This window comes from Tiliqua scincoides, chromosome 2, assembly GCF_035046505.1.
Source record: "Tiliqua scincoides isolate rTilSci1 chromosome 2, rTilSci1.hap2, whole genome shotgun sequence".
NCBI classification, from domain to species: domain Eukaryota; kingdom Metazoa; phylum Chordata; class Lepidosauria; order Squamata; family Scincidae; genus Tiliqua; species Tiliqua scincoides.
Window position 1 is genome coordinate 267,632,887 of NC_089822.1, and position 142,842 is coordinate 267,775,728.

General features: G+C 46.8%; 6 protein-coding genes across 6 annotated transcripts in view; 2 read left to right on the forward strand and 4 right to left on the reverse strand.

Moving 5' to 3' along the window:
* LOC136639164 (zinc finger protein 850-like) overlaps positions 1-1,171 on the reverse strand; it is a 25,046-nt gene extending 23,875 nt beyond the window's left edge. The window contains exons 1-2 of the mRNA XM_066613172.1: positions 1,138-1,171; positions 3-100 (exon numbers count right to left, since the gene is read on the reverse strand). Coding sequence (XP_066469269.1) covers positions 3-100; positions 1,138-1,171 — 132 coding nt within the window. The remainder of the gene's footprint in view (positions 1-2; positions 101-1,137) is intronic.
* A 15,523-nt stretch (positions 1,172-16,694) lies between these two features.
* On the reverse strand, positions 16,695-33,976 carry LOC136639165 (zinc finger protein 271-like). The gene is made up of 6 exons (XM_066613173.1): positions 33,881-33,976; positions 31,290-31,466; positions 23,835-23,958; positions 23,029-23,429; positions 20,147-20,228; positions 16,695-18,739 (listed from the first exon to the last, which is right to left on the reverse strand). Exons 1-6 carry the CDS (start codon positions 33,974-33,976, stop codon positions 16,695-16,697), a joined length of 2,925 nt encoding a protein of 974 aa, XP_066469270.1.
* Positions 33,977-35,256: 1,280 nt separating this feature from the next.
* LOC136639166 (zinc finger protein 585A-like) lies at positions 35,257-73,009 on the forward strand. Its single transcript, XM_066613174.1, has 5 exons — positions 35,257-36,483; positions 63,332-64,604; positions 71,055-71,137; positions 71,743-71,827; positions 71,940-73,009. The coding sequence occupies exons 1-5, from the start codon at positions 35,257-35,259 to the stop codon at positions 73,007-73,009; spliced, it is 3,738 nt and encodes a 1,245-aa protein (XP_066469271.1).
* Positions 73,010-80,677: 7,668 nt separating this feature from the next.
* LOC136639167 (zinc finger protein 658B-like) lies at positions 80,678-82,609 on the forward strand. The gene has a single exon (XM_066613175.1). It carries the CDS (start codon positions 80,678-80,680, stop codon positions 82,607-82,609), a length of 1,932 nt encoding a protein of 643 aa, XP_066469272.1.
* Positions 82,610-98,788: 16,179 nt separating this feature from the next.
* On the reverse strand, positions 98,789-116,083 carry LOC136639168 (zinc finger protein 658B-like). Its single transcript, XM_066613176.1, has 3 exons — positions 115,806-116,083; positions 115,458-115,697; positions 98,789-100,028 (listed from the first exon to the last, which is right to left on the reverse strand). The coding sequence occupies exons 1-3, from the start codon at positions 116,081-116,083 to the stop codon at positions 98,789-98,791; spliced, it is 1,758 nt and encodes a 585-aa protein (XP_066469273.1).
* Positions 116,084-118,644: 2,561 nt separating this feature from the next.
* LOC136640321 (zinc finger protein 721-like) overlaps positions 118,645-142,842 on the reverse strand; it is a 108,512-nt gene continuing 84,314 nt past the window's right edge. Inside the window, exon 7 of the mRNA XM_066615363.1 lies at positions 118,645-120,032. Coding sequence (XP_066471460.1) covers positions 118,656-120,032 — 1,377 coding nt within the window. The 3' untranslated portion in view covers positions 118,645-118,655. The remainder of the gene's footprint in view (positions 120,033-142,842) is intronic.

The window sequence follows — 142,842 nt, forward strand, 5'->3', positions numbered from 1 at the left end:
GGCTTCTCTCCTGTGTGTGTTCTTTGATGCAGTCTGAGGACATCACTCCGAGCAAATGTCTTTCCACACTCCGAACATAGGTATGGTTTTTTCCCCTGTTCTGGATGTTCCATATGCAGAAGTGCTGGTTTGACTGGAGCTCTCCTCAAGCAACAAGGTATTGTTGAGTTTTCCCTCTGTAGTGATGCTACTAGGAGCAGCAGGACACTCTTTTCCTCCTCTCTTCTGTCTGTTTCTCCTGTTCCTGGAGGGCTCCTCCCAGGCAAGGAATCAATTTCTCCATCTTTTCATCTGTGGGGTTTCCCTCTTGCCCCCATGGGCATTCCCATCCCCAAAGGGAATCTTCTGCATCTCTGTCCAACAACATCCCTGGTGGGTCCCTCTCATTTTCCCAGTACGGCATACACCCTTCAGGAAGGAGGAGAGAAACGTGGTAAGAGCCCAGTGGAAAATCAAGCCCTTCAGAGTTATGTACATGGATTTCACTCCCATTCTCCCAACCTATGGCCTCCTCCAGCTCAGGCAGCCCTAATCTAACAAAAGGTGATGTAGCAGAATGGGCCCAGCTTCTGCTGTATCCTGCTGAAGCTTTTTGGTCACTGGAGACCTCCTTGCAGTAAGGAAAGATGTGTTCCCTTGCCCTATAGTCGCCCCCAGCGGCTGCCATGGGTCAACATGGACCTGCACCAGCTAGAGTGCTACCAAAAGTCCACATTCACCCAGGAAGGTGGAGCAGGTCCAGGATGAGACCAGTATTTGGCGTGTGCCACCATTGCCGAATCTACTCCATTCCCAGGCCTGATCAGCCCTCCTCCCCATCCCGCTCATCGCTTTTTTCCATGGCAAAAATAGAGGCATGGAGGATGCAGAATGGAAGAGAGATAAGGAGGCAGCTGTGAGTGGAGAAGCACCTTCCGTGCTATGGGTTTTGCTGCCCACTTATGAGCACAGCAGCTGTCTTTGGTGGCAGCAGAGAAGTGTGGCCTGCCAGAGCAAAGGGGGAAAGAGCCCTGCTCTGGAGATGCTGGAGAGATGCTGAGCTCCCTGAAGGGAGAAGCAAAAACAGAGCCAATGTTGGCCCAGAACTGGGGGGGGGGGGGTCCAAACTTGGACAATAAAAGGCACCTCCGTTCTTACCCAAGAGGCTCCGCTCGTCATCCTCTTCCTGCATGAAGCCAGATGGAGCCTTCTGGACCCCTTAGGAGGAACTCTCAGCTGCCACCTGCAGGAGCAGAGAGGGGGGCTGTTTCAGGATAGAGCAGGATGTCTTGGGGGGCTTGCAGGGGGAGGGCTACATGAAGAGGACAATTCTACCTCTGCCTACTTACTGGCCCTGCTTTGGCCCATAGTCCTGGACCACGAGACTCAGAACACAATAGTGAACATTCTCTCTGTATGTGTATTTCTATCCAACTTTCTTCCCTTTCATAGTCAGCACTCCAGGCAGCCAACACAAACTAGGCACAACACCAGCACATCGCAAATATCTACAGGAATGTGCAACCCTACCACACCAGTACAAAGAAGAGTCTCCGCAGAAAGAAGTGAGGCAGAGTCTCCTCAGGAGGCTGTTCCCAATCTTGGGCTGGCCTGGGGGAAACCCGTTACCAAGTCCCAGTTGGATGCAGGCTGGATGATGGTGGGGCACAGAAGAATCTCTGTCCGGAGGTTAACCCCCAGGCAGGTTCAATGTAAGCAGGACTCAGGCACTCAGTCCCCACATGAGTCAAGGCTGCAGAGGTCGGCCAGCACGAGGGCAGCATCACCCATTTGGAACTGGGCACTTGGACAACTTGCCAGAGGGTTAACATTTGGGTTGGAACACAACCTGATGCCACCTCAGGTCTACCAAATCCCAACCAAATGCTTATCGTGAGCCTCATGCGCTGACGTGAAACTTGGACATGCAGGACTTCCAGTTTCTATTAGAGGGACAGGCACATGCTGTAAATGAGAACCTGTCACTGAAACAGGAAGTCCAACATGTCCAAGTTTCATACAAGCCCCCATTTGGACCCCTCATGATCTGCTGCTGATGCATCCCACATCACGCAGCCTCATGAATGCTAACTGACACATGGAATCCTGCCAGAAAATGAATTAGGGGACTGAAGTCACCTGAAGATAAAGAGAGAAAGGAGGCAACTTCAAGAGAAACGTTGTCAGGAAGGGCACACATTTCAGGCACTCCAATTTTTAAGTCTTGCTACTTCTCTCTCTCTCTCTCTCTCTCTCTCTCTCTCTCTCTCTCTCTCTCTCTCTCTCTCACTCACACACACACACACACACACACACACACACACACACACACACACACACTGCATGTACAATAATAATAACTTTATTTTTACCTCGCCTTTCTCCCCGAAAGGGACTCAAGGCTGCTTACAACAGGTTAAAAACAGATTAAACCTAATTAAAAAAACAGATGAACATCATAATTTAAAAACAGATAAAAGCATATTAACACATATCATAAAAACAGTAGTCAGATAACAAGTAGTAAAAAGGTAAAAAGAGCATAGAGCAGCAATTCATAAAAGAATCAGGCCTGTAAAAAATTAAAAGATGTTGAAAAGATGTTAAAAAGGCCGAGAACTCAGAAGGCTTGTTTAAACAGAAGGGTCTTCAGGCCTCACCGAAAAGTTTCAAGAGAGGGAGCCATCCTTAAGTCAAGGGGAAGGGAATTCCATAGCATTGGTGCCACTACTGAGAAGGCCCTATTTCTTGCCACCGCCCCACGTACCTCCCTAGGCAGCGGCACTTGTAAAAAGGCCTTCTCTGATGACCTAAGAGGATGAGCCAGATTGTACAGAAGTAGGCGATCTCTATGATACCCTGGCCCAGTATAGGGCTTTAAAGGTCAAAACCAGCACCTTGAAATTGGGTCCGGAAACAAATGGGCAGCCAATGTAGCTGCTGGAGAAGCGGACTGACAGAGTCAAACTGCCTACCTCCAGTAACCACACGGGCCGCCGCATTCTGCACTAGTTGCAGTTTCCGAACCGTCTTCAAGGGCAACCCCACATAGAGTGCATTACAATAATCTAACCTCGATGTCACTGTGGCATGGATCACCGTGGCCAGGTCTGCACAATCCAAGTACGGCCGCAGCTGGCGCACCAGCCGAAGCTGAGCGAAGGACCCCCTAGCCACAGCCACCACCTGGGAATCCAGGAGCAGCTGCGAGTCCAGGAGGACCCCCAAGCTGCGAACCTGCTCCTTCAGAGGGAGTGCAACCCCATTCAGAGTAAGTCGATAATCCAGCACCTGCATCGAGGATTTCCAAACCAGGAGAGCCTCTGTCTTATCCGGATTTAATTTCAGCTAGTTAGCCCCCATCCAGATCCTCACTGCCTCCAGACAGCACTCCAGGCCCTCAACCACCACCCTGGAGGAAAGGAGAGAGAGAGCTGGGTGTCATCGGCATATTGATGGCACCCCACTCCAAACCCCCGGATGACCTCTCCCAGCAGTTTTATGTAGATATTAAATAGCATGGGGGACAGAATTGAACCCTGTGGCACCCCGCACCTCAAGGGCCAGGGTGTCAAACAGGCATCCCCCAGCACCACCATCTGGGACCAATCCTCCAAGTAGGAGTGGAACCACCGCAAAACAGTGCCTCCAACTCCCAACTCGGCCAATCGGCCCAGAAGGATACCATGGTCGATGGTATTGAAAGCCGCTGAGAGGTCCAACAGGACCAACAGGGACGCACTCCCCCTGTCCAGTCCCCGGCGTAGGTCATCCACCAAGGCGACCAAGGCAGTTTTCATCCCAAAGCCCGGCCTGAAACCAGATTGAAAAGGATCCAGATAGTCTGCTTCATCCAAGACCCTCTGGAGTTGAGACGCCACCACCCGCTCAATTACCTTGCCCAGAAACGGGATGTTGGAGACTGGCCGGTAGTTGTCTAACACAGTGGAATCCAGGGAGGGCTTCTTCAGGAGGGGGTGAACCACCGCCCGTTTCAAAGCACATGGCAACATCCCCTCCATCAAGGAAGAGTTGACCACCCTCCCTGTCCATGCAGCCAGTCCACCCCGGGCAGCTCTTATCAGCCAAGCTGGGCAAGGGTCAAGCAGACAGGCAGAAGGCCTCACGCTCCAAAGGAGTCTGTCCACATCCTCAGGCTGTACAAGTTGAAAAGAATCTCACAACACTGAACAAGCAGTTGCCACGGGGACATCGTCAGACATTGTCAATGTGGCATCCAAGTTGTGATGAATACGATTGATTTTATCTGCAAATTGTTTATCTGCAAATCACAGCGGCTGACCGTGTGTTCCTCCTGGCCTACTGGAGGGGCCTGATGGAGGAGGCCCCACACCACACGGAACAGCTCTGCTGGACGGTTGTCAGCAGATGCAATGGTAGCAGAGAAGAACCATCTCTTCGCTGCTACCACTGCCACGGAATATTTTCTGTAATGAGCTCTACTCTGTGTCCAATTGGATTCATCCAGAGTTTTCTGCCACCGTCGCTCTAGGCGCCTGCCCTGCTGCTTCATCATTCACAGCTCCTCAGTGAACCAAGGAGCTGCTCCGAGTCAGCGACGTGGCAGAGGTCGCTCCGGAGCAATCTCATCCACTGCCCTGGTCATTTCCCCATTCCAGAGGTCAACCAGGGCCTCAGATGAGACACCAGTCTTGGCAGTGGGGAAATCCCCCAGAGCCCTCAGGAAACCTTCAGGATCCATTAGCCTCCAGGGGCGGACCATAGAAAATGGTCTCCCGCCTCTGCGGAGGTAGGAAGTCGCAACAAGCCTAAACCTTATCAGGAAGTGATCTGTCCATGACAATGGAGTGATCTTGATCTCCTCTACATCCAGATCACTGCTCCCGTGCCCAGCCGTAAACACCAGGTCCAGCACGTGTCCTGCAGTATGTGTTGGGGCCAAGATCTTCTGGGACAGGCCCATGGTTGTCATGGTGGCTATGAAATCCTGAGCTGCACCTACCGCAGGGGCCTCAGCATGAACATTGAAGTCCCCCAGCACTAGTAGGCGGGGGGCCTCCAATGCCACCCCCGAGATCACCCCGGTCAGCTCAGGCAGGGAGACTGTTGGGCAGCAGGGCGGGCGGTACACCAACAGAATCCCAATCCTGTCCGGCCCTCTCAACACAACATGCAGGCACTCGAACCCAGCAAACTGCTGGACAGGGCACCTGGTAAGGGAGATGGACTCACGATAGACCATTGCAACTCCCCCTCCCTGTCCCTGCAATCTTGGCTGCTGCAACACCTGGAAACCTGGTGGACAAAGTTCGGAGAGACTAACTCCTCCTGCCATGTCCAACCAGGTCTCCGTAATACATACCAGGTCAGCTTTCTCATCCAGGATCAAATCCCGGATGATGCAGGTTTTGTTATTCACCGACCTGGCATTCAAAAGCAGCAGCTTCAGATCCAGAGACTCACTGCCAAGACCACCAGGCATCCGAGAATTGGGGGAACGACCAGAAGGAGAGATGATCTGCCTATGATGAACTCTCCTTCTCCTGTAATGGCCTGTCCAACCCCCACCGCCATATCTCCCCTGGCCCGTCACTCTCTTGATAGTGGCACTGCTCCCCTCCCCTGAGCTCCCTCCTAAAAAGAAACACATGTGGCAAGGCCCACCATCTGAGACTGGCCTGTACAGAGAGAAACACCCAGCAGGACTGCTTATGAAAAAGATAAAAACAAGGCAAGCCTAGCACTGGGTGTCTCACAGGCCAATCCTCTACTGGAAACAAGACTGTGCTGCCCTAAGAATTTATGTTGCTCCTCTCTCCCCTGCCTTAACAGAAGGGGAGGAATATTCCAACCACTGCTTTGGCCCGCTAGCCAGGAAGGGAACCTCTGTCTTCTGTGCACGAGTCCTGGGGTTAGAGCCACGGGCCAAATGTACACATTTAAACTACCAGCCTTCAGAGCATTGATGAAGACTCCATCGGTTAAGCCTAGATGAGTGACAAGTGAGACCCCACTCTACCCAGGCAGGGACATCCCACAGCTCCACTTATAGAATCCTAGAGGTGGAATGGACCCACAAGATCATCTAGTCCAACCCCCAGCCTGAAGCAGGTGGACAGAGGCAGGAACCACTGCAGAACAGACCAATGAGCAGGGGAAACGGCTCATCTGCTTTCTCCGTCTCCTGGATTCCTGCAGCCTACAGGAGAAAGCTTGGGCTAGGAACACTGCCTTGGGGCAGGTCTGAGGGTCACATTCCCCAAGCCAAGTTTGCAAGTCTAGTGGCAGGATAGCAAGGTTCTGCTCTGCTATGTAATGCTTGGTCCATTGTTTCTTGGAACCCCAGCATATTTTGGTGCCTTGCTCAAAGGAGGCCAAGTAGACCTCAGCCTCAGGACAGAGTGCAGCCTCCTCCAGCATCTCCTGGGAACTCACTTTCTCCAGAAAGCACTAGAAAGAAACAGAGTGGTCAAAACCTGAGCTCCTGTCTGGGAAATAATAGAAAGAGGATCACAGAAAATGGCCAGTGGGAATTGAAGGGGTTCAGCAGCCTCTACAACAGAATCCCCTGCACCCACACTGAGGAGAAGGCCAAAGGAAAGTTGTTTCAGCAGCCTTCCAGGTGTTCCCCAGCATGTAATTAATCTGTGGAACTCCTTGCCACAGGATGTAGTTATGGCACCTGGTCTAGATGCCTTTAAAAGGGGATTGGATAGATTTAAGCAGGAAAGGTCCATCACTGGTTACAAGCCATGAGGTTCATGTACAATCTCCAGGTTTTAGAAGTAGACTACCTCCTACATGCCAGATGCAAGGGAGTGGAAATGAGATATAGGTATCTTGAGCACTCCCTGAGGCAGCTGGTGGGCCACTGTGAGATACAGGAAGATGGAGCAGATGAGCCCTTGGCTTGGTCCAGCACGGCTATTCTTAGGCTCCCCCAAAGAGCATCCCTTGATACACATCTCAAGACAGTCTCCCACTTCCTTACAAGTCCCTTATATTCTAAGGCACACAATGCCACAATCTTGCTGAAGATCAACCCATATCCATGTGAGAATTGCCCTGCTGGGTCAGAGCTGTGCTCCATCCACCCTGCTTTGCACAGTGACTGCCCAATGCCTCAAAGGAATGAATGGCAGAAGATGGGTGGAGCTCCCTCTCCCACTGTTGCCCCCCAACAACTGGAACTCAGAGGTAAACTGCCTGTGGAGCTGGAGGTTCCATTTTAACCCAAGATGGGGCCCCTCCTCTTTCCCTACAAGTGCTAAATCTTCTTAGACCCTTTAAGAGACATGCTTTGTCAAAAGTTGATTGATTCTCCTTTTGGGAGTCCAAGTGACACCTCCCACACCCTGCCTTGTTTTCATCACAGGGATCAAACACCTTGCAATAAGATGGCCCTTAGAGAGTTGAAACCAGCTGTTTTCAAGCCCTGTGCTGCAGCACACAGGGGAGCCGTGAGGCTGCCTCAGGTGTGCTGCAGGTCCAAGGAGTCAACCAGCAGCAGGAGGAGAAAAGGGGCAGCCCTGGAAGCACCTGCTGTTGCTGGTGCCTGCCCCAAGCGCTGATTGGACAGCCAGCCTTGCAGCCAGGGAAGCCTGGAAGAGTTTCTGGCAGTGGGACAGTGGAGGGAGTGAGAGCCAGAAGGTGGAAGCAGGTATGGAGCCAGAAACGGCTGGCTGGAAAAGGATCCTTGAGAGACACTTTTTCTTGCCTGCAGTGCCCCGAAGTGACCCTCCCTGCATTGCCTCCAAAGGCAAGGCTTTGGCAGGAAGGGCATGGGGCCACAATCCTATCCACACTTACCTAGGAGTAAGACCCATTAACTATAATGGGGCTTACTTCTGAGTAGACATTCAGAGGCTTGATCGCACTCTTTCATTGAATACATGAGCAGGCAAGTGTTGCTTTTCTCTTCTCCCCCACCTCCTCCCCTCCTGCACACACATTCCCCCATCATATCTGCTGTTAACCCCTCACTGACTGCCCCTCTTCTCCCTCTTCCCCACCTTCCAAAGTCCAGAATCAGTTGCCTCCCATTCTCTCTCCTTTCCCCAACCCAGTGAATCCTGCACTTGTTTCAGCCACATCTCCTCACTGCCCCTCACCCCCCCATTTCTCCAGTATGTGCTCACTCACCTTTCTTTGCCACTTCCTGGCGCATGAGAGCATATCAATTGATAACAAAGTGATCACATAATTCCAGAAACCACAAATACTTCCCTCTCCAAGCTTCTTGTGAATTTCTTCAATTGTCATGTAATGATCTACGGCTGCAATCCTATCCACACTTTTGTGAGAGTAAGCCCCATTGAACAAAGTAGGATTTACTTCTGAGTAGACCTGGTTAGACTTGGGCCCTCAATTTTTTAATTATATTATTAATTTAATTAATTAAATGTAATTTAATATTTAATAATTTAAATACTAATTAAATAAACTGTAATATAATAGAATGTTGGTATCCTTCAGTCTCAGAAGACTCCGGTATCCTGTTCTGAATAGTGGTTCTGAAACAGAGTGTCCTCTCCAGTGCACAAAGCCTGGGTAAAGTAGATATGGAGGATAGACTGTTACCCATGCAGCAAATCCCCCCTCTTCACATCGCTGAAATGGTCCAATGGAAAGGCAGAAGCCAATACGGTTGGTTCCAGCAGAGTTGCAGGAGTTGCCAGAACGTGACTGTGTTCAGCCATGAACTGCCTCAGGGAATCCAGCTCCGGATTTTGCCTGGAGGTTGACTCCTGAAGCCTCTTCCATAACTGGATGTAGCCACAAGGCAGTGGAGGTTTGGGATCAGAGTTTTTCTTCTCTCAGATGAGTTGCCTTCCTAGGCTGACAAGTCCCATGTACCCAGTGGCTGTTTAGTCGCCTCTTATGATAAGTACAGCCAAACTGAGGGCCTATTCTTATCCCCCAGGGGTATGTAACATAATAATGTAATTAAAAACTAGTAGTGTGCCTGGACAACTTTAATGAACTTGTCAGTGTGCCGTGAGCTGAAAAAGGTTGAAAATGAAAACTGTCCAACAATTTTATGGGCTGAAGAGTCCACTCTGGGACTTCCTCTTCAGCTTTCACATTACCAGGTCCTGCCCTTCAGGAAAGAAGAAGGTTTCTTTGACTGCAGTCAAAAGAAAGAAATCTATTCTAGAACCCAGGCCCCATACACCCCTCCTCCAAACAGGCTAGCAAACACAGTGGAATTGCTGTCCAGTCCAAACTCTCAAGTAACCCCACATAGGCTGCTTTGAAGTCATTTCACTTCAATGCAAAGAATAAAGACAGTGCAGATTCCCCCCACCCCCGTTCTGCAGCTCTCAGGTGGAGCCCACAGCAAGGCAATTCTACACTTTGAACACAGAAACCACCATCTCCTTCTTCCTCTTGCTTTGTCCAAGGTGGGAAAAAGGAGCTTCTCCATCTGCCTGCCTTGCTAGTCTCCTCTTTGGAGGTGCAAAATCTTTCCTTTCACTCACCCAAATCCCCACCAAGCTAAGACCAGCAGAAGGACCAGGATCCAGCCACACCCAGCTAGAGGAGAGAGCAGAGCTAAGCCAGTGCCTTTGATCAGCTCAAAGCCTTCCTCCTCTTAATAGAGTAGCAGAAGCCAGCTGTTTGTCATTGGGGTTTGCAAGGCCTCCTGGGAATAGTAGTTCACCTGAAGAAGACACCTGACCTGCATGGAGAAGCCCAACAGCCCCAAGTCAAGGAACCCAACAGCTCTCATAAGTTGAGAGACTTATGCACCCCATCTGTTGGAGGACCAAGCAAGGGGTGGAGGTAGTGATGGTGTTTGTGGGGCCAGTGGCGTAGCTAAGTCAATTGATATCCAGGGCCCATAAATTTTTTTCACCCCATATGACATAATTAATTATTTATTAATCAATTATTATTTAGTTATTAATTATTCATTCACATTTTTATACCACCCTTCCTCTAAGCAGCTCAGGATTTGAAATGAATAATAATAATGGCCAGAAAATAAATGCAGTGAATATTTCCCCAAAAGCAGTGGATGAAATTTTGCATCAAATGGTAGATAACATGATGGTATTAATCCTAAAAGCCACAATTTCCAGAAATTTGTTCACTAGGGTGTCACCCCCCCCCCCCCAAGATTGTCTGAGTGAACTGTTTTGAGTTAAGGCAGTGGTTCTCAAACTTTTAATGCTGGGACCCACTTTTTAGAATGACAATCTGTCCAGGACCCATTGGAAGTGATGTCATGGCTGGAAGTGACATCATCAAGCATAATAAAATAAATAATGATAACTAATTAAATTAAAGAAAAACAAATAATTAAATAAGGAGAAGCCAGCCCTGTTCCACCAAGTGAATTTTCTCTGTAACCTGCCTGCAAGAACACCCCCTCACATACACAAAAACAGCAGTGAGATTTTCAGCCCCCCTCCCCCATTCCATGTAAGTTCTTATATTTCAAACATAGCACTATCAGGACCCACCTGTCTTTTCAAGTCTAAAAACAAATAAAATGGGCCTTACCAGCTGAAGTCTGTTTTATTCTTTGGGGGGTTGCTGCTGTCTGGAGCATTTGTGGATGCAGGTGTTCCTGTAGGAGAGGATCCTGTGAACCCCCTTCACCTCTCACTGGCCACTTCTTGGTGCTTTTTCTCTAACAGGAGCTCAATGTGGCAATCTTGACCACCCTTTGTTTCTTTCTAGAGCTTTCTGCACATTGGTGTTACTTTAGTGAGGTGTTCCATGGAGTAGCAAAACCCTACAGTCCTCCCACTAGAGAAGAGACCAGTAAGAACTGGAGATGCATCCCATGTCCTGCAGCCCAGGCGTACTGGTGAATTCCCTCCACAGACTGAAGAGGTGAACAAGGACCCTGTTGCCGGATGGGCAGAGAGATGGGAAGCCTATTGGCAGGAGTTCCTGGAGATAGTGAGGTTCCAGGAGGTGCTGGAAGAGGCTGCAATCTGCTGTGAGGCTGAAGTCTTGTTGTCTTCCTACAAGCAACAGACAAAAACCTGCAGGGGTCCCTAGGAAGAGTGGGCCAAGAAGCACACAACACAGCTGACCCCTTGCTATCCTCCCACTGGAGTTGCAGACCTAGCTTGAGGAATGTGGCCCGCAGACCTGGTCCGAGGCAGAGGCCCTGGCCAAAGCTTCCTTGTGGAGGCAGCAGGAGTCCTGGAGACAGGGAAAGCAGGTGAGCAGTATCCCTTGCTCATTGACCAGTGCCACAGTGGTTGCTGCCTCTGTCCACCTGTTACAGGCTGGGGGTTGGATGACCTTGTGGGCCACTTCAAACTCTAGGATTCCATTAGTGGAACTCTCAGATGTCATTGCCTGGGTCAAGTGGTGTCTCCCTTGTCACTAGTGTTTGCCTGAAGGAATCTTCATCAATTTCTTACTGCTCACAGGTCAGGTAATTTATGTGTGTATGTGCATACATGTGTGTATGTGCAATATCTATATATTGTTAGCAAGACTTATAAAAATTGGAATGCCTGAAATGTGTGGCCGTTCGTGACAAAGTGTTGTCTGAAGGGGCTTCCATTGTTCCTCTGTCTTCAAGCTGTCACAGTCCCCTCATTCATTTATAGCAGCCCCGGCCCATAAATGAGGCCACCTGATGTTGGTTGCATCAGCAGGAAAAGATGAGGGGGCCAAGTGGGAGCCAACTTGGGGTGCTTTTCACCCCAAGTCTGCTGGCACCGCCTCATGCTGCCAATGCAAGCCTCAACTGTCACCTTCCCGCTCACTAGAGCGAGAAGCAGGTCATTCCTCTCCTTATTGGTGTCCTCAAGCACTAGTGTGAAACCTGGATGTGTGGGACATCCAGTTTCAGTGACAGGAAGTCCTGCATGTCCAAGTTTCACGCCAGCGTGTGAGGATCACAGTGAGGGCTTTGCTTGTTCTTGTAGCACAGAGGTGGTAGTCCTCAGTTGGAGTCAAATGTTCACCCTTGGGCAGGTCTGTATGGAAGCAAGTTGTCCAGGTACCCAGGTCCAAATGGCTGAGGCCAGCCTCATGCTGGTTCGTCTCTTGCAGCCTTGCTCATTTGGGAACCCGAGTACCAGAGTCCTGCTTCCATATGAACCTGCCTGTGGATTAACATCTGGGGCATTGTATAGTCGGGTGTATTTGACAAGATTAGAGTAGGTTACTCTGGCCGGGGCCCTTGAGAGACCCTGAAGTGTGGGGTCAAATTGGGAGCAGGTGTTTTAATTGGCTTAAAATGGGCAAGGGTCTTAACACACAAAATCTACTGTTCCAGCTAGATTTAGATGCTGCCATCCAGCATCCAAGTTCCATTTGTTGCATTCCCCTTGTGACACTTGAGCATGTTAGATTCAATTCTGGACAGGTTACAAGTCATGCGAGGTATGTGCAAGTGCCTGTTTTGAGAGGTAGGTTACTTCAGAGTGCCAGCTACGGGGAGGGCACCAGGACGCAGATTGTGTCTTAAGAACATAAGAACAGCCCCACTGGATCAGGCCATAGGCCCATCTAGTCCAGCTTCCTGTATCTCACAGCAGCCCACCAAATGCCCCAGGGAGCACACCAGATAACAAGTGACCTCATCCTGGTGCCCTCCCTTGCATCTGGCCTTCTGACATAGCCCATTTCTAAAATCAGGAAGTTGCACATACACATCATGGCTTGTACCCCATAATGGATTTTTCCTCCAGAAACTTGTCCAATCCCCTTTTAAAGGCGTCCAGGCCAGACACCATCACCACATCCTGTGGCAAGGAGTTCCACAGACCAACCACACGCTGAGTAAAGAAATATTTTCTTTTGTCTGTTCTAACTCTCCCAACCCTCAATTTTAGTGGGTGTCCCTTGGCTCTGGGGTTATGTGAGAGTGTAAAGAGCGTCTCTCTATTCTCTCTGTCCATCCCCTGCATGATTTTGTATCTCTCAGTCATGTCCCCCCTCAGGCGCCTCTTTTCTTGGCTGAAGAGGCCCAAACGCCGTAGCCTTTCCTCATAAGGAAGGTGCCCCAGCCCTGTAATCATCTTAGTTGCTCTCTTTTGCACCTTTTCCATTTCCACTGTGTCTTTTTTGAGATGCGGCCACCAGAACTGGACACAATACTGGACAGGCTGGCTGGCGTTCTTTCTTTTTATATGAAAATCCACGGGGTTTGTTTGTTTGTTTTTAGATTTTTTAATTATTGTAAATTGTTTTTAATAATTGTTTTTAATGTTGTATTTTTAAAATGTTATGAGCCGCCTTGTGTGCCCGTTGGGCAAAAAGGCGGGGTATAAATTAATAAAATAAAATAATAATAATAATAATAATACTCCATCTGTGTTGTGTCAGAGGGTCCTCTTCACAGGACTCTCCCCCACCCCTCCAACTGCTCTACAGGACAGGTAACTATCTTGTGCCTGGAACTCTTTCCCCTCTTCCCCCTCCTTTTTCTCCCCTTCTCTCCCCATCTTTAGTTAGCAGTTGGGGTTTGGCAGATCAGGGACCCCTAAAATCCTTCCCTACAACCATTCCTTTTTCTAATTTCCTTGGATGCACCAAACACTCTTTACACGCAACCAACATGAAAGTTAGGTACACTGGATTCAAGTACTAGGACCAAGAAACATACACTTATCATTTCTCCATGTGCATTATGTTTATCTTTGTGGTTTTGTAATAAAACTATAATCTTTTATTAAAATTATCTTTCTCTCAGTCTCCTCTTTAAGCAAAAGGAAATTTCCCTTCATTACATTGTCATGTTATCCAGCCTACGATCCTAAGGTTCCAATAAGGGCAGTGTAATTATTCTCCCCCCCCCCCAAAAAAAAACAGCCCTTTTGGTAACAGTCCCCTGGTTCTGGTGTTATGTGAGAGTGTAAAGAGCATCTCTCTATCCACTTTATCCTTCCCATGCATAATTTTGTACGTCTCAATCATGTCCCCCCTCAGGCGCCTCTTTTCTTGGCTGAAGAGTCCCAAACGCCGTAGCCTTTCCTCATAAGGAAGGTGCCCCTGCCCAGTAATCATCTTAGTCACTCTCTTTTGCACCTTTTCCATTTCCACTGTGTCTTTTTTGAGATGTGGCTACCAGAACTGGACACAATACTCCAGGTGTGGTCTTACCATCAATTTGTACAACGGCATTATAATATTAGCCGTTTTGTTCTCAATACCTTTTCTAATGATCCCAAGCATAGAATTCGCCTTCTTTACTGACGCTGCACATTGGGTCGACACTTTCATTGACCTGTCCACCACCACCCCATGATCTCTCTCCTGATCTGTCACACACAGCTCAGAACCCATCAGCCTATATGTGAAGTTTTGATTTTTTTGCCCCAATGTGCATGACTTTACACTTACTGACATTGAAGCGCATCTACCATTTTGCTGTCCATTCTGCCAGTCTGGAGAGATCCTTCTGGAGCTCATCACAATCACTTCTGGTCTTCACCACTTGGAAAGGCCACCTCACTGCTCACCCCTGTCTCCCGGTCATTTATGAAGAGGTTGAAAAGCACCGGTCCCAGGACAGATCCTTGGGGCACACCGCTTTTCACCTCTCTCCATTGTGAAAATTGCCCATTGACACCCACTCTCTGTTTCCTGGTCTTCAAGCAGGTCTCAATGCAGGAGAGGACCTGCCCTCTAATTCCCTGACTGTGGAGATTTTTGGTAGCCTTTGTTGAGGGACCGCGTCGAACGCCTTCTCAAAGGCTAGATATATCATGTGCCTCCTCAATTCAGGCAGGCAGAGGAAGGAAGGAGTCCTGTCCCTCATAAGAACTTAAGAACAGCCCGACAGGATCAGGCCTAGGCCCATCTAGTCCAGCTTCCTCTATCTCACAGTAGCCCACCAAATGCCCCAGGGAGCACACAAGACAGCAGACACAACCTGCGTCCTGGTGCCCTCCCCTTACAATCAGAGGAAGCCTGCCTCTAAATCCAAGAGCTTGCACATACCTACTATGAATTGTAACCTGTGATAAACTTTTCCTCCAGAAATTTGTGCTGGTGAGAGTCACCACTGGGACACCTGGTGCGGCTCTTTCAGGATTAGGACATACGTCAGGGTTCTGTGAGCTTAGAGCAGACCAGGGTGTGGTGTCCACCCCAACTTTCTAACTCTTTTGTGCACACCCATGAAGGGGTGCACACCTGCCAGTGCTGCCACCTTTCCTGCCCAACCTGATTCATAGCAGTGAAATCTGAAATGTCTCTGAAATCCGAGCATTTAAAGGTTTTTCTCCAGTGTGAATTCTCTGATGTGAAGTCAGGTTTGAGTTCCAGGTGAAGTTCTTTGCAAATCCCAGGCATTTAAAAGGTTTCTCTCCATGAATTTATTGAAGTAAGGCAAGGGTCTCTAAACATTTAGGCCAGGGGGCCACGTCAAATATCTGGCATGGCGTTGAGGGCCGGGAAAAAATAAATTTTAAATATAAAATTTAAATGAATATATTAAGACCTTCAGATGGCCCAAAAACATCACTTCTGGTTTTTCAGGTTTTTAGGCCTTTAGAAGGCATTCTGAGGGGAGGGAAGGCACCAGCAGGGTGAAACACAGGGAATCATGGGGAAGCTGTAAATATTGAACAGAGGTGGGACTACCCAGCAGTAGCATAGCTAGAGGGGGTGAGCAGGTAAGAATTGCAGGTGCTGCAGTGCACTATGAAAGCACCACCCACTTGCCCTAAGAACTATTACCCTGCATGGCTCCACCGGAGAGTGGGAGAGGCCATGAACATTGGCACGTTGTGGCACCTGCAATGCTTTTCCTGCTATTCTACTACCCCCAGTGTGTACAACAGGCTGCAGACCCAGAACCCTTCCCAGGTCTCAGAGTAGCCAATAAGGTTCGTGTCTCTGAACAGCTCACATCAGAACCATCAAAGTTCAAGATCAGGTACATTTAAGCACAGAAATGTTTCCTATCCAAAATGAACATCATTCTCAAGTGAATCATTCTCCATTTCATGCCAGCTCTTGATGTCTGGGTGAACTTCTGCACATTACAGGGACAAACTGCAGGTTACATTAAAATTGTTCTAAGTTACTTAGCAGCACTGAGATTTCTTGGGCAATAAAGAGACGTGGAGGAAAACACAAATTTATTAGAAAGCAGAGACATTAAGATTAGCAATTACCAGATAAAATGTGTATCTCACAATTACTCCTATTAATTTCTAAGGTAAAATATTTCTATCCCAGATTTTAAAAATGTCCAGCGCAGCTTGAAACCTGGTTTGGACAGAACACAATGTCAAAAACACAACCTGCATTTCTACTGATTAGAAAGACTTTTGTTTCCCTGTCAAAGAGGAGAATTCAAATTTCACCCACTGTCAGATTTCCTTAGGATCTAATCCAGCCCAGATATCAGCAGAGCCTGCACTGGGCCATCTTTGCACAGCAGGACTTCTGTGAGGAGCCTCTCTGGCTGCAGCTGCACAGTGGAAATGCCAAAATCTTTCTGGTTTCCTCCTAGAAGGAATAAAAGGGCAATTGGAGCACACAAACCAATGAAACAACAGCTGAAACATCCCATGAAGAACTCAGGCACTGGAAACCATTAGGCTGCAAGTTCCATACAGGATAACCATTTCGCCTGTGTAGCTACCTTGAGAGCTTCAGAAATGCAGGTCCCCAGATTGATCAGGGTATTGGGAGTTTCCAACAGGATTTGCACCACTCTGTGGGTTCTTTAAAAGAGAGGAAGGAATTGCTGTGCTTGAAACTGTACCCATGTCCCAAGCAGTCATGTGGCATCTTCTGCATTATTCAAGGCTGGATTCCTCCCCCAAGCTCTTGCTACAGCATGGGACACTCTCCCCCTGCTCAGTGTGACTTCTTTCATGTAGTTCAAGGCTTTCACTGCAGCTGAAGGTCTTTTCACACTTGGAGCATTTATATATTTTCAAACATGTGTGAATATTTTCATGATATTTAAGGCTTTTTCTGTGCTTGAAGCTTTTTCCACACTCTGAACACGTATAAGTTTTCTCTCCTGTGTGAATCTTCTGATGCTTTGTAAGGGTTGTGATGTGCCTGAAGATCTTATCACACACAGAACATTTATGAGGATAGTCTCCTGTGTGGATTCTTTGATGTACAGTAAGGTGAGTTTTCTGCCTGAAGCTCTTATGACACACAGAACATTCAAAAGGTTTGTCTCCTTTGTGGATTCTCTGATGTACAATAAGGTGTGTTTTCTGCCTAAAGGTCTTGTCACAGTCAGGGCATTCATAGGGCTTCTTTTCTATGTGAATGTTCTCATGTACTTTAAGGTTGCCTTTGGAGGTGAAGCTCTTATCACAAACCGAACATTTATAGGATGGTTTGGACTCTCCTGTGTGGATTCTTTGATGTTCTTTGAGATGTGTTTTCCGGGTAAAGCTCTTTTCACAGTCCGTACATGAATAATGTTTCTCTCCCGTGTGACTGTTTTGATGACTTTCAAGGGCCTGTTCATACCTGAAGGTCCTTCCACACTCAGAACATTTATATGGCTTCTCTATGTGAGTGTTTTGATGACTTTCAAGGGTGTTTTTGTGCCTGAAGGTCTTTCCACACTCTGAACACTTATAAGGTTTCTCTCCTGTGTGAATCTTCTGATGCTTTGTAAGGGTTGTGATGTGCCTGAAGATCTTATCACACACAGAACATTTATGAGGATAGTCCCCTGTGTGGATTCTTTGATGTACAGTAAGGTGAGTTTTCTGCCTGAAGCTCTTATGACACACAGAACATTGAAACGGTTTGTCTCCCTTGTGGATTAGTCGATGTACAATAAGGTGTGCTTTCTGCCTGAAGGTCTTGTCACAGTCAGAGCATTCATAGGGCTTCTTTTCTTTGTGAATGTTCTCATGTACTTTAAGGTTGCCTTTGGAGTTGTAGCTCTTATCACAAACAGAACATTTATAGAGATTGTCTCCTGTATGGATTCTTCTATGTGCAATAAGGTATTCTTTCCGCGTAAAGCTCCTGTCGCAGTCCTTACATGAATAACGTTTCTCTCCTGTATGAGTGTTTTGATGTCTTTCAAGGGAGCGTTTGTGCCTTAAGGTCTTTCCACACTGGGAACATTTATAAGTTTTCTCTGCTGTGTGAATTTTTTCATGTATTATAAGAGCTTTTTTCTGGCTGAAGGTCTTTCCACACTCAGAACATTTATAAAGTTTGTCTCCAATATGGACTCTTAGATGTCTCTTCAAACTTGATCTGTAAGAAAAGCTTCTGTTGCATTGGGGGCATTTGTAGGACTTCTCTCCTATGTGTGTTCTTTGATGCAAAATGAGGTTGTGACTCTGAGTAAAGCCCTTTCCACACTCAGAACATTTATATGGTTTGTCTCCTGTATGGATTCTTAGATGTCTCCTTAAAACTGAGTCATCAGCAAAGCTGCTGCTACAGTGAGGGCATTCGTATGGCTTCTCTCCTGTGTGTGTTCTTTGATGCACACTGAGGTGGCCTCTCCGAGCAAAGCTCTTTCCACACTCCAAACATATGTATGGTTTTTTCCCTGTGCCAGGTGTTCCACATGAAGTGCTGCTCTGACTGGAGCTCTCCTCAAGCATCAAGGTTTTGTTGAGCTTTCCCTCTGTGGAGATGCTGCCAGGACACTCACTCCCCCTCTCTTCTGTCTGTTTCTCTTGTTCCTGGAGGGCTCCTCCCAGACAAGGAATCAATTTCTCCATCTTTTCATCTGGGGGGTTTCCCTCTTGCCTCCTTGGGCTTTCCAAACCCTGAAGGGTCTCTTCTTCCTCTCTTTCCAACAGCATCCCAGGTGGGTGCCTCTCATTTTTGCAGTCCATCGTATGCCCTGCAGGAAAGACACTTGGTAAGAGTCCAAGGGGAAACACAGCCCCTCCAGAGTTATGCACATGGATTTCTTTCCCTTTGTCCAATGCATATCCTCCCCCACCTCTGGCAGCCCAATTATAAGTAATTCCCACTTCACAACGCTGCAGCGTAGGGTCAGCTTTTGTTGTATCCCATGGAACATTTTTTTGCCACTGGAGGACTCTTTTTCCCTTGCCCCACAGTCACCCTCAGCAGGTGCCATGGATCAGCATGGACCTCTACCAATTAAAGTTCATGTTAATAATAATAATAATAATAATAATAATAATATTGTATTGGCAACCTTCAGTCTCGAAAGACTATGGTATCGCGCTCTGAAAGGTGGTTCTGGCACAGCGTCTAGTGTGGCTGAAAAGGCCAATCCGGGAGTGACAATCCCTTCCACACCGGGAGCAAGTGCAGTCTGTCCCTGGTCTGTCTCCCTGGCTATGGGCCTTCCTTCTTTGCCTCTTAGCCTCAGACTGTTGGCAAAGTGTCTCTTCAAACTGGGAAAGGCCATGCTGCACAGCCTGCCTCCAAGCGGGCCGCTCAGAGGCCAGGGTTTCCCACTTGTTGAGGTCCATCCCTAAGGCCTTCAGATCCCTCTTGCAGATGTCCTTGTATCGCAGCTGTGGTCTACCTGTAGGGCGCTTTCCTTGCATGAGTTCTCCATAGAGGAGATCCTTTGGGATCCGGCCATCATCCATTCTCACGACATGACCAAGCCAACGCAGGCGTCTCTGTTTCAGCAGTGAATACATGCTAGGGATTCCAGCACGTTCCAGGACTGTGTTGTTTGGAACTTTGTCCTGCCAGGTGATGCCGAGGATGCGTCGGAGGCAGCGCATGTGGAAAGCGCTCATAATAATAATAATAATAATAACAGTATTTATATACCGCTTTTCAACTAGAAGTTCACAAACGGTTTACAGAGAAAAAAATAACTAAATGGCTCCCATTTAGAAGGTTGACCCTAGAAGGTGGACCAAGCCCAAGAAGAGGATCTGGATTCAGAGTATGCCACTGTTCCCAAAGCTACGCCCTTCCCAGGCCTGATCTACCCTCTTCCCCCCTCCATCACGACTCCATTCCAGGGAAAAAAGAGGCATGGACAACGCAAAATGGCAGCGAGATCAGAAGTCAGCGGTGAGTGCAGACATTCCTTACACATTGTGGGTCACACTATCCGCTAATGCACCCAGCAGCTGTCTCCAGTGGCTGCAGTACCCAGGGAATGGGTGCCTGCCAGAGAAAAGGGTCAAGGAGCCCTGCTCTGGAGATGCTGGAGAGATGCTGCGCTCTCTGAAGGGAGAAGCAGAAACAGAGCTGAGGCTGGCCCAGTAGGGGTGGTCCAAACATGGACCATAAAAAGCACCTCCCTTCTTACCCAAGAGGCTCCGCTCCCCTTCCTCCTGCCTGAGCTCAGATGGATTCTTCTGGACTGCAGAGGAAGAGCTCCCAGCTGCCACCTGCTGGAGCAGAAGAGGGGCTATTTCAGGATAGAGGTCTTGGGGTGGGGAAGGGCTACATGGAAGAGGACATTCCTTCTACCTGAATGTGTATTTTTATCCAACCATTTTCCATGTCATAGTCAGCACTCAAGGCAGCCAACAAAAACTATGAGAAACAGCAGCTCATCGTGAATACCCACAGGAATTCGCAGTCCCACCACAGCAATACAAAGAAGAGTCTCTCAAGAAGGGAGCAAGGCAGAGTCTCCTCAGGAGGCTGTCCCTCAATCCTGGGCTGGCAGCAGAGGAAAGTCTCTACCACATCCCAGTTGGGTGCAGGCTGGATGGTGATGGGGCATAGAAGAGAACTTCTGCCCCACACGTTAATCCACGGGAAGGTTCATATGGAAGCAGGACTCAGGTACTCAGGAACCAGTCCCAAATGAGCAAGGCTGCAGAGTTCAGCCAGCACAAGGGCAGCATGACCAATTTGGAACTGGAAACCTGGGCAACTTTCATTCATACAAACCTGCAAGTGGGTTAACATTGGGGTCGAAATGCCACCTGATGCCATCTCACGTCTACCACCTCCATGCTACAAAAACCATTAAAACTATTATCCTCATGCACTGGCACAAAACCTGAACATGTGCGACTTCCAGTTTCATTTACAGAGACAGCACACCCACAGTCGATGAAAACCTGTACATGAAACTGAAAGTCCTGCACATCCACGTTTCAAACCATCATATGAGCTTCATGGTAAGCAGGACAGTGAACCTGTTTTTGGCTTGAGTGTGTGGGATGCAGATCATTGAAGCTTGAGCTGGTGGCAGACTTGGGCTGAATCTTACCCCAAGTTGGCCCTTACTTGGCCCCCTCGTCCAGGGCCAGAAGGGGCTTCTCCCCCCGAGCCAGCAGTTTGCCGCCCCCCCCCCCGAATTTTTTCCAACCTTGTCCTCTTTCTGTCTAGTCTGGCATTATTTGGGGATGATTTGAAGCCCTTTCTGCAACTTTTTGTGCACAGGAGGAAAGAGGGCTTGGTGCTTCTGGCAGGGATGAGAGAGAGAGAGAGAGAGAGAGAGAGAGAGCACGCATGTGTGTAGAGTGAGTAAAACAGGGTCCTGGAGGGCTCCTTGGAAGTTATGACCTCTGGTCATCCTGCCACTTTCTAGAGCACATGGAGAGCTGGGCTGATCAAGAGAAGCTACAAGGAAGGTAGGGAGAGATTTCTACTTGTTCTGGCAGGGGGGTGGGGAGGGTGCTATTTCTTCTACTGTGGAACATGCTAGTTAAGAAAAGGTATTGCTGTGGAGGTGCAGGGAGAAAGGTTTCTGTTTGGAGACTTCATGGTGGGGTTTTTACCTTTCATATATATATTTAAAATTAATGGCTGCTGCTTGGGGGCTGAGGAAACCCTTTTTCTGGTGGAGTAAGTATGGAAAGCATTCAAGCTGAAGAGAACCAAGAAATTTAAGTGTGAAAAAGGTTCTAAGCAGAGGCGGATCTGGGGAAAGCCATGGGTGCATACCCCCCCCCCCAACTGTCCTGCCAGCAGGGAAAGGCACCCACCAGAATGGAGTTTATAAACTCAATCAGGAGTCCAGGTCTGCCAGGTTGGTAGACCTGGACTCTAAGTCCAGGCAGGAGCCTAGATCTACCCACTTGGTTGACCTGGGCTCTGAAGGCAGTGCTCATGCTCTCCCCCTTATGCAATGAATCCACCCCTGATTCTAAGGAGATTCAACTCTCACAAAGATAGAATTCTGCTCTACTAGGTAGAGTCAGTAATTCAAATCTTCTGTACTTTGCTTTTTAAAAGTAATGAATATTGTAAAAAAAACAAAACGAATGTTCCAATGGCCTTACTGTATTTGACTTGCATATCATTCCTCTTGCTTTTATGTAAAGTAAATAAATTTTATTTTAGTAGGTATCAATGCAACAGCAAAGTGTCATCGGCCAATGAAAGGCTTTCAATACAAGCAAATACTACCTGCATCACAGTGATACGTTTTACTTTTGCAGGGATGCAAGCCTATGTATTCTGCTGGTGTGCAAATGAAAGGATTTGTTGCATGTTATTTCTATGTAGGCAATACATTTTACATGGCATGCAGAGATGCATTTATTCTATGCAAATGATTGTTACATTGGTTTACAGATAATGAATGTGTCTTTCAAACACACACACCCCCAAATATTTTCTCTTCATGAAATTTGAGGCACTTATGGGTCTTTTGTGTTTCTTCGTATTTATCCCTTCATTTTGCACACCAGTACAGATACCCAACATAATTGCACCCCCTGAAAATATAGTTGCCCCCCCCACCTCTAGAATCCTGGCTATGGGCCTGCCATCATCATCTGCTGCTGGTGCAGCCCACATCAGCTGACCACAAGAATGGGCGAGGGCTGACCAGTACAGTGAATTCAGCCAGAAAATGTACAAGGGGACTGAGGCCGCAGGAAGACAGAGAGAGAAGGGAGGAAAATTCAAGCGATACCTTGACAAGAAGGGCCACACATTTCAGGCACTCCAATTTCTAAAAGTCTTGCTAGCTACATATCTATCTCATGTACACATATAAATCGCCAGCCCTCAGAGCATTAAGAAATTGATGAACACTCCATCGGTGGAGCCCATACAAGTGACAAGGGAGATGCCACTCTACCCAGGCAGGGACATCCGACAGCGCCACTTGTAGAATCTTAGAAGGAGCCCAAGAAGTCATCTAGTCCAACCCCCAAACTGAAGCAGGTAGACAGAGGTGCCAACCACTTCAGCACAGTCCAAGGAGCAAGGGAAACGGCTCACCTGCTTTTCCTGCCTTTTTTTCACCTGCTTTTTCCAGGACTTTCGCTTCCTGTACGAAAAAGCTTCGGCCAAGTCCACTGCCTTGGAGCAGGTCTGCTGGCCACGTTCCTCAAGCCAGCTCTGCAACTCCAGTGGCAGGATAGCAAGGGTCGGCTCTGTGGTGTGCTTCCTGGCCCCTTCTTTCTTGGGACTGCTGCAGGTTTTTGTCTCTTGCTCAAAGGAGGCCAACAAGACCTTAGCCTCCTGGCAGAGTGCAGCCTCCTCCAGCAACTCCTGGGACCTCACTCTCTCCAGCAACTGCTGCCACTGGGCTTCCCATCTCTGAGCCTGTCCTGCAACAGGGTTCTTTTCCTCCGCCTCTTGTCGCTTCAGGCAAAAACTCTTAAACTCTTCTAACCAGTCTGTTTGCAAACCAAGGCACAAAAACTCAGACTCAAAAATTTAAGACCAAAGGCAGTTTACTCACAATCTGATGCAGACTTACATCATACAAACATTTTCTCACATCAGGATTCTTAAAACTGGAAGACCAGGAGCCCTAAACAGCTGTCCTTGGATGCATGTAAGTATAATAAAACAATAGTTAAAAACAGAGATTAAAATACACTCTCCTGTTCTGCAAAGGTCAGCAAACAAGAAGCTATATATACATAAGGAGAAATCAGCAAGGGGACACACCCTTTAGAAAGACCATTAAAGGGACCACGTACAATTTCAATTTTAAAGAACAAGGTACTCAACTGATAACCACTACTCAGTATTGTTATTCCCCAACACCTCTGTCCTTGGCAGGGATGCACTGTTACCTTCGGGCTGTATGTCATGAGATGCATCTCCAGTTCCTTCTGGTCTCTTCTGTAGTGGGAAGGCTGTGGGGTTTTGCTTCTTCATGGGACACCACACAAAAGTAACACCAAGGTGCAGAAAGCTCTAGAAAGAAACAAAGGGTGGTCAAGATTGCAACCTTGAACTCCTGTCTGGGCAATAATAGAAAGAGAATCACCTGGAAGTGGCCAGGGGGGATTGAGGGGGTTCAGCAGCCTCCCCAACAGGATCCCCTGCATCCACACTGAGGACAATGTCAAGGGAAGGTGTTCCCCAGCATGTGACTAATCTGTGGCACTCCTTGCCACAAGATGTAATTATGGCATCTGGCCCAGATGCCTTTAACAGGGGACTGGAAAGATTTAAGGAGGAAAAGTCCATCATTGGTTACAAGCCATGAGAGGCAAGTACAGCCTCTAAGTTTTAGAAGTAGACTACCTCCAACATGCCAGATGCACAGGAGCGGCAAAAAGGTATGGCTCCCCAAAGCAGCCAGTGGGCCTCTGTGAGACACAGGAAGCTGGAGCAGATGAGCCCTTAGCCTGATCCAGCAGGGTATCTCTTGAGACACATCTCAAGACAGTTAGCCACATTCTTAACAAGCCCCTCATAGCTCCAAGGCATGGCTTGAAGGGGCAGAATGCCACAACCTCACTGAAGCTCAACAAGCCTGCATGTGGGAACCCATAACCAAGTGAGAATTGCCCTGCTAGGTCAGAGCTGTCCTCCACCCAGGCTCCATCCAACCTCTTTGCACAGTGGCCACCTGATGCCTCAAAGGCAGAAGATGGGTGCAGCTCCCTCTGCCCCCATTGCTCCCCAGCAACTGGCATTCAGGGCTATACTGCCTGTGAAACTGAACTCTCTCAAGTGACCCCACATAGGCTGCTTGGAATTCAAAGAACAAAGGCAGTGCAGACTTTTCCCCCTCAGTTCTGTGGCTCCCAAATGGAGGCCACGTGAACTTAGAAACAACCATCTCCTTTTATCTCTGGCTTTGTCCAAAGTGGGAAAAAGCAGCCTCTCCATCTGCCTGCCTTGCTTGCTTGTCTTCCCTTTGGAGGTGCAAAGTCTTCCCTTTCACTCACCTAAATCCCCACCACGCTAAGACCAGCAGAAGAACCAGCCACACCCTGTTGGAACAGGGGACACAGCTAAGCCTCAGCTACAAGCCTTCCTCCTCTTAATAGAGTAGCAGAAGCCAGCTGTTGGTCATTTGGGATTAGCAAGGCCTCCTGGGAATTGTAGTTCACCTGAAGAAGACACCTGGCCTGCATGGAGAAGCCCAAGTTGAGGACCCCAATAGCTCTCATAAGCTGAGAGACTTATGGACCACGGGTGGTGGAGGGCCAAGCAAAAGGTGGAGGTGTTGATGGTGCTTGTGGAGCCCAAGGCCTGTCCTGACTCAGCATGGAACACTCTTACCGGGATGCAAGCCACAGGACCACCGTCCTGCCGACCAGACAGCCAGGTGCTACAAGGACACATGGATCAGATGTGGGAGGTGAGCATCAGTTTCACCTTCTCTTTCAGAACATGCTGAGGCATTCCTGCAGTGCTGCTTGATGAAAAACCAGGGAATGGTCCTCTTGTCCTCCAGAATAGGCTGGTGAGATTCACTGCTGGGGTGCCTGGTGCTGCCCTGTCAGGATTCTGACATACATCAGGGTTAGGTGAGCTCAGGCCAAGACCAGGGTGAGGCAGACCCCCAAATCTCTCCTCTTCTTTTTGCACACCCATGAAGGGGTGCACACCTGCCACTGCTGCCACCTTGCCCCCCCCAGCCTGTTTCAAAGGTGAAGCAATGCATTCCCTAAGTGCCTCCCCACTGTTGCTCTGGTGTCTCTTCCTACCACAAAAGTGAAAACTGACCAGTGAGTCTGAGTGTGGAGCTGAGGAGGTGTTATGATGATGGTGACACAGCAGGGAACCAAGAAGATGTTGTTATGAGTCAGCTCCCTTTTACATTTATTGCAGCGAGTACTAGAACTGAAAACTATGTTCAGTTGTGTGAGTGTCTTCAGGTTGGCCTCTTTTTTTGTTGGTTACTAACTGGTTGGGTAATCTATGACAGTGGAAATCTATGAGTCTGGAAAGATCTTCAGGTACAAATAGTCTCTTAGAAGACATCAAAAGACTCACACAGGAGAGAAACCCTATGAATGCCCTGACTGTGACAAGAACTTTAGGCAGAAAGCACACCTTACTGCACATCAGGACAGTCACACAGGAGAGAAACTTTATAAATGTTCTCTTTGTGTTAAGAGCTTCAGGCACAGGAAAAACCTTGCACATCATCAAAATCTTCACACAATTGGGAAACTACATAAATGCTCCAAGTGTGAAAGGACCTTCAGCCACAGCTGTAACCTTAAACTACATGAAATGGCTCACAAGGAGCAGGGGGAGAGTGTCCCATGCTGTAGCAAGAGCTTGGGGGAGGAATCGAGCCTTGAATAATGCAGGAGAGGATGCCAAGTGACTGCCTGGGACATGGGTACAGTTTCAAGCACAACACAGCAATTCCTTCCTCTGTTTTAAAGAACCCACCCAGTGGTGAAAATCCCGTCTGAATCTCCCAGTACCCTGATCAATCTGGGGACCTCCATTTCTGAACCTCACCCTTGCAAGGCTAAATTTAGCTACACAGGCTAAATGGCCGTGCTGTATGGAACTCGCAGCCTAATTGTGATTCCTGCGTAGTTTTTAATGGAATTTTTTAGTGGTTTAGCTCATTGGTTTGTGTGCTTTAATTGCATTTTTATTCTTTTTAGGAACCATGGAGAAGACAGGGATGTTCTAGTTTTCTCCATTGTGCAATGAAAGCCATTGAGTCCTTCTCCCAGCAGTGAAGCTGTTCAAGGATGGGAGTTCTGGCTTTTCTGATAACTTGGCTGAATTGGATTTTAGGGAAATCAGAAAGAGGACTGTGGGTGAAAATTCAGTTCAGCTGTTGGATGTCATGGAAAAGGTTTTTCCAATCAGTGGGAGTGTAAACTGTGTTTAAAACATTTATTGTGTTCTTTTTAAATTAGGTTTCTAGCAGGGTTGGACTATTTTAAAAATCAAACTGGGATATAAACATTTTACCTTAGAAATAAATGGAAGGAACTGATTTTAAGATGCACATTTTATCTGGTAGTTGCTTATCTTAATATTGAAATGTCTCTGCCTGCTAATAAATCAACAACAACAACAACAGTATTTATATATCGCTTTTCAACAAAAAGTTCACAAAGCGTTTTACAGAGGAAATCATAAATCTAATGTCTTCCTGTCCCAAAAGGGCTCACAATCTAAAAAGATGCAATACCAGCAGACAGCCACTAGAATAGACACTGCTGGGGGTGAGGTGGGCCAATTACTCTCCCCCTGCTAAATAAAAGAGGAGCACCCACTTGAAAAAGTGCCTCTTAACCAGTTAGCAGGGGTTATAAAATCAGTGTATATTTTTCGATATGTGTCCTCTTTATTAAGTTGCAAATGAATCTGTGCTGCTGAAACTTAGAAAAATGTTATGTAACCTGTTATTTGTCCCTACATACGAGCCCTGCAGGTTCAGGCCTAAAGCCCATCTAGTCCAACTTCCTGTATCTCACAATGGCCCACCAAGTGTTTCAGGGAGCACACAAGACAGCAAGACACAACCTGCATCCTGGTGCCCTCCCCTGCATCTGCCATTCTGATGTAGCCCACTTCTAAAATCAGGAGCTTGCACATAGCTACCATGACTTGTAACCCATGATGGAGTTTTCCTCCCAAAATTGTCTAATTCCCTCTTAAAAGCATCTAGGTGAGATGCCATCACCACTTCCTGGGGCAGGGAGTGCCACAGACTAATTACATGCTGCATAAAGAAACAGTCAAAGCTGTGAAGAACAGTCAAAGCTGTGGGTGGATCGAAGTTTCTCACCAGCAAGAAACAATATAAATGCTCAGAGTGTAGTGAAACCAGGTCCAATTCCATGTCAGGGAATCCATAAGGGAGACTATAGAAACCAGAATCGGAGCCAACAGATACACTGCTTGCCACAGGAAGTGGTGATGGCATCTCGCCTCGATGCCTTGAAGAGGGGATAAGACAAGTGTCTGGAGGAAAAGTCCATCATGGATTCCAGGCCTTGCTGGGTATGTGCAACCTCCTGATGTTAGAAGTAGGCTGTTGCACGGTGTCTTCAGGGTTCAAGAACAAACTCAGCAGACTGAAGTTGTGGTGATGTCCAAGCATTTATTCATTGCCAGCAATGGGCTTCTCTCAGTGGTTCAGAATGGGAAACACAGAGAGCTGTGGTCTCTCAGTGTTCCAGAGAAAAAGCAAACTTCCCATAGGTGTACATTGTTTAAATAATAATTTGACTTCTTTGTCTCTAAATCTCACACTCTCATTTGTTAGAAATTAATTAGCTCGTTTTACAGACATTTGGTTGGCTAGGTTGAGCTGACCAATAAGAAAAATAGAAATTTGCATAAACATGTCCAGAGGCGGCACTGTTCACCCAATTATTACTGTCTTTGCCTGTCTCTGCTTATTCTTCTATTGGCCTGACCTTGACCATCTCTTTAACATTCTTAGTACCAGGCTTCATAGGGGCTGTGTGCCAGCATTGTTTAAACTAAGTTTTCTCTTATATGTGTACTTTAGGAGATGTTAGCAAGGTATAGTAGTAAACATATATTTATTCTGTACAGGGAAACTAATTTTAAATAAAGATTTCTCTTTTTAGAACTCTTTTCTTATTTATTTTAATTAAACTTAACTTTTTCTGTCAGCTTTTAGGAGCTTCATTAATGTTTTGCTGACCAGTGGATTTTCAAGAATGTTGGCCAATTAGACAACTTCATAGACAATTTATCACCTCATTATGCAGGTGTTTCTCTTATCTTAGAGGCACAATGTTAGTTAGCTGGACTTGATTTACAAGTGTCCTCATTAGTGAGACTAGATTAATGGCTGCTTAGCTCAAACTTTCATAAACTGACTTGAGTTATGTCTCTTTCGTGGTACTAAGAGATAAGTTCTTTAAATTAACTCATTTCCTGGCCAGGTGCATCAAACTTCTCATTATTTTCAAATCTCCTTATGAGTTATGTTTCAGTTAAAACATCAAACAAGACTTTGAATCTTACAGAATTGGAATGTACTCCAACTAACTTTTATTCTTACAATTACCTATTAAATTCACTTAAAACACCATACTTGTACTTTAAAGAATAGCTTCAGTAATTATTAAAGCTATTTTCCTGGTTTAATTATGTCCAAATTGCTCCTTTTGTCCAGTTTGACTTCCAAGCTTTTGGGGGTGTGTTCTCTGTTCAGCCTGGCTCCATTTATCAATTCAATTAACTTCTTGACAACTGGATCATTCTGAACTCATCATTCTGGCAGGCTGCCAAGAGCAACACCCTTCAGGACTGCCTGACCAGCTTCCACTCTCTGTCCTCTGAGCATACCCCTAAATTTGCCTTTGTTTATTTGTGAAATGCTTAAAACACTCAGGCTTCTAGCACTTGATATGTTCTTAAGCATTATTGTGTACTTTGTTTATTTGGCTAAAAAGGGAATCTTGTTGAATCACATTCTAACATTCACCTTAGCTTTTCCTATTGCATACTATTAAACTGTACAAAATACAACTTTTGCTAATTAGCCACTCATCTTGACATATCAGTTCCTTTGGCAGTTTGCCTGGACATTCCTTAAAACTGGATATTCCTTTAGCTGGGGTCCTCTCTAATTATTTGCTAGCTGTCAAATAGCATTTTTAATTGGAATGATATATATCCAATATATCTAGCTGTACCTTTCACCTACTTCCAACTGTCTCAAACAGAGAGAGGGCAGAAATGTATCCTGCTGTTTGTCTTATGGGATCATATATATAAACCTAACTAATTTACTCATAACATTGCATGAACAAGCATTTGCATAAATGATTAGTTTCAGCATTAGTAAACATGAGTAAACATTTAGCATTAAGTTGCTTACAGTGGCCTGTTGCACAAGCAGACCCTCTCAGAAAGAAAGAGAGCAAAGTTGCTTCTCTGGGCCTGCTTGAGCAGAAGGCTGCTTCTGAGCAAACATACATTTTCTCCTTACATAACATAACATTTGGTTCATAAGCACTATTCAGCATTGATACATCTTGGCATCATACATACATTTGAACAAAACATCATGACATTTTACTGTATTTCCTTCTGGCCTAAGTTTGGCTTCTCCCTTTGGCCTTGCCTTAGGCTACCTTGGAATGCCAGATACAGGGGAGGGCACTAGGATGCAGGTTGTGTCTTGCTGTCTTGTGAGCTTCCTGAAGCACTTGGTGGGCCACTGTGAGTGTAAGTGGCCCATGTAAGTGTGGATAGGATTTTGGCCTTAGTGAGTTCAGAGCTCAGGTGAGTACTGAACAGGGAATTCTGGATTCACAGCTTTGCATCTCAGCCCCTGCCAGGGCCAGCCCAGCCACAAGGCCATCACTTCAAGGACAGATTGGAGGGTCCCCTGTGTCCACTCAGGTCTACTGCTGCTGCTCCAGCACCTGCTTCCTGGTTTGGACAAGGAAGTAGACAATGGAGTCAAAGAAGGAAGACCCTAGGAGAGGAGCTGAGCTTCCAATGCTATAGCCCAGTGATCTTCCAGCTTGTTCCTCTCACGGCACACTGACAAGTCGCTAGCATTGCCAGGGGATACCATCAGTTTTCGGACAATTGACAAGGCACATCACACTGCTGGTGGGAGAGCTCAATCCCCCAATGGCCCTACAAGTGAATGACCCTCCCCCAAACTCCCACAGCATACCTGCAGGCCATTCTCAGCACACCAGTGGCCATGGCACACTGGTGGAAGATGGTTGCTCTGGCCCATCAGTCTCCTCCACACTTCCTCTCTAGCAGTCCAGGATGTGGAAGGAGCCAAGGCTGGTGCCTCACAAGGTAAAGGTGCCCTGGAAAAACCACTGCCCTGCAGCAGGTCCAGCTGGCCTGTGTCTCTTGCAGCACCTGATTTCCCTGCCTGGGTTTTGAACGAGGCCTGAGCCATGAGACCCCATTCCAGAGCCAGCCTGTACCACTGACCTTGGCCCTCGGCTGGTGCTTCACTTCCTGTATGTCATTTTGATAACACCTGAAGCCTCAACTGAAGACCCTCCCTGTGCACCAGTGTTTATAGTAACCAGTGAATACAGGAAACCACTTTTCACAGTCAGATTCCAGACCCACCAACCACACTGTCCTATGCCCTGATCCTACAAGCACTTCCTTCTGCGGGAAGCCAGGGCAGCCAATGCAGTACATTCCAATTTCCAAGTCCAGATCGCATAGGGCCGGGCTAGCCGTGGAGCCTGGTGAGAAGGCTGCTTTGAGTGGCGGGGGGAGGTGGCAAATTGGCCAGAGGCCTGCTCCCTGCACCAGCCTGCTATGCACTCTGAGCTGCTTCTTACTTGCAGGGAGAGAGGAGGAGGAAGACTGGAGAGCTGCAGCAAGTGAGGAGGCAGCGAGACGGGAGGAGAACAGAGGGGGGTTCCGCTGCTCCTCTGTCCCCTGCCACCTGCTTCGCCCTGCCCAGCCACCTCTTCAGACTGGCTGGGAGTGGAAGAACTTTCTGCGCCCAGGATGCCCTGCTTGGAAGAAGGAGATACCAGAGCAGCTGGGGGAGGGGGAATGGGGCACCTCACCTTTGAAACAGGTTTGGCAGGCGAGGTAGCAGCAGTGGCAGGTGTGCCCCCCTTCATGCATGTGCACAAAAAAAGAGGAGAGCTGGGGGGACCACCTCACCCTGATCTGGCCTGAGCTCACATGACCCTGATGTATGTCCGAATCCTGACGGCAGCACCAGGTGTCCCAGCAGTGACTCTCACCAGCCCATGCCAGGGCCTTTGCCTGGTTTCTCATCAAGTGCAACTGGTGGAATATCCTCAGCATGTTTTGATGTGGATTGTGGACATGGTGCTCCCACATTTGATCCAGATAGAACATCCGGCTGTCTGATTGGCAGGATGGTGGTCCTCTTGCTTGCGTCCTGGTAAAAGCAATCCATGCTGTCAGGGCACACACAGAAGGACACACACAAAAACACCACCTCCACCTCTTGCTTGCTTGGCTCTCTACCAGCCATGGTTCATAATTCTCTCAACTTATGAGAGCTGTTGGGTTCCTTGACTTGGGGCTGTTGGGCTTCTCCATGCAGGCCAGGTGTTTTCCTGAGGTGAACTACAATTCCCAGGAGGCCTTGCAAATGCCCAATGACAAACAGCTGGCTTCTGCTACTCTACTAAGTTTAGGAAGGCTTTGAGCTGATCAAAGGCACTGGCTTAGCTCTGCCCTCTGCTCCATCAGGGTGTGGCTGGATCCTGGTCCTAGTTTGGCGGGGTTTTGGTGAGTGAAAGGGAAGATTTTGAGCAGCTAAAGAGGAGAACTGGTAAGACTGGTAGTGGGCAGTAATTCCACTTTGCTTGCTAGCCAGGAGGGGGGTGGTGGTATGGTTTTGGAGTAAATTTCTTATCTTTGATTGCAGTTAAAGAAACCTGCTTCATTCCTGAAGGGCAGAACCCAGTAAGTTGGAAACAGACGGGAAGCTCCCAAAAGTGCATTCTCCAGCCCGCAAAATAGTTTAACACTGAATTTTATTTGGTTGCCATCTTACTGAAGGGTGTTATGAAAACAAGGAAGGGTGTGGTGGACATCACTTGGCCTAACAAAAAAGAAAGAGAAAACTTCTGTCTGCCTCTTAAGGGTTCTAAGGAGATTTAGCACTTGTAGGGAAAGAGAAGGAGCCCATCAGGGATTAAAATGGAAACTCCAGCTTCACAGGGAGTAAACCTCTGAATGCCAGTGCTGGAGGGCAATAGGGCGAGAGGGAGCTGCACCCTTCTTCTGCTTTTAATGCCTTTCAGGCATAGGGTGGCCACTGTGCAAAGCAGGGTGGATGGAGACTGGGTGGAGCACAGCTCTGACCCAGCAGGGCTCTTCTCATGAGTTTGAGTTCTCACAGGCAGACCTCTTGATCTGCAGGACTGTGGCATTGTGTCCCTTCAAGCTACACCTTGGAACTATGAGGGGCTTGTAAGGAAGTGGCAGACTGTCTTGAGATGTGTTGCAAGAGATGCCCTTCTGGGGGGAGCCTTAGAAGAGCCACCCTGGAGCAGGCCGAGGTCCAGCTGGTCCAGCTTCCTGTACTTGCACTGGCTCACCAGCTGCCTTGAGAGCCACTGAAGATACCAGATCCTGTTTCCACTCCCTTGCATCTGACATGTTAGAGGAAGTCTGCTTCTAAAGCCTATAGATTGCACATACTCATCATGGCTTGTTTCCAGTGATGGACTTTTCCTTCTTAAATCATTCCAATTCCCTTTGAAAGGCATCTGGACCAGGTGTCATAGCTACAGCCTGTGGTAAGGAGCTGCACAGATTAATTACAGTCTGGGGCACCTGGAAGGCTGCTGAAACAACCTTCCCTTGGCTTGTCCCCAGTATGGATTCAGGTGATGCCACTGGTCACTTCTTGGTAGTCGTTCCCTCTAGTTCTGTTTCTGCTATTATTTATCAGAAAAGAGCTCAGAATGGAAATCTTGACCACCCTTTGCTTTTTTCTAGAGCACTGATTCTCAGACTGTGGGTCAAGACCCACTAGGTGGGTTGCGAGCCAATTGCAGGTGGGTCCCCCTTCATTTCAATATTTTATTTTTAATATGTTACACTTGATGCTACCACGGTATGCATTTGAGTAAATGTTACAGACCTTTACTTTGAACAAGCTACTTCACATAGTCTTTTAACAATGATAGCAGTGGCATAGCTAGCGGGGGTGGGGAGGTCTACCCCAGGTACCAGCCTTGGGGGGGGGGGTGATGCCACAAATGACCCAACAGCACTCACCTGGTGGAGGTTAGGAATAACCCCATCATGCCATAGACCAGTGGATGTGGAATTTTCAGCAGAATGCAATGGAAGAACCTGAGCAAAATACCTCCCTGCAGGCCTGCCCCTGGGACTGCCCTCACTCCCCCCCCCCCCCGGAAAGTTTCCCTCCCACCTTCCGCAGAGCCTTGCATCGGCCAAGCTCGGCCACTGCAAAGCACCCCGTGAAGACAGCGTGGAGGCTGGATTCAGCCTCCATGGACCAGCGCATGTCCCTGTGCTGGCCCAGCCAAATCCCAAGAAGGCGCAAATGTGCATTACAGCATGTTTGCAACCCTCTTGGGCCGGCACAAGGGACTTGAAATGTGTGGCCGTTGTTCTTGACCAAGTGTCACTTGAAGTTGCCTCCTTCCTCCCTCTGTCTTCAGGTGGCCTCAGTCCCCTGGTTCATTTTCTGGCTGAATTCAGTGGCCTGTTCAGCCCCGGCCCATCCTGAGGCCACCTCATGTGGCCACCAGCAGCAGATGGCGAGGGGTCCAAGTGGGGGCCAACTCAGGGTGCTATTCACCCCACCAGCACCAATGTGCCACCACCTCACTGATCTGCTTCCCACTCACTCAAGCAAGAAGCGGGTAATTCCGCTGCTTACAGTGAACTTTCTACAATGGTGTGCTGTGTGGGACTTCTGGTTTCATTGACAGGTTTTCATTTATAGCAGCTGCCTGTCCCTGTCAATGAAACCAGAGGTCCCACATGTCCATGTTTCCTGCCAGTGCATGAGGATCACGGTGAGGAATTTGGTAGACCTGAGATGGCATCGGGTGGCGATCTGAGCCAAATGTTGACCATCGGACAGGTTTGTATGGATGCAAGTTGTCCAGGTACCCAGATCCAAATTGATCACGCAGCCCTCATGCTAGTTGACCTCTGCAGCCTTGCTCATTTGGGGACCAAGTGCCTGAGTCCTGCTTCCATCTGAACCTGCCTGGGGGTAACATCTGGTCAGAGGTTCTCTTCTATGCCCCATCACCATCCAGCCTGCATCCAACTGGGATGTGGTAGAGAGTTCCCTCTGTGGCCAGCCCAAAATGGGGGAACAGCCTCCTGAGGAGATGTTGCCTTGCTCCCTTCTTGGGAGACTCTTCATCATACTACCGTGGTGGGGTTGTGAATTCCTGTGGATATTTGCAATGTGCTGGTGTTGTGCCTACTTTGTGTTGCTTGCCTTGAGTGCTGACAGAAAAAGCTTGGAGAAAAATACACGTACAGGGAGAATGTTCATTATGCAGTCGATCAGTTCTGAGTTGGGAACCAAGAGTCTTGTGGCCCAGGACTATGGGCCAAAGCAGGGCCAGTAAGTAGGCAGGGGTAGAATTGCCCTCTTCCATGTAACCCTCCCCATGCAAGCCTCCCCAAGGCACCCTACTCTGTCCTGAAATAGACTCTGTCTTCTCCTGCAGGTGGCAGCTGGAAGTTCCTCCTCCACTGTCCAGAAGGCTCCATCTGACCTCAGACAGGAAGAGGACAGGGAGCTGAGTCTCTTACATAAGGATGGAGAAGAAATGGAGACCCTTCAGGGCTTGGGAAAGCCCAAGACGAGAAGAAGAAAACCCCACAGAAGAAAAGATGGAGAAATTGATTCCTTGTCTGGGAGGAGCCCTCCAGAAACAAGAAAAACAGACAGAAGAGAGGGGGAGTGAGCATCCTGGCAGCATCCCCACAGAGGCAAAGCTCAACGAAGCCTTGTTGCTTGTGGAGAGCTCCAATCAGACCAGCACTTCTGCATGTGTAACACCCGGCACAGGGGAAAAACCATACATATGTTTGGAGTGTGGAAAGAGCTTCAGCCGGAAACAGTCCCTTAATATACATAAAAAAATCCACCCAGGACTGAGACAACATCAATGTTCTGAGTGTGGAAAGAGATTCAGCCAGAAACAAGGCCTTCAAAGACATCAGAAGATTCACACAGGAGAAAAACCTTATGGGTGCTCTTACTGTGGCAAGAGTTTTAACCGAAAATCAAACCTTAATACACATCAAATAATCCACAAAGGAGTCAACCCTTATAAATGTTCTGTGTGTGGTAAGACCTTCAGGTACAAAGCCAACCTGGGAGCACATGAAACCATTCACACAGGAGTGACACCTTATCAAAACATTCACACAGGAGAGACACCTTATAAATGTTCTGTGTGTGGAAAGAGCTTCAGCCAGAAACAGACCCTTAATAGACATCAAAAAATCCACACAGGACAGAAACATCAATGTTCTGAGTGTGGAAAGAGATTCAGCCAGAAAGAAGGCCTTAAAAGACATCAAAAAACTCACACAGGAGAGAAATCCTATCAATGTTCTGAGTGTGGAAAGAGATTCAGCCGGAAAAAAGGCCTTAAAATACATCAGAAGATTCACACTGAAGAAAAACCTTATGGGTGCTCTCACTGTGGCAAGAGTTTTAACCAAAAATCAAACCTTACTGTACATCAAATAATCCACAAAGGAGTCAAACCTTATAAATGTTCTGTGTGTGAAAAGAGCTTCAGGTATAAAGTCAGCCTTAGAGCACATCAAAACATTCACACAGGAGAGGCACCTTATAAATGTTCTGTGTGTGGGAAGAGCTACAGGTACAAAGTCAGCCTGAGAAGACATCAAAACAGTCACACAGGAGAGAAACCCTATAAATGCTCTCACTGTGGCAAGAGCTTTAACCAGAAAGAAAACCTCGCTGTACACCAAAGAATCCACAAAGGAGTCAAACCTTATAAATGTTCTGTCTGCAGAAAGAGCTACAGGTACAAAGGCAGCCTTAGAAGACATCAAAACAGTCACACTGGAGAGAAACTTTATCAATGTTCTTTGTGTGGAGAGAACTTCAGGTACAAACAAACACTTAGAAGACATGAAAAAATTCACACAGGAGACAATCCTAATCAATGTTCTCTGTGTGATAAGAGCTTCAGGCACAGAACAACCCTTGCAATACATCAGAAGATTCACACAGGAGATAAACCTTATAAGTGTTCAGAGTGTGGAAATAGCTACAGGTACAAAAAAAACCTTAAATATCATCAAAACCTTCACAAAAGTGGGAAACTATATAAATGCTCCATGTGTGAAAGGACCTTCAGCTGCAGTGAAAACCTTAAGCGACATCAAAGAGCTCACAAGGAGCAGGACGAGAGTGTCCCATGCAGCAGCAAGAGCTTGGGTCAGGAATGGAGCCCTGAGTAATGCCATGTGACTCTCTGGGACATGGATACAGTTTCAACCACAGCACAGCAATTCCTTCCTCTATTTTAAAGTAGCCACACAGTGCTGAAAATCCTGTCTCAATACCCTGATCAGTTTAGGGTCCTGCACTTTGAACCTTGCAAGGTAGCTTCACAGGCTAAATGGCTGTGCTATATGGAACTAGCAGCCTAAAGATTTGTGGTGTCTGGGTAGTTTTTTTTTTTTTCAGTGAAATGTTTTAGTTGATTGTTTCACTGGTTTGTGTATTTTAACTGTATTTTCATTCTTTTTTGACAATGTGGAGAAAAAAAGGGATATTTTAGCTTTTTCCACTGTTCAACTACAGCCATTGAGGCTTCCTCACAGTAGTGAAGCTGTGCAAAGATGGGAGTTCTGCTTTTCTGCTAACTTGGCTCAATTGGATTTAAGGAAATCTGACAGAGGACTGTGGGTGAAGATTCAATTCAGCTGTTTGATGACATGGAAAGAAGAGTTTTTGCAGTCAGTGGAAGTGGAAACTGTTTTATTTAGTTTTCTAAAGATTAGTTTTTTTAAGTAGGTTTCAAGCTGGGTTGGACATTATTTAAAAACAAACTGGGATATAAACTTTTTACCTTAGAAATAATTGAAAGTAACTGGTTTTGAGGTACCCATTTTATCTGGTACTGGCTCGTCTTGATGTTGGAAAGTAAATGCTTGCTAATAAACGTATATTTTTTTTCTCTATGTATCCTTTTTATTCCGTTGCCAAAGGAATCAGTGCTGCTGAAACTTCACATAACCTGTAGTTTGTCCCTAGAGCAAGAAAAAGTTCATCCGTCCGTTAATAGCTTGCATAAAAAGTAGGATGATTCACTTGAAATGATGTTCATTCTTGGATGGTAAACATTTCTGCACTTAAAAGTACCTGCTCTTGAACTCTGATGGTTCAGATTTTCTGGTTAATTGGCCATAACATTTGATAGAAAACAGATATTCAAGTGCAGTTTGTTTCATTGCATTTTGCATTAAATTGCCTTTCCAATGATATATAACATGATGATGTTATTCATACATGCCAAGATTTTTCAAAATTGAGGTCACTAGTGTCATGCTCAGCAAGTTGCCCCCCTAAAGCTTGATGCCTGGTGCAACTGCTACCCCCTGCACCCCCTTACCTAAGCCACTGGTTCAGAGACACTACCCTTATTGGCTACTCTGAGACCTTGGGAGAGTTCCAGTTGTGCAGCATCTTGTAAATGTGGGGAGCAGTACCATAGCTGGGGCGGCAGGATCAATATTCCAGATGCTGCATCATGTGATGTCCGTGGCCTCTCCCACTTGCTGTTGGAGCCATTGAGAACGTAAGAAGAGCCCTGATGCATCAGGCCAGAGGCCCATCTAGTCCAGCTTCCTGTATGTCACAGCGGCCCACCAAATGCCCCAGGGAGCACACCAGATAACCTGTATCCTGGTGCCCTCCCTTGCATCTGACATAGCCCATTTCTAAGATCAGGAGGTTGCATATACACATCTTGGCTTGTAACCCATGATGTATTTTTCCTCCAGAAACTTGTCCAATCCCCTTTTAAAGGCATCCAGGCCAGATGCCATCACCACATCCTGTGGCAAGGAGTTCCACAGACCAACCACATGCTGAGTAAAGAAATTTTTTCTTTTGTCTGTCCTAACCCGCCCAACACTCAATATTAGTGGATGTCCCCTGGCTCTGGTGTAATGTGAGAGTGTAAAGAGCATCTCCCTATCCACTCTGTCCATCCCCTGCATAATTTTGTATCTCTCAGTCATGTCCCCCCTCAGGCGTCTCTTTTCTAGGCTGAAGAGGCCGAAACGCCGTAGCCTTTCCTCATAAGGAATGTGCCCCAGCCCAGGAATCATCTTAGTCGCTCTCTTTTGCACCTTTTCCTTTTCCACTATGTCAGGGCCTATGAGAGGAATTTTAGCAGGGGTTCAGAGTTTCTTCTGGGCCCCTTCCCAAAGGGGAAGAGAGGCAATGGGGGGCAGGCAGATAGGGGACAAAATAGGGCAGAGGGGAGGGTGTTGACAGCCACAATATTCTTTGGAGCTCAGGTCTACTAGGCTTCTTCATGCAGAGCCCAGGTCTACCTGAACATGCAGCACTGGCAGCTAGATAAAGTCATATGGAAAACCAAACACACTCTTAAGTCTCTCTAAAATTTTTGAAATACAGAAAATTGATTGCAGAAAATTAGCATCATCGTATTGAGGCTCACACTAGAATGGATCAATAGGAACTTCTGCAGCAGCTGTAACCCCACAGCTGGGTCTCTGAGCTTCTACACACTTCTTCATGGTTATGGGATTCACAAGACAAAGTGTAGCAGGCCACTTTCCTCCCAAATTTGACACTGTATTAAGGAGGGTCATGGATGCTTTCCTGGACCTGGTGTGTATAGTTTGCAGCAGCAATTAACACTGCATGCACAAAGATGTGCCCCAGCATTATGCGCTGGCAGTGAGTTCAGGTGAGATAGGAAAATGTCAGGTTCCAGGAACTTTCTGGGTCCCCCCTTTGGCTCCTGGGCCCCCCTTCTGACCCTGGGTTCGAATACAAGTTACTCCCTTTATCCCCCCCTCTCCTAGTCCCTGCACTATGTCCTTTTTGAGACGTTATTAACTTAATTTTATTTTAACTTAATTTTAACTGCTAGCCAGTTGTGGGTGGGGGGGGGGGTTATGGTTCTGGAGTAAATTCTTCTCTTTGATTGCAGTTACAGAAACCTGCTTCATTCCTGAAGGGCAGAACCCAGTAAGTTGGAAACAGACGGGAAGCTCCCAAGAGTGGATTCCCCAGGCCGCAAAACAGTTTAACACTTCATTTTATTTGGTTGTCCTCTTACTGAAGGGTGGTGTGAAATCAAGGAAGGGTGTGGTGGACATCACTTGGCCTACCAAAAAAGAATCAAAAGCTTTTGTCTGCCTCTTAATGGTTCTAAGAAGATTTAGCACTTGTAGCGGAAGAGAAGGAGCTGCATCGTGGATTAAAACGGAACCATTGTCCTTTTTGAGATGTGGTGACCAGGACACAATACTCCAGGTGTGGCCTTACCATTGATTTGTACAACGGCATTATAATACTAACCGTTTTGTTCTCAAAGCCTTTTCTAATGATCCCAAGCATAGAATTGGCCTTCTTCACTGACACCGCACACGGAGGTTGACACTTTCATCAAGCTGTCCACCACCACCCCAAGATCTGTCTCCTGATCTGCCACAGACAGCTCAGAACCCATCAGCCTATATGTGATGTTTTGATTTTTTGCCCCAATGTGCATGACTTTACACTTACTTACATTGAAGTGCATCTGCCATTTTGCTTCCCATTCTGCCAGTTTGGAGAGATCCTTCTGGAGCTCCTCACACATCTGAACTTCACCACTCAGAAAAGTTTGGTGTCGTCTGCAAACTTGCCACCTCGCTGCTCACCATTGTCTCCAGGTCATTTATAAAGAGGTTGAAGAGCACCAGTCCCAGGACAGATCCTTGGGGCACACCGCTTTTCTCCTCTCTCCATTGTGAAATTGCCCATTGACACCCACGCTCTGTTTCCTGGTCTTCAACCAGTTTTCAATCCATGAGAGGACCTGTCCTCTAATTCCCTGACTGTGGAGTTTTTTCAGTAGCTTTTGGTGAGGAACCCTGTCGAACGCCTTCTGAAAGTCCAGATATATAATGTCTACGGGTTCTCCCACATCCACATTCCTGTTGACCTTTTCAAAGAATTCTAAAAGGTTTGTGAGGCAAGACTTACCCTTACAGAAGCCAGGCTGATTCTCCCTCCTGCATGTCATTTTGATAACACCTGGAGCCTTAACTGAAGACCCTCCCTGTGCACCAGTGTTTATAGCAACCAGTGAATACAGGAAACCACTTTCCAAGGTCAGATTCCAGACCCACCAACCACACTGTCCTATGCCCTGATCCTACAGGCACTTCCTTCTGCAGAAAACCGGGGCAGCCTATGCAGCACATTCCACTTTCCAAGTCCAGATCACACAGGACCGGGCCAGCCGTGGAGCCCGATGAAATGGCTGCAGACTGGCCAGAGGCCTGCTCCCTGCACCAGCCCGCTGCCTCCCCAGCCACCAATATGCACTCTGAGCTGCTTCTTGATTGGAGGGAGAGAGGAGGAGGGAGACTGGAGAGCTGCAGAAACTCTGCTTTTTGTACAGTGCTGCAGTGAGGAGGCAGCGAGACTGGAGGAGAACAGAGAGGGGTTCCGCTGCTCCTCTGCCCCCTGCCACCTGCTTCGCCCTGCCCAGCCGCCTCTTCATACTGGCTGGGAGTGGAAGAACTTTCTGCGCCCAGGATGCCCTGCTTGGAAGAAGGAGACACCAGAGCAGCTGGGGGAGGGGGGGAAATGGGGCACCTCATCTTTGAAACAGGTTTGGCAGGCGAGGTGGCAGCAGTGGCAGGTGTGCCCCCCTTCATGCATGTGCACAAAAAAGAGGAGAGTTGGGGGGACCACCTCACCCTGATCTGGCCTGAGCTCACATAACCCTGATATATGTCTGAATCCTAATGGCAGCACCAGGTGTCCCAGCAGTGACTCTCACCAGCCCATGCCAGGGCCTTTGCCTGGTTTCTCATCAAGTGCAAGTGGTGGAATATCCTCAGCATGTTCTGAAGGGGAGGCTGGACGTGGTGCTCACCTCCCACATCCGATCCAGATATAACATCCGGCTGTCTGATTGGCAGGATGCTGGTCCTCTTGCTTGCGTCCTGGTAAGAGAAATCCCTGCTGAGTTAGGACACGCCTTTGAGCTCCACAAACACCATCAACACCTCCACCTCTTGCTTGGCTCTCTACCAGCCATGGTTCATAATTATCTCAATTTATGAGAGCTGTTGGGTTCCTTGACTTGGGGCTGTTGGGCTCCTCCATGCAGGCCAGGTGTCTTCTTCAGGTGAACTACAATTCCCAGGAGGCCTTGCAAATCCCAAATGACAAACAGCTGGCTTCTGCTACTCTATTAAGAGGAGGAAGGCTTTGAGCTGATCAAAGGCACTGGTTTAGCTCTGCCCTCTGCTCCATCAGGGTGTGGCTGGATCCTGGTCCTAGTTTGGTGGGGTTTGGGTGAGTGAAAGGGAACACTTTGAACCTCTAAAGAGAAGACTGGTAGTGAGCAGTAATTCCACTTTGCTTGCTAGCCAGTTGTGGGTGGGTGGGTGGGTGGGAGGGTTATGGTTCTGGAGTAAATTCTTCTCTTTGATTGCAGTTACAGAAACCTGCTTCATTCCTGAAGGGCAGAACCCAGTAAGTTGGAAACAGACGGGAAGCTCCCAAGAGTGGATTCCCCAGGCCGCAAAACAGTTTAACACTTCATTTTATTTGGTTGTCCTCTTACTGAAGGGTGGTATGAAATCAAGGAAGGGTGTGGTGGACATCACTTGGCCTACCAAAAAAGAATCAAAAGCTTTTGTCTGCCTCTTAATGGTTCTAAGAAGATTTAGCACTTGTAGGGAAAGAGAAGGAGCCCCATCATGGATTAAAACAGAACCTCCAGCTACACAGGGAGTAACCTCTGAATGCCAGTGCTGGAGGGCTCTCGCTGGAGGGCGAGAGAGAGCTGCACCCATTTGCTGCTTTTAGTGCCTGCAAGGGCTTGGGTGGCCACTGTGCAAAGCAGGGTGGATGGAGACTGGGTGAGCACAGCTCTGACTCAGCAGGGCTCATGAGTTTGAGCTCCCCCATGCATAACTGTTGATCTTCAGCAGGACTGTGGCATTGTGTCCCTTCAATCCATGCCTTGGAACTATGAGGGAACTATAAGGAAGTGGCAGCCTGCTTCTAAAACCTGGAGGTTGCACATACTCATCATGGCTTGTTTCCAGTGATGGACTTTCCCCCTAAAATCATTCCAATTCCCTTTGAAAGGTATCTGAGCCTTTCATAGCTACAGCCTGTGGTAAGGATTTCCATGGATTAATTACAGTCTGGGGCACCTGGAAGGCTGCTGAAACAACCTTCCCTTGGCTTGTCCCCAGTATGGATTCAGGTGATGCCCCTGTTCACTTCCTGGTACTAATTCCCTTGCCATTATTTATCAGAAAAGAGCTCAGAATGGAAATCTTGACCACCCTTTGCTTTTTTCTAGAGCATTGTTTCACAGACTGTGGGTCAAGACCCACTAGGTGGGTTGTGAGCCAATTGCAGGTGGGTCCCCCTTCATTTCAATATTTTATTTTTAATATGTTACACTTGATGCTACCACGGTATGCATTTGAGTAAATGTTACAGACCTTTACTTTGAACAAGCTACTTCACATAGTCTTTTAACAATGATAGCAGTGGCATAGCTAGCGGGGGTGGGGAGGTCTACCCCAAGTACCAGCCTTGGGGGGGGTGATGCCACAAATGACCCAACAGCACTCACATGGTGGAGGTTAGGAATAACCCCATCATGCCATAGACCAGTGGATGTGGAATTTTCAGCAGAATGCAATGGAAAAACCTGAACAAAATACCTCCCTGCAGGCCTGCCCCTGGGAACGCCCTCACTCCCCCCCCCAGGAAAGTTTCCCTCCCACCTTCCGCAGAGCCTTGTGTCAGCTGAGCTTGGCCAATGCAAAGCACCCATTGAACACAGCATGGAGGCGAGTAGTAGGAAGTACATAACTTATGTCAAACTATTTTGACAGCTGAAAGTCCTGCCCCTTTTTAGCAGAAATCCCGCCCCCTAAGGGGTTCAAGTGACCCCTCAAACAACTCTCCTCAAGACCGTCAACCACTAGGGAGGGGTTTTGTAGCACCCCGACATTTGGTTTGGTGGGAAAAGGAGCCCCCCAAAAAGTGTTGGAAAGGGGTTCATGTGACCCCTCAAACAACTTTCCCATTACCATCGACCACTAGAGAGGGGTTTTGTAGCACCCTGACATTTGGTTTGGTGGGAAAAGGAGCCCCCCAATAAAGTGTGGGAAAGGGGTTCATGTGACCCCTCAAACAACTTTCCCCGTTCCCCTCGACCACTAGGGAAGGGTTTTGTAGCACCCTGACATTTGGTTTGGTGGGAAAAGGAGCCCCCCAAAAAGTGTTGGAAAGGGGTTCATGTGACCCCTCAAACAACTTTCCCTTTACCATCGACCACTAGAGAGGGGTTTTGTAGCACCCCGACATTTGGTTTGATGGGAAAAGGAGCCCCCCAATAAAGTGTGGGAAAGGGGTTCATGTGACCCCTCAAACAACTTTCCCCGTTCCCCTCGACCACTAGGGAAGGGTTTTGTAGCACCCCGACATTTGGTTTGGTGGGAAAAGGAGCCCCCCAATAAAGTGTTGGAAAGGGGTTCATGTGACCGCTCAAACAACTCTCCCCATTACCGCCGACCACTAGAGAGGGGTTTTGTAGCACCCCGACATTTGGTTTGGTGGGAAAAGGAGCCCCCCAAAAAGTGTTGGAAAGGGGTTCATGTGACCCCTCAAACAACTTTCCCCGTTCCCCTCGACCACTAGAGAGGGGTTTTGTAGCACCCCGACGTTTGGTTTGGCGGGAAAAGGAGCCCCCCAATGAAGTGTGGGAAAGGGGTTCATGTGACCCCTCAAACAACTTTACCCGTTCCCCTCGACCACTAGAGAGGGGTTTTGTAGCACCCCGACATTTGGTTTGGTGGGAAAAGGAGCCCCCCAATAAAGTGTAGGAAAGGGGTTCATGTGACCCCTCAAACAACTTTCCCCGTTCCCCTCGACCACTAGAGAGGGGTTTTGTAGCACCCCGACGTTTGGTTTGGCGGGAAAAGGAGCCCCCCAATGAAGTGTGGGAAAGGGGTTCATGTGACCCCTCAAACAGCTCGTCCCATCACTGTTGACCAATAGGAATGGAATTTTTAGTTCTCGGACCACCGCAGGGACCAATAGGGAATGGGAACAGGCCTGGGCATGTCCTCTGTATTTTAAGGCCCTGGCTTTCGGGGGGAGGGAGAAAGCCGATCAGCCTGATGCAGCCATGGCCTCCCCTCTGAAAAGCTCACCCGCTTCGACTTCTGGGACCGAGACTCCCCAGTTGGAGTGCGAATCCCCTGCTAGGGAATTGACCAAGATGGAGAGCCCCGAAGAAGAGAAGGAGAAGGTGCTGCCTTCTGAGGGGGGGGGAGACCCCGGTCAGACCCGCAGATTCTCAAAACTACGTTCGCAAGCTGTTCAAGATGGAGAGCTGCGATGAGCCGGAGACCCCAGACAGACCCACTGATTCTCAAAGCCTACCACAGGCACCTATGAAGAAGAAGCAAAAATGTAGGCATTATGAGGAGGAGGAGGAGGATGACGTGTTACCGTTTCCATCTTTGAACCTGGTTTACCAATTTGCAATGGAAGAACCACCTGTACCTAGAGAACCTGAAGGAGAGGTAAATTATTGTGCTTGAGTGCATACGTGAGTGTGTTGCCTGAAATGTAAAAATAAAAAAAATACTTATTTGTGTTTTTTTTTTCTGTAGGCTATTCCAAAGAAGGACGCTTTCAAAACGTTACGAAACCTATGTCTGAAAGTAAACCACAGAATGTGGAACACCTTCTAAATGTCATCAATTGCCATGACCCAACTGAAATCTAACCATAAAGGTGTTCTCATGATTACATCATCTTATTCACTGACAGGTGAAGACAGCTCTGAAGTTCAAAGCAGCATTAAGTATAACTGGAAAATGGGTGTATAATATTCTGTTAAAATACTAAATGGCAAGGTGTTGTAAAGTAATAGCAGCAGCTAATAAATAATGCGTCCCCATCCAACATATTAAACTGTCTTATACTCAGTCAGACCATTAGTCCATTATTGTCCACTGTGGCTTGCTTTGGCTTTCTAGGGTTTCAGTCCTCAGGGTTCTCAGTCCTGACTGGTATGGACAGGGATGAACCTTGTACTGTACTGCTGAGCTGTGGCCCCTCCTCCCATCATCACAACACTTCAGATTTATCCAGGCAAATGAAATAATTGCAATGTATGTTGATCAGGTTTACCTGAATATTTTATTATTACTTGTAAGGGGCAGATATTGTGGTAGGCTCAACCTTATAAATATTATTTTAGTATGCATGATGTTTTCTTCAGCTTTGAAACTAATGGAAATTGTGGCAGTAGTTACAGGTTAGAATTTGACCCCCAGGTGGGAAAAAATAATGTTCTAAAGCAAGGGTGGCCAACCTGCAGCACAAATGCTACTAGTGGCACACTGACTCTTTCTGATTGGCATGCATGAAGTTGCCATATATTTTTGAAAAACTTTTAAATGATAACAAAGAATTATTACAAAAAATGGCAAAGAAAGAAAACTGCAGTTTACAGTTTGCTTGCTTTCTTTGCTACTTCTTACACAACAAACCTTCAAGTTTCTAATGCTGCAGTGTGCACACTAAGGGTGGCCACACCTACTGTGCTTGACTTGCTTTGACTGAAAAACAGGCAGTAAGGTAAGAAAAGAATTTTGAATAGGAGAGAAAGTCCATAGGGCAAATGCTAGAGAGCTGCATTTCACTAACAGGCATGTCACTTGCTTACCCAAGAAGTCTTGGGGTGGGCTGTGGAAGGCAGCAGGGGACAAGCGGGACAGCGCAGAGATGACCAATGAGATCAGCAAAGGCCAGATGGCCCAGCTGTGTGGAGATACTATCTTTGAGAAAATCAGTCACAAAGAGGTCCTGGCTAAGTTATCATCTTTGATAACAAGAAAGTGAGCAAGCAGAGGGGGGCTGGGCTGTGCAGAAGGGGAGTGAATACATGTTATATAGACTTTGGAATGGGTTCCACAAGGCCAGACTAAAGGTCCATGCAAGCTATCTTTCTGGCCTCATCAGCAGTCAGCCAGGTGTCTTTGGAAAGCCACAAATAAGCAACAGCATTCTCATGTTTTTTGCTCCGTACCATCTGGTACTTGGAGACATACTGCTCTTGAACTTGGAGGCTCTATTTAGCTAGCTTGATAATCACTAAAAAAAAAAAAAAAAGACGTTAAAGTGGAGTGACATGTTCAAGATTTTCTACATAAAAAGTGGCACATCTTGTGCTGCGGGTTGGCCACCCTGTACTTAAGATTACAGTGTGGGTTCTTTGTTTCCTCACAAAATGTTAATTTCCACCTACTGATTAAATCTCTGCCTACTAGTTTACTTGTATCTAGAGTTCCTCTTTTTAAATTTCTGTTGCTGCTTTTATATTATGAAATAGCTGTTTTATATTTGAATCTACTCTTATATTTTTAATTTTAAGTGTTTAATTGTTAAATATTTTTATTCAGATGTTTTATCTTCTACATGTTTTACTTTGATGTTGAGTACGAGAACAGTGGTATATAAATCTTTTAAATAAATATCTGTCATTGTATTTTTAATTATTTGTATCTTTTTTTGGAAAGCAATCCCAAACTGACTTGAACTAAGTATTTGCTGAAGTTCACCTGTGGCTCACTATTCTCTTTGTATCTCTCCATATCTAATGAGAGCATAAATATGAAACAAAGCAATAACTTCCCCTCGCCTGAACTTGTCTCCCATGCCATGACACACATGTTGATTACATGTGATTTGACTGTGCCTTCTGACAAATTAATAGCAGGGCTTCATATTACAAAATGTGACACAGATTTGGATGCAACACAGAAGCCCATAAATAGAACGCACAATGCTAAAACATGGTTATATGCTTGATTAGATGCAAACCTTGGACTCAGAGGCTCCCTCTTCCCTTCTGCTTGGCTAGCAGGGAGGTTTAAAGCTTCTGATTTGATATAGAAACATGATCAGACATGATTATTTATTCATCTACATGATTAAATATTTGTGGTTATCTTCTAGTTTATGTTCATATCAATATTTGTATAAACAAATACTGATGTATATAAAGCTGACACTAGAATGGCTGGGAACTTGTTTTGTTCCTCTAATACAGTGATTTTCATCCTTTTTCATCTCATGGCATTAAAATTGTCAAGCCACACCCATCAGATTTTTGACCATTTAGAAGGTACACCATGTTACCAGAGGGGGGCTCACATCCCCCATTGGCCCTACTAATAAATGACCTTCCCACAAATTTCTGTGGCACACCTGTGGACCACTCGCAGCACACCAATGTGCCATGGCACAGTGGTTGAAAATGGCTGCTCTAATATTAATATACTAAAAGTAATATATTTACTATATAATAATAAATAATATTGTGGAAATATTTGTTCCAGTATATTATTTGTTGACATTTAATTCATAAAATAGGCAACGGAGTCCATGTACCTTTATTTGTTTGATTTCATACCGGATCATTTTGTGAGTGTCAAGTGGATCATCACTTGCTGGAACCACCTTTTCACTTGAAATTTTTTTGCTCTAATCACTGTAAGAAAATGAAAATGAAATGTTAATGGCAACAAAACGGATGTTTTCTTATTCCCTTGCTTTTTATTTAGTGTTATACAATACTAGGATTATAAAGTACAGCTACTGTGCTAACATATTCAGTACTATTTATGTTTTTCCCCCAAAGCAAATAACAGAATCTTCAACACCAGAGTTTGAATGGATTGCTTATCTGAATTTCTTCACGTTTCTGGAAATGCAGTCTTCTCTCAGCCAGACACAGGTCAAAAACTGGGGTTAATCCAGAATGATTGCATTCCAATAACTTGGAAATTTTCAAACTTTTTGACATGGGAACAGAATCTGTATCTGGATTTTTGCATGTGCAAAAACCAGACACAGGTCAAAAACTGGGGTTAATCCAGGACTATTGCAGAATTTGGGGTCTGTTTTTCACGTGTCTTCTTTTAAGATTTATGGTGTGAAAATAAAAACATACTAACTTACCAACATTTTTGTTTATTGTATGGGCCTGGGAAGAAAAAACTAATTGGAATGTCCAGAAGTGAGGGGTACAGAGATTTTTCCTATAAAAGGGGACACCTTATTGTGTGTGTCAGAACATCTCCCCAAAAAAGAAGGCTGCAGTTCATTTGGTAAGCATATTGTTCTCTCTCCTTTGCCTATGGAATTTGTATGTGTTTTGTGTGCCTGTGTGAATCTGATAGATTTGAATATTGCTTCTCTCTATCAGAATCTGTATGTCAGACTGCTTTTATTCAAGGTTTGTATTTTTCACTCTGCAAGTGCTCTGGGGCATTCTTGGTCTGAGAAAATCTTACACCTGTATCGCTGGCTGCATAATTTTGTATGATTGTACTATGCCAACTAGCATGTCTGTGTGAAACTTGCCTCTCTCTCTCTCTCTCTCTCTCTCTCTCTGTGTGTGTGTGTGTGTGTGCGTGTGTGTGTGTGTGTCAGAGGCTCAGATCAAATGCCCTTGATCAAGAGTCAACTGTTGCCAAAGAAAGTAATCATTCCTCCCTTTGTTATCAGTTTGCATCTTAATATAATAGGATAATATAATAATGTAGGCCACCCACACAAGAGAATTCTCAGCTTCAAGGAATATTTGCCCACAAACAAAAAACTCAGTGGGTGAATGGGACAGTATGATTCCACTGACCACTTTTCCAACCCTGTTTGAAGGTATACAGTGTGAGCAATAGTATCTTACTTTGAACGAATCAGGGATTGGGCTCTCCAACCACTTACACAGGTACAGAGTCCATCTCTGCAGGGCACCAACCCTGGATCTCACAGGTCTGGGAAGTGGCACTGTAATTAACACAGCGGCCAGTCAGTATCCCTGTAGAAGGAAACAACAGCCTGTCATGCCAACATTACAGTAAAAACCAAAGTTCAGTGTAATATGAAGCTACCTCTTTTCTCAAATCCTTTCAATGAATTTTGTGTCTCAAATACGGACACTATTTGCAATTCTTCAGTTCATGTTAATATGCCTAATATAGCCCTTAGCACTGAACACATTTGCTCACCCACAAATTAGACCACGCTTAAGACCAAATCATCAGAGATCTGATCCACATAGCTTTCTGAGAAGTGTGTTGCCATCATCGGGTTGATTGGATGTTGAGTTGTTTTTTGTCAACTCATTTGAAGTTACCTACTAGCTGCTATCATCTGCAGCGTTACTAAAAATCTTTGTGGCATCCCCCTAACAACCCTTCCAGGTAGGTCAATATTTTTCCCACTTTACAGATCCAGTCCAGACAATAAGCAGGCAGAGATATGCTTGAGTGTACTGGCCACTTGTAAAGTGTAAAGGCCCACAGGCCCACATTGAATAAGAGAGGCCTCTGCTGACAGCCCCACCCCACCCACACACACACATACACACAGCCATTGTCCTAGCTGGATAATAAGCAAGCAAATAACAGAATCTTCAACACCAGAGTTTGAATGGATTGCTTATCTGAATTTCTTCACGTTTCTGGAAATGCAGTCTTCTCTCAGCCAGACACAGGTCAAAAACTGGGGTTAATCCAGAATGATTGCATTCCAATAACTTGGAAATTTTCAAACTTTTTGACATGGGAACAGAATCTGTATCTGGATTTTTGCATGTGCAAAAACCAGACACAGGTCAAAAACTGGGGTTAATCCAGGACTATTGCAGAATTTGGGGTCTGTTTTTCACGTGTCTTCTTTTAAGATTTATGGTGTGAAAATAAAAACATACTAACTTACCAACATTTTTGTTTATTGTATGGGCCTGGGAAGAAAAAACTAATTGGAATGTCCAGAAGTGAGGGGTACAGAGATTTTTCCTATAAAAGGGGACACCTTATTGTGTGTGTCAGAACATCTCCCCAAAAAAGAAGGCTGCAGTTCATTTGGTAAGCATATTGTTCTCTCTCCTTTGCCTATGGAATTTGTATGTGTTTTGTGTGCCTGTGTGAATCTGATAGATTTGAATATTGCTTCTCTCTATCAGAATCTGTATGTCAGACTGCTTTTATTCAAGGTTTGTATTTTTCACTCTGCAAGTGCTCTGGGGCATTCTTGGTCTGAGAAAATCTTACACCTGTATCGCTGGCTGCATAATTTTGTATGATTGTACTATGCCAACTAGCATGTCTGTGTGAAACTTGCCTCTCTCTCTCTCTCTCTCTCTCTCTCTCTGTGTGTGTGTGTGTGTGTGCGTGTGTGTGTGTGTGTCAGAGGCTCAGATCAAATGCCCTTGATCAAGAGTCAACTGTTGCCAAAGAAAGTAATCATTCCTCCCTTTGTTATCAGTTTGCATCTTAATATAATAGGATAATATAATAATGTAGGCCACCCACACAAGAGAATTCTCAGCTTCAAGGAATATTTGCCCACAAACAAAAAACTCAGTGGGTGAATGGGACAGTATGATTCCACTGACCACTTTTCCAACCCTGTTTGAAGGTATACAGTGTGAGCAATAGTATCTTACTTTGAACGAATCAGGGATTGGGCTCTCCAACCACTTACACAGGTACAGAGTCCATCTCTGCAGGGCACCAACCCTGGATCTCACAGGTCTGGGAAGTGGCACTGTAATTAACACAGCGGCCAGTCAGTATCCCTGTAGAAGGAAACAACAGCCTGTCATGCCAACATTACAGTAAAAACCAAAGTTCAGTGTAATATGAAGCTACCTCTTTTCTCAAATCCTTTCAATGAATTTTGTGTCTCAAATACGGACACTATTTGCAATTCTTCAGTTCATGTTAATATGCCTAATATAGCCATTAGCACTGAACACATTTGCTCACCCACAAATTAGACCACGCTTAAGACCAAATCATCAGAGATCTGATCCACATAGCTTTCTGAGAAGTGTGTTGCCATCATCGGGTTGATTGGATGTTGAGTTGTTTTTTGTCAACTCATTTGAAGTTACCTACTAGCTGCTATCATCTGCAGCGTTACTAAAAATCTTTGTGGCATCCCCCTAACAACCCTTCCAGGTAGGTCAATATTTTTCCCACTTTACAGATCCAGTCCAGACAATAAGCAGGCAGAGATATGCTTGAGTGTACTGGCCACTTGTAAAGTGTAAAGGCCCACAGGCCCACATTGAATAAGAGAGGCCTCTGCTGACAGCCCCACCCCACCCACACACACACATACACACAGCCATTGTCCTAGCTGGATAATGACCAAAATTCAAGTCATACAGGTGAAAAGGAACATTCCAAAAAAAAAAACACAAAAAAAACTGTGCAGCCTGACCATCTCCCCCTCATGAATAAAGGCAGCATTTTTTTTTTATTTCTAACAGATTCACACAGGAACACAGAACACACGAAAAAGCATATTTCCTGAATAAGCCAGCATATGGAAGTTTTACTCAGACCATGAATGCTCCAGAGCGCATGCAAAGTGAACAAAACAGACCCTGAATTAAAGACAGCCTATTAGGCCTCTGACACACACACACACACACACACACACAGAGAGATAGAGAGAGGCAAGTTTCACAGAATCACACACAGACATGCTGGCTAGCATATTATTATTATTATTAACAGTATTTATATACCGCTTTTCAACTAAAAGTTCACAAAGCGGTTTACAGAGAAAAATCAAATAACTAAATGGCTCCCTGTCCCAAGGGCTCACAATCTAAAAAAATGCAAATGAATACCAGCAGACAGCCACTAGAACAGACAGTGCTGGGGTGAGGTGGGCCAGTTACTCTCCCCCAGCTAAAAAAAGGAGCACCCACTTGAAAAAGTGCCTCTTACCCAATTAGCAGGGGTACAATCATACAATCATACAAAATTGTGCAGCCTGCGATATAGGTGTAAGATTTTCTCAGACCAAGAATGCCCCAGAGCACATGCAGAGTGAAAAATACAAACCTTGAATAAAAGCAGTCTGACATACAGATTCTGTTAGAGAGAAGCAAAATTTAATTCTAACAGATTCACACAGGCCCTTGCAGTGTTGGAAAATGCTCAAAACATTCCACCCCCTCCCTCCCAAAAATCAGAGATTTCAAACAATTTGCACTGGCCACTTGTAAAGTGTAAAGGCACACAGGCCCACATTGAATAAGAGAGGTCTCTGCTGACAGCCCCACCCCACCCACCCACACACATACACACAGCCATTGTCCTAGCTGGATAATGACCAAAATTCAAATCATACAGGTGAAAAGGAACATTCCAAAAAAAACTGTGCAGCCTGACCATCTCCCCCTCATGAATAAAGGCAGCATTTTTTTATTTCTAACAGATTCACACAGGAACACAGAACACATGAAAAAGCATATTTCCTGAATAAGCCAGCATATGGAAGTTTTACTCAGACCATGAATGCTCCAGAGCGCATGCAGAGTGAACAAAACAGACCCTGAATTAAAGACAGCCTATTAGGCCTCTGACACACACACACACACGCACACACACACACACACACAGAGAGAGAGAGAGAGAGAGAGAGAGAGAGGCAAGTTTCACACAGACATGCTAGTTGGCATAGTACAATCATACAAAATTATGCAGCCAGCGATACAGGTGTAAGATTTTCTCAGACCAAGAATGCCCCAGAGCACTTGCAGAGTGAAAAATACAAACCTTGAATAAAAGCAGTCTGACATACAGATTCTGATAGAGAGAAGCAATATTCAAATCTATCAGATTCACACAGGCACACAAAACACATACAAATTCCATAGGCAAAGGAGAGAGAACAATATGCTTACCAAATGAACTGCAGCCTTCTTTTTGGGGGAGATGTTCTGACACACACAATAAGGTGTCCCCTTTTATAGGAAAAATCTCTGTACCCCTCACTTCTGGACATTCCAATTAGTTTTTTCTTCCCAGGCCCATACAATAAACAAAAATGTTGGTAAGTTAGTATGTTTTTATTTTCACACCATAAATCTTAAAAGAAGACACGTGAAAAACAGACCCCAAATTCTGCAATAGTCCTGGATTAACCCCAGTTTTTGACCTGTGTCTGGTTTTTGCACATGCAAAAATCCAGATACAGATTCTGTTCCCATGTCAAAAAGTTTGAAAATTTCCAAGTTATTGGAATGCAATCATTCTGGATTAACCCCAGTTTTTGACCTGTGTCTGGCTGAGAGAAGACTGCATTTCCAGAAACGTGAAGAAATTCAGATAAGCAATCCATTCAAACTCTGGTGTTGAAGATTCTGTTATTTGCTTTGGGGGAAAAACATAAATAGTACTGAATATGTTAGCACAGTAGCTGTACTTTATAATCCTAGTATTGTATAACACTAAATAAAAAGCAAGGGAATAAGAAAACATCCGTTTTGTTGCCATTAACATTTCATTTTCATTTTCTTACAGTGATTAGAGCAAAAAAATTTCAAGTGAAAAGGTGGTTCCAGCAAGTGATGATCCACTTGACACTCACAAAATGATCCGGTATGAAATCAAACAAATAAAGGTACATGGACTCCGTTGCCTATTTTATGAATTAAATGTCAACAAATAATATACTGGAACAAATATTTCCACAATATTATTTATTATTATATAGTAAATATATTACTTTTAGTATATTAATATTAGAGCAGCCATTTTCAACCACTGTGCCATGGCACATTGGTGTGCTGCGAGTGGTCCACAGGTGTGCCACAGAAATTTGTGGGAAGGTCATTTATTAGTAGGGCCAATGGGGGATGTGAGCCCCCCTCTGGTAACATGGTGTACCTTCTAAATGGTCAAAAATCTGATGGGTGTGGCTTGACAATTTTAATGCCATGAGATGAAAAAGGATGAAAATCACTGTATTAGAGGAACAAAACAAGTTCCCAGCCATTCTAGTGTCAGCTTTATATACATCAGTATTTGTTTATACAAATATTGATATGAACATAAACTAGAAGATAACCACAAATATTTAATCATGTAGATGAATAAATAATCATGTCTGATCATGTTTCTATATCAAATCAGAAGCTTTAAACCTCCCTGCTAGCCAAGCAGAAGGGAAGAGGGAGCCTCTGAGTCCAAGGTTTGCATCTAATCAAGCATATAACCATGTTTTAGCATTGTGCGTTCTATTTATGGGCTTCTGTGTTGCATCCAAATCTGTGTCACATTTTGTAATATGAAGCCCTGCTATTAATTTGTCAGAAGGCACAGTCAAATCACATGTAATCAACATGTGTGTCATGGCATGGGAGACAAGTTCAGGCGAGGGGAAGTTATTGCTTTGTTTCATATTTATGCTCTCATTAGATATGGAGAGATACAAAGAGAATAGTGAGCCACAGGTGAACTTCAGCAAATACTTAGTTCAAGTCAGTTTGGGATTGCTTTCCAAAAAAAGATACAAATAATTAAAAATACAATGACAGATATTTATTTAAAAGATTTATATACCACTGTTCTCGTACTCAACATCAAAGTAAAACATGTAGAAGATAAAACATCTGAATAAAAATATTTAACAATTAAACACTTAAAATTAAAAATATAAGAGTAGATTCAAATATAAAACAGCTATTTCATAATATAAAAGCAGCAACAGAAATTTAAAAAGAGGAACTCTAGATACAAGTAAACTAGTAGGCAGAGATTTAATCAGTAGGTGGAAATTAACATTTTGTGAGGAAACAAAGAACCCACACTGTAATCTTAAGTACAGGGTGGCCAACCCGCAGCACAAGATGTGCCACTTTTTATGTAGAAAATCTTGAACATGTCACTCCACTTTAACGTCTTTTTTTTTTTTTTTTTAGTGATTATCAAGCTAGCTAAATAGAGCCTCCAAGTTCAAGAGCAGTATGTCTCCAAGTACCAGATGGTACGGAGCAAAAAACATGAGAATGCTGTTGCTTATTTGTGGCTTTCCAAAGACACCTGGCTGACTGCTGATGAGGCCAGAAAGATAGCTTGCATGGACCTTTAGTCTGGCCTTGTGGAACCCATTCCAAAGTCTATATAACATGTATTCACTCCCCTTCTGCACAGCCCAGCCCCCCTCTGCTTGCTCACTTTCTTGTTATCAAAGATGATAACTTAGCCAGGACCTCTTTGTGACTGATTTTCTCAAAGATAGTATCTCCACACAGCTGGGCCATCTGGCCTTTGCTGATCTCATTGGTCATCTCTGCGCTGTCCCGCTTGTCCCCTGCTGCCTTCCACAGCCCACCCCAAGACTTCTTGGGTAAGCAAGTGACATGCCTGTTAGTGAAATGCAGCTCTCTAGCATTTGCCCTATGGACTTTCTCTCCTATTCAAAATTCTTTTCTTACCTTACTGCCTGTTTTTCAGTCAAAGCAAGTCAAGCACAGTAGGTGTGGCCACCCTTAGTGTGCACACTGCAGCATTAGAAACTTGAAGGTTTGTTGTGTAAGAAGTAGCAAAGAAAGCAAGCAAACTGTAAACTGCAGTTTTCTTTCTTTGCCATTTTTTGTAATAATTCTTTGTTATCATTTAAAAGTTTTTCAAAAATATATGGCAACTTCATGCATGCAAATCAGAAAGAGTCAGTGTGCCACTAGTAGCATTTGTGCTGCAGGTTGGCCACCCTTGCTTTAGAACATTATTTTTTCCCACCTGGGGGTCAAATTCTAACCTGTAACTACTGCCACAATTTCCATTAGTTTCAAAGCTGAAGAAAACATCATGCATACTAAAATAATATTTATAAGGTTGAGCCTACCACAATATCTGCCCCTTACAAGTAATAATAAAATATTCAGGTAAACCTGATCAACATACATTGCAATTATTTCATTTGCCTGGATAAATCTGAAGTGTTGTGATGATGGGAGGAGGGGCCACAGCTCAGCAGTACAGTACAAGGTTCATCCCTGTCCATACCAGTCAGGACTGAGAACCCTGAGGACTGAAACCCTAGAAAGCCAAAGCAAGCCACAGTGGACAATAATGGACTAATGGTCTGACTGAGTATAAGACAGTTTAATATGTTGGATGGGGACGCATTATTTATTAGCTGCTGCTATTACTTTACAACACCTTGCCATTTAGTATTTTAACAGAATATTATACACCCATTTTCCAGTTATACTTAATGCTGCTTTGAACTTCAGAGCTGTCTTCACCTGTCAGTGAATAAGATGATGTAATCATGAGAACACCTTTATGGTTAGATTTCAGTTGGGTCATGGCAATTGATGACATTTAGAAGGTGTTCCACATTCTGTGGTTTACTTTCAGACATAGGTTTCGTAACGTTTTGAAAGCGTCCTTCTTTGGAATAGCCTACAGAAAAAAAAAACACAAATAAGTATTTTTTTTATTTTTACATTTCAGGCAACACACTCACGTATGCACTCAAGCACAATAATTTACCTCTCCTTCAGGTTCTCTAGGTACAGGTGGTTCTTCCATTGCAAATTGGTAAACCAGGTTCAAAGATGGAAACGGTAACACGTCATCCTCCTCCTCCTCCTCATAATGCCTACATTTTTGCTTCTTCTTCATAGGTGCCTGTGGTAGGCTTTGAGAATCAGTGGGTCTGTCTGGGGTCTCCGGCTCATCGCAGCTCTCCATCTTGAACAGCTTGCGAACGTAGTTTTGAGAATCTGCGGGTCTGACCGGGGTCTCCCCCCCCCTCAGAAGGCAGCACCTTCTCCTTCTCTTCTTCGGGGCTCTCCATCTTGGTCAATTCCCTAGCAGGGGATTCGCACTCCAACTGGGGAGTCTCGGTCCCAGAAGTCGAAGCGGGTGAGCTTTTCAGAGGGGAGGCCATGGCTGCATCAGGCTGATCGGCTTTCTCCCTCCCCCCGAAAGCCAGGGCCTTAAAATACAGAGGACATGCCCAGGCCTGTTCCCATTCCCTATTGGTCCCTGCGGTGGTCCGAGAACTAAAAATTCCATTCCTATTGGTCAACAGTGATGGGACGAGCTGTTTGAGGGGGTCACATGAACCCCTTTCCAACACTTTATTGGGGGGCTCCTTTTCCCACCAAACCAAATGTCGGGGTGCTACAAAACCCTTCCCTAGTGGTCGAGGGGAACGGTGAAAGTTGTTTGAGGGGTCACATGAACCCCTTTCCCACACTTTATTGGGGGGCTCCTTTTCCCGCCAAACCAAACGTCGGGGTGCTACAAAACCCCTCTCTAGTGGTCGAGGGGAACGGGGAAAGTTGTTTGAGGGGTCACATGAACCCCTTTCCAACACTTTTTGGGGGGCTCCTTTTCCCACCAAACCAAATGTCGGGGTGCTACAAAACCCCTCTCTAGTGGTCGGCGGTAATGGGGAGAGTTGTTTGAGGGGTCACATGAACCCCTTTCCAACACTTTATTGGGGGGCTCCTTTTCCCACCAAACCAAATGTCGGGGTGCTACAAAACCCTTCCCTAGTGGTCGAGGGGAACGGGGAAAGTTGTTTGAGGGGTCACATGAACCCCTTTCCAACACTTTATTGGGGGGCTCCTTTTCCCACCAAACCAAATGTCGGGGTGCTACAAAACCCCTCTCTAGTGGTCGATGGTAATGGGAAAGTTGTTTGAGGGGTCACATGAACCCCTTTCCAACACTTTTTGGGGGGCTCCTTTTCCCACCAAACCAAATGTCGGGGTGCTACAAAACCCTTCCCTAGTGGTCGAGGGGAACGGGGAAAGTTGTTTGAGGGGTCACATGAACCCCTTTCCCACACTTTATTGGGGGGCTCCTTTTCCCACCAAACCAAATGTCGGGGTGCTACAAAACCCCTCTCTAGTGGTCGATGGTAATGGGAAAGTTGTTTGAGGGGTCACATGAACCCCTTTCCAACACTTTTTGGGGGGCTCCTTTTCCCACCAAACCAAATGTCGGGGTGCTACAAAACCCCTCCCTAGTGGTCGACGGTCTTGAGGGGAGTTGTTTGAGGGGTCACTTGAACCCCTTAGGGGGCGGGATTTCTGGTAAAAAGGGGCAGGACTTTCAGCTGTCAAAATAGTTTGACATAAGGTATGTACTTCCTACTACTGAGGCGGCATTCAGTCTCCACGGGCCAGCGCATGTCCCTGTGCTGGCCCAACCAAACCCTGAGGAGGCGCAAACGTGATATACAGCATGTTTGCAACCCTCTTGGGCCAGCACAAGGGACTTGAAATGTGTGGCCGTTGTTGTTCTTGACAAGGTGTCACTTGAAGTTGCCTCCTTCCTCCCTCTGTCTTCAGGCGGCCTCAGTCCCCTGGTTCATTTTCTGGCTGAATTCAGTGGGTGTTCAGCCCCGGCCCATCCTGAGGCCACCTCATGTGGCCATCAGCAGCAGATGATGAAGGTTCCAAGGGGGAGACAACTGGGGGTGCTTTTCACCCCACATTCTCCACCAGCACCAATGTGCCACCACCTCACTGATCTGCTTCCCACTCACTCAAGCGAGAAGCAGGTAATTCCGCTGCTTACCGTGAACTTTCTACAGTGGTGTGCTGTGTGGGACTTCTGGTTTCATTGACAGGTTTTCATTTACAGCAGCTGCGTGTCCCTGTCAATGAAACCAGAGGTCCCACATGTCCATGTTTCCTGCCAGTGCATGAGGATCATGATGAGGGTTTTGGTTGGGATTTGATAGACCTGAGATGGCATGGGGTGGTGATCTGAGCCAAATGTTGACCATCGGGCAGGTTTGTATGGATGCAAGTTGTCCAGGTACCCAGTTCCAAATTGGTCACGCAGCCCTCCTGCTAGTTGACCTCTGCAGCCTTGCTCATTTGGGGACCAAGTGCCTGAATCCTGCTTCCATCTGAACCTGCCTGGGGGTAACATCTGGTCAGAGGTTCTCTTACATAAGAACATAAGAACAGCCCCACTGGATCAGGCCATAGGCCCATCTAGTCCAGCTTCCTGTATCTCACAGCGGCCCACCAAATGCCCCAGGGAGCACACCAGATAACAAGAGACCTCATCCTGGTGCTCTCCCCTACATCTGGCATTCTGACTTAACCCATTCATAAAATCAGGAGGTTGCGCATACACATCATGGCTTGTACCCCATAATGGATTTTTGCTCCAGAAACTCGTCCAATCCCCTTTTAAAGGCGTCTAGGCTAGACGCCAGCACCACATCCTGTGGCAAGGAGTTCCACAGACCGACCACGTGCTGAGTAAAGAAATATTTTCTTTTGTCTGTCCTAACCCGCCCAACACTCAATTTGAGTGGATGTCCCCTGGTTCTGGTATTATGTGAGAGTGTAAAGAGCATCTCCCTATCCACTCTGTCCATCCCCTGCATAATTTTGTATGTCTCAATCATGTCCCCCCTCAAGCGTCTCTTTTCTAGGCTGAAGAGGCCCAAACGCCGTAGCCTTTCCTCATAAGGAAGGTGCCCCAGCCCCGTAATCATCTTAGTCGCTCTCTTTTGCACCTTTTCCATTTCCACTATGCCTTTTTTGAGATGCGGCGACCAGAACTGGACACAATACTCCAGGTGTGGCCTTACCATAGATTTGTACAACGGCATTATAATACTAACCGTTTTGTTCTCAATACCCTTCCTAATGATCCCAAGCATAGAATTGGCCTTCTTCACTGCCACCGCACATTGGGTCGACACTTTCATCGACCTGTCCACCACCACCCCAAGATCTCTCTCCTGATCTGTCACAGACAGCTCAGAACCCATCAGCCTATATCTAAAGTTTTGATTTTTTGCCCCAATGTGCATGACTTTACACTTACTGACATTGAAGCGCATCTGCCATTTTGCTGCCCATTCTGCCAGTCTGGAGAGATCCTTCTGGAGCTCCTCACAATCACTTCTGGTCTTTACCACTCGGAAAAGTTTGGTGTCGTCTGCAAACTTAGCCACTTCACTGCTCAACCCTGTCTCCAGGTCATTTATGAAGAGGTTGAAAAGCACCGGTCCCAGGACAGATCCTTGGGGCACACCGCTTTTCACCTCTCTCCATTGTGAAAATTGCCCATTGACACCCACTCTCTGCTTCCTGGCCTCCAACCAGTTCTCAATCCACGAGAGGACCTGTCCTCTAATTCCCTGACTGTGGAGTTTTTTCAGTAGCCTTTGGTGAGGGACCGTGTCAAACGCCTTCTGAAAGTCCAGATATATAATGTCCACAGGTTCTCCCGCATCCACATGCCTGTTGACCTTTTCAAAGAATTCTATAAGGTTCGTGAGGCAAGACTTACCCTTACAGAAGCCATGCTGACTCTCCCTCAGCAAGGCCTGTTCGTCTATGTGTTTTGAGATCCTATCTTTGATGAGGCATTCCACCATCTTCTATGCCCCATCACCATCCAGCCTGTATGCAACTGGGATGTGGTAGAGAGTTTCCTCTGTGGCCAGCTCAAAATTGAGGACAGCCTCCTGAGGAGACGGTGCCTTGCTCCCTTCTTGGGAGACTCTTCATTATACTACCGTGGTGGGGTTGTGAATTCCTGTGGATATTTGCTATGTGCTGGTGTTTTGCCTACCTTGTGTTGCTTGCCTTGAGTGCCCTCGAGTGCTGACAGAAAGAGCTTGGAGAAAAATACACCTACACGGAGAATGTTCATTATTCAGTCACTTGGTTCTGAGTTTGAACCAAGAGTCTTGTGTCCCAGGACTATGATCCAAAGCAGGGCCTGTAAGTAGGCAGGGGTAGAATCAGTGCTTTTTTGTAAAACAAACAAAACAAAAAAACAAAAAAATGTGCAGGAACTCACAACTTGTTAATCTTTTATTTATTTATTTTTAAACCATTTTTATTGGAGAAATAAAATATTTTTAATGTGCTTCCCCCCTAAAGATGAACTGACTTCTGAGTAGACATGCATAGGATTGGGCTGTCAATCTCCACATCCCCTTCTTCCTAGCTACTTTTTCTACACATGGGGAAAAATACTGTACAGGTGCACTTGTAGCATGTAGCATGTAGTGTGGCACTACTTCGAGGAGAGGAAGCAGTGAATGGATTCTGAAGAATGGCTTACATGAATTGCATGTAGTAAAATTATTCTAAGCAACTGTGGGAGTAAGAACAAAAAAGGAATTCTTACACGAGAGGGGTCCTTAGGTGCACACAGAAACAGCTACGTTTACAAACAAGCGATTAAATATGGTTTAATTCAGGTATCAGAATACTCTGTGTCTTTGGAAAGGTGCTTGGCATGCAATTGTATGTTCTCTGCTGCCCTGAGCAGCTGCTGTGCATTGCTGGAGAGGAGCTGCAAATGCTGGCTGGCGGAGGGCATGCTTGTGGGGGAAGGATGAGGAGGATCTCTGGCAAGGCTGGACAGCACATTGTACACACATAGAATCCCTTTTCACCTGCCCTTAGCATGTGAAAACGGGTGCAGATATATATCTCTGCCAGGATTAAGAGCCCAATCCTAGGTATTTCTACTCTGAAGTAAGTCTCGTTCTAGTCAATGGAGCTTACTCCCAGGAAAGTGCCTAGGATTGCAGCCTAAGAGCCCAATCCTATGCATGTCTACTCAGAAGTCCACTTTAGTGAATGGGGCTTACTGTGGATAGGATGGCAGCCTCAGGGCCCAATCCTGTGCCTGTCTACTCAGAAGTCAGTCCCATTAGAGTCAATGGGGCTTCCTCCCAGGAAAGTGTGGAGAGGACTGCAGCCTCAGAGCCCTTCCTCTGCCTGTCTACTCAGGCTGCAAGGCTATGACACTTTCCCAGGAGTAAGCCCCATTGAACACAATGGAACTTACTCTGAGTAGACATGCCTAGGCTCATGCTGCAGATTGGCATGGCGCCTGCACCAGCCAGATTTCTTCCCCTCCTCCTCCGCCAAGCCAGTACCTGGGTGTTCCGTGGGTGCTGCAACCCGTTTCCCTGGCTGGCTGGCTGGCTGTCCATCTGCCCATCCTCCTGATCAGCGTCAGCACATGTCCCCCACACCCTCCACCGGTTTGGAAGCTGTGTGGGGAAGCAGAGCACGGGGGGAGGGGAGGCAGGCTGGGCTAAGGTGAGAGCTTGGAGATGCGGGCAGGAGGGGGTCGTTGTGTGGTCAGGCAGGGGCCAGGGGCCTGCCCACCCTGCACCCCCCAGCACCCACCCAGTGAATGCCTCTGTTTTGCTCCCCCCCTCCTGGAATGCCTCCAAAGGGGAGGGGCACCTGCAAAAAGGTGCCAGAACTCCGTTCCCCTGCGTTCCATTAGAAAAAAAGCCCTGGCTGGAATTGTCCTCTTCCATGTAACCTTCCCCATGCAAGCCTTCCCAAGGCACCCTACTCTGTCCTGAAATAGACTCTGTCTGCTCCTGCAGGTGGCAGCAGGAAGTTCCTCCTCCAAGGTCCAGAAGGCTCCATCTGACCTCAGACAGGAAGAGGGCGGGGAGCTGAGTCTCATTTACATAAGGATGGAGAAGAAATGGAGACCTTTCAGGGCTTGGGAAAGCCCAAGGACAGAAGAGGAAAACCCCACACAGGAAAAGATGGAGAAATCGATGCCTTGCCTGGGAGGAGCCCTCCAGGAACAAGAGAAACAGACAGAAGAGAGGGGGAATGAGCATCCTGGCAGCATCCCCACAGAGGCAAAGCTCAACGAAGCCTCGTTGCTTGAGGAGAGCTCCAGTCAGAGCAGCACTTCTGCATGTGGAACACCCGGCACAGGGAAAAAACCGTACATATGTTTGGAGTGTGGAAAGAGCTTCAGCCAGAAACAGTCCCTTAAGATACATGAAAAAATCCACACAGGACTGAAACAACATCAATGTTCTGAGTGTGGAAAGAGATTCAGCCGGAAAGAAGGCCTTCAAAGACATCAGAAGATTCACACAGGAGAAAAACCTTATGGGTGCTCTCACTGTGGCAAGAGTTTTAACCAGAAATCAAACCTTACTGCACATCAAATAATCCACAAAGGAGTCAAACCTTATAAATGTTCTGTGTGTGGTAAGACCTTCAGGTACAAAGCCAACCTGGGAGCACATCAAACCATTCACACAGGAGTGACACCTTATAAATGTTCTGTGTGTGGAAAGAGCTACAGGTACAAAGACAGCCTTAGAATGCATCAAAACATTCACACAGGAGAGACACCTTATAAATGTTCAGTGTGTGGTAAGAGCTACAGGTACAAAGGCAGCCTGAGAAGACATCAAAACAGTCACACAGGAGAGAAACACTATAAATGCTCTCACTGTGGCAAGAGCTTTAACCAGAAAGAAAACCTCACTGTACATCAAAGAATCCACAAAGGAGTCAAACCTTATAAATGTTCTGTCTGCAGAAAGAGCTTCAGGTACAAAAGCAGCCTTAGAATGCATCAAAACATTCACACGGGAGAGAAACCTTACAAATGTTCTGTGTGTGGAAAGAGCTACAGGTACAAAGTCAGCCTTATAGCACATCAAAACAGTCACACAGGAGAGACACCTTATAAATGTTCTGTGTGTGGAAAGATCTACAGGTACAAAATCAACCTGAGAAGACATCAGAACAGTCACACAGGAGAGACACCTTATAAATGTTCGGTGTGTGATAAGAGCTACAGGTACAAATTCAGCCTGAGAAGACATCAAAACAGTCACACAGGAGAGAAACCCTATAAATGCTCTCATTGTGGCAAGAGCTTTAACCAGAAAGAACACCTCACTGTACATCAAATAATCCACAAAGGAGTTAAACCTTATAAATGTTCTGTCTGCGGAAAGTGCTTCAGGTACAAAAGCAGTCTTAGAAGACATCAAAACAGTCACACAGGAGAGAAACCTTACAAATGTTCAGAGTGTGGAAATGGCTACAGGTACAAAAAATACCTTAAATATCATCAAAATCTTCACAAAAGCAGAAAACTATATAAATGCTCCAAGTGTGAAAAGACCTTCAGCAGAAGTAGAAGCCTTAAACGACATCAAAGAGCTCACAAGGAGCAGGGGGAGAGTGTCCCATGCTGTAGCAAGAGCTTGGGTGAGGAATCGAACCTTGAGTAATGCAGGAGAAGATGCCACGTGACTGTCTGGGACATGGGTACAGTTTCAACCACAGCACAGCAATTCCTTCCTCTATTTTAAAGAACACACAGAGTGGTGACAATCCCATTTGAATCTCCCAGTACCCTGATCAGTTTAGGGTCCTGCATTTTGAACCTGTCAAGGTAGCTATACAGGCTAAATGGCTGTGCTATATGGTACTTGCAGCCTAAAGATTTGTGGTATCTGGGTAGTTTTTTTAGTGAAATGTTTTAGTTGATTGTTTCAGTGGTTTGTGTATTTTAACTGTGTTTTAGAAAATGTGGGGAAAACCAGGGATATTTTAGCTTTTTCCACTGTTCAACTACAGCCATAGAGGCTTCCTTACAGTAGTGAAGCTGTACCAAGATGGGAGTTCTGTTTTTCTGCTAACTTGGCTGAATTAGATTTTAAGAGAAGATTCAATTCAGCTGTTTGATGACATGGAAAGAAGAGCTTTTGCAGTCAGTGGAAGTGGAAACTGTTTTATTTAGTTTTCTAAAGTTTAGTTTTCTAAACTAGGTTTCAAGCTGGGTTGGACATTTTTTAAATACCAACAGGGCTATAAACTTTTTACCTTACAAATAAATGGGAGCAAATGGTTTTGAGGTACCCATTTTATCTGGTACTTGCTCGTCTTGATGTTGGAAAGTTAATGCTTGCTAATAATAAACTTATGCATTTTTTTCTTTATATATCCTCTTTATTCAGTTGCCAGAGGAATCAGTGCTGCTGAAACTTCACGTGACCTGTAGTTTGTCCCTAGAGCGAGCAGAAGTACATCCATATACGTTAATAGCTTGCATAAACTGCAGGATGATTCACTTGAAATGATGTTCATGCTCAGATGGCAAACATTTCTGCACTTAAAAGTACCTGCTCTTGAACTCTGATGGTTCGGATGTCGGCTGTTCAGAGCAGTGGTGTCGCTATTGATCGTGTAGCCCGTAGCATAGCTCAAAATGTTGCCCCAGAAGTGACATCACACCCAGACCTTTTCAAAAGTGAAAACTGGGAGGAACCCACCTCCTCCCCGCAGCAGCTCCCTACCCACTTGCTCTGCTGCCTCCCCCCAGTCAGTGGCATAGCTAAGGCATCTATCTGGAACCTGGGGTCAAAGAATATTTTGTAGCTCCCCCCCCCCACGACAAAATGAAATTTAACTAAGTAAATAAATAAAAAATTTATTGGTTCGGTTCTGTATCATAGTAACATCTCATTGGCACTCAGAACAGTCTCATAGGTCAGTTTGGAGTTAAGCAAATCCACTTTTTGTCCCACAAGGCAGTTGAGTTTTCACTTTCTGGTTAATTGGACGTAACATCTGATAGAAAACAGATATTCCAGTGCAGTTTATTTCATTGCATTTTGCATTAAATTGCCTTTCCAATGATACTATATTGGACAATCAACTATCCAATCAACAATAACATGGTATTATTCATACATGTCAAGGTTTTTCACAAGTGTGTTCACTAGTGTCATGCTCAGCAAGTTGCCCCCCCTAAAGCTTGAAGCCCGGTGCAACCGCTACCCCTGCACCCCCTTAGCTATGCCACTGGTTCAGAGACACTACCCTTATTGGCTACTTTGAGACCTTGGGAGAGTTCCAGTTGTGCAGCATCTTGTAAATGTGGGGAGCAGTAGCATAGCTGGGGGCGGCAGGATGAATATTCCAGATGCTGCATCATGTGATGTCCGTGGCCTCTCCCACTTGCTGTTGGAGCCATTGAAAACATAAGAAGAGCCCTGATGCATCAGGCCAGAGGCCCATCTAGTCCAGCTTCCTGTATGTCACAGTGGCCCACTAAATGCCCCAGGGAGCACACCAGATAACAAGAGGCCTGCATCCTGGTGCCCTCCCCTGCATCTGACTTAGCCCATTTCAAAAATCAGGAAGTTGCACATACACATCATGGCTTGTAACCCATGATGTATTTTTCCTCCAGAAACTTGTCCAATCCCCTTTTAAAGGCATCCAGGCCAGATGCCATCAACACATCCTGTGGCAAGGAGTTCCACAGACCAACCACACGCTGAGTAAAGAAATATTTTCTTTTGTCTGTTTGAACCCTCCCAACACTCAATTTTAGTGGATGTCCCCTGGCTCTGGTGTTATGTGAGAGCGTAAAGAGCATCTCTCTATCCACTCTGTCCATCCCCTGTATAATTTTGTATCTCTCAGTCATGTCCCCCCTCAGGTGTCTCTTTTCTGGGCTGAAGAGGCCCAAACGCTGTAGCCTTTCCTCATAAGGAAGGTGCCCCAGCCCAGGAATCATCTTAGTCGCTCTCTTTTGCACCTTTTCCTTTTCCACTATGTCAGGGCCTATGAGAGGAATTTTAGCAGGGGTACAAAGTTTCTTCTGGGCCCCTTCCCAAAGGGGAAGGGAGGCAATGGGGGCAGGCAGATTGGGGGGCAAAATAGGGCAGGGGGGAGGGTGTTGACAGCCACAATATTCTTTGGAGCTCTGGTCTACTAGTCTTCTTCATGCAGAGCCCAGGTCTACCTGAACATGCAGCACTGGCAGCTAGATAAAGTCATACGGAAAACCAAACACACTCCTAAATCTCTCTAAAATTTTTGAAATACAGAAAATTGATTGCAGAAAATGAGCATCATCTTATTGAGGCTCACACTAGAATGGATCAATATGAACTTCTGCAGCAGCTGTAACCCCACAGCTGGGTCTCTGAGCTTCTACACACTTCTTCATGGTTATGGGATCCACAAGACAAACTGTAGCAATCCACTTTCCTCCCAGATTTGACACTGTATTAAGGAGGGTCATGGATGCGTTCCTGGACCTGGTGTGTATAGCTTGCAGCAGCAATTAACACTGCATGCACAAAGTTGTGCCCCAGCATTATGCACTGGCAGTGAGTTCAGGTGAGATAGGAAAATGACAGGTTCCAGGAACTTTCTGGGTCTCCCCTTTCGCTCTCGGGCCCCCCTTCTGTCCCTGGGTTTGAATACAAGTTACCCCCCTCTCCTAGTCCCTGCACTATGTCCTTTTTGAGACGTGGTGACCAGAACTGGACACAATACTCCAGGTGTGGCCTTACCATTGATTTGTACAATGGCATTAGAATATTAGCCGTTTTGTTCTCAAAGCCTTTTCTAATGATCCCAAGCATAGAATTGGCCTTCTTCACTGACACCGCACATGGAGGTTGACACTTTCATCAAGCTGTCCACCACCACCCCAAGATCTGTTTCCTGATCTGCCACAGACAGCTCAGAACCCACTAGCCTATATGTGATGTTTTGATTTTTTGCCCCAATGTGTATGACTTTACACTTACTTACATTGAAACGTATCTGCCATATTGCTGCCCATTCTGCCAGTCTGGAGAGATCCTTCTGGAGCTCCTCACAATCACTTCTGAACTTCACCACTCGGAAAAGTTTGGTGTCGTCTGCAAACTTTGCCACCTTGCTGCTCACCACTGTCTCCAGGTCATTTATGAAGAGGTTGAAGAGCACCGGTCCCAGGACAGATCCTTGGGGCACACCGCTTTTCACCTCTCTCCGTTGTGAAAATTGCCCATTGACACCCACGCTCTGCTTCCTGGTCTTCAACCAGTTCTCAATCCATGAGAGGACCTGTCCTCTAATTCCCTGACTGTGGAGTTTTTTGGTGAGGAACCCTGTCGAACGCCTTCTGAAAGTCCAGATATATAATGTCTACGGGTTCTCCCACATCCACATTCCTGTTGACCTTTTCAAAGAATTCTAAAAGGTTTGTGAGGCAAGACCTACCCTTACAGAAGCCAGGCTGATTCTCCCTCCTGCATGTCATTTTGATAACACCTGAAGCCCCAGCTCAAGACCCTCCCTGTGCACCAGTGTTTATAGCAACCAGTGAATGCAGGAAACCACTTTCCACAGTCAGATTCCAGACCCACCAACCACACTGTCCTATGCGCTGATCCTACAAGCACTTCCTTCTGCAGAAAACCGGGGCAGCCAATGCAGCACATTCCACTTTCCAAGTCCAGATCACACAGGACCGGGCCAGCCGTGGAGCCCAATGAAATGGCTGCAGACTGACCAGAGGCCTGCTCCCTGCACCAGCCCGCTGCCTCCCCAGCCACCAATATGCACTCTGAGCTGCTTCTTGCTTGCAGGGAGAGAGGAGGAGGGAGACTGGAGAGCTGCAGCAAGTGAGGAGGCAGCAAGACTGGAGGAGAACAGAGGGGGGTTCCGCTGCTCCTCTGCCCCCCGTCACCTGCTTCGCCCTGCCCAGCCGCCTCTTCAGAGTGGCTGGGATTGGAAGAACTTTCTGTGCCCAGGATGCCCTACTTGGAAGAAGGAGACACCAGAGCAGCTGGGGGAGGGGGGAAATGGGGCACCTCACCTTTGAAACAGGTTTGGCAGGTGAGGTGGCAGCAGTGGCAGGTGTGCCCCCCTTCAAGAGGAGAGTTGGGGGGACCTCCTCACCCTGATCTGGCCTGAGCTCACATAACCCTGATGTATGTCCTAATCCTGATGGCAGCACCAGGTGTCCCAGCAGTGACTCTCACCAGCCCATGCCAGGGCCTTTGCCTGGTTTCTCATCAAGTGCAAGTGGTGGAATATCCTCAGCATGTTCTGAAGGGGAGGCTGGACGTGGTGCTCACCTCCCCCATCCGATCCAGATAGAACATCCGGCTGTCTGATTGGCAGGATGCTTTTGCAAGGATGCCTCTTGGATGCCTCTTGCTTGCGTCCTGGTAAGAGCAATCCATGCTGAGTCAGGACACGCCTTTGGGTTCCACAAACACCATCAACACCTCCACCTCTTGCTTAGCTCTCTACCATCCTTGGTTCATAATTCTCTCAACTTATGAGAGCTGTTGGGCTTCTCCATGCAGGCCAGGTGTCTTCTTCAGGTGAACTACAATTCCCAGAAGGCCTTTCAAGTCCCCAATGACAAACAGCTGGCTTCTGCTACTCTATTAAGAGGAGGAAGGCTTTGAGCTGATCAAAGGCACTGGTTTAGCTCTGCCCTCTGCTCCATCAGGGTGTGGCTGGATCCTGGTCCTAGTTTGGTGGGGTTTGGGTGAGTGAAAGGGAGCACTTTGAACCTCTAAAGAGAAGACTGGTAGTGGGCAGTAATTCCACTTTGCTTGCTAGCCAGTTGTGGGTGGGTGGGTGGGTGGGAGGGTTATGGTTCTGGAGTAAATTCGTCTCTTTGATTGCAGCTACAGAAACCTGCTTCATTCCTGGAGGGCAGAACCCAGTAAGTCTGCTTCTAAAACCTGGAGGTTGCACATACTCATCGTGGCTTGTTTCCAGTGATGGACTTTCCCCCTAAAATCATTCCAATTCCCTTTGAAAGGCATCTGGACCAGGTGTCATAGCTACAGCCTGTGGTAAGGAGTTCCACAGATTAACAGTCTGGGGCACCTGGAAGGCTGCTGAAACAACCTTCCCTTGGCTTGTCCCCAGTATGGATTCAGGTGATGCCCCTGTTCACTTCCTGGTACTAATTCTCTTGCCATTATTTATCAGAAAAGAGCTCAGAATGGAAATCTTGACCACCCTTTGCTTTTTTCTAGAGCATTGTTTCTCTGACTGTGGGTCCAGACCTACTAGGTGGGTTGCGAGCCAATTGCAGGTGGGTCCCCCTTCATTTCAGTATTTTATTTTTAATATGATGCTCCCATGGTATGTATTTGGGTAAATGTTACAGACCTTTACTTTGAACAAGCAACTGTATATAGTCTTTTAACAATCATAGCAGTGGTGTAGCTAGTGGGGGGTCAGGATGGTCTGCTCCAGGTACCAGCCTTGAGGGGCTGACACCACACATGACCCAACAGTGCTAATATTGTGGAGGTTAGTAATAACCCATCATGCCATAGACCATTGGATGTGGAATTTTCAGCAGAATGCAATGGAAAAAACGTGAGCGAAATATCTCATTTCCATCAAACATTATGGCCAAAATCCGGAAGCCAAAAAATGCATGGAGCCCTGTTGAAAGAGAGACCGAGCCATATCACATGTTTACTTGTGAGTAGCTGAGCTTGCCTTAGTCTGCTGGAAAGACTGTCCCTCTGTCTTCAGGCGGCCTCAGTCCCCTGGTTCATTTTCTGGCTGAATTTAGTGGGCTGTTCAGCCCCGGCCCATCCTGAGGCCACCTCATGTGGGTTGCATCAGCAGCAGATGATGAGGGGTCCAAGTGGGGGCCAACTCAGGGTGCTTTTCACCCCACGTTCTCCACCAGCACCAATGTGCCACCACCTCACTGATCTGCTTCCCACTCACTCAAGCGAGAAGCGGGTAATTCCGCTGCTTACCGTGAACTTTCTACTATGGTGTGCTGTGTGGGACTTCTGGTTTCATTGACAGGTTTTCATTTACAGCAGCTGCCTGTCCCTGTAAATGAAACCAGAGGTCCCACATGTCCATGTTTCCTCCCAGTGCATGAGGATCACGGTGAGGAATTTGATAGACTTGAGATGGCATCAGGTGGCGATCTGAGCCAAATGTTGACCCTTGGACAGGTTTGTATGGATGCAAGTTGTCCAGGTACCCAGTTCCAAATTGGTCACACAGCCCTCATGCTAATTGACCTCTGCAGCCTTGCTCATTTGGGGACCAAGTGCCTGAGTCCTGCTTCCATCTGAACCTGCCAGGGGGTTGACATCTGGTCAGAGGTTCTCTTCTATGCCCCATCACCATCCAGCCTGCATCCAACAGGGATGTAGTAGAGAGATTCCTCTGTGGCCAGCTCAAAATTGGGGAACAGCCTCCTGAGGAGATGTTGCCTTGCTCCCTTCTTGGGAGACTCTTCATCATACTACCGTGGTGGGGTTGTGAATTCCTGTGGATATTCGCAATGTGCTGGTGTTGTGCATACTTTGTGTTGCTTGTCTTGAGTGCTGACAGAAAAAGTTTAGAGAAAAATACACGTACAGGGAGAATGTTCATTATGCAGTCGATCAGTTCTGAGTTGGGAACCAAGAGTCTTGTGGCCCAGGACTATGGGCCAAAGCAGGGCCAGTAAGTAGGCAGGGGTAGAATTGTCCTCTTCCATGTAACCCTCCCCATGCAAGCCTCCCCAAGGCACCCTACTCTGTCCTGAAATAGACCCTGTCTGTTCCTGCAGGTGGCAGCTGGAAGTTCCTCCTCCACTGTCCAGAAGGCTCCATCTGACCTCAGACAGGAAGAGGACGGGGAGCTGAGTCTCTTATGTAAGGATGGAGAAGAAATGGAGACCCTTCAGGGCTTGGGAAAGCCCAAGACGAGAAGAGGAAAACCCCACAGAGGAAAGGATGGAGATATTGATTCCTTGTCTGGGAGGAGCTCTCCAGGAACAAGAGAAACAGACAGAAGAGAGTGGGAATGAGCGTCCTGGCAGCATCTCCACAGAGGCAAAGCTCAACAAAGCCTTGTTGCTTGAGGAGAGCTCCAATCAGACCAGCACTTCTGCATGTGGAACACCCGGCACAGGGAAAAAACCATACATATGTTTGGAGTGTGGAAAGAGATTCAGCCAGAAACAAGGCCTTCAAAGACATCAAAATATCCACACAGGACAGAAACAAAATCAATGTTCTGAGTGTGGAAAGAGATTCAGCTGGAAACAAGGCCTTCAAAGACATCAGAAGATTCACACAGGAGAAAAACCTTATGGATGCTCTCACTGTGGCAAGAGTTTTAACCAGAAATCAAACCTTACTACACATCAAATAATCCACAAAGGAGAGAAACCTTATAAATGTTCTATCTGTGGAAAGAGCTACGGGTACAAAGCCAGCCTTAGAGCACATCAAAACAGTCACTCAGGAGAGATACCTTATAAATGTTCTGTGTGTGGAAAGATGTACAGGTACAAAGTCAGCCTTATAGCACATCAAAACAGTCACACAGGAGAGAAACTCTACAAATGCTCTCACTGTGGCAAGAGCTTTAACCAGAAAGGAAACCTCACTGTACATCAAAGAATCCACAAAGGAGTCAAACCTTATAAATGTTCTATCTGTGGAAAGAGCTACAGGTACAAAGCCAGCCTTAGAGCACATGAAAACAGTCACACAGGAGAGAAACCTTATAAATGTTCTGTGTGTGGGAAGAGCTACAGGTACAAATTCAGCCTTAGAAGACATCAAAACAGTCACACAGGAGAGAAACCTTACAAATGTTCAGAGTGTGGAAATGGCTACAGGTACAAAAAAAACCTTAAATATCATCAAAACCTTCACAAAAGTGGAAAACTATATAAATGCTCCAAGTGTGAAAAGACCTTCAGCAGCAGTAGAAGCCTTAAACGACATCAAAGAGCTCACAAGGAGCAGGATGAGAGTGTCCATGCAGTAGCAAGAGCTTGGGTGAGGAATCGAACCTTGAGTAATGCAGGAGAAGATGCCACGTGACTGTCTGGGACATGGGTACAGTTTCAACCACAGCACAGCAATTCCTTCCTCTATTTTAAAGAACACACAGAGTGGTGACAATCCCATTTGAATCTCCCAGTACCCTGATCAGTTTAGGGTCCTGCATTTTGAACCTGTCAAGGTAGCTATACAGGCTAAATGGCTGTGCTATATGGTACTTGCAGCCTAAAGATTTGTGGTGTCTGGGTAGTTTTTTTAGTGAAATGTTTTAATTGGTTGTTTCACTGGTTTGTGTATTTTAACTGTATTTTAGAAAATGTGGAGAAAACCAGGGATATTTTAGCTTTTTCCACTGTTCAACTACAGCCATAGAGGCTTCCTTACAGTAGTGAAGCTGTACCAAGATGGGAGTTCTATTTTTCTGCTAACTTGGCTGAATTAGATTTTAAGAGAAGATTCAGCTGTTTGATGACATGGAAAGAAGAGCTTTTGCAGTCAGTGGAACTGTTTTATTTAGTTTTCTAAAGTTTAGTTTTCTAAACTAGGTTTCAAGCTGGGTTGGACATTTTTTAAAAACCAACTGGGCTATAAACTTTTTACCTTACAAATAAATGGGAGCAACTGGTTTTGAGGTACCCATTTTATCTGGTAGTTGCTCGTCTTGATGTTGGAAAGTTAATGCTTGCTAATAATAAACTTATGCATTTTTTTCTTTATATATCCTCTTTATTCAGTTGCCAGAGGAATCAGTGCTGCTGAAACTTCACGTGACCTGTAGTTTGTCCATAGAGCGAGCAGAAGTACATCCATATACGTTAATAGCTTGCATAAAATGTAGGATGATTCACTTGAAATGATGTTCATGCTCAGATGGCAAACATTTCTGCACTTAAAAGTACCTGCTCTTGAACTCTGATGGTTCGGATGTTGGCTGTTCAGAGCAGTGGTGTTGCTATTGATCGTGTAGCCCGTAGCATAGCTCAAAATGTTGCCCCAGAAGTGACATCACACCCAACAACAACAACAACAGTATTTATATACCGCTTTTCAACAAAAGTTCACAAAGCGGTTTACAGAGAAAATCATTTCAAAAGTGAAAACTGGGAGGAACCCACCTCCTCCCCCCAGCAGCTCAATACTCACTTGCTCTGCTGCCTCCTCCCAGTCAGTGGCATAGCTAAGGCATCTTTCTGGAACCTGGGGTCAAAGAATATTTTGTAGCGCCCCCCCCCCCCCACACACATGACAAAATGAAATCTAATTAAGTAAATAAATAAAAATGTTATTGGTTCGGTTCTGTATCTTAGTAACATCTCATTGGCACTCAGAACAAACAGTCTCATAGGTCAGTTTGGAGTAAAGCAAATCCACTTTTTGTCCCACAAGGCAGTTGTGTTTTCATTTTCTGGTTAATTGGCCAAAACGTTTGATAGAAAACAGATATTCCAGGGCAGTTTGTTTCATCGCATTTTGCATTAAATTGCCTTTCCAATGATATATAACATGATGATATTATTCATACATGCCAAGGTTTTTCACAATTGTGGTCATTAGTGTAATGCTCAGCTTGTTGCCCCCCTAAAGCTTGATGCCCGGTGCAACTGCTACCCCCTGCACCCCCTTAGCTAAGCCACTGGTTCAGAGACAGTACTCTTATTGGCTACTCTGAGACCTTGGGAGAGTTCCAGTTGTGCAGCATCTTGTAAATGTGGGGAGCAGTAGCATAGCTGGGGGCGGCAGGATGAATATTCCAGATGCTGCATCATGCCTTGTACGTGGCCTCTCCCACTTGCTGTTGGAGCCATTGAGAACATAAGAAGAGCCCTGATGCATTAGGCCAGAGGCCCATCTAGTCCAGCTTCCTATATGTCACAGCGGTCCACCAAATGCCCCAGGGAGCACACCAGATAACCTGTATCCTGGTGCCCTCCCCTGCATCTGACTTAGCCCATTTCTAAGATCAGGAGGTTGCACATACACATCATGGCTTGTAACCCATGATGTATTTTTCCTCCAGAAACTTGTCCAATCCCCTTTTAAAGGCATCCAGGCCAGATGCCATCACCACATCCTGTGGCAAGGAGTTCCACAGACCAACCACACGCTGAGTAAAGAAATATTTTCTTTTGTCTGTTTGAACCCTCCCAACACTCAATTTTAGTGGGTGTTCCCTGGCTCTGGTGTTATGTGAGAGTGTAAAGAGCGTCTCTCTATTCTCTCTGTCCATCCCCTGCATGATTTTGTATCTCTCAGTCATGTCCCCCCTCAGGCGTCTCTTTTCTAGGCTGAAGAGGCCCAAACACCGTAGCCTTTCCTCATAAGGAAGGTGCCCCAGCCCAGGAATCATCTTAGTCGCTCTCTTTTGCACCTTTTCTTTTCCACTATGTCAGGGCCTATGAGAGGAATTTTAGCAGGGGTACAGAGTTTCTTCTGGGCCCCTTCCCAAAGGGGAAGGTGGGCAATGGGGGCAGGCAGATTGGGGGGCAAAATTGGGCAGGGGGGAGGGTGTTGACAGCCACAATATTCTTTGGAGCTCAGGTCTACTAGGCTTCTTCATGCAGAGCCCAGGTCTACCTGAACATGCAGCACTGGCAGCTAGATAAAGTCATATGGAAAACCAAACACACTCTTAAGTCTCTCTAAAATTTTTGAAATACAGAAAATTGATTGCAGAAAATTAGCATCATCGTATTGAGGCTCACACTAGAATGGATCAATATGAACTTCTGCAGCAGCTGTAACCCCACAGCTGGGTCTCTGAGCTTCTACACACTTCTTCATGGTTATGGGATTCACAAGACAAAGTGTAGCAGGCCACTTTCCTCCCAGATTTGACACTGTATTAAGGAGGGTCATGGATGCTTTCCTGGACCTGGTGTGTATAACTTGCAGCAGTAATTAACACTGCATGCACAAAGATGTGCCCCAGCATTATGCGCTGGCAGCGAATTCAGGTGAGATAGGAAAATGTCAGGTCCCAGGAAATTTCTGGGTCCCCCCTTTAGCTCCTGGGCCCCCCTCTGACCCTGGGTTCGAATACAAGTTATCCCCTTTACCCCCCTTTCCTAGTCCCTGCACTATGTCCTTTTTGAGATGTGGTGACCAGGACACAATACTCCAGGTGTGGCCTTACCATCAATTTGTACAACGGCATTATATTATTAGCCGTTTTGTTCTCAAAGCCTTTTCTAATGATCCCAAGCATAGAATTGGCCTTCTTCACTGACACCGCACATGGAGGTTGACACTTTCATCAAGCTGTCCACCACCACCCCAAGATCTGTCTCCTGATCTGCCACAGACAGCTCAGAACCCATCAGCCTATATGTGATGTTTTGTGTCCTGGTAAGAGCAATCCATGCTGAGTCAGGACACGCCTTTGGGCTCCACAAACACCATCAGCCAGGTGTCTTCTTCAGGTGAACTACAATTCCCAGGAGGCCTTTCAAGTCCCCAATGACAAACAGCTGGCTTCTGCTACTCTATTAAGAGGAGGAAGGCTTTGAGCTGATCGAAGGCACTGGTTTAGCTCTGCCCTCTGCTCCATCAGGGTGTGGCTGGATCCTGGTCCTAGTTTGGTGGGGTTTGGGTGAGTGAAAGGGAGCACTTTGAACCTCTAAAGAGAAGACTGGTAGTGGGCAGTAATTCCACTTTGCTTGCTAGCCAGTTGTGGGTGGGAGGGTTATGGTTCTGGAGTAAATTCGTCTCTTTGATTGCAGTTACAGAAACCTGCTTCATTCCTGAAGGGCAGAACCCAGTAAGTTGGAAACAGACGGGAAGCTCCCAAGAGTGGATTCCCCAGGCCGCAAAACAGTTTAACACTTCATTTTATTTGGTTGTCCTCTTACTGAAGGGTGGTATGAAATCAAGGAAGGGTGTGGTGGACATCACTTGGCCTACCAAAAAAGAATCAAAAGCTTTTGTCTGCCTCTTAATGGTTCTAAGAAGATTTAGCACTTGTAGGGAAAGAGAAGGAGCCCATCAGGGGTTAAAATGACACCTCCAGCTTCACAGGGAGAAACCTCTGAATGCCAGTGCTGGAGGGCAATTGGACAAGAGGGGGTTGCACCCATTTGCTGCTTTTAGTGCCTGCAAGGGCTTGGGTGGCCACTGTGCAAAGCAGGGTGGATGGAGACTGGGTGAGCACAGCTCTGACCCAGCAGGGCTCATGTGTTTGAGCTCCCCCATGCATAACTGCTGATCTTCAGCAGGACTGTGGCATTGTGTCCCTTCAATCCATGCCTTGGAACTATGATAAGCTTGTAAGGAAGTGGCAGCCTGCTTCTAAAACCTGGAGGTTGCACATATTCATCATGGCTTGTTTCCAGTGATGGACTTTCCCCCTAAAATCATTCCAATTCCCTTTGAAAGGCATCTGGACCAGGTGTCATAGCTACAGACTGTGGTAAGGCTGTAGCTTTTTTCTAGAGCATTGTTTCTCAGACTGTGGGTCCAGACCCACTAGATGGGTTGCGAGCCAATTGCAGGTGGGTCTCCCTTCATTTCAGTATTTTATTTTTAATATGATGCTCCCATGATATGTATTTGGGTAAATGTTACAGACCTTTACTTTGAACAAGCAACTATATATAGCCTTTTAACAATGATAGCAGTGGCGTAGCTAGCAGGGGGTCAGGATGGTCAGCTCCAGGTACCAGCCTTGAGGGGGTGATGCCACACATGACCCAACAGCGCTAACATTGTGGAGGTTAGGAATAACCCATCATGCCATAGACCATTGGATGTGGAATTTTCAGCAGAATGCAATGGAAAAAACCTGAGCGAAATATCTCATTTCCATCAAACATTATAGCCAAAAATCCAGAAGCCAAAAAATGCATGGAGCCCTGTTGAAAGAGAGACAGAGCCATATCGTGTGTTTACTTGTGAGTAGCTGAGCTTGCCTTAGTCCGTTGGAAAGGGCAAGCGGAGAGGAATCCAAAGACACCAGAATGGTTCCTATCCAATGAAAGCAACCCCCAAAAAACACCCACAAAGGAAGTCCCTCCCTCCAAGCAGATGAATGTATTGAGCCCTATGGAAAGCGAAAGCAAGCCACATGGTTGTGTTTACACATGAGTAAGCAAAGGCGCTTTGGCTCCTGGTCAACTCAGGCAAAGGGGAAAGCAAGGCTAGCTACATGGTCCCCATCTGCTGAAAGTGAAGCTCAACAAATGCTCCAGAAGGCAACACTCCCCCTCCCCAAAGAACAAAAGAGGCTTCAGCTGGTAAGGTCCATATTATTTGTTTTTTAGATTTGCAAAGCCAGGTGGATCCTGATAGTGCAATGCTTGAAATAGAAGAACATACAATGAACTGGGCACTGGGGAGGGCAGAAAATCTCACTGATATTTGGGGGGGGGGTGTTCTTGCTGGCAGGCTGCAGAGAAAATTCACTTGGTTGAACAAGGCTGGCTTCCCCTTATTTAATTACTTGTTTTTCTTTAATTATTTATAATTATTTGTTTTATTTTGCTTGGTGATGTCACTTGTGGTACCCTTTCAACTGTGGGATTTCACAAGTGGAGCTGTCAGATGTCATTGACTGGCTAAGGTGGTGTCTCCTTTATTACTAGTCTGGGATTAACTGATAGTCCTCATCAATTTCTTAATGCTCTGAAGGCTGGCAATTTATATGTGAATGTGCCATGTATGTATCTAGAGAGAGACTTGCGCCCCCTCCATGCTGCTTGGGAACGGGGGCCAGAATCCGGCATATTGACTGGGTCCCAGCCCCACCACCCACTCCCTGCATGCCTGCCCCTGGGACTGCCCTCACTCCACCCCGGAATGCTTCCCTCCCGCCTTCCGCAGAGCCTTGCGTTGGCCAAGCTTGGCCAATGCAAAGCACCCCTTGAAGACAGCATGGAGGCTGCATTCAGTCTCCACAGGCCAGCGCATGTCCCTGTGCTGGCCCAACCAAACCCTGAGGAGGCGCAAACGTGATATACAGCATGTTTGCAACCCTCTTGGGCTGGCACAAGGGACTTGAAATGTGTGGCCGTTGTTGTTCTTGACCAAGTGTCACTTGAAGTTGCCTCCTTCCTCCCTCTGTCTTCAGGCGGCCTCAGTCCCCTGGTTCATTTTCTGGCTGAATTCAGTGGGTGTTCAGCCCCGGCCCAACCCTGAGGCCACCTCATGTGGGTTGCATCAGCAGCAGATGACGAGGGGTCCAAGTGGGGGCCAACTTGGGGTGCTTTTCACCCCACGTTCTCCACCAGCACCAATGTGCCACCACCTCACTGATCTGCTTCCCACTCACTCTAGCGAGAAGCGGATAATTCTGCTGCTTACCGTGAACTTTCTACTATGGTGTGCTGTGTGGGACTTCTGGTTTCATTGTTGGCATCCTTTAGTCTCAGAAGACTATGGTATCGCGCTCTGAATGGTGGCTCTGGAACAGTGTCCTCTCCAGTACGCGAAGCCTGGGTAAAGTAGGTATGGAGGATAGGCTGTTACCCATGCAGCAAATCCCCCCTCTCCACGTCACTGAAATGGTCCAATGGAAAGGCAGAAGCCAATACGGTTGGTTCCAGCGGCGTCGCAGGAGTTGCCAGAACGTGACTGTGTTCAGCCATGAACTGCCTCAGGGACTCCGGCTCCTGATTTTGCCTCGAGGTTGACTCCTGAAGCCTTTTCCTTAACTGGATGTAGCCACAAGACAGTGGAGGTTTGGGATCAGAGTTTTCCTTCTCTCGGATGAGCTGCCTTCCCAGGCTAAGGAGTCCCATCTACCCGGTGGCTGTTTAGTCGCCTCTTTCGACAAGTACAGCCAAACCGAGGGCCTATTCTTATCCCCAGCCCCCAGGGCTTGGTTTCATTGGTTTCATTGGTTTCATTGACAGGTTTTCATTTACAGCAGCTGCTTGTCCCTGTAAATGAAACCAGAGGTCCCACATGTCCATGTTTCCTCCCAGTGCATGAGGATCAACGTGAGGGTTTTGGTTGGGATTTGGTAGACCTGAGATGGCATCAGGTGGCGTTCTGAGCCAAATGTTGACCATCGGACAGGTTTGTATGGATGCAAGTTGTCCAGGTACCCAGTTCCAAATTGGTCACGCAGCCCTCATGTTAGTTGACCTCAGCAGCCTTGCTCATTTGGGGACCAAGTGCCTGAGTCCTGCTTCCATCTGAACCTGCCTAGGGGTTGACATCTGGTCAGAGGTTCTCTTCTATGCCCCATCACAATCCAGCCTGCATCCAACTGGGATGTGGTAGAGAGTTTCCTCTGCGGCCAGCTCAAAATTGGGGAACAGCCTCCTGAGGAGACTGTGCCTGGCTCCCTTCTTGGGAGACTCTTCATCATACTACTGTGGTGGGGTTGTGAATTCCTGTGGATATTTGCAATGTGCTGGTGTTGTGCTTACTTTGTGTTGCTTACCTTGAGTGCTGACGGAAAATGCTTATAGAAAAATACATGTACAGGGAGAATGTTCATTATGCAGTCGATCGGTTCTGAGTTTGGAACCAAGAGTTTTGTGGCCCAGGACTATGGGCCAAAGCAGGGCTAGTAAGTAGGCAGGGGTAGAATTGTCCTCTTCCATGTAACCCTCCCCATGCAAGCCTCCCCAAGGCACCCTACTCCGTCCTGAAATAGACTCCTTCTGCTCCTGCAGGTGTCAGCTGGAAGTTCCTCCTCCACTGTCCAGAAGGCTCTATCTGACCTCAGACAGGAAGTGGACGGGGAGCTGAGTCTCTTACATAAGGATGGAGAAGAAATGGAGACCCTTCAGGGCTTGGGAAAGCCCAAGACGAGAAGAAGAAAACCCCACAGAAGAAAAGATGGAGAAATTGATTCCTTGTCTGGGAGGAGCCCTCCAGGAACAAGAGAAACAGACAGAAGAGAGTGGGAATGAGCGTCCTGGCAGCATCCCCACAGAGGGAAAGCTCAACAAAGCCTTGTTGCTTGTGGAGAGCTCCAATCAGATCAGCACTTCTGCATGTGTAACACATGGCACAGGGAAAAAACCATACATATGTTTGGAGTGTGGAAAGAGCTTCAGCCGGAAACAGTCCTTTAATATACATAAAAAAATCCACCCAGGACTGAAACAACATCAATGTTCTGAGTGTGGAAAGAGATTCAGCCAGAAACAAGGCCTTCAAAGACATCAGAAGATTCACACAGGAGAAAAACCTTATGGGTGCTCTCACTGTGGCAAGAGTTTTAACCAGAAATCAAACCTTAATACACATCAAATAATCCACAAAGGAGTCAACCCTTATAAATGTTCTGTGTGTGGTAAGACCTTCAGGTACAAAGCCAACCTGGGAGCACATGAAACCATTCACACAGGATTGGCACCTTATAAATGTTCTGTGTGTGGAAAGAGCTACAGGTACAAAGACAGCCTTAGAAGACATCAAAACATTCACACAGGAGAGACACCTTATAAATGTTCTGTGTGTGGAAACAGCTTCAGCCAGAAACAGACCCTTAATAGACATCAAAAAATCCACACAGGACAGAAACAACATCAATGTTCTGAGTGTGGAAAGAGATTCAGCCGGAAAGAAAGCCTTAAAAGACATCAAAAAACTCACACAGGAGAGAAATCCTATCAATGTTCTGAGTGTGGAAAGAGATTCAGCCAGAAAGAAGGCCTTAAAAGACATCAAAATATCCACACAGGAGAGAAACCCCTTGAATGTTCCGACTGTGGCAAGAGGTTCAGCTACAAAGGCGGCCTTAAAAGACATCAGAAGATTCACACAGGAGGAAAACCTTATGGGTGCTCTCACTGTGGCAAGAGTTTTAACCGAAAATCAAACCTTACTGTACATCAAATAATCCACAAAGGAGTCAAACCTTATAAATGTTCTGTGTGTGAAAAGAGCTTCAGGTATAAAGTCAGCCTTAGAGCACATCAAAACATTCACACAGGAGAGGCACCTTATAAATGTTCTGTGTGCGGGAAGAGCTACAGGTACAAAGTCAGCCTTAGAAGACATCAAAACAGTCACACAGGAGAGAAACCCTATAAATGCTCTCACTGTGGCAAGAGCTTTAAGCAGAAAGAAAACCTCGCTGTACACCAAAGAATCCACAAAGGAGTCAAACCTTATAAATGTTCTGTCTGCAGAAAGAGCTACAGGTACAAAGGCAGCCTTAGAAGACATCTAAACAGTCACACTGGAGAGAAACCTTATAAATGTTCTTTGTGTGGAGAGAACTTCAGGTACAAACAAACACTTAGAAGACATGAAAAAATTCACACAGGAGACAATCCTTATAAATGTTCTCTGTGTGATAAGAGCTTCAGGCACAGAACAACCCTTGCAATACATCAGAAGATTCACACAGGAGACAATCCTTATAAATGTTCTCTGTGTGATAAGAGCTTCAGGCACAGAACAACCCTTGCAATACATCAGAAGATTCACACAGGAGATAAACCTTATAAGTGTTCAGAGTGTGGAAATAGCTACAGGTACAAAAAAAACCTTAAGTATCATCAAAGCCTTCACAAAAGTGGGAAACTATATAAATGCTCCATGTGTGAAAGGACCTTCAGCCGCAGTGAAAACCTTAAACGACATCAAAGAGCTCACAAGGAGCAGGACGAGAGTGTCCATGCAGTAGCAAGAGCTTGGGTGAGGAATGGAGCCCTGAGTAATGCAGGAGAAGATGCCATGTGACTCTCTGGGACATGAATACAGTTTCAACCACAGCACAGTTATTCCTTCCTCTATTTTAAAGAACCCACCCAGTGCTGAAAATCCTGTCTGAATACCCTGATCAGTTTAGGGTCCTGCATTTTGAACCTTGCAAGGTAGCTACATAGGCTAAATGGCTGTGCTATATGGAACTAGCAGCCTAAAGATTTGTGGTGTCTGGGTAGTTTTTTTTTTTTTTTAGTGAAATGTTTTAGTTGATTGTTTCACTGGTTTGTGTATTTTAACTGTATTTTCATTCTTTAGAAAATGTGGAGAAAACCAGGGATACTTTAGCTTTTTCCACTGTTCAACTACAGCCATTGAGGCTTCCTTACAGTAGTGAAGCTGTGCAAAGATGGGAGTTCTGCTTTTCTGCTAACTTGGCTCAATTGGATTTAAGGAAATCTGACAGAGGACTGTGGGTGAAGATTCAATTCAGCTGTTTGATGACATGGAAAGAAGAGTTTTTGCAGTCAGTGGAAGTGGAAACTGTTTTATTTAGTTTTCTAAAGATTAGTTTTTTTAAGTAGGTTTCAAGCTGGGTTGGACATTATTTAAAAACCAACTGGGATATAAACTTTTTACTTTAGAAATAAATGGAAGCAACTGGTTTTGAGGTACCCATTTTATCTGGTATTTGCTCGTCTTGATGCTGGAAAGTCAATGCTTGCTAATAATAAACGTATGTATTTTTTTCTCTATGTATCCTTTTTATTCCTTTGCCAAAGGCATCAGTGCTGCTGAAACTTCACGTAACCTGTAGTTTGTCCCTAAAGCGACAAGAAGTTTATCCGTCTGTTAATAGCTTGCATAAAATGTAGGATGATTCACTTGAAATGATGTTCATTCTTGGATGGTAAACATTTCTGCACTTAAAAGTACCTGCTCTTGAACTCTGATGGTTCAGATTTTCTGGTTAATTGGCCATAACATCTGATAGAAAACAGATATTCCAGTGCAATTTGTTTCATTGCATTTTGCATTAAATTGCCTTTCCAATGACATATAACATGATGATATTATTCATATATGCCAAGATTTTTCAAAATTGAGGTCACTAGTGTAATGCTCAGCATGTTACCCCACTAAAGCTTGATGCCCGGTGCAACTGCTACCCCTTCGCCCCCTTAGCTATGCCACTGGCATAGCACATTTCTAAAATCAGGAAGCTGCACGTACTCATTATGGCTTGTAACCTGTAATGGATTTTTTCTCCAGAAATTTGTCCAATCCTCTTTTAAAGGCATCTAGGACAGATGCCATCAACACATGCTGTGGCAGGGAGTTCCACAGACCAACCACACACTGAGTAAAGAAATATTTTCTTACGTCGGTCCCAACTCTCCCAACACTCAACTTTCGTGGATGTCCCCTGCTTCTGGTGTTATGTGAGAGTGTAAAGAGCGTCTCTCTATCTGCTCTATCCAGCCCATGCATAATTTTGTATGTCTCAGTCATGTCCCCCCTCAGGTGCCTCATTTCTAGGCTGAAGTGTTGCAATGTCAAAAGCAAAGTCCAAAAGCAAACTCAGTAAGTAAGAGTGGTGATCATCTGCAAGCTTTATTTCATTGCCAGCAACGGGCTTCTAAGGGACTCCTTGTCCAAAGCGAAGAGAGCAATTTTCCCAGTCTGACCCTCCTCCTTATATTCTATTCTGGCTCCTTTGTTTGAGGAGTCTCACACTTTTCATTGGCTGGGATTTTACATCAGAGATGGGGCTTTCTCAGGATTGACTAGAGATATCTTTACAAGCATTTGCTTGGTTGGTTTCAAGTTACAAGGTTCAAAAAAGGCAAAAATGTACATTGAGACATATGTATATAACTTAAAGATTTCAACAACCACTAGAGGGCACTGTTTACTCAATTATTACAGAACTGGTTTTCTGGTATGTCTTTTGCCCTTATCCTTGGCACTTAGTTGGCCACCATGGGGCTTTGTGCCAGCATTGTCTAAACCAAGTCCTCTCTATTCCATGTTGTGTTTCTATATGTGATCTGTATAGTGGTGTAATTTCATTTATTTAAAACAGGAAATCCAACCTCTTATTGTAAAAAGGATTTTAAGAAACCTTTTCGCATTCATTTTAACTAAATCCAGCCCCTTCTGTCAGCTTTTAGCTCAGACAGAGGCTCTCATGGATGTTTATCTGTTTCTGTCTGGCTGGCGTTTGCAGGTGTCTGTATCTCTGTTAGAAATTCTATTTCTGCCTGCCAGACAGATAAAAGTTGCTCTTGCATTGCTAAGGGCTCCATCAAATGTTTCAAGTCCCTTACCAAAATGTTGCAAACCTGTGTATAACTTTTAGTTTTCCCACTTCTGCTGCCAAGACAGATAACTTTTCCCATTTCATTGTTGCAAGTGCACTCTGCTTCCTGGCTACCCCTTCTTGCTTCCCCACATGTTGTTGTAAGAGTCTATTTTGAGAAGTTACTTTTTCTTGCTTTCCCGTATGCTGCTGCTAAAATGTCTCTGGGATGCTTACTCCCTAAGGCTCTGAGTAATCAAAGGTCTTACAGAGGAGTCTTATCTTTGAGGAGTAACTTTATACCACATTCCAGAGTCTCCCTGTGAGACAGACCTAGCTGGAATGGCTTTTTCTGCTAAGGCTGCATTTTGAATCATATTGGTGGCTTTAAGCATTTTTAATTTAATGGCTTCTACTATTCTGTGTATTTATGCTTTAATCAAACTTTCAATAACATCAGGCAATTATACTTAGTTAGTGCTACATATTGCCACTAACATTTTTAAGCATAATTATTAAGCAAACAAGTATTGTGATCTCTTTGACATGAAACTTTGGTATATTAGTTCCTCCCAGTCTTATGTGCACTGTATTTTGGTTTAAAAGGGAAAGCCTGTCTGAATTACGTTTTAAAAATCCAAAATGTTCTCAGTTCAGAAGCAAACAGTGAATTTCCAGCTTAGAGGGCTTGGATGTTCCCGGTTTTCACATAGAAGCTGGGAGTTTGTTTCACTCCCTTTTATCTGATGCTTTGGCAGTCTGCCCAGAGACATTCCTTGAGACTATTTTTAAACTGCCACTGTTTGCAATTTCAGACAGAGACCAGAGAAATGCTTTTTGGTTTTAAACATGTGAGCATCCCCTATTAAACTTCTATTTAGGCTTTTAATTAATAATTTGTTTGTGAATCTTTTCCCTATAGCTGTAAACTAATAATGTATTTTAATTGCATAGCATAATCACTTGCTATGTTTAATTTTAAACATATGCATAAATGATTTGTTTTGACATAAATGGCTGGCTTTCATGACCCTGTGTCAGAAGAGGCCCAAACACCATAGCCTTTCCTCATAAGGAAGGTGCCCCAGCCCAAGAATCATCTTAGTCGCTCTCTTTTGCACCTTTTCTTTTCCACTATGTCAGGGCCTATGAGAGGAATTTTAGCAGGGGTACAGAGTTTCTTCTGGGCCCCTTCCCAAAGGGGAAGGGGGGCAATGGGGGCAGGCAGATTGGGGGGCAAAATAGGGCAGGGGGGAGGGTGTTGACAGCCACAATACACTTTGGAGCTCAGGTCTACTAGGCTTCTTCATGCAGAGCCCAGGTCTACCCGAACATGCAGCACTGGCAGCTAGATAAAGTCATATGGAAAACCAAACACTCTCCTAAGTCTCTCTAAAATTTTTGAAATACAGAAAATTGATTGCAGAAAATTAGCATCATCGTATTGAGGCTCACACTAGAATGGATCAATATGGGACATCCACTAAAATTGAGTGTTTTGGAGGTTTAGAACAGACAAAAGAAAATATTTCTTTACTCAGCGTGTGGTTGGTCTGTGGAACTCTCTGCCACAGGATGTGGTGATGGCGACTGGCCTGGACGCCTTTAAAAGGGGATTGGACAAGTTTCTGGAGGAAAAATCCATTACGGGGTACAAGCCATGATGTGTATGCGCAACCTCCTGATTTTAGAAATGGGTTATGTCAGAATGCCAGATGCAAGGGAGGGCACCAGGATGTAGGTCTCTTGTTATCTGGTGTGCTCCTTGGGGCATTTGGTGGGTTGCTGTGAGATACAGGAAGCTGGACTAGATGGGCCTATGGCCTGATCCAGTGGGGCTGTTCTTATGTTCTTATGAACTTCTGCAGCAGCTGTAACCACTCAGCTGGGTCTCTGAGCTTCTACACACTTCTTCATGTGTGTAGAAGCTCAGATCCACAAGATGTCTAGCAGGCCAGTTTCCTCCCAGATTTGAAACTGTATTAAGGAGGGTCAAGGATGCTTTCCTGGGTCTGGCGAGTAATTAACACTGCATGCACATAGTTGTGCCCCAGCATTATGTGCTGGCAGCGAGTTCAGGTGAGATAGGAAAATGTAAGGTCCGAGGAACTTTCTGGGTCCCCCCTTTGGCTCCTGTGCCCCCCTCCTGACCCTGGGTTCGAATACAAGTTACCCCCTTTACCCCCCTCTCCTAGTCCTTGCACTATGTCCTTTTTGAGATGTGGTGACCAGAACTGGACACAATACTCCAGTTGTGGCCTTACCATTGATTTGTACAATGGCATTATAATATTAGCCGTTTTGTTCTCAATACCTTTTCTAATGATCCCAAGCATAGAATTGGCCTTCTTCATTGCCACCGCACATGGAGGTTGAAACTTTCATCAAGCTGTCCACCACCACCCCAGGATCTCTCTCCTGATCTGTCACAGACACCTCAGAACCCATCAGCCTATATGTGAAGTTTTGATTTTTTGCCCCAATGTGCATGACTTTACACTTGCTGACATTGAAACGCATCTGCCATTTTGCTTCCCATTCTGCCAGTTTGGAGAGATCCTTCTGGAGCTCCTCACAATCGCTTCTGGTCTTCACCACTCGGAAAAGTTTGGTGTCGTCTGCAAACTTGGCCACCTCGCTGCTGAGTCCTGCTTCCAGGTCATTTATGAAGAGGTTGAAAAGCACCGGTCCCAGGACAGATCCTTGGGGCACACTGCTTTTCACCTCTCTCCATTGTGAAAATTTTCCATTGACCCACACTCACTGCTTCCTAGTCTTCAACCTGATCTGTCCATGAGAGAACCTGCCCTCTAATGCCCTGACTGTGGAGTTTTCTCAGCAGCCTTTGGTGAGGGACCCTGTCGAACGCCTTCTGAAAGTCCAGATATACAGTAGAACCTCCAAAGTTGACCACCTCTCTATATTGACCAGCTCCTTAAGTTGACCTAATTTTCACAGTATGGACAGACACTGCATATACACTATGGGAGACCAACCTCTCTATATTGGCCACCTCCATAAGTTGTATCTTGAACACTTTGACCATTGCACAGAGTATTAATTTACCCTCCGTAAGTTGCCCACTGAATGCGATACTGTGGGCCTGTGTTTTGTCTGGTGTGTCCCATCTTGGAAAAACAAGAAGCCATGTGACAATCCCTCCCCTACACCTGCTAGCACGTGTGCGAAAGGGTTTTTATAGGTGGGCACACTGCACATAGCTGACAGACCTCTGCCGGCTGCCAATTGTACCTGGACATGTAACAAGTTGTGAGGGACATGAGGTTGCTTGTGCAGTGAAGCCACTGTCCTTTCACTTTGGTTCCCATCACCAGTGCATTACTTTACTTATATTGAAACACAACTGCTATTTTGCTGCCTGTTCTCCCGGTTTGGAGAGATCCTTCTGGAGCACTTCACAATCCCTTCTGGTCTTCACCACTCAGAGAAGTTTAGTGTCATCCACAAACTTGTCCACCTCCCTGCTTATCCCTGTTTCCAGGTCATTTATGAAGATGTTGAAAAGCACCAGTCCCAGGACAGATCCTTGAGGCGCTTCACTTTCCCCCTCTCTCCACTTTTTTTGTCAATTGCCCCTTGACACCCACTCTCTGTTTGCTGGTCCTCAACCAGTTCCCAATCCATGACAGAACCTGTCCTCTTATTCCCTGACTGTGGAGTTTTCTCAACAGCTTTTAGTGAGGGACTGTATCAAACACCTTCTGGCATTTAGTGAATCTGAGGAGACCCAGTGAAGACCAGGCAGCCTAAGTAAAATGTATGGTGTTTTTTTTACCTGTTGGGGCTATGTAACGTGCTACATGCTAGGGGCTGGCAAGGGATAGCATTAGTCTGGCTGTCTGCTATGAAACCAAGTATTTTTTTTAACTTACAAATTTTTTTTGAAGCTTATGGAAGGCATTTGACACGGTCCCTCACCAAAGGCTACTGAAAAAACTCCACAGTCAGGGAATTAGAGGACAGGTCCTCTCGTGGATTGAGAACTGGTTGGAGGCCAGGAAGCAGAGAGTGGGTGTCAATGGGCAATTTTCACAATGGAGAGAGGTGAAAAGCGGTGTGCCCCAAGGATCTGTCCTGGGACCGGTGCTTTTCAACCTCTTCATAAATGACCTGGAGACAGGGTTGAGCAGTGAAGTGGCTAAGTTTGCAGACGACACCAAACTTTTCCGAGTGGTAAAGACCAGAAGTGATTGTGAGGAGCTCCAGAAGGATCTCTCCAGACTGGCAGAATGGGCAGCAAAATGGCAGATGCGCTTCAATGTCAGTAAGTGTAAAGTCATGCACATTGGGGCAAAAAATCAAAACTTTAGATATAGGCTGATGGGTTCTGAGCTGTCTGTGACAGATCAGGAGAGAGATCTTGGGGTGGTGGTGGACAGGTCGATGAAAGTGTCGACCCAATGTGCGGCGGCAGTGAAGAAGGCCAATTCTATGCTTGGGATCATTAGGAAGGGTATTGAGAACAAAACGGCTAATATTATAATGCCGTTGTACAAATCGATGGTAAGGCCACACCTGGAGTATTGTGTCCAGTTCTGGTCGCCGCATCTCAAAAAAGACATAGTGGAAATGGAAAAGGTGCAAAAGAGAGCGACTAAGCTGATTACGGGGCTGGGGCACCTTCCTTATGAGGAAAGGCTACGGCGTTTGGGCCTCTTCAGCCTAGAAAAGAGACGCTTGAGGGGGGACATGATTGAAACATACAAAATTATGCAGGGGATGGACAGAGTGGATAGGGAGATGCTCTTTACACTCTCACATAATACCAGAACCAGGGGACATCCACTAAAATTGAGTGTTGGGCGGGTTAGGACAGACAAAAGAAAATATTTCTTTACTCAGCGCGTGGTCAGTCTGTGGAACTCCTTGCCACAGGATGTGGTGCTGGCGTCTAGCCTAGACGCCTTTAAAAGGGGATTGGACGAGTTTCTGGAGGAAAAATCCATTATGGGGTACAAGCCATGATGTGTATGCGCAACCTCCTGATTTTAGGAATGGGTTAAGTCAGAATGCCAGATGTAGGGGAGAGCACCAGGATGAGGTCTCTATCTGGTGTGCTCCCTGGGGCATTTGGTGGGCCGCTGTGAGATACAGGAAGCTGGACTAGATGGGCCTATGGCCTGATCCAGTGGGGCTGTTCTTATGTTCTTATGTTCTTATTATTCCCCTTAATGCTGCTGGCCGTGTGTTCCTCATAGTCTCTCTTGGCCTCCCAAATCAACTTCTTACATTTCTTTTGCCACAATTTATGTTCTTTTTTATTCTCCTCATTAGGGCAAGACTTCCATTGACGGAAGGTCTTCCTTGCCCTTTACGGACTCCCTAATTTGGCTGGTTAGCGGTATACACTTTTGCTGGGCCTCCACTACTGTTGTTTTAAGCAGCCTCCATGCACTCTGGAGAGACTGGACTCTTTTTACCTTCCCTTTCAACCTCCTTCTAACCAGCTTCCTCATTTGAGGGAAGTCCGCCCTTCGGAAGTCAAGGGGTTTTGTGAGAGTTTTGTCCAGTACTCTTCCCCAAACGTGCATGTTGAGACGGATCGCAGCCTGGTCACTGTTCCCCAATGGCTCAGCAACATTGACTTCCCTGGTGGAGACGGACACTACTCACCACTGGAATTGTCCCTCAGTGCTGTTGGAGGCAGTGCCAGTGAGAAGGTGGATGGAGCCCCACAAGCACAGGGGTCCAGTCCCCACCGTCCCTGCCTTGCTGCCTCCTTTGCAGCTCCTCCTCAGCAGTTTCAGAGCAAAGGGAAAAGGGTTCTCTTCAGCCTTTCTTGACTCCCTCCTCTCAGCAAGGAGAGAAAGGAGAGTCTTTGCCTGGCAGCTGCGGCTGAGTCCCAGCTCTCTCCACCACAGAAACATCAATTGCTGCTTTTTCACCCTTGGGAAAGCGGCACTTGCACTGACTTCTCCCGCTGTGAGGGAACTGGCTGCTTGGGTGGCAGCACCTGGTCTGTGCCTCTCTGAGGTTGCAGTAGGTTGAGGAACAGAGGCAGACCCCTCAGTCAAGGCACTATTGCAGTGTCAGGGGCAGTCGGCCAGGACTCTCCAAGAGTACCCAGAGCCTGCCCAACGCTCAGAGGCAGACCCCTCAGTCAAGGCCCTATTGCAGTGTCAGGAGCAGTCGGGCAGGACTCTCCAAGGGTACCCAGAGCCTGCCCAACACTCACTAGCACCAGCTCTGTTTTTTACCTCAGCGGGTGCCACTTTGTGTCTCAGCGGGAAACATTTTCCTCACATGCAGTGAGGAACCCAGTGAGGGGTTTGTGTTCCCCTCTTTTTGCCCAGCCTCTGTTTTCCCCTCATAGACGGGATTACCAGGGACTCCGTTCTCCAGATCTAAGTTATTTGGCAAGCATTCGACCTTGTTCTCATTGAAATGAGGACAAAAACAGAGCACTTCCCACAGCTTCTAAGACAGGGAAGACAGAGCTTTTGCCCCTTTTGTCTTGAAAGAAGGAACAGAGAGCCGTCCAAATTCAACCCCAGGTGGCACAAATCTGGGAATTTCCACAGAAAGTTCCAGCATTCCCATTCTTCCAAGGCAGGGAATGATGCTAGAGACAGGTTGGCATGACGCCACCCCAGGAGTTTCGCACCCAAGGTGCAGGCTAGGCTTCAGGATTATGTGTGAACCTGGTACAACACAATATTGGATGCATGGTTCCTGGAGACACGTCTCCAAAGACTATTCCTTGGAATTTGTAAGGAACCCAAGGGACAGGTTCTGGCAGATCTCAAAATCAAGGGATGCAAAGAAACATGCAGCCATATACCATCTACCTCATATTGGGGCGATAGAGGCAGTTCCCTCTGCTGAGAGAGGTACCAGGGTTTACTTGGTGCTCTTTTCTGTACTGAAGCGGAATGGAGAGAGGCAGGGAATCCTAGATCTAAGGTGGCTGAACTGGTTGTTTTTTTAAATCACAGACGGTATCTGAGGTCTCCTACAGATCCTCCCACTTTCAGTCCCATGCCTTTCCCTTTGGATTAATGACCTCCCCAAGGAGGTTCACAAAAGTGGTACTATTGTTGCATTTCTGGCAGAGGGGACTGTTTCTTTTCCCTCACCTGGAGGACTTTTAAATAAAGGTGTTGGCCAGGGAGCAAGCAAAGCTCAACACGCACCAGATGGTGCTCTGCCTGCAAACTTATGGTTTTGTGATAATCCAAACAGGTCACTGGTTCCTATCCAGATACTGGAACACCTGGGAGTATTTTTCAATACCCACATTTTCCATGCTTTTCTGCCAACAGAGAGATGGCAGAGGATCACAGACACAATCCTCCAGATTCTCAGTCAAGTAGGCAGATATCATGACGCTGGTCCACCTGCTGTGATTGTTGGTTTGTCACCAGCTGGTCAGCTAGACCAATTCCACACCAGAACTCTTCAGGAGAGTCTCTGGTCCCACTCAAGAAGATAGAGAGGTGATGCCACTTCCACACTCTGATTCCACCACCCCTGAAGAGGGATTTGCAGCAGTGGGTGTACAATGGACAGCTGTCCAAGGGGTGAGCCTTCAGGACTGGCAACAAGTAATCCTGACCACAGGTGCCAACATATTTGGTTGGACGGCCCAACTAAATGGCAGAGTGATTCAGGATCATTATTCCTCCCAGGAGATGTCACAAAGCATCAGTCTTCTGGAGCTGAGATCTATCTGCCTTGCTCTGTTTTCATCTCAAACCTCATTTCTGCCATTGTCATGTTCTGGAAAGGACACACACACACACACACACACACACACACACACACACACACACACACACACAAGTCATCTCTCACAACTTAACACCTAGCAGGAGAGAAGAACATAGAGGCAGACTGTCTACGCAGATGGAGCCTCTCAGAAACACAGTGCAGGTTGCACCCAGGAACTGAGGACCAGATTCAGACACCCATACTAGGTAGTTTGCTGCTTGTAATAGTTTGCTACTGCGGAAAACTCGCAACTTAACAAGTTCTACTCCAGGGTAAGAGACAAGGGAGTGGAGGTGGTGGATGTACTATCGAAGCCCTTGACCTCAGGGGCTCCTAAGTTGTTCTGGTGGCAAAAAAGTGCCAGGTTGGTACCCAAACTTAATGCAATTATTAAGACAGGATCCTAGGGAGATTCCAGTCTGGCCAGATCTACTCTTACAAGGCCCTTCACAATACCCACAACCACACGGATGATAGATATTTTAAGGGTTAACCTAACTTCTCTCAGATGAGGAAAACAACCGAAATTAGGAGCCAAAGCAGTGACTAATGTTTGTGTTAAAAACAAGATAGGAAAGCCATTATGTCAAGTTGACCTGCACAAATAACATGCATGTCATAGTTTTCCCAGAAGGGAAATTTCAATGTCTTGTGTAACCAAAGTTATAAAACATAAACTTCTCCATAAATGGGTAACAGACTTCCCAGTTAGGGCTGGAACCATGCACCAGTATGCCCAATAAGGAAGTGGAAGTCACATGGGTGTCACATGGGTACTTTGTTTGTTGCAAGGTATAACTGAGAAGTTTTGGGTGTGGTTCTCTGAGAAACAAAGGAACCAGCCAAAGGAGTAAACCTTCTGTAATCTGAAATCTGTTTTTAATCTGTAAATAGCCTGTAAATAAAAGCCTACATTTTGAAATCTAAAGGCTTTATGACTGTTTAGCATTGCGTCAGATAACGAATCCTAAAACCTGACAGTGTGCAGGTTGAAAAGTTGGAATTGCACCAATTGGGCTTCTCCGATAGGGTTATAAAGCCCAGACGTGCTTGAATGCTTGAAACGTGTATAGGACCACCTGGAAAACCTTTAGGGACTGGTGCAGGGATAAGGTTTTCTCTTCCACCTCACCTGATGTGTGTCTTATCTTGGAATTTCCCCAGGATGGCTTAGTCCAGGAACTTAGAACTAGTTTGCTACATTGTCAGGTAGCAGGCTCTCCAAGGCATCCAAGGGGCAGGGGGTGGGTCTATCTGCCTATCTTCATACACCACCACCCCTGAACATTTTCTCAGAAGGGTAGTATTACTGAACATTCCTCCTGTTCATAGGCTTCCAAATTGGGATCTGAACACATGAAGTCCTGTCATATAAAACTGCCTTTCTAGTAGCTATAACATCGGAAAGAAGGGTATCTGAATGGGGGGCCGTATCCATCCTGACTTATGTGTATTCCACACACTGTGGTACTTAGGATTGACTCATTTTTCTTTCCCAAAGTTGACTCAATTTTTCATTGACAACAAGAACTGGTTTTTCCCATCATTTTGTCCTAATCCTAAACATACAAGGGAAAGGCTTGGCACACACTACATGTCAGAAGAGTCCTCAACTTCCATACAGAAGGCACTCACCCATTCAGGAAGACGGACGCTCTATCTGTAACTTCCTACGGGCAGGAAGGCGTCCCTGGTAACTCTAGCTTGGAGTTTGCATCCTGATGGTGTCCAAGGCAGCTGGTTTACAACCTCCAGGTGATTTAAGGGCTTATTACCATTAGATGGCAGCTGCTTAGGCAGCATTTGAAAGCCTGGCATCGCTCTAGGATATATACAGAGCTGACAGGTGAGGGTGAGGAATGCCCCCTGCCACCACCAGGAACAAGACTTACCCAGCTGAGGCAAATTCCTGTTTTTATATGTGTACGTTTGGTACCCATATACTGTTGGCAAGACTTTTAAAAATTGGAATGCCTGAAATGTGTGGCTGTTGTTTGTGACAAAGTGTTGCCTGAAGGGGGTTCCATTGTTTCTGTCTTCAGGTTGCCTCAGTCCCCTCATTCATTTTCTGACAGCCAGTCCCATCCCTGAGTCCACCTGATGTGGGTTGTATCAGCATCAGATGACGAGGGGTCCAAGCAGGGGTCAACTTGGGGTGCTTTTCACCCCAAGGCCGCTGCCACCACCTATGCAAGCCTCAGTGATCTCCTTCCCACTCACTTGAGTGAGAAGCAGGTCATTCCCCTCCTTACTGGTGTCCTCATGCGCTGGTGTGAAACCTGGATGTGCGGGACATCCAGTTTCAGTGACAGGAAGTCCTGCGTGTCTGTTCTTTCCAGTGCATAAGATCACAGTAGGTGTTTTGCTTGTTCTTGTAGCACAGAGGTGGTAGTCTTGAGATGGCATCAAGTGGTGTTCTGACCCAAATGTTCACCCTTGGGCAGGTCTGTATGGAAGCAAGTTGTCCAGTTACCCAGGTCCAAATATGTGAGGCCACTCTTGTGCTGGTTTTCCTCTGCAGCCTTGCTCATTTGGGGACTGATACCTGAGTACCAGAGTCCTGCTTCCATATGAACTTGCCTGTGGATAAATATCTGGAGCAGAGGTTCTCTTCTATGCCCCATCACCATCCAGCCTGCATCCGACTGGGATGTGGTGGTTTCCTCTCCATGTGCCGTTCAGCCCCAGCACATTCATGAGGTGACCTGATGTGGAGAAAACTCCATAGTCAGGGAATTAGAGGGCAGGTCCTCTCCTGGATTGAGAACTGGTTGAAGACCAGGAAACAGAGAGTGTGTGTCAATGGGCAATTTTCACAATGGAGAGAGGTGAAAAGCGGTGTGCCCCAAGGATCTGTCCTGGGACTGGTGCTCTTCAACCTGTTCATAAATGACCTGGAAACAGGGGTAAGCAATGAGGTGGCTAAGTTTGTAGACGACATCAAACTTTTCTGAATGGTGAAGACCAGAAGCGATCTCCAGAAGCTCCAGAAGGAACTCTCCAAACTGGGAGAGTGGGCATCAAAATGGCAGATGCGTTTCAATGTAAGTGTAAAGTCATGCACATCGGGACAAAGAATCAAAACTTCACATATAGGCTGATGGGTTCTGAGCTGTCTGTGACAGACACCATCTTGGGGTGGTGGTGGACAGATCAAGGAAAGTGTCAACCCAGTGTGCGGCAGCAGTGAAGAAGGCCAATCCTATGCTTGGGATCATTAGAAAAGGTATTGAGAACAAAGCAGCTAATATTATAATGCTGTTGTACAAATCGATGGAAACGCCACACCTGGAGTATTGTGTTCAGTTCTGGTTGCCGCATCTCAAAAAGGACATAGTGGAAATGGAAAAGTTGCAAATGAGAGCAAGTAAGATGATTGCTGGGCTGGGGCACCTTCCTTATGAGGAAAGGCTATGGCGTTTGGGCCTCTTCAGCCTAGAAAAGAGATGCCTGAGGGGGACATGATTGAGACATACAAGATCATGCAGGGGATGGACAGAGTGGATAGGGAGATGCTCTTTACACTCTCACACAACACCAGAACCAGGGGAGATCCACTAAAATTGAGTGTTGGGAGGGTATGGCCACACCTGGAGTATTGTGTCCAGTTCTGGTCCCCACATCTCAAAAAAGACATAGTGGAAATGGAAAAGGTGCAAAAGAGAGCAACTAAGATGATTAGCAGGCTGGGGTACGTTCCTTATGAGGAAAGGCTACTGCGTTTGGGCCTCTTCAGCCTAGAAAAGAGGCACCTGAGGGGCAACATGATTGAGACATACAAAATGTAATGGAAGATCAGAAGATCATCAGGTGGATGATGTGGTGTTGACAGCGATTCCATGTTTTGACAGCTGGTTGACAACTCGGGAAGGGCAGGGCTGGCTCCACAGTTGTAATCAACCAAAGCCAATGGAGACCTGGTTGGACACCTGAACTTCATTTGATCTTGATGGGACTTTGAATGAGCTAAGGAGGTAGCTCACAGCTGAGCTGCATTTGCACTTAATGGGACACAAAGAATAAAAGGCAGCTTCAGCAGGACCAAAGGAGCCGGACGCTGACCCAGTGGGAAAAACCTGACCCGGACCCAGAGGGAGACGCTGCCTGACCTGGAGGGAACCAGACCAAGAGGGCTACCTGACCCAGACCTACAGGAGAAGGGGACTGCCAGGACTCTGCTGCAGGACACAGAAGACTGGAAAGACTGGACTGTGCTTTGGAGACCGGACCGGACATGAACTGGAGGCTTCAGACCTTTACCCACTGAGTTAAGAGGAGTTTTGGGGAGGGAAAACCTCTGGACAAGAGGACATGCAGGGAGTGTCTGTGTTCATAGCAATAAATTTGGTTAGTTGCTATAGATAAGGAGTTCTGTGTTCATTCCCTTGCACACCACAGCTGTTGTTCTGGAGATAAAGAGGGTGTTAATTAGCCAAAAAGCGGGCATTAAAAGGGAGTTGGGATATTTGGAGGGGACAAATTGGCATAGTCGGCAGGATTCGAAAATTGGGATAGGACAAATTGGTACCAGGAGTGGGGTTCGAAGCCTGAGGCAATTAATACTAAGGGACACAGGTGTGTGCAAAGGAATGAACTCCTTTTGGATCTGGGATATGGAGCCCCTAGTAAAGGACACGTACACTTCTGCTGTGTTTTTGAATGCATGGCGTGTGCTGGGAATGATATGGACATTAATAATGGCACTTGTCCATATCTGGAAGTTTGTTCTCTCCTATTTGAGGAAACTCTGGGTGCCAGGTGGGGATTGTGCAGCGGAGATGCAGTACCTAAAACGGGAATTGCATAGGCTGAATGGGTTAATCTGCTGTTTAAAGGAACAGAAGTCAGCTTATGCTGAAGCCTTGGCAAATGCCCAATGGCAGATAAGGGTATCTGACTGCCTTAATGAGACTCTCTCAGCCCAGTTGACAACCTCAAAGGAAAATTTAAGGCAGAAATAAGGGAGAAGCGCAAGCATTCTAGCCAGTATCCAGGCCTCTTACAGGCTGATAGTAGCAGTGGTCTGGACGCTAGTATGAAAGCTCCAGCCAGACAAGGGAAAGGTGAAGGGGCACAGCCTGTAATTCAGGCACGCCCCCTTGAAACAAATAAGGTGAAAGGACATTTGGGAGCCCCCTCCCAGGCAATTCAAACTGTGAGGGATTACACGGCACAGGAGTTGTCAGAATTGGCCAGGGATGTGAGGCAATGCCCTATGGAGCCGCTCAGTGCTTGGATGCTCCGGTTTCATGACCAGGGGTGTGATAACATTTACCTTAGAGTGGATGAATTAATACCATCCAAGAAGGAACATCATTTTCAAATGAATTCTCCGTTTTAAGCAAGCTAGTAACGTATGGATGAATTTCTGCTCACAATAGGGACAAACTATGGGTTACGTGAAGTTTCAGCAGCACTGATTCCTCTGGCAACTGAATAAAGAGGATACATAGAGAATAAAATACATAACTTTATTATTTGCAAGCATTGACTTTCCAATATCAAGAGGAGCAAGTACCAGTTAAAATGGGTACCTCAAAACCAGTTGCTTCCATTTATTTCTAAGGTAAAAAGTTTATATTCCAGTTTGTTTTTAAAAAATGTACAACGCAACTTGAAACCTGGATTAGAAATAACAAAATAAATCTATAAAAGTTTACACTTCCAGTGACTGCAAAACTGTTTTTTCCATGTCATCAAACAGCTGAATTGAATTTTCACCCACAGTCCTCTGTCAGATTTCCTTAAATCTAATTCAGACAAGTTATCAGAAAAGCAGAACTACAATCTTGGTATAGCTTCACTACTGTATGGAAGCCTCAATGGCAGTAGCTGAACAGTAGAAAAAGCTAAAACGTCTCTGGTTTTCTCCAGGGTTTTCAAAAAAGACAAAAAATACAGTTAAAATACACAAGCCAGTGAAACAATCAACTAAAACATTTCACTAAAAAAAACTACCTAGACACCACAAATCTTTAGGCTGCAAGTTCCATACAGCACAGTCATTTAACCTGTGCAGCTACTTTGCAAGGTTCAAAATGCAGGACCCTAAACTGATCATGGTATTGAGACAGGATTTTCACCACTGGGTGGGTTCTTTCAAATCAATGAAGGAATTGCTGTGGTGTGGTTGAAACTGTATCCATGTCCCAGGCGGTCACCTGGCATCTTCTCCTGCATTATTAAAGGCTCAATTCCTCACCCATGCTCTTGGTACAGCACGGGACATTCTCATCCTGCTCCTTGTGAGTTCTTTGATGTAGTTCAAGGTTTACACTGCAACTGAAGGTCCTTTCACACTTGGAGCATTTATATAGTTTCCCACTTTTGTGAAGGTTTTGATGATATTTAAGGCTATTTTTGTGCCTGAAGCTCATTCCACACTCTGAACACTTATAAGTTTTCTCTCCTGTGTGAATCTTCTGATGTATTGCAAGGGTTGTTCTGTGCCTGAAGCTCTTATCACACAGAGAACATTTATAAGGATTGTCTCCTATGTGAATTTTTTCATGTCTTCTAAGTGTTTGTTTGTACCTGAAGTTCTTTCCACACAAAGAACATTGATAAGGTTTCTCTCCAGTGTGACTGTTTAGATGTCTTCTAAGGCTGCCTTTGTACCTGTAGCTCTTTCTGCAGACAGAACATTTATAAGGTTTGACTCCTTTGTGGATTCTTTGATGTACAGTGAGGTTTCCTTTCTGGTTAAAGCTTTTGCCACAGTGAGAGCATTTATAGGGTTTCTCTCCTGTGTGACTGTTTTGATGTCTTCTAAGGTTAATTTTGTATCTGTAGCTCTTCCCACACACAGAACATTTATAAGGTGTCTCTCCTGTGTGAATGGTTTGATGTGCTCTAAGGCTCTCTTTGTATCTGAAGCTCTTACCACACACAGAACATTTATAAGGTGTCTCTCCTGTGTGAATGGTTTGATGTACTCTAAGGTTGCCTTTTTTCCTGAAGGCCTTACCACACACAGAACAGTTATAAGGTTTGACTACTTTGTGAATTTTTTGATGTGCATTAAGGTTTGTTTTCTGGTTAAAACTCCTGCCACAGATGGAGCACTCATAAGACTTCTCTCCTGTGTGAATCTTTTGATGTATTTTAAGGCCGTCTTTGTGACTGAATCTCTTGCCACACTCGGAACATTCATAGGGTTTCTCTCCTGTGTGAATCTTTTGATGTCTTTTAAGGGACTGTTTCTGGTTGAAGCTCTTTCCACACTCAGAACATTCATATGGTTTTTCTCCTGTATGGATTCTTAGATGACTCATAAGATGTGATTTCTGAGCAAAGCTGCTGCTACAGTGGGGGCATGTGTATGCCTTCTCTCCTGTGTGTGTTCTTTGATGTATCCTGAGACCATCACTCCGAGCAAAGGTCTTTCCACACAGTGAACATATGTATGGTTTTTTCCCTGTGCTGGCTGTTCCACTTGCAGAAGTGCTGGTCTGACTGGAGCTCTCCTCAAGCAACAAGGTTTTGTTGAGCTTTCCCTCTGTGGAGATGCTGCCAGGAGGCTCATTCCCCCTCTCTTCTGTCTGTTTCTCTTGTTCCTGGAGGGCTCCTCCTAGACAAGGAATCGATTTCTCCATCTTTTCCTCTGTAGGGCTTCCCTCTTGCCCCCTTGGGCTTTCCAAACCCTGAAGGGTCTCTTCTTCCTCTCTTTCCAACAACATTCCAGGTGGGTCCCTCTCAGTCTCACAGTCCATTGTATGCCTTGCAGGAAGGAGGAAAGTCACTTGGTAAGAGCCCAGGGGGAAACAACCTCCCCCCAGAGTTGTGCATATGGGTTTCATTCCCTTTGTCCTTAGCTCAGACAGCCTAATTGTAACTAAATCCTCATGTGGGAATGCAGTAACATGGGCTCAGCTTCCGCTGTATCTGCAGAGCATTTTGGGCCACTCAAGGCATCCTCGGGGAAAGGAAATATTTGTTCCCTTGCCCCACAGTTACCCCCAGCAGCTGCCATAAGTCAAAGTGAACATGCACCAGCTAGAGTGCTGGTCCAAGTCCACATTGACCCAGCAATGCAGATCAGGATCAGGAAGAGAGTCAGGATTCGGAGTGTGCCGTCATTGCTTAACTCACCCCGTTCCCAGGCCTGATCTGCCCTCCTAACCAGCCCCATCACCAATCTGCTTCATGGCAAAAAAAGAGCCATGGAGGATGCAGAACGGCAGCGAGATCAGGAGGCAGCTGCGAGTGGAGATATCCCTTCCACACTGTGGGTCACTCTGCCCTATGTTGCACCCAGCAGCTGTCCCTGGTGGCAGCAGTACTCAGAGAAGGGGTGCCTGGCAGAGAAAAGGGAGCCTGTTCTGGAGATGCTGGAGAGGTGCTGGTCTCTCTGAAGGGAGACGCAGAGACAGAGCCAAGGTTGGCCCAGAAGGGCTGTTCCAAACTTGAACAATAAAGGGCACCTCCATCCTTACCCAAGTGGCTCCGCTCCTCTTCTTCTTCTTGCCTGAGGTCAGATGGATTCTGGACTGTGGAGGAGGAATTCTCAGCTGCCACCTGCAGGAGCAGAGAGGGGCTGTTTCAGAATAGAGCAGGATGTCTTAGAAGGGCTTGCAGGGGAGGGCTACATGAAAGAGGACTCTACCACCCAGTGGCATACAAATGCAGGTCTGGGGGGATGCCGCAGGCCCCAGGTGCCATGCTGCAGGGGGGTGACAGCACGAGTGACCAAGGTGGTCGGTCTGTGGAACTCCTTGCTGCAGGATGTGGTGACGGCATCTGGCCTGGACGCCTTTAAAAGGGGATTGGACAAGTTTCTGGAGGAAAAATCCATTATGGGTTACAAGCCATGATGTGTATGCGCAACCTCCTGATTTTAGAAATGGGCTATGTCAGAATGCCAGATGCAAGGGAGGGCACCAGGATGAGGTCTCTTGTTATCAGGTGTGCTCCCTGGGACATTTGGTGGGCCGCTGTGAGATACAGGAAGCTGGACTGGATGGACCTCTGGCCTGATCCAGTGGGGACATTCTTATGTTCTTATGTCACTAAAATCACGGTTATGAGGAGTAATACCATCATGTTATATATCTTTAATTTACAGCAGAATGCAGTGAAGCCAAAGCAAGTGAAATATCTCCATTCTCTCAAAAGGTAGGACCAAAAAATCAGAGAAGAAAAATACTTTCCTATGGAACCAAAAGCAAATTTCCTTAACTCAAAACAGATTAATGAGGCTAATTATTCAAAGAGCCAATGATATGTTATAATAACACAGCATGGAGCCAATGAGGTATTGATAAGGTGACACCCGGGCAGGGGAGGGGGGCAGATGATGCCATTATTGACCAAAATTGTGATTTTTAGGAATATAATCATGTTATATACCATTTGATGTGTAATTACAGCAGAATGCAATGAGAGAAACTGCAATGAAGTATTTGTGTTGTATCAAAACCTATTCAGTTGTGTGACTGTGTCTTCAAGTTGGCTACTGATTTTTTGGGTAAGCAGTATTGTTCTATAGTATGAATGAATGCATGGTGACACCATGAGTAACCAGACCAGGTGATGCCAACGCTACGGATGCCACTGGTGCAGGGCAGGCCTTGGGGCAATTTGACCAATTTGGCCCTGCTCCTGAAGGGGCCCAGCACTGGGGTGGTGAGCTGAGTGACTGCAGCTGTAGGCAGCACCTCGCTCTGCACCTGACAGTCCATAAGAACATAAGAGCCCAGCTGGATCAGGCCATCTAGGCCAGCTTCCTGTATCTCACCATGGCCCACCAGATGCTTCAGGGAGTACACAAGACAACAAGAGGGCATCCTGGTACCCTCCCCTTACCCTGCACTCTGAGGTAGCCTACCTCTAAAGCCAGGAACTTGCACATACCTACCATGACTTGTAACCTGTCCAGCATTGAATCTATCATGCTCAAGTGTCACAAGGACAATGCAACGAATAGAACATGGTTGCTTGATGGCGGCATCTGAATCCAGCTGGAACAGTAGATTTGGTGTGTTAAGACCCTTGACCAATTTAAGCCAATTAGACCACTTGCCCCCAATTGGACATGCCATGATGAGTATGTGCAATCTATAGGCTTTAGAAGCAGACTTCCTCTAACATGTCAGATGCAAGGGAGTGGAAACAGGATACGGGTATCTTCAGTGGCCCTCAAGGCATCTGGTGAGCCAGTGCAAGTATAGGAAGCTGGAGCAGATGAGCCCTTGGCCTGCTCCAGGATGGCTCTACTAAGGCTCCCCCCAGAAGAGCATCTCTTGCAACACATCTCAAGACAGTCTGCCACTTCCTCACAAGCCCCTCATAGTTCCAAGGTGTAGCTTGAAGGGACACAATGCCACAGCCCTGCTGAAGATCATCGTCTGCATGTGGGAGTTGAATCTCATGAGAAGAGCCCTGCTGGGTCAGAGCTGTGCTCCACCCAGTCTCCATCCACCCTGCTTTGCACAGTGGCCACCCGAGGCCTCAAAGGCATTAAAAGCCACAGATGGGGGCAGCTCCCTCTTGCCTGATTGCCCTCCAGCACTGGCATGCACAGGTTTTAGCCCATGACGGGGCTCCTTCTCATTTCCTACAAGCGATAAATTTTCTTACAGCCCTCAAGACACAGGCAAAAGTTTTCTCTTTCTTTTTTTTTGGTAGGCCAAGTGATGTCCACCACACCCTTCCTTGTTTTCATACCACCCTTCAGTAAGATGGCAATCAAATAAAACTAAATGTTAAACTAGTTTATGGGCTGGAGAGTCCACTCTTGGGAGTTTCCCTTCCATTTCCCAGTTCTGCCCTTCAGGAGAGAAGCAGGTTTCTTTGACTGCAACCAAAGGTTAGAAATATCCTAGAATCCTGCCCCATAGAACCCCTACCCCACTGTTAAGCAAACAAAGTGGAATTGCTGTCCAGTCCACACACTCAAAGTACCCCCCACAGACTGCTTTGAAGTCCATTCACTTCAATGTACAGCATAAAGGCAGTGCAGATATTTCCCCTCTCACTTCTGTGTCTCTCAGGCGGAGCTCCCAGCAAGGCCATCTAAGCTTTGAACTTGGAAACAACCATCACCTTTTATCACTGGACTTGCCAAGGTGGGGAAAAAGCAGCTTCTCACCTTGCTAGCTGCCTCCTTTCACTCACCCAAACCCCACCAAGCTAAGACCAGCAGAAGGAGCAGGATCCAGCCACACCCTGATGGAGCAGAGTGCAGAACTAAGCCAGTGCCCTTTATCAGCTCAAAGCCTCCCTCCTCTTAATAGAGTAGCAGAAGCCAGCTGTTTGTCGTTTGGGATTTGCAAGGCCTCCTGGGAAGTGTAGTTCACTTTAGGAAAACACCTGGCCTGAAGTGAGGAACCCAACAGCTCTCATAAGAGACTTATGGACCCTGACCAGTTGAGAGCCAAGTAAGAGGTGGAGGTGGTGATGGTATTTGTGGAGCCAAAGGTGTGTCCTGACTCAGCAGGGATCACTCTTACCATGTCTGAAGCAACAGGAGTATCATCCTGCCAACCTGATGGCCAGGTACTGCAAGGACGTGTTGATCAGACATGAGAGGTGAGCATCAGGTCCACCTTCTCCTTCAAAAGTTGCTGAAGGCATTCCCGCAGTGGCACTTGATGAGAAACCAGGCAAAGGTCCTCTTGCTGGTGTGCAAGGGGGTGCACACCTACCACTGCTGCCACCTTCCCTGCCCAACCTGATTCAAAGGTGAAGCAGTGCAGTCCCCAAGTGCCCCTCTCCTCCCCACTGCTGCGCTGGAGGCTCCCACTTCCAAGCGGGGCATGCTGGGGGCAGAAGGTTCTTCCAGCCTGTTTTGAAAAGGCAGCTGGCCAGGACAAGGGGGAGGCAGGGGGCAGAGCAGCAGCGACACCCTCTGTTCTGCTCCAGCCCCGTTGCCTCCTCACTGCGGCAATGTCCAAAAAAATGCCACTTAGGGGCCCTATCTTGCATTGGATACAGTTCAGACTTCCTGGCCTGACTGTTCCAGCACAAAATAGGATAGCGCTGCACATAGATACTTATGAGATGCAAACAGCAGGATACCAACATTTAAAAAGCTTTTTGGCTAGTAGTGGTGTCATCTCCCACGTGCTTCAACAGCACGACCTACGTCCCCTCTGCGCACCCAACCAATGCCACTGATAGTAAACCAGCTGGCAGAATAGTATCAAAGAGAACAAGCAGAAGTATGTCTTAAAGAAATAATTAATTTTGATTGGTAGTTGATTGATTGGTAGTTGCAAGGGCGGAAGCAGCAGGCTTAGAGAAAAAGGTGAGGCCTTTGCCTGGTTCTCCATCACTTGGGATGTTGTGAAAGAGTCCAGCAGTCCACCTCTGCCTCCATATTGTACTTCCTAATGGGGCAGGTCGGCAGCACTGGGGAAAGTGGGGGGAAAGCCTTACAGTATTTGATCAGTGCAGGGAGGGGTGCAGTGTACAGACAAGAGGGTCTTTCCTTTGTTTTGTGTGACTTCCCTTTTCTCTCTTACCCTTTAGAAACAGTATATTATATAGTATATTGGCAACCTTCAGTCTCGAAAGACTATGGTATCACGCTCTGAAAGGTGGTTCTGGAACAGCGTCTAGTGTGGATGAAAAGGCCAATCCAGGAGTGACAATCCCTTCCACACCAGGAGCAAGTGCAGTCTGTCCCTGGTCTGTCTCCCTGACTATGGGCCTTCCTTCTTTGCCTCTTAGCCTCAGACTGTGGGCAAAGTGTCTCTTCAAACTGGGAAAGACCATGCTGCACAGCCTGCCTCCAAGCGGGCTGCTCAGAGGCCAGGGTTTCCCACTTGTTGAGGTCCATCCCTAAGGCCTTCAGATCCCTCTTGCAGATGTCCTTGTATCGCAGCTGTGGTCTACCTGTAGGGCGCTTTCCTTGCAGGAGTTCTCCATAGAGGAGATCCTTTGGGATCCGGCCATCATCCATTCTCACAACATGACCGAGCCAACGCAGGCGTCTCTGTTTCAGCAGTGAATACATGCTAGGGATTCCAGCACGTTCCAGGACTGTGTTGTTTGGAACTTTGTCCTGCCAGGTGATGCCAAGGATGCGTCGGAGGCAGCGCATGTGGAAAGCGCTCAGTTTCCTCTCCTGTTGTGAGCAAAGAGTCCATGACTCGCTGCAGTACAGAAGTGTACTCAGGACGCAAGCTCTGTAGACCTGGATCTTGGTATCTTCCGTCAGCTTCTTGTTGGACCAGACTCTCTTTGTGAGTTTGGAAAACGTGGTAGCTGCTTTACCGATGCGTTTGTTTAGCTCGGTATCGAGAGAAAGTGTCGGAGATCGTTGAGCCAAGGTACACAAAGTCATGGACAACCTCCAGTTCATGTGCAGAGATTGTAATGCAGGGAGGTGAGTCGACATCCTGAACCATGACCTGTGTTTTCTTCAGGCTGATTGTCAGTCCAAAATCTTGGCAGGCCTTGCTAAAACGATCCATGAGCTGCTGGAGATCTTTGGCAGAGTGGGTAGTGACAGCTGCATCGTCGGCAAAGAGGAAGTCACGAAGACATTTCAGCTGGACTTTGGATTTTGCTCTCAGTCTGGAGAGGTTGAAGAGCTTTCCGTCTGATCTGGTCCGGAGATAGATGCCTTCTGTTGCAGCCATGCTTTAGAAATATGCAGCCTTTATAAACAGCCATGCTGCTAAACTAGGTACTTGGCAAAGGCTAAAGGACTTGCAGAAAAATTCTACTCAAGTCCCATTGACTTCAATGGAAAGTTTTCCCAAATTGCAGCCCAATCCTAAACATATCTAATCAGAAGTAAGCACCACAGACATTCACCTATAAGTCGATCTCACAGATAAGTTGAGGGCAAGTTTAGAGGCAAGAATCATAGAATTTTCTATGACCCTCAGATAAGTTGGGGTCATAAACTTAGGGTGGTGTCTGATTATAGTTTTGTCTGATTTTACCAGGGGCCAGATCCTGAAAAATAACCTACCAGTAATTGTTAACTAAGAACAGACTTTCTCTAATTTATTAAAAATATAGTAAAAGATCATAAGATTCATTTTTATTCATAAAGTTTTAAATTCTGGTCTTCACCATCTTTTTGTAAACACTATCAGAGAGTAACTGCACTGTAAACAGCATACTAATAGAACTGTGGTTCCCAACCTGGGGTTCATGTACCCCCAGGGGCACTCAACAGGACCTTTAGGGGTACTTGAAAGAGAATGGAATAATGGCTATGCTCCAGAATGCCTTGCAGGGCCAGCAAAGCATGTAGTTAGTTGACTGTGAAAGCCCCACCAATCGCTAATTTTTGGTGATCAATTCCTGTATGAATCAGTGATTGAAAACCAGCACAGGGAAAAAACTAAAACATAAAAAAGTGACCCATCACCCAGAACTTCTCAGGACACTTCTGGTGCAGAACAGTGCAAAGGCAGAGTCTTCTGCCCTTCAAAGAGAAAACACTGTGATAAACACATGAAGTCTGGGCTTTCATATAGAGGAGATGAGGGCTTGTATTATTGCAGACATTTTGCTAATGTGCAGGGTACAATTTATGGAAATGGGCTGCCAAGGGATATGCAAGTGAAAAAGTTTGGCAACCACTGCAGGAGATCCATGAATCAAATCCACCTTTAAGGTGTCTGGTGTGTTAAGCCAGAAACTCTACATATAACATACAACTTATGTTGTACATTGACAGGGGTGCTCAATACATCGATCGCGAAGCACAATGAGTCGATCGCAGGCTTCTCTCCCATCCACGCATCCCTGGGAGTGAGCCCCGTTGACTCTACTGGGGCTGACTCGTGAGTAGACCTGGACAGAAGCCGCTGGCAGGCTTCTCTCCCATCCACGCATCCCTGGGAGTGAGCCCCATTGACTCTACTGGGGCTGACTTAACTTTCCCCTGTTTTTGCACTGGTATGTATGGAGATCTGCCCCCCCAACTTCCATCTGTTGGTTCTGTGTGCAAGGGGTTTTGCACTGGTCTTGCTGTGATGTCTATATAGAGATCTTCCCTCCCCCACACCTTTCCCCTGTTTTTGCACTGGTCTGTATAGAGATCTGCTCCCCCCCCCCCACACACACACACACACTTGTATTGGAATCGAGGAAGATCTGGTGAGGAGGTAGATGTGGTGTCAGCAGTGGCCCCTTTAAGGGTAAGGCCTGGGCATCCAGCAGAGTGTGCTGCACAGCTGCAGCCACTTGAAGGCAATAGGGCCCTCAGGGATATAAGAGCACCTGAGGCAGGAAGGGCTGTACGTATTTATGTGAGTCAGCCTTTTCCTACATGAAGATCATTAAGTCCAAGTACCTTTCCACCATGACTGATGAACATTTGGAAGTGTGCTTGAGGCTGGCTGTCAGCAGCTACTGTCTGGACTATGCATCCTTGGCTGATTCACTTCAGTGCAAGTCATCAAAGTAAACTCAAGTAATTACAAAAAATGTTTATAATTATGTTGTGTTGTGCAATATTGGCTCATGCAGTTATGCAAGGTACATATTGTATTGGCAACCTTCAGTCTCGAAAGACTATGGTATTGAGCTCTGAAAGGTGGTTCTGGCACAGCGTCTAGTGTGGCTGAAAAGGTCAATCTGGGAGTGACAATCCCTTCCACACTGGGAGCAAGTGCAGTCTGTCCCTGGTCTGTCTCCCTGGCTATGGGCCTTCCTTCTTTGCCTCAGACTGTTGGCAAAGTATCTCTTCAAACTGGGAAAGGCCATGCTGCACAGTCTGCTTCTAAGCGGGCCGCTCAGAGGCCAGAGTTTTCCACTTGTTGAGGTCCATCCCTAAGGCCTTCAGACCCCTCTTGCAGATGTCCTTGTATCGCAGCTGTGGTCTACCTGTAGGGCGCTTTCCTTGCATGAGTTCTCCATAGAGGAGATCCTTTGGGATCCGGCCATCATCCATTCTCACAACATGACCAAGCCAACGCAGGTGTCTCTGTTTCAGCAGTGCATACATGCTAGGGATTTTGCCCCTCTGAAGTCTGCCACAGGCGAGGTCATCCAGGATCGGGCACAGCAGATGGAACGCTGGGTGCAGCACTACTCTGAGCTATATTCCAGAGAAAATGTAGTCACCGAAGAAGCGCTGAACAACATTGAGTGCCTGCCTGTGCTGGAGGAGCTTGACAGTGAACTAACCCTAGAAGAACTTCACATGGCCCTGGACTCCTTTGCCTTTGGCAAGGCACCTGGAAAAGACAGCATCCCTGCTGAAGTCCTAAAGTGCTGCAAAGAGATCATCGTCACTGAGCTGCATGAAATCCTCTGTCTCTGCTGGAGAGAAGGTGAAGTACCTCAAGACATGAGGGATGCAAACAACAACATACATTGTACACATAAATGTTATATGTTATGATGGCGCGAACATTGTAAAAAAAACTCTGGTAGATCTCCGGGCCTTCCTGGGTTTCAAAGTAGTTCTCGAGGCAAAAAAGTGTGAGCACCCCTGTTGTACAAGAACACAGCTAGGAGTGTGCAATTCAATTCACAGCAGAGAAGCAACAGCAAATGGCTGTGACCAAGTGCAGCTGCACATAGCTGAAATCCTATTTACTCAGAAGCAGACCCAGGGCTTTTTTTCTAATGGAACGTGGGGGGACAGAGTTCCTGCACCTTTTTGCAGGGGCCCCTCCCCTTCGGAGGCATTCCAGGAGGGGGGGAGCAAAACAGAGGCATTAGCTGGGTGGGTGCTGGGGGGTGCAGGGTGGGCGGGCACCTGGCCCCTGCCTGACCGCACAATGACCCCCTCCTGCCCCCATCTCCAAGCTCTCGCCTGAGCCCAGCCATCCTCCCTTCCCCCTGCGCTCTGCTTCCCTGTGCAGCTTCCAAGCCGTGGAGGACATGCGCTGACACCAAGGAGGAGGACGGACAGCCAGCCAGGGAGAAGGGCTGTGGTACCCACGGAACACCCAGGTACTGGTTCGGCGGAGGAGGAGGGGAAGGAAGCTGGCTGGTGCAGCCCCCGTGCCAATCTGCAGCATGAGCCTAGGCATGTCTGCTCAGAAGTAAGTCTCATTGTGCTCAATGGGGCTTGCTCCTGGGAAAGAGTGCCTAGCCTTGCAGCCTGAGAGCCCAAGCCTATGCATTTCTACTCAGAAGTAAGTTCCATTCTGTTCAATGGGGCTTACTCCTGGGAAAGTGTCATAGCCTTGCAGCCTGAGTAGACAGGCAGAGGAAGGGCTCTGAGGCTGCAGTCCTCTCCACACCTTCCTGGGAGGAAGCCCCACTGCCTCTAATGGGACTGACTTCTGAGTAGACAGGCACAGGATTGGGCCCTGAGGCTGCCATCCTATCCACAGTAAGCCCCATTCACTAAAGTGGACTTCTGAGTAGACATGCATAGGATTGGGCTCTTAGGCTGCAATCCTAGGCACTTTCCATTGACTAGAACAAGACTTACTTCAGAGTAGACATACCTAGGATTGGGCTCTTAATCCTGGCAGAGATATATATCTGCACCCGTTTTCACATGCTAAGGGCAGGTGAAAAGGGATTCTATGCGTGTACAACATGCTGTCCAGCTTTGCCAGAGATCTTCCTCATCCTTCCCCCACAAGCATGCCCTCCACCAGCCAGAGTTTGCAGCTCCTCTCCAGCAATGCACAGCAGCTGCTCAGGGCAGCAGAGAACATACAATTGCATGCCAAGCTCCTTCCCAAAGACACAGAGTATTCTGATACCTGAATTAGACCATATTTAATCCCTTGTTTGCAAATGTAGCTGTTTCTATGTGCACCTAAGGACCCCCCTCGTGTAAGAATTCCTTTTTTATTCTTACTCCCACAGTTGCTTAGAGTAATTTTACTACATGGAACTCATGTGAGCCATTTTTTGGAATCCATTCACTGCTTCCTCTCCTCAAAGTAGTGCCACACTACATACTACACGCTACAAGTGCACCTGTACAGTATTTTTCCCCATGTGTAGAAAAAGTAGCTAGGGGGAAGGGGATGTGGAGATTGACAGCCCAATCCTATGCATGTCTACTCAGAAGTAAGTTCATCTTTAGGGGGGGAAGCACATAAAAAATATTTTATTTCTCCAATAAAAAATGGTTTTAAAAAATTTTTATATATAAATAAATAAATAAAAGATTGGCAAGTTGTGAGTTCCTGCACTTTTTCTTTTACAAAAAAAGCACTGAGCAGACCCATTGCTTTCCCTGGGTGTTATTCCTAAGTAATGGTGCTCTGAATTGTAGTTTGTGAGACATTTGATGGGAGTGTTTCCACTTTTAGGGAAGGTGCATCCTGCAGCTGGAACAAGCCCACCCTCACCTGGTCTGAAGCCTGTTTCCTCCTCTTGAGTTACAGCAGGATCAAGGCTGTCAGGGGGGCTTCACTCTTAAAGAAGTGGGGTGATTCTGAGGAACCGGTTCAGCTCTGCTCTCTGTCTTGGGGGGATGTTGGAATGGAAACTGCTGTCTGCTGCTCTAATCAGTTTCCTGGTCAGTTTCCCTGACAGAATGGCTTGTAAATAGGGGGCAGAGAAAGAGGGACAGTGGGGAAGGGAGAAGAGAAGGGGGGCACAGCGGGCAAGGAGAAGGGGGAGAAAACAGTTCAATAGAGTGAAGGCTGGTGGAGGGAAGAGAGGGGTTGGGGTTGAAGGGCAGAGAGAAGCAGGCAGTGCAAGAGTGGGGCAGGAGGGAGGGAGGCCTCCCTTCCTCCCTCTTGCTTGGAAAGAAGCAGATGCAGAGCTGTAGACTCTGCATGAAGAAGCAGCCCTCCTGTCTCTCTCCCCATCTTCAAGCTACAATCTTTCCCTGGGAGTAAGCCCCACTGACATTAATGGAACTTACTTCTGAGTAGGCATGCACAGGCTTGGGCTCAAAGGCTGCCATCCTATGCGCACTTTTCTGGGAGTAAGCCCCATTGACGACAGGCATGGGACACACTCCAGGCTCCTGTTCCCTCACTCCCCTTTCCTGACCTTGCGAAGACTAGCAGGGGCAGAGGAGGAGGAAGTCAGAGCCACCGAAGAGACCAGGCTTGGGGAGCCTGAGCGGGTGGGACTGCAATGCCCAGGAGCAGTGAGGAGGAGGGAGCAGCAGGTGAGCCAAGCAGCTCCCTCAGGCTCCCTGCTCGAGGTAAGGAGAGCGAGTGGGGGGGGCAGGTGGCACGTCTCCCTCCCCAGCAGCACCACTGCTGCTCCACAGTGCCTGAAACAGCCCTGACCCCCCCCCCAGTGGCCCCGTAGATAAGGCGAAGGGTTGATTCAGGAGCGATCTGTTGGGACAAATTTATCGCCCTATAGGCAAGAATCTATGGTAAGTTCCATTATAGTCAATGGGCTTACTCCCAGGAAAGTGTGGATAGGATTGCAGCCTAACTGCAGTATGGGTCAGAATTGCCAAAAATTTATAGGTCCCTTTGGACACCACTGGTTGCATGAGCCCCATGGCATTATTTAGACCAGGGTGTCAAACTCATTGCATGCAGCAGCCGAATGGCACTCGTGGCGCCTGCTCAGGGCTGTCATTAAGCAGGAAATGGCGTCACCAAGACAGTGATGGCCAGAAATACACACTTGGCTCTCACACAGGAACTGATGAGCTGCAAATGACAGCAGAGGAGGTGAGCACCTCTGGATCCTACTTTCAAGATGTGGGAGAGCGCAACTGGCACACAGGCTGCCCTTTCAGCAGCACTGCTTCTGCCACAGAATCACTTCAACGCTCAGCAGCTGACAGGTGGTCTGCAAGGGGACCCCTCAGCAGAAGTGGTGCTGTTGAAAGGTCAGCCTTGGTGGTCACTGGGCACCCCCAGCATCCAGGAAGCATCTCCAGTCTCCTTTGCACATCCCTCTTGGTCTGCCTTCCCTCCGCCTGCACCATCCCTCACCTTCTGAAGACTCCTTCCATCTCTCCCTCCCAGGCCTCCCAGCAGAAACATGGCTCCTATAAAGGTGGTGTTGGGGGAGCCCAAATATCACATGGGTCAGATCCAGCACCTCTTGTTATGTTTCTGTTCCCCAGTGTGTTCAATATGCTGCACAACTGAACATAAGAAGAGCCCCGATGGATCAGGCCAAAGGCCCATCTAGTCCAGCTTCCTGTATCTCACACAGTGGTGTAGCTAATGGTCGTGTAGCCCAGTGCCAAGCTCAAAATGTTGCCCCAGAAGTGATGTCACATCTGGAAGTGACATCACACCCAGGCTTTTTAAAAAGTGAAAATTGGGAGGAACTCACCTTCCCCCTCTAGCAGCTCACCACCCACTTGCTCTGCTGCCTCCCCCCAGTCAGTGGCATAGCTAAAGCATCTACCTGCTACCTGGGGTCAAAGACGATTTGTAGCCACCCCCCCCCCCAAGACAAAAACAAATTTAATAAAATGTGTGCCCTGATTGGTTCGGGACACTGTGCTGGGGTGAAGAGGGATGGTTATTCTCTCCCTGCTAAATATATGAGGGGCACCACTTGAAAAACTACCTGTTTACCCAGTAACTGTATTATAATACTCAAAAATGAGAGCTGATTCATATTAACAGCTTATTGGTTTCATGCTGTATCATGATAACAAGGTCATTGCAACATGTCAACCACATAATATGTCAGTGGTTCTCAGAACAATAAGGCTGCAACCCTAACCACACTTTCCTGAGAGTAGGCCCCACTGAACAAAATAGGACTTACTTCTGAGTACACTGGGTTAGGATTGTGGCCTCAGTCTCATAGGTCGGTTTTGAGTTAAGAAAATCCACTTTTGGTTCCAAAAGGCACTTTTGTTTTCATTTTCTGGTTATTTGGCCATATCTTTTGATAGAATACAGATATTCCAATGCAGTTTCCTTCATTGCATTCTACATTAAATTATCTTTCCAATGATATATAACATGATGGTATTATTCATACATACCAAGATGTTCACAATTTTGGCCACTAGTGTCAAGCTCAGCTTGTTGCCCCCGCTAAAGTTTGATGCCCAGTGCAACTGCTACCCCTGAACCCTCTTAGCTATGCCACTGGTTCAGAGACACACACACTTCCTGTATCTCACAGTGTTCCACCAAATGCCCCAGGGAGCTCACAAGGCAACAGACACAACCTGCATCCTGGTGCCTGTCCCTGCATCTGGCAATCAGAGGCAGCCTGCCTCTAAAACCAAGAACTTGCACATACCTACATGACTTGTAACCCGTAATGAACTTCTCCTCCAGAAATTTGTCCAATCCCCTCTTAAAGGCATCCAGGCAAGATGCCATCACTACTTCCTGTGGCAAGGAGTTCCACAGACTAATTACACACTGGGTAAAGAAATATTTTCTTCTGTCTGTCCTAACTCTCCCAACACTCAGCTTTCGTGGATGTCCCCTGGTTCTGGTGTTATGTGAGAGTGTTAAGAGCATCTCTTGATCCACTTTATCCTTTCCATGCATAATCCCCTGGTTCTCTACTCTCCACTCCTCACTGGACTGGAACTGAACTGGAACTCTCCCAAGGTCTTAGAACAGCCAATAAGGTTAGTGTCTCTGAACAGGCAACATCAGAACTTTGAAGTTCAAGACCAAGTACTTTTGAAGAAATGTTTACCATCTGAGAACAAACATCATTTCAATGAATCCTTCTCCATTTTACGCAAGCTCTTGATGCCTGGGTGAACTTCTGCACCCTTCAGGGACAAACTGCAGGTTACATGAAATGGTTCCACTGAAACATCTGACATCTTGATAAAGAGGATACGTAGAGAAAAATATATGCAGATTTATTACCAAGCATAGACATTGCAATAGAAAGATGAGCAGCTAACTCAGGGCTTTTCAAACTGGGGCATCGAAACGCCCCAGCCTGTGGGCCCTGGCCTCTGCCCCCTTAAGGGACAGGGTAGCCTGGAGGCAGGGAGGAGGCAGCAGCGCGATCCCCAGGATCGCTCAGCTCAGGGGGCTAAAGGGGCTTGGGTGCACTTACCCAAGCCTCCTGCAGCCTCCCCAGAGTGCAGGGAGCCCAGTGCAAACCTCTGGCAGGGCTCCCCACAGCAGTGAAAGTGAAAGCAGAGCGATCGTGCTCCACTTCCGCTTTAGCTTTAGCTCCGCTTTTACAGCTCCGCTTTTACACGCTGGGGAGGCTGCAGGAGGCTTGGGTAAGTGATACTGCCTTCCACCTGCCCCCTCTGCTTCCCCCCACCCCCGCAAGCACTTACAGTGGATCAAACTCTCCGTGAGAGTTTGAAAACCACTGAGCTACCAGATAAATGTGTAACTCAAAATTGGCTCATCCTATTCATTTCTAAGGCAAAATGTTTATATCCCAGTTTCTAATTTTTAGAAGAGTCCAACCTGGCTAGAAACCTAATTTTTAAAAGAACACAATAAACGTATAAAATGCAGTTTACACTCCCACTGATTGGAAAACCTTTTCATGACATCCAACAGTTGAACTGAATTTTCACCCACAGTCCTCTGTCTCATTTCCCAAAAATCCAATTCAGCCAAGTTATCACAAAAGCCAGAACTCCCATCCTTGAACAGCTTCACTGCTGGGAGTAGGACTCAATGGCTTTCATTGCACAATGGAGAAAGCTAGAACATGCCTGTCTTCTCCATGGTTACCTAAATATGCAAACCACTAAAACAACCCACTAAAACATGCCATAAAAAACTACCACGAGGGTCCCCAAACCGATGAGGGTGGGAGCTTCTGGCAGGATTTTCTCCACTGTGAGGACTCTAAAACAGAGGAAGGAATTGCTGTGTTGTGGTTGAAACTGTACCCATGTCCCACACAGTCATGTGGCATCTTCTCCTGTGTTATTCAAGGTTCAATTCCTCACCTAAGCTCTTGCTACAGCATGGGATGGTCTCCCCCTGCTCAGTGTGACTTCTTTCATGTTGTTTAAGGTTAACAATGTGACTGAAGGTCCTTTCACACTTGGAGTATTTATATTGTTTCCCTATTTTATGAAGATCTTGATGATATTTTAAGCTTTTTCTCTGCCTGAAGCTCTTTCCGCACTCTGAACATTTATAAGGTTTCTCTCCTGTGTGACTCTCCTGATGTGCAGTAAGGTGTGCTTTCTCTCCTGTGTGAGTCTTTTGATGTGTTCTAAGGGACTGTTTCTGGCTGAAGCTCTTTCCACACTTGGAACATTCATAGGGTTTCTCTCCTGTATGGATTCTTAGATGTCTTCTAATATTTGTTCTGTTAGCAAAGCTTCTGCTACAGTGAAGGCATATGTATGGCTTCTCTCCCGTGTGTGTTCTTTGATGTACTCAGAGGCCATCACTCTTAGCAAAGGTCTTTCCACACTCAGAACACAGGTATGGTTTTTCCCCTTTGCTGCGTGTTCCATATTCAGAAGTGCTGCTCTGAGTGGAGCTGTCCTCAAGCAACAAGGCTTTGTTGAGCTTTCCCTCTGTGGAGATGCTGCCAGGATGCTCATTCCCCCTCTCTTCTGTCTGTTTCCCTTGTTCCTGGAGGGTTCCTCCCAGACAAGGAATCAATTTCTCTACCTTTTCCTCTGTGGGATTTTCCTCTTCTGTCCTTGGGCTTTCCCAAGCCCTGAAGGGTCTCCATTTCTTCTCCATCCTTACCTAAGAGACTCAGCTCCCCATCCTCTTCCTGTCTGAGGTCAGACAGAGCCTTCTGGACCCTAAGAACATAAGAACAGCCCCACTGGATCAGGCCATAGGCCCATCTAGTCCAGCTTCCTGGATCTCACAGCGGCCCACCAAATGCCCCAGTGAGCACACCAGATAACAAGAGACCTCATCCTGGTGCCCTCCCTTGCATCTGGCATTTTGACATAACCCATTTCTAAAATCAGGAGGTTGCGCATACACATCATGGCTTGTACCCCTTAATGGATTTTTCCTCCAGAAACTTGTCCAATCCCCTTTTAAAGGCATCCAGGCCAGATGCTGTCAACACATCCTGTGGCAAGGAGTTCCACAGACCAACCACACACTGAGTAAAGAAATAATGTCTTTTATCTGTCTAAACTCTTCCAACACTCAGTTTTAGTGGATGTCCCCTGGTTCTGGTATTATGTGAGAGTGTAAAGAGCATCTCTCTATCCACTTTATCCTTCCCATGCACGATTTTGTATGTCTCAATCATGTCCCCCCCTCAGGTGTCTCTTTTCTAGGCTGAAGAGGCCCAAACACCATAGCCTTTCCTCATAAGGAAGGTGCCCCAGCCCAGGAATCATCTTAGTCGCTCTCTTTTGCACTTTTTCCATCTCCACTATGTCCTTTTTGGGATGTGGCGACCAGAACTGGACACAATACTCCAGGTGTGGCCTTACCAACAGCATTATAATATTAGCAGTTTTGTTCTCAATACCTTTTCTAATGATCCCAAGCATAGAATTGGCCTTCTTCACTGCCACTGCACATTGGGTCAAGACTTTCATCGACCTGTCCACCACCACCCCAAGATCTCTCTCCTGATCTGTCACAGACAGCTCAGAACCCATCAGCCTATATCTAAAGTTTTGATTTTTTGCCCCAATGTGCATGACTTTACACTTACTGACATTGAAGCGCATCTGCCATTTTGCTGCCCATTCTGCCAGTCTGGAGAGATCCTTCTGGAGCTCCTCACAATCACTTCTGGTCTTCACCACTCGGAAAAGTTTGGTGTCGTCTGCAAACTTTGCCACCTCACTGCTCAACCCTGTCTCCAGGTCGTTTATGAAGAAGTTGAAAAGCACCGGTCTCAGGACAGATCCTTGGGGTACACTGCTTTTCACTTCTCTCCATTGTGAAAATTGCCCATTGACACCCACTCTCTGTTTCCTGGTCTTCAACCAGTTCTCAGTCCATGAGAGGACCTGTCCTCTAATTCCCTGATTCTACATTCTTACATCTACAAATGCTGTACGGGGCGGGGGGGGGGGGGTTCATGAGCACTCCAGCAGGGTTTACTCTTATTGATGCCTGACACCACAGTTGACTCCACCAGGAGATGAACGAACACTCCAGTAGGTACAGAGAAGGAGAAATTGGCTACCAGGCTCACAGCAGGGTGAAACATAGGGAATCAGGTTGAAGCTGTAAATATTGAGCAGAGGTGGGACTACCCAGCAGTAGCATAGCTAAAGGGGGGTGGCAAGGTAAGAATTGCAGATGCTGCAGTGCACTATGTAAGCACCGCCCACTTGCCCTAAGAGCTGTTACCCTGAATGGCTCCACTGGAGAGTGGGAGAGGCCGTGAACATCGGCACGTTGTGGCTCCAGCAATGCTTTTCCTGCTACTTTTCCTGTAGTAACCCCCAGTGCGTACAAGATGCTGCAGACCCAGAACTTTTCCCAGGTCTCAGAGTAGCCAATAAGGTTAGTGTCTCTGAACAGCTCACATCAGAACCATCAAAGTTCAAGATCAGGTACGGTTAAGTCCAGAAAGGTTTCCCATCCAAAAATTAACATTTTCAACTGAATCTTTCTTTGGCAAGAAAGAGACAAAGAAGAAAATAAACATAAATTTATTAGAAAGCAGAGACCCTAAGATAAGCAATTACCAGATAAAATGTGTATCTCACAATTACTCCTATTAATTTCTATGGTAAAATATTTATATTCCAGATTTTTAAAAATGTCCAACACAGCTTGAAACCTGGTTTGGACAGAACACAATGTCTAAAACACAATCTGCACTTCTATTGATTGGAAAGACTTTTGTTTCCCTGTCAAAGAGGAGAATTCAAATTTCACCCACTGTCAGATTTCCTTAGAATCTAATCCAGCCCAGATATCAGTAGAGCCTGCACTGGGTTATCTTTGCACAGCAGGACTTCTGTGAGGAGCCTCTCTGGCTGCAGCTACACAGTGGAAATACTAAAATCTCTCTGGTTTTCTCCTAGAAGGAATAAAAGGGCAATTGGAGCACACAAACCAATGAAACCATCAGCTAAAACATGCCATGAAGAACTAACCAGGCACTGGAAACAATTAGGCTGCGAGTTCCATACAGGACAACCATTTAGCCTGTGCAGCTACCTTGAGAGCTTCAGAAATGCAGGTCCCCAGATTGATCAGGGTACTGGAAGATTCAGATGGGATTTGCATCACTGGGTGGGTTCTTTAAAATAGAGAAAGTAATTGCTGTGCTTGAAACTGTATCCATGTCCCAGAGAATCATGTGGCATCTTCTCCTGCATTATTCAAGGCTCGATTCCTCACCCAAGCTCTTGCTGCAGCATGGGACAGTCTCCCCCTGCTCTGTGTGACTTCCTTCGTGTTGTTTATGGCTTATACTGCGACTGAAGGTCTTTCCACACTTGGAGTATTTATATACTTTCCCACCTGTGTGAAGATTTTGATGGTGTATAAAGTTTTTTCTGTAACTGAAGCTCTTTCCACACTCTGAACACAAATAAGGTTTCTCTGTGTGAGTCTCCTGATGGGTTGCAAGGGTTGTGATGTGCCTGAACATCTTATAACACAAACCACATTTATAAGGATAGTCTCCTGTGTGGAGTCTTTGATGTACAATAAGGTGAATTTTCTGCCTAAACCTCTTATGACACACAGAACATTTATAGGGATTGTCCCCTGTGTGGATTCTTTGATGTGGAACAAGGTTTTCTTTCCGGGTAAAGCTCTTGTCACAGCCCGTACGTGAATAAGGTTTCTCTTCTGTGTGAGCGCTCTGATGACTTTCAAGGGAGTGTTTGTGCCTGAAGGTCTTTCCACACTCAGAACATTTATAAGGTTTCTCTCCAGTATGGACTCTTACATGTCTCTTCAAATTTAAATGGTCAGAAAAGCTGCTGCTGCAGTGGGGGCATTTGTATGTCTTCTCTCCAGTGTGTGTTTTCTGATGCAAACTGAGGTTTTGACTCTGAGTAAAGCTCTTTCCACACTCAGAACATTTATAAGGTTTCTCTCCAGTGTGGGTTCTTAGATGTCTCTTCCAATTTGAACGGTCAGAAAAGCTGCTGCTGCAGTGGGGGCATTCGTATGGCTTTTCTCCTGTGTGTGTTCTTTGATGCACACTGAGGCTTTGACTCCCAGCAAAACCCTTTCCACACTCAGAACATTTATAAGGTTTCTCTCCAGTGTGGACTCTTAGATGACTCTGCCAATTTGATCTGTTAGAAAAGCTGCTGCTGCAGTGGGGGCATTTGTATGGCTTCTCTCCTGTGTGTGTTCTTTGATGCAAACTGAGGTTTTGACTCTCAGTAAAGCTCTTTCCACACTCTGAACAATTATATGGTTTGTCTCCTGCATGGATTCTTAGATGTCTCTTCAAAGTTGAGCCATCAGCAAAGCTGCTGCTACAGTGGGGGCATTTGTACGGCTTCTCCCCTGTGTGTGTTCTTTCATGCACTCTGAGGTGGCCGCTCTGAGAAAAGCTCTTTCCACACTCTGAACAATTATATGGTTTGTCTCCTGCATGGGTTCTTAGATGTCTCCTCAAAGCTGAGCCAACAGTAAAGCTGCTGCTACAGTGGGGGCATTTGTATGGCTTCTCTCCTGTGTGTGTTCTTTGATGCACACTGAGGTTTTGACTCCTGGCAAAGGTCTTTCCACACTCTGAACATATGTGCGGTTTTTTCCCTGTGCCGGGTGTTCCACATGCAGAAGTGCTGCTCTGACTGGAGCTCTCAAGCAGCAAGGCTTTGTTGAGCTTTCCCTCTGTGAAGATGCTGCCAGGATGCTCATTCCCCCTCTCTTCTGTCTGTTTCTCTGGTTCCTGGTGGGCTCCTCCCAGACAAGGAATTGATTTCTCCACCTTTTCATCCGTGTGGTTTCCCTCTTGCCTCCTTGTGCTTTCCAAACCCTGAAGAGTCTCTTCTTCCTCTCTTTCCAACAACATCTTAGGTGGGCGCCTCTCATTTTTGCAGTCCGTCATATGCTCTGCAGGAAGGAGGAAAGACTCTTGGTAATAGTCCAAGGAGAAACACAGACCCTCTGGAGTTATGCACATGGATTCCATTCCCTTTGTCCCAATCCATATCCTCCCCCACCTTAGGCAGCCTAATTCTAAATAATTCCCATTTGACAATGCTGCAGAGTGGGGTCAGCTTTTATTTTATCCCGCGGGGCATTTTTTGCCACTGGAGGCCTCCTAGGGGTAAAGGAAACATTTTTCTCACTCACCCCCAGCAGGTGCCATGGGTCACCATGGACCTCTACCAGTTAAAATTCATGTTGTTGAAGGTGGACCAAGCCCAAGGAGAGGATCTGGATTCAGAGTATGCCACTGTTCCCAAATCCAGGCCCTTCCCAGGCCTGATCCGCCCTCCTCCCCAACTCCATCACCACTCCATTCCAGGGCAAAAAAGAGGCATGGAGGATGCAAAATGGCAGCAAGATCAGAAACCAGCTGTGAGTGGAGACATCCTTTCCAAGCTGTGGGTCACACTACCCACTGATGCACCCAGCAGCTGTCTCTGGTGGCAGCATTACCCAGAGAAGGGGTGCCTGCCAGAGAAAAGGGTCGAAAAGCCCTGCTCTGGAGATGTTGGAGAGATGCTGAGCTCTCTGAAAGGAGAAGCAAAAACAGAGCTGAAGCTGGCCCAGAAGGGGTGGTCCAAACTTGGACAAAAAAAGGCACCTCCCTCCTTACCCAAGAGGCTCCGCTCCCCTTCTTCCTGCATGAGGTCAGATGGATTCTTAGGACTGCAGAGGAAGAGCTGCCAGCTGCCACCTGCTGGAGCAGAAGAGGGGCCATTTCAGGATAGAGGTCTTGGGGTGGGGGGCTTGTAGGGGAAGGGCTACATGGAAGAGGACAATTCAACCCCTGCCTACTTACTGGCCCTAGTTTCACCCATAGTCCTGGGCCACGAGACTCACAATCCCAAACTCAGAATTGATTGACTGAATAATGGACCTTCTCCCTGAATGTGTATTTTTATCCAACCATTTTCCATGTCATAGTCAGCATTCAAGGCAGCCAACAAAAACTATGCACAACACCAGCACATTGGAAATATCCATAGGAATTTGCAGCCCCACCACAGCAATACAAAGAAGAGTCTCCCAAGAAGGGAGCAAGACAGAGACTCCTCAGGAGGCTGTTCCCCGGTCTTGGGCTGGCAGCAAAGTCTCTACCACATCCCAGTTGGATGCAGGCTGGATGGTGATGGGGCATGGAAGGGAAGCTCTGCCCCGCACATTAATCCACGGACAGGTTCATATGGAAGCAGAACTCTGGTACTCAGGTCCCCAAATGAGCAAGGCTGCAGAGGTCAGCCAGCACGAGGGCAGTGTGTCCAATTTGGAACTGGGTACCTGGACAACTTGCATCCATACAAACCTGCCCAAGGGTTAACGTTTGGGTTGGAATACCACCTGATGCCATCTCAGGTCTACCACCTCCGTGCTACAAATCCCAACCAAAATCCCTACCCCATTTGGCACCTTCATCATCTGCTGCTGGTGCAACCCATATCAGGTGACTTCAAGAATGGGCCACGGCTGTCCAGCACAATGAATTCAGCCAGAAAATGAATGAGGGGACTGAGGCTGCTTGAATACAGAGCAAGAAAGGAGGCAACTTCAAGGGACACCTTGTCAAGAAGGACCACACATTTCAGGCATTCCAATTTCTAAAAGTCTTGCTAGCTACATATCTATCTCATGTGCACATATAAATCACCAGCCCTCGGAGCATTAAGAAATTGATGGAGATTTCTTCAGGCAAACACTAGTGACAAGGGACTTGACCCAGACAAGGACATCTGACAGTTCCACTGATAGAATCCTAGGGTCATCCAGTAACACAGCCTGTAACACAGCCTGTAACAGCTGGACAGAGGCAGCAACCACTGTGGCTCAGTCACCTGCTGTCCCCGTCTCGAGGTCTGTAGGCCACATTCCCTAAGCCAGGTCCACAACCCCAGTGGGAGGATAGCAAGGGACTGCTGTGTTGTGTGCTTCTTGGCCCACACTTCAAGCAGGACATCTCTTGAGATACATCTCAAGACAGTCTGCCACTTCCTTACAAACCCCTTATAGCTCCAAGGCACACAATGCCACAATCTTTCTGAAGAACAACATGCCTGCATGTGGGAACCCATATCCATGTGAGAATTGCCCTGCTGGGTCAGAGCTGTGCTCCATTCAGTCTCCATCCAACCTGCTTTGCACAGTGACTGCCCAATGCCTCAAAGGAATGAATGACAGAAGATGGGTGGAGCTCCCTCTCCCACTGTTGCCCCCCAACAACTGGCACTCAGAGGTATACTACCTGTGGAGCTGGAGGTTCCATTTTAACCCAAGATGGGGCCCCTTACAAGTGCTAAATCTTCATAGAACCTTTAAGAGACAGACTTTGTCAAATGTTGATTGATTTTGGTAGTCCAAGTGATGCCTCCCACACCCTGCCTTGTTTTCATCACAGGGATCTAACACCTTGCAATAAGATGGCCCTTAGAGAGTTGAAACGTTCAACTGTTTTATGGGCTGAAGAGTCCACTCTGGGACTTCCTCTTCAGCTTTCAGAAAGAAGAAGGTTTTTTTGACTGCAGTCAAAAGTAAGAAGAAATCTATTTGAGCACCCAGGCCCCATACAACCCCCCCCCCCAAAAAAAAAAAAAACAGGCTAGCAAGCACAGTGGAATTGCTGTCCAGTCCAAACTCTCAAGTAACCCCACATAGGCTGCTTTGAAGTCATTTCACTTCAAATTACAGAATAAAAACTGCAGATTTTTCCACCTCACTTCTGCGGCTCTCAGGTAGAGCCCACAGCAAGGCCATTATACATTTTGAACATAGATACAACCATCTCCTTCTTCCTCTTGCTTTGTCCAAGGTGAGAAAAAGGAGCTTCTCCATCTACCTGCCTTGCAAGACTCCTCTTTGGAGGTGCAAAGTCTTCCCTTTCACTCACCCAAATCCCCACCAAGCTGAGACCAGCAGAAGGACCAGGATCCAGCCACACCCAGATGGAGCAGAGGGCAGAGCTAAGCCAGTACCTTTGATCAGCTCCAAGCCTCCCTCCTCTTAATAGAATAGCAGAAGCCAGCTGTTTGTCATTTGGGATTTGCAAGGCCTCCTGGGAATTGTAGTTCACCTGAAGCACCACTCCTGGAATGTCCTCAGCACATTCTGAAGGAGAGGTTGGACCTGGTGCTTACTCCCACATCTGTGCAATGGTTGAAACTATCCACTTTCCAAACAGTCACAAGGTATCTTCTCCTATATTATTGAAGGCTCGATTCATCAGCTTTCGCTACAGCATGGGACAATCTCCCCCCACCTGCTGTGAGTCCTTTCATGTAGTTGAAAGCTTAAACTATGGCTGAAGCTCTTTTCACACTTGGAGCACTAATGTAGTTTCCACCTGTGTGACTATTTTAATGTTCTGTTAGGGTTTTTCTGCACCTGAAACTCTTTCCACAATCAGAACATTTATAAGGTTTCTCTAATATGTGATAAAGTTTGGTTTTGTTGGGGCCCTGCTGTCTGCACAACCCATAAAGGAAAATTTAGTGCAGCAAAATGCTGGCACCAGCAGTGATCTGAAACAGTCCCAGGAAGGAATCACACAGATGAGGCAGAATTCCACCAAGCTCTATTTACAAACTGTACACATGGCCATGCTCTCCGGCAGCAAAACAGCACAGTTCTCTGACTCTTCACAACAACCCACAAGGGTAGGCTGTGCCTGCCTCCCTTAAGTACTTCTGCTGACCAGTCAGGTTGAGGATGACCTCACCCCATGACCTCATCCTCAGGAGATCTATTGCATCAGCCTCCCAGGATGCACCTGTCACTCTTTCCATTCACCCATGTTGAGGCTGTACAGTCATCATGACTCAGCACATTTACACTTACATGGTTGGTCACATGTTATGCAGAGAGTTACATCCAGGTACTTACATCACCTAACCCTGATGACAGGGCAGCACCAGGCACCCCGGCAGGGAATCTCACCAGTCCATGCCAGGCTCCGGGCAAGAGGACCTTTCCATGGCTTTTCATCAAGCACCACTGCTAGAATACCTCAGCATGTTCTGAAAGAGACAGTCAACATGATGCTCACCTCCCACATCCATGCATCCTGCAGCACCTGGCTGTCTGGTCGGCAGGACGGTGGTCCTGTGGCTTGCATCCCGGTAAGAGTGTTCCATGCTGAGTCAGGACAGGCCTTGGGCTCCACAAACACCATCAACACCTTCACCACTTCCTTGATCCTCCACCAGCCAGGGTCGATAAGTCTCTCAACTTATGAGAGCTATTGGGGTCCTCAACTTAAGGCTGTTGGGCTCCTCCATGCAGGCCAGGTGTCTTCTTCAGGTGAACTACCATTCCTAGGAGGCCTTGCAAATTCCAAATTACAAACAGCTGGTTTCTGCTACTCTATTAAGAGGAGGAAGGCTTGGAGCTGATAAAAGGCACTGGCTTAGCTGTGCCCTCTGCTTCATCAGGGTGTGGCTGGATCTTGCTCCTTCTGCTGGTCTTAGCTTGGTGGGGAATCTGGGTGAGTGAAAGGAAAAACTTTGCACCTTCAAAGGGGAGGCTAACAAGGCAGGCAGATTGAGAGGCTGCTTTTTCCCACCTTAGACAAAGCCAGAGATAAAAGGAGATGGTTGTTTCTGTGTTTCAAGTTCACATGGCCTTGCTGTAGGGTCCATTTGGGAGCCACAGAACTGAGGGGGGAAAGTCTGCACTGCCTTTTTTCTTTATGTGAATTGAATTCCAAGCAGCCTATGTAGGGTCACTTGAGAGAGTTTCTCAGGCAGTAAACATACCTCTGAATGCCAGTTGCTGGGGAGCAATGGGGGCAGGGGGAGCTGCACCCATCTTCTGCCTTTGAGGCATCAGGTGGCCACTGTGCAAAGAGGTTGGATGGAGACTGGGTGGAGCACAGCTCTGACCTAGCAGGGCAATTCTCGCTTGGTTATGGGTTCCCACATGCAGGCTTGTTGATCTTCAGTGAGGTTGTGGCATTCTGCCCCTTCAAGCCATTCCTTGGAGTTATGAGGGGCCTGTTAAGGAGGTGGCAGATGGTCTTGAGATGTGCCCTGCTGGATCAGGCCAAGGGCTCATCTGCTCCAGCTTCGTGTGTCTCACAGTGGCCCACTGGCTGCCTTGGGGAGCACTGAAGACAACCATGTCTTCTTGCCACGCCCTTGCACCTGGAATATTGGAGGTACTTCTAAAACTTGGAGGTTATACTTGCCTCTCATGGCTTGTAACCAATGATGGACTTTTCCTTCTTAAATCTGTCCAGTCCCCTGTTAAAAGCATCTGGGCCAGATGCCATAATTGCATCTTGTGGCAAGGAGTTCCACAGATTAGTTACATGCTGGGGAACACCTGGAAGGCAGCTGAAATGACTTTCCCTTGGCATTGTCCTCAGTGTGGATGCAGGGGATCCTGTTGGGGAGACTGCTGAACCCCCTCAATTCCCCCTGGCCACTTCCAGGTGATCCTCTTTCTATTATTTCCCGGACAGGAGCTCAAGGTTGCAATCTTGACCATCCTTTGATTCTTTCTAGAGCTTTCTGCACCTTGTTGTTACTTTTGTGTGGTGTTCCATGGAGAAGCAAAACCCCACAGTCCTCCCACTAAAGAAGAGACCAGTAGGAATGGGAGATGCATCTCATGATCCGCAGCCCACAGGTAGCAGTGAATCCCCTCCAAGAACAGAGGCGGAGGGAAAGGACCCTGTTGCAGGACAGGCTCAGAGATGGGAAGCCCAGTGGCAGCAGTTGCTGGAGAGAGTGAGGTCCCCGGAGTTGCTGGAGGAGGCTGCACTCTGCCAGGAGGCTAAGATCTTGTTGGCCTCCTTTGAGCAAGAGACAAAAATCTGCAGCAGTCCCAAGAAAGAAGGGGGCAAGAAGCACACCACAGAGTCGATCCTTGCTATCCTGCCACTGGAGTTGCAGAGCTGGCTTGAGGACCGTGGCCCGCAGACCTGCTCCAAGGCAGTGGACTTGGCCAAAGCTTTCTCGTACAGGCAGCGAGAGTCCTGGAGGCAGGAAAAGCAGGTGAGCCATTTCCCTTGCTCCTTGGCCTGTGCCACAGTGGCTGCCGCCTCTGTCCACCTGCTTCAGGCTGGGGGTTGGACTAGATGACTTCTTGGGCTCCTTCTAGGATTCTACAAGTGGGGCTGTCGGATGGCCCTGCCTGGGTAGAGTGGCGTCTCCCTTGTCACTCGTCTGGGCCACACCGATGGAGTGTTCATCAATTTCTTAATGCTCTGAGGGCTGGCGATTTATATGCGTATGTGCAATAGATATGTAGCTAGCAAGACTTTTAGAAATTGGAATGCCTGAAATGTGTGGCTCTTCACCCCAAGACCTCTATCCTGAAATGGCCCCTCTTCTGCTCCAGCAGGTGGCAGCTGGGAGCTCTTCCTCTGCAGTCCAGGAGAATCCATCTGAGCTTAGGCAGGAAGAAGGGGAGCAGAGCCTCTTGGGTAAGGTGCCTTTTATGGTCCAAGTTTGGACCACCCCTACTGGGCCAGCCTCGGCTCTGTTTCTGCTTCTCCCTTCAGGGAGCTCAGCATCTCTCCAACATCTCCAGAACAGGGCTCCTTGACCCTTTTCTCTGGCAGGCACCCATTCTCTGGGTACTGCTGCCACCTGAGACAGCTGCCGGGTGCATCAGTGGGTAGTGTGACCCACAGCCTGGATGTCTCCACTCGCAGCTGCCTTCTGATCTTGCTGCCATTTTGCATCCTCCATGCCTCTTTTTTGCCCTGGAATGGAGTGGTGATGGAGGTGGGGAGGAGGTCAGATCAGGCCTGGGAAGGGTGTAGGTTGGGCAACAGTGGCATACTCTGAATCCAGATCCTCATCCCGGGCTTGGTGTACCTATTTATTTATTAGATTTGTATTCCGACTTTCTCCCTGAAGGGCACCCAAGGCGGCTAACAATCAAGTTAAAATACAGACAAACAAGGATAAAAATAAACCTTAAAAATGCAAAACACTTAAACACAACTAAAACAAAATAATAGCAGCAGATTAAAAGCACACAGTAAAAGACATAATTTATCATCATCATTGGCAACCTTCAGTCTCGAAATTAATTTACAAATGTATAAAAACAGCCCTTATAGCGCCTCGAAGGCTTTCCTGAATAAAAAGGCTTTCCAGACCTACTAGGATCAACACAAACTTTAACTGGTAGAGGTCCATGCTGATCCATGGCACCTGCTGGCGGTGACTGTGGGACAAGGGGAAAACGCTTCCTTACCCCAAGGAGGCCTCCAGTGGTCAAAAATGACCTGTGGGATACAACAGAAGCTGACCCTTTGCTTCGGCATTGTCAAGTGGGAATTATTTAGGATTGGGCTGCCTAAGGTGGGGGAGGATATGAGTTGGGACAAAGGGAATGAAATCCATGAGCATAACTCCGGAGGGGCTGTGTTTCTTCTTGGACTCTGACCAAGTGTCTTTCCTGCAGGGCATACAATGGTCTGTGAGACTGAGAGGGATCCACCTGGGATGCTGTTGGAAAGAAAGGAAGAGGAGACCCTTCAGGGTTTGGAAAGCCCAAGGGGGCAAGAGGAACACCCCACAGAGGAAAAGATGGAGAAATCAATTCCTTGCCTGGGAGGTGCCCTCCAGGAACAAGAGAAACAGACAGAAGAGAGGGGGAAAGAGCGTCCTGGCAGCATCCCCACAGAGGGAAAGCTGAACGAAGCCTTGCTTGGGGAGAGCTCTGGTCAGAGCAGTACTACAGGAAGTCAAGCACCTGACACAGGGAAAAAGCGATACCTATGTTCAGAGTGTGGAAAGACCTTTGCTCGGAGTCCAAACCTCAGGTTGCATCAAAGAACACACACAGGAGAGAAGCCATACAAATGCCCCCACTGTACCAGGAGCTTTGCTGATGGCTCATCTTTTAACAGACATCTAAGAATCCACAAAGAAGACAAACCTTTTGAATGCTCTGTGTGTCATAAGAGCTTTAAGCAGAAAGCTTACCTTACTGTACATCAAAGAATCCACACAGGAGACTATCCTTATACATGCTCTGTGTGTAATAAGAGCTTCAGGCACATCACAACCCTTGTAGGACATGAGAAGGTTCACACAGGAGAGAAACCTTACAATTGTTCAGATTGTGGAAAGAGCTTCAGGCACAGAAAAAGCCTTAAATATCATGAAAATATTCACACACGTGAGAAACTATATAAATGCTCCAAGTGTGAAAAGACCTTCAGCTGCAGTGAAAGCCTTGAACTACATGAAAGAAGTCACACTGAGCAGGGGGAGAGTGTCCCATGCAGTAGCAAGAGCTTGGGGGAGGAATCGAGCCATGAGTAATGCAGGAGGAGATGCCGCATGACTGTCTGTGACATGGATACAGTTTCAAGCACAGCAATTCCTTCCTCTAATTTAAAGAACCCACCCAGTGGTGCAAATCTGGGGACCTCCATTTCTGAACCTCTCAAGGTAGCTGCACAGGCTAAATGGTTGTCCTGTATGGAACTTGCAGCCTAATTGTTTCCAGTGCCTCGTAGTTCTTCATGGCATGTTTTAGCTGATGGTTTCATTGGTTTGTGTGCTCCAATTGCCCTTTTATTCCTCCTAGGAGGATACCAGAGAGATTTTAGCATTTCTGCTGTGCAGCTGCAGACAGAGAGGCTCCTCACAGAAGTCCTGCTGTGCAAAAATGGCCCAGTGCAAGCTCTGCTGATATCTGGGCTGGATTAGATCCTAAGGAAATCTGACAGTGGGTGAAATTTGAATTCTCCTCTTTGACGCGGAAACAAAAGTCTTTCCAGTCAGTAGAAGTGCAGGTTGTGTTTTGGACAGTGTGTTCTGTCTAAACCAGGTTTCAAATTGCACTGAACATTTTTAAAATTTGGGATAGAAATATTTTACCTTAGAAATTAATAGGAGTATTTGTGAGGTGCACATTTAATTTGGTAATTGCTTATCTTAAGGTCTCTGCTTTCTAATAAATTTGTGTCTATTTTCCTCCTCGTCTCTTTCTTGCCCGAGAAATATCAGTGCTGCTAAGTAACTTAGAACCATGTCATGTAACCTGCAGTTTGTCCCTGTAATGTGCAGAAGTTCACCCAGACTTCAAGAGCTGGCATGAAATGGAGAAGGATTCAGTTGAAAATGACGTTCATTTTTGGAGGGGAAACTTTTCTGCGCTTCAGCGTATCTGATGTTGAACTTTGATGGTTCTGATGTGAGCTGTTCAGAGACACTAACCTTTTTGGGTACTCTGAGACCTGGGAAAGGTTCTGGGTCTGCAGCATCCTGTACACACTGGGGGTAGTAGAGTCGCAGGAAATCACTGCAGGAGCCACAACGTGCCAATGTTCATGGCCTCTCCCACTCTTCAGAGGAGCCATTCAGGTAATAGTTCTTAGGGCAAGTGGGCGGTGCTTACATAGTGTGCTGCAGCACCTGCAATTCTTACCTGGCCACTCCCTCTAGCTGTGCCACTGCTGGGTCATCCCACCCCTGCTCAATATTTACAGCTTCCACATGATTCCCTGTGTTTCACCCTGCTGTGAGCCTAATAGTCAATTTCTCTTTCTTTACACCTACTTGAGTGTTCATCTACTGGTGGAGCCAAATGTGGTGTCAGGCACCTGCATAAACAAGTCCCACTGAAGTGCTCATGAACCTCTTCCCTCAAAACTTCACCTATAGGCTGATGGGTTCTGAGCTGTCTGTGACATATCAGGAGAGAGATGTTGGGGTGGTGGTGGAAATGTCGATGAAAGTGCCAACCCAATGTGTGGCAGCAGTGAATAAGACTAATTCTATGCTTGGGATCATTAGGAAAGGCATTGAGAATAAGACAGCTAATACTGTAATGCCATTGTACAAATTAATAGTAAGGCCACACCTGGAGTATTGCATCCAGGACATAGTGGAAATGGAAAAGTTGCAAAAGAGAGCAACTAAGATGATTCCTGGGCTGGGGCACCTTCCTTATGAGGAAAGGCTATGGTGTTTGGGCCTCTTTAGCCTAGAAAAGAGGCGCCTGAGGGGGGACATGATTGAGACGTACAAAATCATGCAGGGATGGACAGAGTGGATAGAGAGACTCTCTTTTCCCTCTCCCATAACACCAGAACCAGGGGACATTCAAGGACATCCACAAAAGCTGAGTGTTGGGAGAGTTGGGACAGAGAGAAGAAAATATTTCTTTACTGAGCGTGTGGTTGGTCTGTGGAACTCCTTGCCTCAGGATGTGGTGACAGTATCTGGCCTGGATGCCTTTAAAAGGGGATTGGACAAGTTTCTGGAGGGAAAAATCCATTATGGGTTACAAACTATGACGTGTATGTGCAACCTCCTGATTTTAGAATTGGGTTATGCCAGATGCAAGAGAGGGTACCAGGAGGCAGGTCTGCTCCAGGTGGATATTAAGGAGGAAAGACATCCCTGAAAACAAGCCCCAAATTTATGAGGTGATACAGGTGGCTGTGGTTAAGTCATTTCTGTCCAATGTTGCATACAAGCAACAGAGATCAAATGTGTACAGCTGTGGGCTGGGCAAAAAAAAAAGAGAGCTCAGGTAATTGTACTCTGCACATTCTCTACTCATCACTGTACCTGTGTGCAAATGTGAACTCTGACTTAGCCTGGTGAATTGGGGGGGGGGGGCTGAGATATGTGTGCATAGAGGCTACAGGGGAGTGGGTTAAGTGGGTCTTTGCAGGGTGGGGCAGTGGCCCAGGGGTGCATGAAGGCCCCACTCATCTGGTTTATGGGCCTGGTGGGCGCTGCCCTTCTGCTTCTGGATGCTAGATGGTGAATCACCTGGGCATCCATCTTGGAAGCTAAGCAGGGTCAGGCCTGGTTAGTACTTGGATGGGAGACCGCCTGGGAATACCGGGTGCTGTAGGCTTATACCATAGTCTTCCGAGACTGAAGGTTGCCAACCAACCATTTACAGGACTGAATGAGCAGTGTAATCTTGCTGGGGGCTGGAGGGAAGGCCCACTGGAAGGCTCCTGCTAACTGGGGAAAGAGGTGCTTTTCAAAGTGGGGTCCTCTTGTACTTTGCAGGGTGAACTACTTTGTGAACTACTTTTGGTTGAAAAGAGGGATATACGTAAGTCTTAATAACAACAACAATCTCACAAAAATCCAGAGTTAATCTGGAGACTGGCATGACTGTGAGTGGTGATGGCATGAGCAATCCTAACCCCCATCCCAGTTTCACCAGGGTTTGTGCCCCAGGGACATTCGATGGGTGGGGAGGCAGCCTGAGATGTGCAAGCACACACAACCAATGTACTCAACTTGCTTGCACAAATACCACAGTGGCGGTGATTTTTGAAGGACTCCAGTGGGGACCGTCTCCACCTACCACATGCCCCTGTTGTGCTCCACCAAGAAATAATGACACACAACAACTATTGTGCTTCTGTTCACATAGTGGGTCCTCTTTGGGCTGGCCCTCCAAGAGTGAAGCCAAATTTCTCTCTCTCTCCTCTTGGCTGACTGGCACTCCGAGAGTTAAAAGGAGTGACTCCAGATTCCCTGAGGAGTGAAAGGGGAGGGGTGAGTGAAGGACCTGCTTCCTACCCTGCCCCTCCCTTTGCCTCCTTCAGAGCATGTGTGGGGATCTCCAGCCTTCTGGTGAGTCCAAAGGTGGTTGGGGACGAAGGGGGGGTCCCAGGGCTTCAGTGGGTGGAAAGAAATTGTGAGGGGTGGGAGAGGAGCCCCCAGGTGGGGAGGGAAGCCAGGCTCACAGCCCAGCCAGTGGGGGGGAAGGGGAGGGGGTTGAGAAGAGGCACTGCAACAGTTCCCCCCTTGCACGCTGAATTGTGGGTTTGCTCTTAGATGGCTTTATTTGGGGGGAGCATTGACAGGGAAACTCTAAACGTGGGAAGATAAATGGCAAGAAAGTGCCATTCATGAATGAAATGGGTGCAGAAACAGCAGCATGTGGCCCAGACTCTGCCCTGGACCGTATCTGAAGCCTGAAACTCTTCCTGAAAATGAGTGGTTGTTTTTTAGCTGTCTTCCATTTCATATTTATATCTTTAATATTGTGTTTTATGATTCTGACTGTTTGAACAGAGGACGATGGGATAAATCATAGGAAAGGGAGCTGGATTTTGCAGCTGAAAAGGATCCTTCCAGCTTCCAAGCCTGATGAAGGAGAACCACAGAGTTCTCAGGTGTTCTCAGGTGAAGGAGCTGAGTGGGACAAGGCCAGGAGAGCTCCTTAGCAGTGGAGCAAGGAAGTCTGCCCTGAAGAGAGTGACCTCCTTGTACAGCCTGCCCTGAAACATCTGCATCATTCAAGGTGTGTGTCCCCAGTTGGGTGGGATCCCCTTGCTACTTACAGAGATACCAAGGCCTCCACCCAGGGCTGAAGTTTCTGTTTGGAAAAACAGCCCTGCCAAGATGCCCCTGTTCACTCTGCTCAGCTCCTGCATCTCCAAAGGAAGGATTCCCCACATCATCTGTCATGGTCCAAGTTACCTGGAATTTACACAGCACCCGCCTTGTCTGCTGCTAAATTTCAGTCTTGGGGACTGGGCTTTGCGAAAGGAGAGCAGCAGGAGGACTGAAGGGCGGCAGAAAAGGCAGTAGGAAGGACCAGTTTTCAGTGGGTCTGGAAATGTGTTGAAGGAGCAGGTTTTGCAAGGAGATTTCAAGGAGGGGAGGGAGGTGACCAGGAAGGCAGGGAGGGGACAAAGGAGCAGAAGGAAAAAGTGCAAGGAATGAATCAAGATATGTGGGATTCACCCCACTGGGGGATTTCAGGGTCAGACCCTGAACTATGGAGCAAGTAGGAAGTGACAAATTGCACAAGGAAGTGAAGTTCGAAAAAAGTATGAAGGGGACAAAGTCTTCCTGCCTCCTTTGTCTCCCTTGCAGGCAGTGGGATGGCACCAGGGCCACCTTCCAGACCACCCCCACTTGGGCATGGAGTTGAATCAGAAACTATGCAGCCAGCTCAGGTAAGGGGCAGATGGGGAGGGGAGAAAGGGCTCAGTCACCTTCCCTCCCACATTCAGCAAATAATGTAGCTGTGAGCACTCAATGAATGACTTGGTGTTCCCCTTCAGGACCCCATGCTTTGTATCAGGCTGGCATCAGGAGAAGAAAGGAGAAGCCAGACAACCAACTGGTCTGCCAGATACACTGCTGGGAATTTCCCACCTGTCCCCCACCTTAATTTCTCTTTTCAGGCTGTGGTCAACCAAAAGTGCAGGCAGCTGTTGTGTCAAAAGGGTGGAACGTTTTTCATGACGTGAGCAGAGACTGTTTTCTCCTTCCAGGCTCCGGTGTCCTTCGAAGAGGTGTCTGTGCATTTTACAAAGGAGGAGTGGGCGCTGCTGGATCCGGGGCAGAAGGCTCTGTACTGGGAAGTCATGCTGGAGAACTATAGGACTGCAACCTCTCTGGGTAAGGATGTTTTACTCCCTTTTGGGTAGGAGCCAAAGGCATGAGCTGCTCTCTGTATATCTTGCTGTCAGGATTGTGCCATAGAAATGCGGCCGGGGGCGGGGGGGTTGGAACTTGTGCCCAGTCCATGCCTGTTGTGCCTCATTGTGGCAGGACTGAGCTTGATCTGATTACTGCTCTTTGGGGATGAAATGGCAGGATAGAAATGACTAGGGCAGGGTCTCCAAACCCTGGCCCGCGGGCCACATCTCGCCCGTGGGAGGATCTGACCTGGCCCACAGCACATGATCGCAAAGCTTGACCATTCCAGCCTGCACCAACCTCACAATATGAGGTTGAGACACTTCTGGGGCAAGGTTCAGGGGAAGCCTCTTCAGTAGAAGCATCTCCCTGTGCAAGGCTTTGTGGTTACCCAGCTGTTGCCCACTATGTTGGGAGGTTGCTGCTGCTGTAGCTGAAGGGGGTGGAGCAGCCAGTCCAGTGGGGAGGCTCAGCCCCTCCCTTCAGAGCCACTTCCTCCAAAGGGGGAGGCCATTTGCCCGCTCCTTGCCAGACTGGGTGCTCTGCTCCCCCTCCAGCTACGCCACTGCTGAACAGTCAAGCTTCCCCACAGCTGTGCCCACCCACCTGGCTTCCCAGTAGGGCCTCCTGCCCTCTTCTGCCCCTCCAATCCCCAGTGCAGAAATTGCACTGTCCAGACTCAGAGTCTTTGAGAGGTGCGCTTTGAGCCTCGTGACCAGGAGGCGGCCAAAGCGAGGGAGGCACAGGGTGAAGGGGGTTTTACTTCCGTTAATACGGCCAAACAAAAACACTTAAAATCAAACTGTGGGCAGATGTCCTGATGCTGTTTTATTTATTTCCCACTTAACAAAAAATTTAACGAAGCACATTAGGAAGCAAAATTGGGTGGGGTGGAAAAGTTGGTATTGGAAGAAAGGAGGAGAAAAATGGGGTATGAAGGTAGGGAGGAGAAGTTGTTGATAATTATGCGGTGGGGGGAAGAAATCCGGGGGTCCGTATTGGAGCTGTTCATGGGGTGATCGCTCCCCAAATTGAACCCTTTAAAATAAAATGATCTAGCTGTTCAGAGGACTAAAACAGGTGTTAATTTGCCAGCATTAAGAGTTTCAGCACTTGTTTGTGTGCAGGCAGAGATTGTGAACAGATCTTTCTGAAAATGTGGATTGATTGGGCATTTCCTCTGCTTCAGTTATGAAAGGAAACAAGAGAAGAAAAGTGGACAGTGAGGGCCGCCAGTTTAATGACGAATGGGGCGTAAAGTACTTCTTTGTACAAGCAGGTGATAAGCCCTTGTGTCTTGTATGCAACGGAAAGGTGGCTGTTTTTAAGGAGTACAATGTGCGTCGGCACTACGAGACCAAACACAGGCAAAGTCACTCCCAATTCACAGGAGCCCAGCGCCGGGAAAAATTTGAATCGATGCAGCGCAGTTGGCTGTCCAAACAAGATGTTTGACGCAGAAAAGAGTTGAAAATGAAGCTTTGGCCAGTTGCAAAGCACCACCTGAAAGAGGAAAGACTCTCAAAGAGTGTACGATGGAAGCAGTGATCAAGTTGTGTCCAGAGAAAGCAGCTCTGTTCCAAGGTTTCCGTCTTGCCCCCAAAACTCCTAGAATTGAGGATACAGGAAGCAAGACAGCTCCTCAAATTGCAGAGAGAGCAAGGAATTTCTAGGGGTATTCCCTTGCACTTTGTGAATTGACGGATCTTTGTGACACTTTGCAACTCCTAGTGTTCATCTGTGGTGTTGACAGTGAATTTAATGTCACACAAGAATGAGTATCAGTGCACAGCGTCCACAGCATGGTCACTGGAGCAAACATCTTCAAGGAATTGCAAAAAACAGTGTCGGGCTCACAGTGTCCACCTGGAGTGGAATCAACTGCAATGTGTGACAATTGATGGAGGAAAGAAGATGTCTGGGGTGGGGGAAGGTTTGGTGGGACAAATCACAAAAGCCTTTGGGCTTGGTGGGTTCTCAAAGCCCGTGTTTCTGCACTGCATTATCCATCCACAAGCATTGTGCAAAAATACGTGGCTATGTCCTGTGTTCTGAAACCTGTGGTTTCAACAGTGAATTTCATTCAATCTCAGGGGCTTAATCACCAGTTTCATGAGTTTTTGAAAGAAGCCGATTCTGAGTTTGTTGGCTTTTCTTATGATACTTAATTCAATGGCTTAATTGTGAGAAGGTTCTATCAGGGCTCTTCAGGCTCAGGAAGAAAACAGTTACTTCTGGTGGAGAAGAATCGGCCTGAACCAATTCTGACTGGCTTTGGAAATTAGCATCTTTTGTGGACTTGACGAGCCATGTGAGTCAATTGAATCTGAAGTTGTAGGATGAAACAAATTTGATTAGTGACCTATTCATGCTCGTCAAGGCATTTGAAAGGCAAGTGAAAGTTCCTAACTTGGGTCACTTCCCATTGTTGTAAAAAATTTCATGAAGAAAATGAAGCAGAATTTCCGACTTCGTTTGCAGCAGAAATCATTCAGGGCTTGCAAAAAAAAAATTTCATGAACGCCTTTCTGATCTTGATGGGACAGCAGAGGAAATAAATAAATAAAGCTGTTTCAGAATCCATTTGACTGCAGTGTTGAAACACTCCCAAGACAGTTTCAGTTGGAAATTACTGATTTCCAGTCAGATGACGTGTTGAAAGACAAGTAGAAAGAAGGAAATCTGGTCCAGTTTTACAAATCTTTGCAGTCTGAGCAGTTTCCAAATTTGACATGATTTGCTTGTGGATTTGTATCAGTTTTTGGTACAATGTATCTGAGTGGACAGTTTCAGAAATGAAGCACATCAAGTCCATATACTGAGCAAATAAAGTCCTTGCTCCTAAAAGGTGGAACATCAGCTCAGCAATATTTTGAAATTAAAATATCAGTTCTGTCATTCCTATTAATCTTGGTTCAAGATTCTTGTGCTTCGTGTTCTGTTGGTTACAGTTGAAAATTCTAATTGCCAGAATTGTGTTGAACAGATTGACTTCACATTTCGTGTAAATTTGTAAAATCATATCTTTTTTATTACATGAGAGGAAAAAATAAAACTTATTCTGTTAAATTTTAGTCATTTTATTTGTAAAATTAATTTCTTTCAGCCCACAGACATGTGTAAAATATACAGTGTGGCCCTCCTACTGAAAAGTTTGGAGACTTCTTAGGTCTAGAATTAGGTCTAGACCAGGGGTGCTCACACTTTTTTGGCTCGAGAGCTACTTTGAAACCCAGCAAGGCCCGGAGATCTACCAGAGTTTTTTACAATGTTCGCGCCATCATAACATATAACATTTATGTGTACCATGTATGTTGGTGTACCTTGAGCCCCACTGAGTATAACAGGACTTACTCCTGAGTAGACATGCCTAGAATTAGGCTGTGAGGCTACAATCCTAGCCACACTTACCTGGGAGTAAGCCCCATTGAGTACAATGGGCCTTACTCCCGGCGTTTCCTCCCAGAGGCACCTGAAGGGGGGGGGGTCGGCACTCCGCGATCTACTCATTTTGCCTTGCGATCTACCGGTAGATCGCGATCCACCTATTGAGCACCCCTGGTCTAGACAGTCCTAATTTGGCACATGTCAGGACTGCAAAACAAGCCACTTGCAACTGACAGTGTTTGTTGCAGCCTCCTCACTGTTCTTTCTCTATATAATCTTTTCAGTATCTTACTCCCTGCTCACTGGGTAAGGGGCATTTTTGCAAGTGGGCACTCCTCTTTTATTTAGCAGGGGTAGAGTAACTGGCCCACCTCACCCCAGCAGTGTCTTCTCTAGTGGCTGTCTGCTGGTGCTTTTGCATCTTTTTTAGATTGTGAGCCCTTTTGGGACAGGGAGCTGTTAGTTGTTTGATTTTTCTAAATACAGATTATTGATTTTCATAAATACTGTTAATAATAACACCTCACTGCTTAGCCCTGTCTTCAGGTCATTTATGAAGAGGTTGAAGAGCACCGGCCCCAGGACAGATCCTTGGGGCACACCACTTTTCACCTCTCTCCATTGTGAAATTGCCCATTGACACCCACTCTCTGTTTCCTGGTCTTCAACCAGTTCTCAATCCATGAGAGGACCTGTCCTCTAATTCCCTGCCTGTGGTGTTTTTTCAGTAGTCTTTGGTGAGGGACCGTGTCAAACGCCTTCTGAAAGTCCAGATATATAATGTCTGCAGGTTCTCCCGCATCCACATGCCTGTTGACCTTTTCAAAGAATTCTATAAGGTTCTTGAGGCAAGACTTACCCTTACAGAAGCCATGCTGATTCTCCCTCAGCAAGGCCTGTTCATCTACGTGTTTTGAGATTCTATCTTTGATGAGGCATTCCACCATCTTACCCAGTATAGATGTTAGGCTGACCGGCCTATAGTTTCCCGGGTTCCCCCTCTTTCTCTTTTTAAAGATAGGCATGACATTTGCTATCCTCCAGTCTTCTGGCACCATGACCGTTTTGAGGGATAAGTTGCATATTTTAGTCAAGAGATCAGCAACCTCATTCTTTAATTCATTAATAACTCTTGTGTGGGTGCCATCAGGGCCAGGTGACTTATTGTTCTTTATCAATGAGGTCTGAAACATCTTCTCTTTCAACCTCTCTCTGACTTAATTCCTTGGTCAGGAGGGGCCCTTCAGGCAGTGGTTTTTCCCCCGAGGTCTTCTGCCGTGGAGACAGATGCAAAGAACTCATTTAATTTCTGTGCCATTTCCAAGTCTCCTTTTATCTCTCCTTTCCCTCCCTCACCATTCAGAGGGCCAACCGCTTCTCTGAACATAAGAACAGCCCCACTGGATCAGGCCATAGGCCCATCTAGTCCAGCTTCCTGTATCTCACAGTGGCCCACCAAATGCCCCAGGAAGCACACTTGATAACAAGAGACCTCATCCTGGTGCCCTCCCTTGCATCTGGCATTCTGACATAGCCCATTTCTATAATCAGGAGGTTGCACGTACACATCATGGCTTGTAACCCGTAATGGATTTTTCCTCCAGAAACTTGTCCAATCCCCTTTTAAAGGCGTCCAGGCCAGATGCCATCACCACATCCTGTGGCAAGGAGTTCCACAGACAAACCACACGCTGAGTAAATAAATATTTTCTTTTGTCTGTCCTAACTCTCCCAACACTCAATTTGAGTGGATGTCCCCGGTTCTGGTTTTACGTGGGAGAGCATCTAGATGCACATTTTATCTGGTAGTTGCTTATCTTAATATTGAAATGTCTCTGCCTGCTAATAAATCAACAACAACAACAGTATTTATATACCGCTTTTCAACAAAAAGTTCACAAAGCGGTTTACAGAGAAAATCATAAATCTCATGGCTCCCTGTCCCAAAAGGGCTCACAATCTAAAAAGATGCAACACCAGCAGACAGCCACTAGAAAAGACACTGCTGGGGGTGAGGTGGGCCAATTACTCTCCCCCTGCTAAATAAAAGAGGAGCACCCACTTGAAAAAGTGCCTCTTAACCAGTTAGCAGGGGTTATAAAATCAGTGTATATTTTTTGCTATGTGTCCTCTTTATTAAGTTGCAAATGAATCTCAGTGCTGCTGAAACTTAGAAAAATGTTCTGTAACCTGTAATTTGTCCCTACATAAGAGCCCTGCTGGATCAGGCCTAAAGCTCATCCAGTCCAGCTTCCTGTATCTCACAGTGGCCCACCAAGTGTTTCAGGAAGCACACAAGACAGCAAGACACAACCTGCATCCTGGTGCCCTCCCCTGCATCTGGCATCCTGTCGTAGCCCACTGCTAAAATCAGGAGCTTGCACGTACCTACCATGACTTGTAACCCATAATGAACTTTTGCTCCAGAAATTTATCTAATCCCCTCTTAAAGGCATCTAGGTGAGATGCCATCACCTCTTCCTGGGGCAAGGAGTTCCACAGACTAATTGGGTAAAGAAATATTTTCTTTTGTCTGTCCTAACTCTCCCAATACTCAATTTTCATTGATGTCCCCTGCTTCTGGTGTTACATGAGAGGGCAAAGAGTGTCTCTATCCATTCCTTGCATAGTTTTGTAATCTCAGTCATGTCCCCCCTCAGGCACCTCTTTTCTGGACCTAAGAGTTCCATATGCTGTAACCTTTTCCTGTAAGGAAGGTGCCCCAGCCCAGTAATCATTTCAGTTGCTTTCTTCTACACCTTTTCTACTTCCACTATATCCTTTTTGAGATGTGGCGACTAGAACTGGACATAATACTGCAGGTGTGGCCATGGCACTTGGGATAAATGCTTTCATCGAACTGTCCACCAGCACCCCAAGATCTCTCTCCTGATTATCACTGACAGCTCAGAACCCATCAGCCTCTATGTGAAGTTTTGGTTTTTGGCTGTAATGAGCTTTGGCCCCAATGGCAGGTGTGTTTCAACTTACATTGAAAAGCACCTGCCATTTTGCTGCCCATTCTGTCAGTTTGGAGAGATCCTTCTGGAGCTCCTCAGTGTGAAATACTTTGGTTGAAAAGAGGGATAGAAGTCTTAACAACAGTTAAACACAAAGAAAGCATTAAAACAAAGCAAAACATGAAACAAAAACAATCCCACAACAATCCAGAGATGATCTGGCATGACAGTGAGTGGAAATGGAATGAGCCCCAAGATGTGTTGTGCCCATAACCATATAATGGAGCTATCCGGGCTGGGCCTCAAAGGATGAAGCCTGTAACTTTGCTATTTATATCTCCCAAGAATCCTTTCAAGGTGCAGCTGCTCCTGACAGCATGCTAGTTGTAGTTGTCCAACACCAGAACCACTACATCAGTGGTTCTCAAACTGTGGGTTGGGACCGACTGGTGGGTCACCAAAGAATGATGGAAAGGTCAAATAACGAACTGCCTCAAACCATAGTTGCTGATTACCCTGCAAAGAGCTCAGTTCCTGCAGTTTGCAAGGTAGCTGCTAATTACCCTGCATGGAGCTGAGCTCCTGAAGTTTGCAAGCATATGTAAAAACTGTATAGGGAGATACGGTCAATGTTTGAGGGCTTTTTCTGGTTATTACTTAAATAAATAAAGACTATTCCTTTCTAGAACTCCTTTTTTTAAAAGTCTGATAAATCAAGGTGGGTCCTGATAGAGTGTTGTTTTAAAAAGTGGGTCCTGGTGCTAAAAAGTTTGGGGACCACTGTACTACACCAGTTGCTGCTATTGAATGTTTTTTATTCTATTTTATTGTGCCACAGACCTTTTCCCTATGAGGTCTTAGAGCAGCAGGTGAGTGGGAAGCAGGTGAGGCAGAGCCTCCCCACCGGAGTCCTTCAAAAAGCACAGCTGCCTGGGTTGTGAGTGCTCCTGTGCCTCCCGTGCAAAGCACTCCAGTGGGGAGGCTCTGCCTCACCTGCCTCCCCACCCACCGCACCTCCCTGCTGCAGCTTCCGCCTCTTGATTCCAGTCCCACCTTCGGAGCCCAATGTCAGCTTGAGTTCTGAGTGAAGCAGAACCATAGCTTACATGTTGGTTCAGGGAGCAGGTGTGGACTGATGATTCAGGAGAATCAACAAGCACCTGGGACAGGCACACCCTGGGTGTGACCAAGCCAGTACTGATTGGCTGAGCTAACTATATAAGGTTAGTCTGATGGAGCTTCCAGTGCAGCAGTAGGGGAGTTGATGGAGATAACTGTGAGACTGCTGCCTGTGACTGAGGAGGCTGGATACTGTATGTATGTGATATTACTGACTTATGGACTGAACCTTTGACTGTGTATTATTGGAAACTGATTTGGACTTGTTATACTGGAACTGACTGCTCTCTGTGCTGACTCTTGGACTGTTAACTGACTACTCTGAATGTGATATCCCTTGCTCAATACAGCTGCTGAAAGTACTCTGCTGTATTTGATGTGTTTTCTTGCAACCTGCTCACAAAGCAGGTTGCACAAAGACTCACAAAGACTGGGATCCTACAACAATCATCCCATAATTTATTCAAAACCTATAACCTCAACAGCCCACACTGGGCCACAAGGACTGCGCCAGGCCGCTGCTTTTCAGGACTGGAGGCGGCCCCAGGGGGGCTGATCGGATGCGCTCTGGGAGGTGGGAGGGGGCGGACTTGCAGCCTCCTGCAACGATCTCAAGCCTGGCTTGCTTGGGAGGCGCTGCAAGGCGGGGCTGCAGATTCCTATAGGGACAAGGGGGAGGGGTGAAGGGAAGTCCTCCCCTCTTTCTTTCGCTTTGCTCATCGTGGGAGCTGGAGGTGAGTCCCAAGCAAGCTGCAACCGGAGGGGAGTAAGAGGAAAGGGGGGGAGGAGCCCCCAGGTGGGGAGGGAAGCCCAGGCGCACAGCCAGCAGGTGCAGGGAAGGAGGGAGGGGGCTAGAAGTCTAAATGCAATACCCCCCCCCCACCTTGCAGTGCATCTTAAGCTTGTGCCTGTTTGGGGGCGGCTGCATGCTACCCTGTGCACTGTTTTTGGAGCAGTTGGGTGGAAATGGGGGGTCTGGGGTGTGAAATGTTCTCAGTAGCATAGCTAGAGGGGGTGCAAAGCCCTAAGTTTTGCAGGAAGCCTCACCTTGGCTTGCAAAGCACAGGCATTCAAGCGGCCCCCCTCCCCCCACTAGCAGCCTGGAATGGCTCCCAAGGGGAGGGGGCCACTGGGAGGCTCAGTGCAACACCCAGTGCTTTGCAAGCCTTGGTGAGGCATCTTGCAAAATAAGTGCCTTGCACCCCCTCTAGCTATGCTACTGACTGTATTTTAGTTTTGGACCGTTGTATGTATATTTAATGACACTTTCTTGCTTGGACCTGCTGTGAACTTCCTCCAGCCTGGTTTTTTAACACAGAAGGGTGGGCTATAAAAGTAAGAAAGGGGGCTGAAAAGGGGCCTTGTGGCATCTGTGTCTGAGCCGGGAGGATCAGGGAGTATGTTGGAGGGTCAGTCTCTTCAGGTAAAAGGACTGGCAAAGCAGGGAGCGCCCCCCAACATCCAGCCCACCCCCTGCCTCTCCAAGTCAGGGTTTCCCCCATCTGCTCTCATGATCCCAGTTACAGGACATCACCAGGAAGGGACAAGGCCC

Coding starts and splice junctions, on each gene's coding strand:
- LOC136639165 (XM_066613173.1), bottom strand. CDS start 33,976: ATGCGCTGGTCCATGGAGGCTGAATCCAGCCTCCACGCTGTCTTCACG. Junction 23,430..23,834: donor TCATGACATACAGCCCGAAG/GTAACAGTGCAT, acceptor GTTTGCAAACAG/ACTGGTTAGAAGAGTTTAAG. Junction 20,229..23,028: donor AAAAAAGGCAGGAAAAGCAG/GTGAGCCGTTTC, acceptor CTGCTCCAGCAG/GTGGCAGCTGGGAGCTCTTC.
- LOC136639166 (XM_066613174.1), top strand. CDS start 35,257: ATGGAGAAGAAATGGAGACCCTTCAGGGCTTGGGAAAGCCCAAGACGA. Junction 36,484..63,331: donor TCAAACCTTATAAATGTTCT/GTCTGCAGAAAG, acceptor ATATGTTTGGAG/TGTGGAAAGAGCTTCAGCCA. Junction 71,828..71,939: donor CGGGGAGCTGAGTCTCTTAT/GTAAGGATGGAG, acceptor GTCTGGGAGGAG/CTCTCCAGGAACAAGAGAAA.
- LOC136639167 (XM_066613175.1), top strand. CDS start 80,678: ATGGAGAAGAAATGGAGACCCTTCAGGGCTTGGGAAAGCCCAAGACGA.
- LOC136639168 (XM_066613176.1), bottom strand. CDS start 116,083: ATGGAGAAGAAATGGAGACCCTTCAGGGCTTGGGAAAGCCCAAGGACA. Junction 115,698..115,805: donor AAACCATACCTGTGTTCTGA/GTGTGGAAAGAC, acceptor CTTTGCTAACAG/AACAAATATTAGAAGACATC. Junction 100,029..115,457: donor AAATATCATCAAGATCTTCA/TAAAATAGGGAA, acceptor TGGAACAGCCAG/CACAGGGAAAAAACCATACA.